The sequence below is a fragment of the Chinchilla lanigera genome, unplaced genomic scaffold (genome assembly GCF_000276665.1).
Source record: "Chinchilla lanigera isolate Chin_1 unplaced genomic scaffold, ChiLan1.0 scaffold00001, whole genome shotgun sequence".
NCBI classification, from domain to species: domain Eukaryota; kingdom Metazoa; phylum Chordata; class Mammalia; order Rodentia; family Chinchillidae; genus Chinchilla; species Chinchilla lanigera.
In genome coordinates, this window is record NW_004955402.1 from 22,300,090 (window position 1) to 22,444,268 (window position 144,179).

General features: G+C 39.3%; 1 protein-coding gene across 1 annotated transcript; it reads left to right on the forward strand.

Annotated features, from left to right (window-relative positions):
• Positions 1 to 10,955: 10,955 nt before the first annotated feature.
• Positions 10,956 to 81,438, forward strand: Galnt1 (polypeptide N-acetylgalactosaminyltransferase 1). The gene is given in 13 exon segments (XM_005415409.2): positions 10,956 to 11,010; positions 19,012 to 19,247; positions 33,275 to 33,449; positions 49,400 to 49,449; positions 49,452 to 49,565; positions 56,040 to 56,247; positions 59,330 to 59,500; positions 62,009 to 62,126; positions 63,930 to 64,110; positions 65,117 to 65,256; positions 75,311 to 75,409; positions 76,325 to 76,459; positions 79,200 to 81,438. Coding segments are annotated over 12 exon segments (1,677 nt in total). The 5' UTR covers positions 10,956 to 11,010; positions 19,012 to 19,108; the 3' UTR covers positions 79,347 to 81,438.
• The last annotated feature ends 62,741 nt before the right edge of the window (positions 81,439 to 144,179 follow it).

A 144,179-nucleotide genomic window follows, 5' to 3' on the forward strand; every position in this document is an offset into this window, starting at 1 on the left:
ATTGGTATTTAAAAAAATTCAAGATGTCATTTGCTTTTATGGAATTTAAGTTAATTTTAATCTATTTGGAAACAAAAAATCAAGAATAGCTAAGATATTCCTGAAGCAATTACTTATCTACAAATTTTTAAGATTCAGTGTAGGGCCAGGAGTGTAACTCAATGGTAAGGCACTTGCTAGTGTGTGCTTCGGGTTCAGCAACACACAGGTGCACACACAATCTGGCGTTACGAAAACTCTTCATACTTTCTTATGATGTACTGTCAGTTAATTTTTATTAAACTCTGAGTTTGATCTCTAACAAAAACAATCCACACTTTTCATCCATCCCCTGCACTGTAGGATAGGTTTTCTACTTCTTTTTTGTGATTTACCCACTGACACCTAAGAGGGCAAGGCTAGGCAAAGAGGTAATGGAAGGAAAGTAAGCACAACACCCTACTATACATGCATAGAAACCTGATATATGAAGTTGCTGTTACAAATCACATAAGGAAAATACAGTGCTGTGTTCCTTTTTGATTTTGCTTTGGGGTATTTAGGTGGTTGGTTGTTGAGATGGGGTCTTACTCTGTTGCCTAACCTGGTCTCAAACTCCTGAATTCAAGTGATTGTCCTACCTCAGCCTCATAAATGCTGGGTTTATAGATGCATATCATGCCCAGCTGGAATACTCTTTAAATAGTGGGGATTAGTATTTAACAACATAAAAAATTGGTCACTTTCCTCACACCATATTGGACAGAGTGGAAAACAATTCTAGATGGAATAAGGATTTAAGTATGAATGGCAAAAGTTAACCTTTCAGAATAAACTATTAGAGTGTTTTCAACCCTAGTTGTTCTTAGATGACAAAAGCATAATTATGGAAGGAAAGGGTTAACAAATTAGTCTGTACTAAAATATTAAAAGCTTAAATCCTGTACTTTTTTCTTTATACTTAATAAAGTCTACATAATCTCAAGTATATAGAATGTATTTCTAGCACATACAAAGGACAAAGGATTTTTAAAATCACAATAATATACACATATATACATGTCAGTATACATAATATGTAAACATGAAAAAGATAGCCACTATATGTTTATTATCAAGGAAATACAAATTTAAAAACTACCTTGACAAAACTGTTAAAGTTGTACAACACCAGACATACCACCCTCTGTACCATTGTGGCAGTTGTTAGCAAACTTTCTTTAAAGGATCAGTAGGTTTTGTGCTTTGCAGGCCATAAGATTCTCTTTCATAATTACTCTACTGTTACAGTGCAAAGGCAGTAATAAGCCATACATAAATGAATCAGCATGGCTGTGTTCCCACAAACATTTATTTACAAAAATGGTAGTTTGCCAACTCTTGCTCTATGATACCAGAATTAAAATGAACTATTAATAGCATCATGGATCAATCTTGACAACATGCTGGATTTAAAGGTAGTGATGATAAATTGTATGATTTCATTTCTATAAATTACAGAAGTGGAAAATTGCAGGGTTTTTTTTTTCTCCAGTACAAACACTTTGAAACAGTTGTATGTAAAATATTTGTGATAGAGACAGTTAAACACGGTAATGAGGAAAAAAATAGAGATTTGCTCATTGAACTGAGCTTGTTGTTCATTCTTACAGCTGATTCTTGTCCAAAATGAAGATGGAATTATTTTTGACTTTTTCATAGACTTGAGGATAGTTGACATTGTAGTCTACCAGCAGTTTTCCATTCTTCAGTTTTCTTACCATGCTTTCCTTGCCATCCCACTCCTGGTGTTGAACCATTATACCGTCTGTAAAGTTGAGGGTGGTGTGTTTTTCTTTTTATCAGCTGTAGTTTTGTCCAACTTCTCTCCTGGGTTATAAGAAAATGGCTGTTTTCAAAGCACTTTCAGTTTTTATGGTGAGATGTTTTCCATCACAAGCGATGATGCAGTTTGATTTATTTAGCCATTGTACCTATTTCTTGCAGGCAGAGTCCCTGCTTCCTTCGTTTGTTCATCAGAGCTGACCATCAGGTGCAGTCTTCCATACTGCTGTTCGGTGTGGGCAGGCATGCATATGCATTAGAGCTGATGTCTCATGGGGAATGTGTGTGCCAGAGTCATTTTTCTTTTCTGTAAGATGGCGAACAGACTAGACCCACTTCACTCAGTTTTGGGAAGATTGTGTAAAGTGGAGCCAGTAAGCAGCTAATAAGCACTTGGGGTTTGTTGTTTTAGTTGTTGTTTTGAGAGAGGGTCTCTCTGTAGTGCAGACACTGTGTATGTAACCCAGGCTGGCCTCAAACTCAGAGAGGTTCTCCTACCTCACCTTCCCAAGTGCTGGGATTACAGGTGTGTATCTAGTATTATTGTTATGCTGTCTTTCCGCTCCTTTGATTTACGTCTCTATTTAAAAAAAGACAAGCTTTAGACAAGGGATGTAGCTTAATGGTAGACACTTGCCTGGTGTGTCCAAGAGCCTAAGTTTGAGTCCTAGGACTGCAGCCAGTCAGTCACTCAAAAACATAGCTTTTACTTCTTTGGGTAACTGCGTATATTGCATGTACTTTTCATCCAGTTTGTGTTGCTAGTATCAAGCCTGAAATATCCTCACCCTAAGGTCTTAGATTATGTCTAACTTCTTTTACCTAACATAGTTTGTAATGCATTTAAATCACCAAACTTAATGTTGCTTGAGTAGTTGGCAGAAACAGCCTGTAGTGTCATATAACTTTTTCTCTATATCCTTATCATTGTCCTTTACACTTTGCTTAGAACTCTGCCCTCATTTGCTTTAGTTGTTTTTTTTTTTTTTTTTTTTTTTTTTTGGTTTTTCTCCGGTACCAGGAACCGAACTCACAACCTTGCGCTTGCCAGGCAGGCACTTTGCCGCTGAGCTAAATCCCCAGCCCCCCTCATTTGCTTTAGACACCACTCTCCAGAACCTGCATAGACTTTTCAGACCTTCTGGGTCTCTTAATGTTTATATTCTTTCCACCCTTATATTCTTTCCACCCTTCAGATTCTTCAGCTTCCTCAGCTAGAAAATGAAATAAAACCAACCTGAAAGGGTTGATTTTAGGATAAAATTCTCTAATGCAAAATCATTCATGGAGAACTGCCCTCCGTATCCATATATTCTGAGTAATTTGTGCTGGGGGAGGGAGGGTGTTTGGTGTGAAAACAAAACTTCCTGAGCAGTTCCTTTCCCCTCTGAGCATCAGGTAGTACGTGAATGTAACATGTGTGGCACATTGCACCCATTGAGACAGTTCCCATCCCCATCTTTCGTCTTACTGTTGTTCTGTAACGTTCTATTGCACTACCAAGAACACATATTGACTATCTCCTCCCTAAGGATAATGGCATTGTCTAACTCATATTTATTCTCCCATGATCTGGTAAAATGCTTGACATATAACAGATAGTTAATAAGTGTAAGTGAATGAAAGTGTACATGCTCTGATTTTTATTCCCAAAATGCCGGTGTTTGCAATATTGGCCTGTCAAAGTAGGATGTGAAGTTCATTGGTAATCCTCAGTAAGCTTTTGGCTGGGACACATTTAAAAGTTATTTCTTTAACTTTGTATTTTAAAAAGTTTAATTTATATAAAAGCAGAAGAAATAGTGAAATGAACCCCCTTAAACCTGTATCCATCCGCCAGATTTAACAGACCATGATTTTGCCATGTATGTTTCACCTCTCATCTTCCCCTATCCCATGCCCAGATACTTTAAGAAATTGTGTCATTTTACCTGTAACATTTCTCAGTGTAAATCTTTTAAAAATGAGAACTTTTTCTTCCCTTTCTTTCGGTAGTGGTGAGACTTGAATCCAGGGTGTGTTAGACAAGGTCTTTACCATTGAGTTACATCCCCAACCCCAGAATGAGAACATTTTTAATAGGACAATAAAACATTTATCATTCCTAATAAAGTGTAACAGTAACTCCTTAGCAGCATCTAATACCCAGTCCCTCACTGAATTTCCCCAGCAGCCCATAACATGTGTTTTTAGGTTGGTTTGCAGACTCAAAAGTCATACAAGGCCCAGTTATGAAAAAATTCTTCAGAAAAAAAAGTTTTTATCATTTATCTCCTTTTCTCTCTTCTTTTTTATAACTTTCCCCCAGGATTAGGGTGCTGTATGAGGAAACCACAAACTTTGCTATATCAGATGAAAGTTCTGTCTCTTTAAAGACTCCTGTACTGTTCTCTTTTCTTTTTTTGAAAATCAAGCACTTACTATGTGTGGGGCAGTGCTATAGGTAACAGTATAGTAAAGTGCAAAACTGAAAGTTACAGTTCAGTGTAACTGCTCTCTGATTTTATACAATGAGATAGCATTACATGCAACCCTATGAAGACCTTTAAAGTTGTAAAGTTATTCTTATTAAAAAGTGTTGACTATGTTTAAGTGTATCTTTCAAAAGTTTTATAGTTATTCCTCTTGACTTCATGGTTTTAACAAGGAAGCTTGAGTCTAGGCTATACTGTGTTTGTATTTGAAAACTGGTCATGAATGTATTTAACTTAATTCTTAAATTCTCTAAAACTAAAGTAGAGAGTCGTAACCTGCAAATACTTACCTTTTGGTCAGTATTTTTATCCATAATAAAGACAAACATGCACGTGCTTAGTGTTTTTAATAGAGATGTGATAACCTAAGTGTTCAGAGGTTTAGTAGAATACAGTTATGAGAATTAGATGGCATTTTAAAAAATAATGCATAAGAAATGTTTTGAGTTATTGATGTGAATGAAAGGATTATTTTTTGGCCATTTTCAATAATTCACTTGCCTTTCTATGACATTTTAAATAATAAATAGAAGCTAAATTACAGGGTTTTGTTTTTGTTTTTGGTTCTGTGATGAGGAAGCATATCTTCTAATCTGTCCACTAAAGAACTAAAAAAAAAAAAAAAAAAAAAAAAGGTAAGGTAAAGGTACTTGAAATGTCATCCCCTAGAGCGGATCTTAGTGTGGAAGTGACTGAGACTACAGGGAAGACCCATTTGAGGGAATGTGGCAGAGAATAGCTGTTCACAGAAAAATCAGCAGGAGACAACACAAACCACTCCTAAAGTTATAAACTAAGAAAATTAAATGGCATTAGATAGAAACCAAATTAGGAAAAGAATAATAACAAAAATTGAAATACCAAATTGCGGACTAATTAAGGAAAGGAAAGGTATGTATGTTTTGCAGTGTATGGTACATGTGATAAATTTAGGAAGTTGAATTAGTGACTAACTGGAATACATGCTAATAAATGAGCAGTTTCTTGCTTTTTTTCAGTGGTAGCTAAGTATTGCAGGCTGTTATCTTGGGTCAAACTCTACATTTCTTTTTTTTTTAGTACCAGGAATCAAACTCATGACCTCAAACTTGCCTGGCAAGTGCTTATGGTGCCTGAGCTACCTCCCTAGCCCTTGGGTCAAAATCTAAAATATACTACTACCCCAACCTTTTTTTGTTTTGTTTTTATTTGCGCAAAATTGAAAACATTTTAGGTCTTAAAAGTCACCTTTAAATTAATCCAAGAAATGTTTTGTTTGTTTGTTTTTTTCTGGTGCCGAGAACCAAACTCACGACCTTGCGCTTGCCAGGCAAGCGCTGTGCCGCTGAGCTAAATCCTCAGCCCCAATCCAAGAAATTTTTAAGGCAGTCCAGATATGTTAAGAGAAGTTCAAAAGAACCTTTTTGTTTGTCATTGAAAAAGACAACCAGATTTCATCTGAGAGTACTACTGTCCTTTGATATTTTTTTCCTCTTCCTGATGATCCAGTTGTGGAGGAAGAAAAGTATGGTACTTAACTCTGGGGAATGCATAGAGAAAGAAAAACAGGGAAAGAGAATGATAATAGAAATTTCCACGTTGTTTTTTGGTATTTCTTATCCACAGCCTACTGACCAAAGACTGGGATATAGTCTTGTTATCCAGACAGGCAGTGGCAGTACTGGTTGGCAATAATATAACACCTCCCAAAAAGTATGGTTGGAAAGTTTTTCATGAATATTTCAGCCATTCTGGTCAGAGTATGTGTGTTGCCTTTGCAAAATACCTGATACCCAGAATTAAGGAAGGAAAGGTTTATTTAGCTCAGTTTGTGGAGGTTTTAGTCCATACTCGGCTGCCTCCAAGGAAGAGGGCAACAGTTCACCGTGGTGGAAAAAAGTGAGCCCCTTTCCCTCCTTTATATTATATGCAAGCTACCCGCCCCAAGGCAGGTGTAGCATTCACACCCATAATCCCAGCATTGGACCATGGTTCAATCAAAAACTCTGGAAGCCCATCCCATGCCTGCAAGAGGCTTTAGGGGTACATCTAGACACAAACCATGACAACAGTATTAAATTTGGCTGCCCGTAAAAGATCCCTGCATTCCATTCTTGCAGAGAAAGATGCTTTACACAAGGTGGAATTTGTGTTTTTCTCTCCAGATATGGTACCTTTGTGGTAGCCATGGACCAAGCTCCTTTGATCTTCCCTTAGCTTGTGGTTTTCCTTCTCAAGCTTATCTCATGATTGTAAAGGTCAGTGCAGCTCCATCCATTGGGTTCACGTTCCAGGATGCAGGGCTCAAGGGAGGGATAAAAGCAAAAGGGCCCATCTTCCTGTGAACTCAGTCTCCACCAGTGATTTCTACTTTTTATCGCCTTGCCACCCTACTCTGTCATCAGGAGATACCAGTTGCCACCTTTAGCAATATAACAGTTTGATTCTAAGAAAGGACTGAAAGTAGATAATGAGTGAACATGCAACAGTCTGCCACAATTTAGATCTTTTATATAAAAAATTTTTAATATATTTTAAACACTTCTCTCCTTAGAAATAAGCACTAGTATGCATTTGATATACAGTATTATTCTGTCTTTACAATGTATTTTTTGCTCATAAATAATGTCTTGTTTTAACAGATTTTAAAAAACTATAATATAAAAGGAACAGGCTCTACCTATTTTGTAAATGGCTTTTTTTCTTATTGAACATTGTTTACTTATTGATGCATATAGTTCTGCTTATTAATTTTAACTGCTATATAATTTCCTGTTACACAATTTATTCATTTTCCTTTTGACATACATTGACATACATTTGTTTTGAGGGGTGACAGGAGACCATTATAAACAATGCTACAATCATGTCTCCTTGTCTGCTAATGTAAGAATTTCATCAGAGCATGAACCTAGCAGTCACATTACTGAGTGATAGGGTGATGCTTTCTTCATCTTTACTATGTATTGCCCGATCACTCCAAAGTGACTGTGCTAAGTTACACTTGAAACAACAGTTATGAGTGTTCTCTGTATATCCTACTAGTAAAGTACTGTGGTTTTACCAGTCTGATGTTATTTTCCTGAATATGTTGGTTGGTTGGTTCTGATTCCTTATCTGTGACTTATCCTGTCATACATGCTGGCTGTTTTGAGTTATTTGAGTTCTTTTGATTTGGAGATATTTTAAAACACATTCTGATACTGTCACTGGGAAATAGTCCTGATGCAGCAAGAAATCACCCCCTTACTTCCTTGGTCCTTAGTTTTTTGTGCCCGTGACGAAAGAGTGCAGTCAAGGCGCATATGGCTGTGCGTAAGTATAGATAAATCTATTACAGTCAAGCAAAAAGGTGGGAAGTACCACAAAGGCAACTGCACTGAGTGCAAAATGTACACAGAATTTACTACTGGGGTTTAAGGAACTAGGGTAATTATGAAGCTTATTCATAGTTTTACTTATAAGTTACTTTGGAATTGCAAAATGTCTTCACATCCCTTTTAGATGGTCAGTATTTTCCCAGAGTCTGTAATCATGTAAGGAACTTAGGAAAGAAAACTCGAGAAAGATAATTTCTTAATTTATATCAGGTCCCAGCTTAAGGCAGGAGGGTCTTTACAGAATTCTTCCTTTCCTGATATTGACCTATAGGCCGTGGCAACCAGGAGGTGCTGTGTGCCTTGTTCTGGAGTTAGACGGGGAAGTGGCCAGGTATCAGAAGTAATGTGCACAATGTATACATTAAATGTCATTGTGATCTGTGTGATTGTTTTGAGTCTGAGACCTAACACATGGTTATAAATGTATTATACATTGAAGTCTTTCTTCACTTACCTGGAAACCTGTGCTATTTTGGACCTCTCCTTTGTCCCTCAGGACCACTAATGTCTGATTACCAGCATGACAGTACTGATCTTTTGCTCATTACTTGTTTTGTGGATATTTTTCCTAGTCTTTTACCAGTCTTTTAACTGTCCATGATACCTTTGATTGCATTAAAAATTAATTTTTATGTAGTAGCTTTTATTGAGCCTTTATTTTATGCTGTTTTTATATTAAATTCTCTCCTCCCTAGTAACATGAACCTATATGTTTACATTTTATTTAAAGTTTTAGAGATTTATAACCTTAAAATTTTAATCTACTTGGAGCTAATTTTTTTTTTGTATCATGTGAGATAGGAATTTTATTTTTACATATGGATGAACATTTATGGAATAGCCCATTTTTTTCCTCACTGATTTATAATACCATCTATCATATATCAACTTTGCATATTAATATGAAGACAGTGTACTTTTTTATGGTAGTAAATATTTCACATATGCACATGGCATCACCTAATTATTTTTAGGTCTTTCTAGGCAGTGTTTCAGTTATTGGTGCAAAAAAAAAAATTCACTTGGATTTTGTATGTTGATCTTATATCCAGAAACCTTGCTAAATAGTTCTTGTGAGTTCTAATTTTTCTTATTTTCTTTGATTGTCTGTCATTCTTTGTGTATTGTTATTTTTTTGTTTTATGTATTGTTTTGTTTGGTTTTGAGACAGGTTGTGCTGTGTAGTTCAGGCTGACTTTGAACTCACTGTTTAGCTTAGGCTTGCCTAGAATTTGTGGCGATCTTCTGGCCTCAACCTCCTGAGTGCTAGGATTACAGGCATGCCCCACCACACCTGGCTGTTTTTGTTTTTTTTTTGAGACAGGGTCTCCCTATGTAGCCCAGGCTGGCCTTGAACTCAGGCAACTTTTCTGCCTTAAGCTCTCAAGTCCTGGGATTACAGGCATATGCTATCTTGGCTGCTGATTGTTGTTGATTTCTTCTTTCAAATTCTTAAATTTTTTTTTTTTTCTTGTTTTACTGTATTGGATAGGACCGCTAGTATATTGCTGACAGGGTAAGCCATCTTTTTCTAAACTTTAAAGGTAATACAATACTTCTAACACTTTATCAGTAATTTTTTTTCTTTACTGTAAATTTGGAGTAGATAATCTTTTGTCAGATTAACAAAGTTTCTTCCTATTTATGGTTTGCTAGGAGTTTTTTGTTTTAAATGTCATGGATGGGTGGTGGGTTGTACTCTTTTACATATGTCTCTTGCAGCTCTATAGTTCCATTTCCCTCATCTCCATTCTTTGCTCTAATCTTACATATTTATATTAGTAGGTTGTATAATACAAAGTTCTAACTTGTTTTAACCAGTCATATGTATTTTAAGAAATTCAGAGGGAAATAGACTTTTATATTTATTCATGTATTTACTATTTGTTACATTCATTCATTCTTTCTTACAGACCTGAGTTTCCTCCAGGGTCATTTCTCTTTAATTTGAAGAAGCTTTAGCATTTTTAATAATGCAAGACTATGAAAGATAGTTGTTTTGGTGTTTTTTTATCTGAAAATATCTGTTCCATGTAGAAAAGTCAGGGTTTATTATTATTTTTGTTCAGTACATACTATGACTTTTTTCTCTCTGTCTACTTTCAGAGATTTTTTTACTGTATCTTTGATTTTCAGCAGTGTGGATATGATACTGTAGTTGTGGTTTTCATTGTCTTGGTATAAACCATAACCTAGGTGTGTGGTAGGCAGTGCTACTAGGTTTGTGTAAGTATACCCTGTGATAGTCACACAATGAAATCACCTAATGATACATTTCTTAGACCATATCCTTCTCATTAAGTGGTGTTGCATGACTGTAATGCCATGTCTAAGATGGATATATCATGCACCATGTTTTAGTTTGTAGCTGTTAAATTTATAGTAAGATTCTACTCCTGTGCAATCTCCTATAAAAATATACTCCTTAATTTAGATCCTCTACTGTTTACATCTTCATTTTTTTCTTCATAGGGATACATACCTATCTAAATCAATGCAGAATGGTATATTAGGAAGTTTTTGCCTATACATAGTAGGAGAATACCCAGTGAGTCACTGAGGGCCTTATCATCTCACATAATAAATTCATACCTAGTTTTTAGGGTTGGTTTGACTCTGTACTATCATCAGGGCCTCATGTGATTTCTACAGTTTCAACTTTGTCATTCTCAGCATGTTTATAATGGCTTCTCTCGTGGCCTGAAGATGACTACTGTACTTCTAAGTATGCTGCACAAATACTTTGTATATATGGAAAAGTGAAGTTCTCTGTTGGCACCTCTGTGAGGGAACATAACTTGCCCCAAATGCTTTCCAGTAGACTTCCTCTCAAGTCCCATTGGTGAGAATTGGGCTTGGGGTGGCAAGAGGATTGGAATGGCTGTTGGTGTGGACCAATCAGGAATGGGTGGCTTAGTGGAGAATTATCACTGGAATTAAGTTGGGGGTCTAACGCAGTGAAAAATGGGGGTGGGATGAGAAAAAAGTATCTGCTGCCACAGGTGCTGTTTCTGGTTTTCCCACCTGGAAAGTTAATATCCTGGTAGTTTTATAAGGGAAGGAAAGATAATTTTTTAGCATATCTACTGAGTTTGATGTTGGTTCTTAGTAGTATTTTATTCATTGACCTACTCATTTGTATGTTGGACATCAAACATTGTGTACCAGATACTGTGCTTGGCATGGCAATAGTAGCCAGATAACACATTGTCCTTGCATTCAAGTGTCTGCAACTGACGGTGGAACAAAGTAGCTCAGTTAAGAGGCTAAGATAGTTACTCTGAAATAAACTGATTTTAGTAAATTAATTTTTCAACAGGAGATGTTGGTCATGTGGACTGGGAACATGAATTCATTTGAAAAACCAGTTTTGGGTAAGTTGATAGTTGGGAGGGAATGATGTTAGGGTTTTATTTCTCTTTTCAAAACTTACGTTAGTTGGACTTCTGCCTCATATACATGTAAGAGGCCCTGTACTAAAAATTAAAATCTTTAGTAATTTGAGAAGCATAATTATATAGTCCCAGTACTAATTAATTAGTACATTATTTCTCCTGAAGTAGGTCAATTTGAAGACTAAATGAAGACTGGGTTCAGAAATCCAAAGATGATACTTAACGTAGTTTAACTTGGTTGAGCTTATCACTGATGCTGTCATGTGTTTTGGAAATCATTCACAGAGAGAGCAGTGGTGAAAATACAGGGTATAGTTTATCTCTGAGCCAGTCTTGCAGTACTTCAAATGGATGTTTGAATTTTCGTTGTATCAGACTGTATACAAGATTCCTGATTGTTTCATCTAAGAAAGTACCTGTAAGAATACCATTTAATTACTGAGTATACTATAGTATGTGTTATGCATTCCTTCATTTAATTTATTGTAACTAGACTATGAGATAGGTATGTTTTTCTCACTTAACAGAATAAGGAAACTCAGATTTTGCAAATAGTTTTTCTAGTCACACACCAATAATTTTTGCAACTCAAATTTGAATTTCAGCATTTGGCCTAATAAAACACAAGTTTTAATATGCTGAGTGTGTTGGGGGTTCCTGTTCCCCGTTTTAGTGTTTAACTAGGAAGGACCCACAGGCTTCAGCACATAGTAGCACTAACAACTAAGATTTATTTCTGCAAAAGGCTACAAAGATGTATTATTAGCAAAGGACAAAATGCATGGGATAAAATCTGGAGGAAACTAAGCACAGGCTTCTAAGAGTCCTCTCCCTGTGGAGAAACACAGGATGTGCTTAATTCCTCCAGCAATGAATTGTGACAACATATGTAAGATGTTTTCTACCAGAGAAGCTCATTAGAGACTCAGTGCTCAAGATTTTTATTGGGGTTGGTCATGTAGCCACTTCTGTCTAGTACATATCAAAATTCCAGGTTCCCAGATGGAAAGCAGATGTTAGCATACACTATAATTGTTTATACAGTTTAGACACAGTGAGCCATACTTGTAGGTGACAGATTCTCTTTCTCTGAGGGAAAGTTTGTAGAGTCTTTTAGGGATTTATATAATAGTAACTTTTAGATTTTTAATTTTGTCCATAACTGTATTATATACACATACATATTATTGTCTTGGTTACTTTTCTCTCATTGCTGGGACAAAATACCTGACGCCCAAAATTAAGGAAGGAAAGGTTTATTTCGCTTACAGTTTGTGGAGGTTTCAGTCCATACTTGGCAGATTACAAGGCAGACTGGCACATGTCAGAGAGCTACATCTCAGGGTGGCAGAACACAGCAAAAGCAACCAGTACACACCAGGGCGGAATGGGGAGGAAAGGCCTCAAGCACCCTTTTCCTCTCCCTTACATATGCAAACTATCCACCCCAGGGCGGGTGCATCTCAAATGCCTAATCAATCAAACTCTAAAAGCCTGCCCCATGGCCGCATGAGGCTTTGGGGGGACACCCAGACATAAACCATAACAATTACATTGTTAAAGAACAATGTAGGGAAATAGTAATTTAAACCACCTAAGTCAGGATGTTACAGAATTTACCTTTACTTCATGAAGGCCTGTTTGTTGGCATTTATTTATTTATTTAATGGGTTTTGGTTTTTTTGGCTTCTTGACACAGGGTTTCACTATGCAATTCAGGCTGGTCTTGTACTCACTATGTATCCCAGGCTCCCTTGAACTTAACAGTGATCCTTCTGCATCCGCCTCCTGAATGCTGGGCTTACAGGCGTGTGCCACCACACTCGGGTGTGATTGGCTTTGAAACACATGAGATCTTTTTTTTTTGAGACAGGGACTCTCTTAAGTACTAAATTGCTCAGCTAGACAGTTGTCTTGGCTCATCCTCACAGAGTGCTGAGTTTACAGACTGTACCACCATACTCAGATCTTTATTGCTGTTTGAAATCTGCTTTATGTTACACAAACAAGACAAAGTGGATAGGGAAAGTTCCATACCTGAAAGTGGAAAGTTCTAAGTTTAAAAAGTTAACCACTTAATAGTTTACCCCAGCATTATTCGGGCAGCATGTTTGTTTACACACTATCCCGGTGTTGCTTGCACAGTTGTCATTTCAAGCAGTCAATTCTTGTATTGAATAAATTTGATTAAATTGTTTTATGTTTCATGTTATAAAAATTAACAAAAAATATGCACCTTTTGGTCATCCTGTATTTAAATATTTTGACAAGTAAGTGGTTAAGTAGATTTCCCTATTGCAGCACTTGACAGATTCCTTAACACAGTAATGTGTACTGTGAGTCTCCTACAGTGACTAGAGCATACATATAACATTTCCCTAACTTATTAGATCATGGAATTTCTTTAGTGAGGACTCTCTCAAGTATGGGTCCTGCTGTAACATTCATTGTTCTTTAAAATAGAACAGGTCAGTGAGAAACTCTTACAGAATGACAGTGGGAAGCCATTAAAACATTTTAGGTAAAGGAGAGAGAGAAACAAAACAACTTTAGAAAAAAATTAAAGCAAAATCTTGTATATCTTTTGCTGCCTTACTGATAAAACCTGTTTGGAATCTTCCCTGCCTGGATATCCCTTTTCCTGCACGTTTCATAGAACAGTGTGATTAAGTGATGAGGTCTGTGGATCATTGCATTCATACTTGTGGCCAACTGTACAGTACCTGACAAAGTATCAAAAATGTCTTTAGCAAAGACTCAGTGTACAGTGTATGCAGGAAATTTGAAATATTGTGGCTCAAAAATATTGTACCTTTTTTAAAGGAGCAATATAATAGACATAAAAATCAGGCGCTATGCCTTTATTTTAATAATGTCATTTTGAAAAACACCTTTGGAATTTTTAAAACTTAAGTTTTATTTTTTTCCAACATCAACTTCTTTTTTATGATCTTTATGACCTTTTATTTTCTTAGAGTTGTTCCATCATAACCACTGTGGTTTGTATCTAGATGTCCTCCCCAAAGGCATAGGTAGGGTTTTGGGCAGGTGGCTGGATCAAGGATGTGTAATGCTGGGATTAAGTGTTCGATGATGGATTAAGGGTGCCCCACTTAGGGTGTGAATGCTACTGACTCATAAGGGCAGGTAGTCTGCATGGAATATAAAGGACTGAAAGAGGGCTGCTGCTGTCACTTACTACTTTGCTGCTTTGGTGCCTTCCTCCTGTCCTGCTTTGCCATGGATTGTTTCTCCTCTGTGATGTCCCTCTGCCATGCCAGCTTGCCTTGGAGACAGCTGACTGAACTAAAACCTGTACAGTGAGCTGAAATAAACCTTTCCTCCTTTAACTTTGGGTGTTGGTATTTTGTTCCAGGAGTAAGAGAAAGTAACTAAGACACCATTTAAAAAATTTTAACTACTAGATTTCTTTTGTGGTATATGGAATATAATTTTAAGTAATAAAATGGTCAATCTTCGTGGCTGCATCCATTCCTTGCCTTATAATAACAAAATCTACCCTTTAAAATCGGAATTAAAGGCTGGGCATGGTGGCACATGCCTGTAATCCCAGCTCTTGGAAGGCTAAGGCAGGAGGATTACTGCATGTTCCAGGCCAGCCTGGGCTACAAAGTAAGAGAGTTCAAGGCCAGCCTGAACTGCATAGTGAAACCTTCTCTCAAAAAGACCAAAACAAACAAACAAACAAAAAACCAACCAGCATTAAACCAAGGATGCCTGTTATCTTGTTGTCTCCCCTGTCCAGTATCGTACTAGAGGACCCAGCAAGGTGGCTGAATTTAAAATCAATAAATATCAAGTACATTTCTGTAAATTAGCAACAGAATAGTATCACTTCAGGTAGAGAAAAGATTACAAAATGTATAACATGTTTTGTGACAAATATTTGTGTCAAACCTTTAAAAGAGAAAATTATGATTAATTGAAACATTAAGAGCGCTAAACAAATGGAGAAAGAACTTTTTGTGGATTTGAATATTCAATATTGTAAAGATAGCAACTTTTTCCAATTATTTATAAGCTTATTTCAATTACTTAAATCATACCAGCTTTTCATTTTGGTAGAGCTTGAAAAGTTGATTGTAATATTTTTAAGAAAGACTAATGAGGTGAGAGTAGCCAAGGTACTGAAGATATAGTGAAAGAAAGGAAGACTTGCTTTACCATATTTCAAGAATTAGTATAAAATTCTAATAATTAAGATGACAGTAATATCAAGGAGAAATGGGCAGATCAAGGAAATAGAACAAAGAAATCCAGAAACTTGGTTTATGATTGGGCTGGCTTTGAGCACTTTTAGGGAGAGGATGAATTTCTTTAAGTAGTTCTAAGACAGTTGGTTATCCACATGGGAGACAACGACCTTGACTCCCTACTTAAACAGGGAAGGGAGAACTTTTAAAAAATTTCAGATAAAAACATTTTTAATGAGTTCTAGGCAGAGAAGAACTTAAAACAGACAACTCAAACCCTAAAACTTTTTAAAGATAAACTATAAAGTGAGAAAAAAAGTTGCAGAACATAATAACACAAGACTGTAAAAATTTTCACAACTAATAGGAAAAGACAATCCCATCCAATAGAATAGTGCACCAGATTAAAACTAGCACATTGGAGAAGAGGAAATGGAATGACCTGTAATGTTAGGGATGCTGGGGATGTGCCAATTAAAAGTATGTTAGAATACCAACTACAGACTCTCTGATTGTCAAAAATAAAAAGATCTGATTGCAGTAAGTTGCTAAGCATAGAACACATCCATCAGAGCTCTTGGGGTTTTGCTTCAGGCACCTGGGAAAACAAATTGATATCTAATCTATTGAAAATATGCCTACCCTTTGAACTAACACCCCAAGTATATATTCTAGATCAGAAGTCGGCTTGATAATTCATGAGTTAAGAATAGCTTTTTGAAAATTTATTTTTAAATGGTTGAAAAAATAAAAAGAATGTCTTATCTTTTGTAGTGAGAAAATTATATGGCATTCAAATTTTAGTGACCATAAATTCTTAGAATATTATCAGTCACTTATAGCTGTTTTCATAGTACCACATGAGACTCAAGTGGTTGCAAGGGATGGTATGGCCCACAAACCAAAAATCTTTATTGTCTAGCCCTTTGCCAAAAGAATTTGCCAGTCACTGTACCCTAAATAGATATTCTTATACATATGTACCAGGAAACATGTTCAGGTACAGTTATAGTTTGTAATAGCAGAAACCTAGAGGCAACCTACATGTCTGTTAAGAGTAGAGAAACTGTGGTATGTTAAGTGACAATACTATTAAGTAGTGAAAATTAATTGACTATCGCTGCATGCAATATATGTCTAAATTTCAGGAATGCAGTGTTAGGGGGAAAAAAAAGGCAAGTCTTGGAATTTCCCATGAGGAGACAGTTCAGAAACAGATACAGCTGAAACACTGGGGTTAAACTCAGAACAAAGGAGGGTGGTAATTTCGGAATAGAGGTTATTTTTGAAGAACTGGGAAAGAGAAGAGATTTGGAAGGGAACGTCAGAGATTATGTTCCTGTGTGTTATGCTGTGATCATTTATTTCTATGAGAAGTTTTATACATACTGTAGATTTTTATGAGTAGAGGTGAGAGGAAATTCATCAGTGCACTAGAACCTTTTTGATTTTGCTTAGAGAATCCCAACCTCCATGCTTCCCTTTCACCTCCTGAGCATTTTGGTTGTATCAGGAGCCCAGTTCAGACTCTCAAATAGAGAAAGAGGATTGATAGGATTCTTAGGTGGTCACAAAGCTGAGAGTCAAGGACTTGGTCATCATTATGACCCTCTGCCTCTCATTTTTCGTGCTCTGCTTAGTCTCAATTCTTTGACTACAGGTGGGCCTTTTCCACATGGTGGGCAGTATAACTGATAGTCTGCCAGGTCTGTGATTTAAGAGGCCAAGGAGTCAGGTTCTGTGCTTGGCCTGGGTAGGTCATTTAACTAACCTGTGGCTATAGGACTGGATTTGTTACCAGAAGAAACCCTGAAAGGAGGGGACAAGGTCCAGTTATGAGCTAGGAAACTTTCTTGGTTTGTATCTGCTCTGTGTCTATTATTTAAGTATAAAACAATATATGTGACTCTCTTTTGTGGGAGGTACCAGGAATTGAACTCAAGATCTTGCACTTGGCAGGCAGCCACTTGTGCCACTAAGCTATATTCCCACCCTCTGTGTGGCCCTTTTAAATACCTTTGTGGATATTAAGCCTATTTTGAAGTGAGCAAAATGACCAGTAAAAAATGTTCTGGTGTTGCCTAGGACGTACTACTCAGTGATTGTTGTGGGAACAGCATTAAAAATGTCTGTCGAGCATATTATTTATTTAAAAAAAATACAGCTATGGTGGCACACGCTTGTAATCCCATCACTTGGGAAGCTGAGGCAGGAGGATTGGTACAAGTACGAGGCCAGACTGGGCTACATAGTTAGTTCAAGGCCAGCCTGTACTACATAGCAGGACCTTGTCTCAAAAAAAAAAAAAAACCACAAACCAGCACACATACACACACACACACGCACGCACACACCGGCATGACCATGGAGGTCTTGCATGCTGCCACTTTATGTCATACCCACCGCACCCCATAATAAGGTCATTTAAGACATTATAGCAGTTCAGTCAAAATAGATTATACAGACTTGCTTTAAATATGATAAATCTGTTCTTGATGACTGAATATATATAAAAATATTGCGTTTTATTTATTTATTTGTGGACTTTACAAGTATCACTTAGTATTTGTTTCAGGTTACATTCAGGTTGCTATCTAGCCACCTTGTGAAGAAGTACCATTATCTCTTCCATAGGTAAACTATTTGCCTGTCCTGAATTGTTTAGGTAAATAGTTCTTTATGACCTCCATGGAACATGTTACACAAAGTTGCCGCTAGGAGAAGCTCCTACTATCAGCATAGTTCTTCTTAATATATACTTACATGGCTTTCAACCTGGGACACATGTGCAAAGCGTGTTTCCTCTGTTTACTACCTCCTTGGAATGCACATGGCTTGTCTTTCTCTTGATCGGCAGTGACAAAAGCCTTTGATTCTCAGAGTCAGCTACTCAAGTGCATAATTCTCTACCCTCTCTGAAGGCTCTCTGACTGCTGTAGAACTCCCCAAGATGAACTACTTGTGTGCCAGAAACATATCTAGTCAGAGTATCCCAAATGACTTGGTGATGTCTGTCTAGTTATTTTCTTATGATATAACAGAAAAAGGGGAAGTGGGAGAGTGGAAAATAGAAACTAAAAATCAGCTAAGTCTGTAACAAGGTTAGGTCTCAGATCTTACAATCTGTTGTCTTTCATGTTTCCTGGGTGATAGTCAGTGTGGAGTTTTTAGGATGGGTTTCAATGACAAAAGAAGACATGAATTAGTCTGATAAATTGCTGCAGTACAGGCTACAAGGAGAACTCTTTTGGTCTGGGTATAACTAGGAGGTTTAATTAGGAGGTTTAACTAGGCTGGGATCACTGGTTGTTTAAACTCCTTTGGCATTTAGTAGTTTTGTTCTGCCCAAAATGTAATAAAGTATTTCAATAGAGAGTTAAGACTAAGGTGTTTGATGGGTATGAAATAGCAGTTCACTGTTATTTTAATTTATATGTCTAGTTAATAGAGAGTTGAGCACATTTCTATACATGGTTGGCTATTTATATATCCATTCTGCAAAGTGCCTGCTGACATTTTTTTGCCCATTTTCTTGCTTTGTTTTGTTTTGGTAGCAGAAATCAAACTCAGGACCTTGCACTTGCAGGACCCAGCCCTGCCTATTTTCTTGGATATTGCTTTGTAAGTTATTTGTATAATCATGTAATGTTATATTAATCAAATTGAGTCGTATTTCTCAATGTTTATAATATTAAATTAACCATATAATTTATTTTCTGGGTTCTGAATTTTTAAGTTATTCATTTTTTCCCTTTTCTCTTTATAGGGTATGAACGTGATTTCTAATGAAGCTGGATTGGGATAATTTTTATGATCTTTGTATATTTACATATTTTTAAATTTTGCATTTGACTTGAAGTGCCATGAGAAAATTTGCATACTGCAAGGTGGTCCTAGCCACCTCCTTGATTTGGGTACTCTTGGATATGTTCCTGCTGCTTTACTTCAGTGAATGCAACAAATGTGATGAGAAAAAGGAGAGAGGACTTCCTGCTGGGGATGGTGAGTGACATAACACAATTGTTTTGATAAATATAGTCGTTTTTGCAAATTTGAATAAGATAAAACTTTACCTTTTTTAGATTAATTATAATCTAAGTATAGGTTATGTGTATAGTGGCTGCACTGTCTGCGCGTGTGTGTGTGATCATATTTCCAACAATTCTATGGTGGGTTTTTCTAACAGAATTATTAAAGTATCATTATTGAATAGCAACATTCAGTTTTTGTATTCAATATTAAATGTAATGTTTTATAGATTGTATTGCCAAATAATATAGAGAATCTCATACATAATTGGAACTATCAAAATTGTATAGAGAAGCCATAATGTTGAGTGGAACATTAAAATTATATTATCAGATAGCAGTAAAGTTTTTCCTGCCATCTTATTCCTATTAGCACTTCTAGGGACAGCTTAAGGTCAGGCTATAGAATAGGGCTGCAGTGAGATCGTTGCAGTGCTATGGAAAACAAAACATGAAGGACTTTGGTGGATAGTAGTCATATTTTTGGTGGAAGAAATTCAGTTTTAACCTCTGTGAATTCAAACCAGCCAACAAATAGCTATTTCGCCTCTTCCCCCTTCTTTTTTAGCTATAATGAAAATAGCTGCATGGTGAGAGTTTGTAATTCAGTTGTTCTGGGCTTTTCACTCTTAGTAATTAAGTTATAGAAAGCATGGTTGTACGGCACTTCCACTGTTTGGAGGAATTATATACAAATAATTATGCTTTCAACTTTTCTTTGAGTATATAGCCATACTTAATTTTTTTACACTTCTATAATAAGAATGGTACTTGGTCCCCCCAAATTTATAATCTGAAAATTACTTATTTTTAGTGGTAACTGTGTTAACTTTACCATAATTTTTATAGATGGACTGACATAACCAGTTCTGTTAATTTTTTCTTGGGAAATTTCCTTAAGTTGTTTAGTTGCTAACCACTGGATGGTAGTAATACATATGCTAACCCCTAACTGGTTTTGCAGTTTCTCCATACATTTTAATAAAACACATTTTTGGGGCTGGGGATTTAGCTCAGCGGCAGAAGCGCCTGCCTGGCAAGCGCAAGGTCGTGAGTTCAGTTCCCGGTACCGGAGAAAAACCAAAAAAAAAAAAAAAAAAAACATTTTTATTCAAAGATTATTAATTTGCATAATATTTACTTTGTGATTCTGCTGTCTAATAACTTTATTGGGTGATAAAACATTGCACCCTTAACTGTTGTTTAAGCAGTACCTCTGTGTATCTTTAAATCAAAGAACTGGTATTGCCATTTTCCAAGAATAAACTCAGGTATTTTTTCCCCAAACAGAATGGATTGTCTTTCCCTTCTTCTTACCCAACTCATTGTCATTTATAGTGGGAGCTTATGATATATTTTAAGTACACAGCTTTAGAAGGGAGAAAGAGTAAGACCTGTAGCATGTGAAGATTCACTTGTTGAGGGTTTTTAAAGCTCTGATGTGTGCTAGACAATGTACTCAGTGTTACTGATACACAGTTGAATGAGACAAACAGATCTTGAGACCTTCCCTTCAATAAAGGGTAATGAGAAAGAATAATTGTAGAAGATCAAAACAATAAATAATCACATTAGAGATGTGCACAAGAGCATAAAGGAAGGATGCCTTTGGGTGTCTGGGAAGGTGCAGTAGTGAAATATACTTCAGTATAATATCTGGGAGAGCAGGCATTTATCAAATTTGATGGAGGAGGTGAAGACTTGTTAAGCTAAAAAAAGAAGCTTGTGCAAGATAAGCAAGAAAGAGCTGATAGATCAGAGCATGGGATGAAGCTTTTGAGGGTGGCAAAGGCCACATTATGAATTATTGGGTTAATAATAGCCCTTACTTATTGCAGGCTGATCAGTCTGCAATCTCCCAAACGAGTGTATGGCGAAGGCTAAATAAAAGAGGCAAATGGAATGATTTTAGGGCTCCAGGAGGATCAAAGCCCTCTCACAGAATTTGAGATTCTCTCTGGGCTAAGACCAAGACCTTCTCTGAGTGGCCCATATTTATTTAGTTATCAGAAGAAGGGAGAGGAGTTCTCAAGAAGAGCAGAATTACTCAAGGACACTTAAGTAAGTCCAGAATTACTCAAGGACTTCTCCAAGCAATCTACCCAGGGGTGAGATGCCTGAGGCTATAGTCTTTATCTAGTTGAGATTGGATGCAGACGTCCTCAGCTGTGGTCTTGTCTTATCCTTTGAGGCTTTCCAACTTCATCCTCCATTATAGGTTTTAGTTAGGGATTAGTGACTCACAGTTGATTAATTTAAGTCCTGCTTGGGGCTGCTTCATAGTGGTGTCCATTAGTGAATGCCACAAAATCCTTATGACATTGTGAGGATTTTGGACTTAATCCTGTAGCCAGTGGTATTCCATTGAAGGATTTTAAACAAGGGAGTTAAGTCATTTGATCTGATCTGGGTTTTCAGAAGAATGTGTGGGTAGTCATTTGGCTGTTGGACTGGAAGAAAATGAGACAGGTAGCAGAAGCCAGTTGAACTAAGGTACTGGTGAAAGTTTGGAAAAGTACATACAGCCTACACTAAAATGACACTATCATAGTGCAATTTACATAATTTGGAAAGCCACTGAATATTTGGGAATAAAAGACAAAAGGTTTTGCAGTGATGCGAACCTTTTAGAGATTTCAGTGGTATAAACAACCCTCAGCAGCATATGTGGCATAGATTTGTCACCACTGGTTTAAGGTGACCCTCGGGTCTTTCTGGTTCATAAGAAGTGGACTTCTTAGAAAAGGAACAGTTTTGATGAGATTATAGGTCATGAAGCCCAGTAATGATATTTGTGCAGATTTTACTTAAGAAAGATGAGAATTTTCTGATAGATTTGGTAATGGGTTTTCAAGTGACTCTGGCAAATGTCACTAGAGTGGGTGTGAAAGCCAAGGGATATATTGTACCAGTGAAGTAGTACGCATGTGTAACTTAGTTTTGGGATGTGTCAGCATGAAGAGAAGGAGATAAAAGTCTATAAAAAGAGGAATGGAGCCAAAATTGCTTTTCTTTGTATGTATATATAGGGGAAGATTTAAAATATTGAGGAAAAAAAGAGTTAATTGAAAGAGCAAATTCTTAGATGAGTCAGTATGGTATCAAAACAGCGGAAAAGAATTATTCTTGAGAATCTTAAGGTTAATACAGTTTTGAAAACCACTAGTGTGGTAATCTTCAAGGAAAAAGGAGTACATTTTGTATAAAGTACAGAAGTACAAAGTGAAGGAGAAATAGTCAGGAAATAACCATGGAGACCTAGGAGATAGCATCATTGCCATTGAAGAAAAGGTGGATGAACAGTGAGTTCTCCCTGAAAAGTTTGTGAGGTTAGTGGACTTTGGAGGAAAGCTGGATATGAGTTAAATTTGGAATAGAAAAAGATAATGAAGAGGTTTTTGACCATAGAGTGTGTGGTGTTGGGTGGGCTCCATTGAGATGGAAGTCACCCATGGAAGAGTAGGTAAGAGGGATGGGCCACAAGCCAGAAGGTAAGTAGCTAAGTGAAGGTGGTCTTGAGAGGTAGCGTTTTTGTTGGGGCTTTGGAGTAGCTAAAGACTATTTCGGTAGTCTTACAAAGTTGAAGGGAAAGGAGAAGAAATAAGTCAAAGAAAGGAGTTGGTTGATGTTAATAAGAACAGTTTGAAAAATCCACCCTAATGTGAAGTTTCAGTGGAGTGATTGTTGAGAAATCCCAAGTCCAGTCAGAACCCTGACATTTCTTGTTCGGGTTCCACTGATGACAAATTTCGGTGGTGCTGCTGAACACGTTTTTTGCTGAAGGGGTGGGGGTCAATAGCACATAGTAAAATGGGCATACATGTCCTGTGTTCTAGAAGTCTCTAATAGAGCCTTCCAGAACTTTGATTTTTCATGTTATATGAATGCCAAAACGCAAAAAGTGGAGCAAATAAGACTAGAGAGTAATTGTTTCTGGCTGATGCTTGTGCCGCTGAGTTATATCCCCAGCCTGAGTAATAGTTTCAGTACTATAAGGATCTTACTTCTGAACATTCAGCCCAGTGCTAATTTGGTAAAAATTACCAAATCTCTTCTTTATAATAAAGATCTCCTAAGTTTAGGTGGAATTACTTAAATTGTTTGTGCTGAAGGCCTCTTACAAGATTTTTGATATATTTAACAGTTTTGTGGGATTCTTAATTTTGTTACTTGCCTACTTAAAGTAATAGAGGGCCAGTCTTTAATAAAATTCCAGAGGGGTTTGTTTTGTTTTGCTGAGTTATTCTCTTGTAGTTTTATACTTGTATTTTGTACTTTAAACTTGCTAAAAATAGTGAAGTTCTGTTGTTAGAGACTTAGATTAAGTATGCCTGTAGTCACAGGATTCTTGGAGGCTGAAACATACTGCAAGTTCCAGCCCTGCCTGGCCAGTTCAGTAATTTTGTTATCCTTCTTCTTCCATGAGAAAAATACAAATTAGAAATTTGAATGATTTATTAAAATACATTCAGAAGTATGTCATATAGTTTGTGTTAGTGAATTTGTAGTTTTCTCTGTAATTAAGTTCACAAAACATGGTACTTCTCGACATTGTCGTGTAAATGAAGTCTCACTAAAGTATGTAATAAAATTTTTGTTCTCCTGTACTTGGAAGCAACACTGTGTTAACTTTCTGCCATGGACAAAAATACCTGACCTTTGGGCCTGTGTAGGGGAGTACATCATGATGGGAATGCATGGTGGAAAAAGAGGGGGTTGCTTGCCTTGTGGCATCTGAGAAGAAACAGAGCAGAGTAGTGGCCCAGGGTCCCAATATCCCTTTAAAGGCATGTCCCCATATGACCAAAAAGATTTCCAGATAGACCCTACTTCATAAAGGTCCTGCCACCTCCCAGTTGTGCTATGGGCTAGAGACCAAACTGTTAGCACATAGGCTTTTTGGGAGACACCTATCCAAATCATAGCATGCACCTTGTCACTCTCTTGTCACAGTTGATTTGATTCTTTTTTTTGAACTTTATTCTTTTTACTAGGACATATTTTTCATACATATTGATCCCAGTCATCATAGAAATTTGTGCCTATGTATAATACATCTCAGTTCTTTTTTTTCCATTCCCCTTTTCTTTTCTTTTCTTTTCTTTTCTTTTCTTTTCTTTTCTTTTCTTGGTCTTTTTGAGACAGGGTCTCACTATGTAATTCAGGCTGGCCTTGAGCTCACTTTGTACCCGAGGCTGGCCTCGAACCCTAGGCAGTCCTTCTGCCTCAGCCTCCTGAATGTTAGGATTCAGGCATGCACCACCACACCCGACTTCCATTCCCCTTCTTTCCCTTTCCTTTTACACAAGCTCTGTTCTCATTTTTTCCCTTTCATTATCTCTTTTTTCTTTCCCCTCCCCACTGTCTTTTTAACTTTACCGTTTGAACATGCCCAATATATATATCCTCCATTATGCTCCCCATATATCCTTTGGGATTCTCACAAAAGAGAAGCAATGCAATATTTAATCTTGTGTATCTGATTTATTTCACTACATATTATAGTCTCAAGGTGCATCCATTTCCCCATAAATGATTCAAGTTTTTCCTTCTTTATGCCAGAGTAATAATCTGCTGTGTATAAATACATTTTCTTTTTCCATTCATCTTTTGATGAGTATATAGGCTGTTTCCAAGATTTTGCTATTATAAATTGTGCTACTATAAACATAGATGTGCATATTTCATTGTGATATTTCAATTTACTATAAACCCATGTTTGTAGTAGCACATATTTCATGCTTTTAACTCCTTCAGGAAGATATCCAGAAGGGGAATAGCTTAGTCAAATGGAACCTCTGTTTCTGGTTTTATGAGGAATCTTCATACTGACCTCCACAGTGGTTGTACCCCACCAGCAAGGGAGAAGGGTTCCCTTTTTCTCATGGCTTCCTCAGCTTTTGTTATTAGTTGATTTCTAAATGATAGCCATTCTTTTTGGAGATGGAATCTCAGTGTCGTTTTTATTTGCATTTCCTGAATGGCCAGGGGTGGTGAGCATTGTTTCATAGATTGATTTGCTATTTGTACTTCTTCATCTGAGAAATGTCTATTCATTTCAGATGCCCATTTTGGGGGTTGAGCCTTTAAATTTGGGGAGTCTGGTTTTTTCTCAGTTTGTTATATATTCTGGATGTTAGTCTTTTGTCTGAGGAGTAGCTGGTGAAATTTTTTTCCCAGTAGGTTGTCTCTTCACTCTGTTGGTGGTTTCCTTTGCTCTGTAGAAGTTTTTTAATTTGATATGATCTCAGTTGTTGATTATTTGTATTATTTCCTGTGCAGTCGGAGTTTTGTTCATAAAGTCTTTGCCTATGCTTATGTCTTCAAGAGTTTTACCTGCTCTGTCTTCTAGCAAATTAAGTGTTGCTGTTTTAATATTTAGATCTTTGATCCATTTTGATTTTAGTTTAGTGCATGGTAAGAGATACAGGTCTAGGTTTAATGTACAGCATATCGAAAGCCAGTTTTCTAGAACCATTTATTAAAGAGATTATCTTTTTTCCAGTGAAAGTGTTTGGCTCCTTTCTGAAAGATAAGGTAGCTGAGTGTGTTTGGAGTTGTTTCTGCATCATCTCTTCTGTTCCATTGATCTTTGAGTCTTTTTTTTTTGCTTTGTTTTGTTTTGGGTTTTTTGGGTCCTCACCACCACCACCACAGTACAATGCTGTTTTTATCACAGTGGCTTCGTAGTATAATTTCAAGTCAGGGGTTGTGATGTCCCTTACTTTGGCTTTATTGCCCAGAATTGCTTTTGCTATTCTAGGTGTCTTCTGGTTCCATATGAATTTTAGGGCTGTTTTCTCTAATTCTGTAAGGTGTGCTGTTGGTATTTTGACCGGGATTGCATTAAATCTGTAAAACAGTTCTGGAAGTATGGCCATTTTCACTATATTGGTTCTGCCTATCCAAGAACATGGGATGTCTTTCCATTTTCTGATATCCTCTTCTATCTCCTTTTTCACAGTACTGTGGTTTTTAATGTATAGTCTTTTACATCCTTTGTTAGATTGATTTCTAGGTATTTCTTTTTCTTTTTTTTTTTTTGATGCTGTTGTAAAAGGTATTGTTTCCCTAATTTCTATCAAAGTGCATTTGTTATTTGTGTATAGGAATGCAATTGATTTTTGAGTGTTGACTTTGTGTCCTGCTATGGTGCCAAATTTGGTTGTTAATTCTAGAAGTCTTTCGGTGCAATATTTGGGGTCTTCTATGTAGAGTATCATCAACAAAAAATGATAGTTTAACTTCTTCCTCTCCTATCCATATTACTTTTATTTCTTTCTCTTGTCTAACTGCTCTGGCTAATGTTTCCAGAACTGTATTGAACAGGACTGGTGATAGTGAACATCCTTGTCTTCTTCCTGATTTTAGAGTGAAAGTTTTCAGTTATTGACTATTCAGTGTGATGTTCACTGTTGGTTTGTCATAGATGGTTTTTATTAGATTGAGATAAAGACCTTCTGTTCCCTTTTCTGTAGGGTTTTTTTTTTTTTATCATAAGTGAGTCTTGAGATTAGTTAGATGCCTTTTCTGTGTCTATTGAGATGATCATATGGTTTTTGGCCTTGTTTCGGTTAATATGGTATATTACATTTATTGATTTGCGTATGCTGAACTATCCCTGCATCTCTGGGGTGAATCCTACTCAGTCATGGTATATAGATCTTTTGGTGATTTGCTGCATTCTGTTTGCCAGTATCTTACTGAGGATTTTTGTGTCTATGTTCATTAGGGAAATGGGCCTCTAGTTCTCTTTTTTGGTTGGATCTTTTTCTGGTTTTGGTATCAGGGTAATGCTTCCAGGATTGAGTTTGGGAGAATTGCTTCCCTTTCAGTTTTGTTAGGAAGTTTGAGGAGTAGTGGCATTAGATCTTTAAAGTTCTTATATAGTTCACTAGTGAATCCGTCAAGACCTGGACTTTTCTTTTTTGATAGTTTTTTTTTTTTATTACTTCTTCAAATTAATTGACAAAATGCATTATTTAGAATTTTTATATCTTCTTGATTCAACTTTGGTATCTAGGAAGCTGTCTCTTCTGTGTTTTCCTTATTAGAGTGTGGATTCTCAAACTGTAGGTATTAAGGATTTTCTGGATTTCTGTAAGATCTGTTGTGATTTCGTCCTTTCCATTCCCAGTTGCATGGATTTGGGTTTTTTCTTTCTTTCTTTTTTTTTTTCCGATAAGGTTGGCTAAGAGTTTGTCTATTTAATCTTTCAAAGAACCAACTCTTCGATATATTGATTCTTTGTAATATTTTCTTAGTCTCTATTGCTGCTCTGATCTTTATAATCTCCATCATATGTACTTTGATTTTAGCTTTCTCTTCCTTTTTTAGAAACTTGAGATTCAACATTAGATTATTTCTTTAAACTTGCTTGGTTTTTGTGATGTGGGAATTCACCACAGTGAATTTCCCTCATAGGACTTCCTTCATTGCGTCCCATAAGTTCCATTATTTCATATTGTCATTATTATTTAGTTGTAGAAATGTTTAATTTCTTCTTTAATTCATCTCTGACCTATTGGTTGTTCAGGAGGGTACTGTTTAATTTGTATGTGTTTATGTAGTTTTTGTGGTTTCTTTTGTCGTTGATTTCCAATTTCATTGCACTATTCTCTGATAATATGCATGGGATAATTTCAGTTCCTCTGTGTTTACTTAAGCATATTTTATGAAGTAAGTATGTGGTCTGTTTTGAAGAAAGTCTCATGTGCTGCTGGTTCAGCTCTGATATTTTTTGTTGATATTTATTTATTTATTTTGGTCTAGTTGATCTGTTTGTGACGGTGTGTTATTGACATCTCCCTTTACAATTGTATTAGTGTTTATCTGATTTTTCATGTCCATTAGTACTTGTTTTAGTTAGGTGCACAAATGTTTGATGCATGTATGTTTATAATTGTTATCTCTTTCTCTTGGATTTTTCCCTTAAGTATGTGGTAATCTTTTTTTCTCTCTTGTGATCATTCTTGGCTTAAAACCCACTTTGTCTGCAAATAGAATAGCTGTTCCTGCTTTTTTCTAGGTTCCTGTCACATTGAGTATTGCTTTCCATCCTTTGTCTTTCTATGGATTTCTTTTTGAGTTAAATATGTTTCTTGTATGCAGCATATTGTTGGATATTATTTCTTGATCCATTCTACCAATTTTTTTTTTCTTTTATTAGTGAGTTGAGTCCATTTACATTGATGGTTAGAACTGATATGTATTAATTCATGTTATTTTCCTGTCATTGGTTATCTTTCTTTCCCTTTTGTTTACTTGCCTTCTTTGCCTGGTGGACTCTTTCTATTGGGATTCTTGGAATGGTTTTCTTTTTTAGAATATCCTTCAGAACTTTGTGTAGTGCTAGTTTGGTGGTCATGAATTTCTTCAGGTGTCCTTGATATTCCTCTTTAATTTTGAAAGATAAATTTTTAGGGTACATCAATATAAGTTGGAGATTGTATTTTTTTTTAGCACTTGAAATACTTCATTCTAAGCTCCCTTTGACTTTAAGAGTTTATGTCAAGAAGTATACTATGATTCTGATGGGCTTTCTTTCATAGGTGATTTTTTTTCTTTTCTGTAACAGCATTTAGTATTCTATTGAATTACATGCCCTGGTGTAGTTTTTGTCTGATCATGACTGGAATTCTATATGCTTCACTTATCTGTATCACAAGGTATTTTTTAATGCCTTTTGTGCTATCCTGATTTTTTAGTGAGTCCATTTAATCTTTTTTTGTTGTTGTTAGAGACAGGGTCTTGCTATATAGTTCAGGCTGCCCCTGAACTAACTATATAGCCCAGGCTGGCCTCGAACTTGTGACAGTCCTGCCTCAGCCTCCTGAGTGCTGGTATTACAGGTGTGCACCACCTTGCCTGGCCAATTCCATTTAATTTTGTATTAGTCTTCTTTGCATCATGTAGCAGCCATTGGATTAATTTTTCATGATCCCTTGCTGTTTCTAAGAGGTCTTTCATTTGACGATCACCAACCGCAAGTCAGACTTCTAGAGATGATGTGGTACCTCACACTGGTTGACTCTGCTGCATATACTGTAGAATCCAGCCTGCAGTACTTGGGTGTCTCTTGCCGGCCTGACCGTGGCTTCCTGACTTTGGATATTTCCTGCAGTTGTCCCTCATCCAGTTACTGTGGGATTTCAATTCTGGGAGCCCTAAGATGAAGCCAACCCTTGGCTACTCCAAGCCCTAGGTTTAGTTGACCTCTGCCTAAAACGGTGTCTGACTAAGCACCCTCTCCAGAGAACACAGAAGGGCCTTAGACTGGAGTCACTCACCAGCTGTTGTAGTGCCCAGCATTCACTTCTCCATTCCACTGCTGTTTCTACCTGGAGGCCTCTGGAGTCACCTGCTTTTACTGTCTCTGTAGATTTGATCCTTTTCTCTCTTGTCACAAACCCATTAGCCATAAGAAAGTGCAGATTGCCGCTGCCTTTTTCTGCATTGAAGTCTGTCTCTTCACTTTCTCTGCATTTTCTCTCATTTTCCTTTCAGATCCTTTCTGGGTCCTGGAGATCCACTTCCTTCCTCTTCTTCCCCAAGTTGTTATTTTCCAGTGTCGGGATTCCGAATCTTGGAGAAGTTGATTTGTTGCTGCTTACCACTCTGCCATCCTCTTGGAAGTCATTGATTTGATTCTTAGAAATGATTTTACACATGAAATTTTATGTTAGGAAGTTCTTTTCAGTGTATGAAATGAAATCCAAGAACGAGCCACAGTTGATTTCAAAGAAAAACTTCCCTAAACTCACTGGTTTTGTTGATTTTGGTGCTAGGGATGGAAACCAAGGCCTAATGCTTGCTCAGCACATGTTCTACCATTGAGCCACATCACCACCCCCTAAACTCACTTTTAAAAATTTACATGAAAGGCTGCAAATAAGGTACATGGAAAGTTAATACTTGTCTTTTGTTATTGTTGGTTGCTTTCTAGTACTGTAAGTTCATTAGGAGTTAAAATATCATTACTCCCAGGCATCTCACTGTGCCCTCTTTGCCAAGGGAAGTTATTTTACTAGTCCATGTAGGGACATTATCATTTCTTTATTAGAATATTATAGTGGATTCTGTAAGTCATCCAGTAGTCATACAACTTTTGGTTGATGTTAACTTTAAATATGGCTCTGAAATCTCATGTTGTACCAGTAGATTATATAATGTAGGCCCTATACTAAAGTTTAGACTATTATACCAGATGATCAAATTTATAAAATATTACAGCAGTAGGCTTATGTGTGTTGCACATTATTGCCTGATTCATAAGATGCCAAGGCCAACAAGTGATGACTCAAAATTTTAAATTTCTGGTCATACAGTTTCTTATGCTGTAAGTAATCAAATTTATACTTTGTAGCACTTACAGTAATACTTAACCTTATGGCTTCTTTTTTGTCCCTTGGGACAAAAAATTTCAAATTCCCTTGGGAATTTGAAACAAAAAAAGAGGGAATAGAAAATTAAGCTCCCATAATCTGGCTTCAAGAATTATCCTTGTGGCATGTATACCTCCTTTTCTTTGTCCTTAAACCCTCATTATTGTTTTGTTATTGAAAGAGAAGAAATTGAGTTATTTTTCTTCTCTAATTTCCCTAGATCTGTATTCCTTTTAATGTTGTTTATCATGTCCCTGTGTCTCTTGTGAGTTGGTGTTTGGGTCCAAAGCCTTGATCTCTTTTTAAATAATCAGCAAAAACATATTATAGATGGTATGCATGTAACATAGTACTCTTAATTAAAAAACCTGAACAGCATGTTTCTATCTTAACTTTTCTTTAAAGCATCATCTTTACTAAAATAGGGTAAAGATAAGAGAAAGATATTTGTAATCATGGTCACTAGATATCTTCTACCTGTTCTTTATGTTATTTGTGACATCCACAAAAGATCATTGTCACCTCTGCTATTTCCTGTTGACTCCTGGATGTTCCGACCCAAAGTCTGTTGGTGCTCTTTAGTTTTAGAGACAAGTAACTAGAGCCAGTTCTTACATCTTATGATTTATTATTCTTAAAGCTCTAAAAGCTTATATAGGACATTATACCTCTGTATTTGTATTACAGTTTTTATTACACTTGTTGAACACTCTTACATTTAAAGGGCTTATTTTCTTGGCAGATGTAGACAGAATTTTTTTTTTTCAAACTGTATTACTTGAGTTTCATATAATTTCAAAAATTACTTCTTAATTTCTCAATGTCCCTCTTAAGAACAGAGAAAAATTATTGTGTCACTGGTTTGGTTTGGTTTGGTTTGGATTTTGAGATAGGATTATACTGTACAGTCCAGACTGGCCTTAAATTCACTGTGTAGCCAAGGCTGTTCTTAAACTTGTGGCAGTCCTCCTGCCTCACTTTCTTGAGTGCTGAGATTATGGGTGTGCACCACCACTCCAGGCTCACTTTTTTCCTAATAGGTCTGTGAAATATATTTTTATATTCTGGAAAGAGCTATTGAGAACACATTGAATAACTTCACATCCTGCATTTCTGGTCTTGGTAAGCTGTTTTGTACCACATCATCTCAAGCGTCATCCTGCAGAAGAACCTTTCTGACTAGTGCTCTTCTTGGGCAAATAAGGCTGACTGAAGAAATGCCGTTTGTACTTCCTTGATATAATTATTCTTAGAGAAATTTTAAGGATGCCTAGAGAAACACTGTAGGAGAATTTAACTTTCATGTTCAAACAAGTAATAAACAAAACATATTTTCATTCCATTTTTGGCTTTACCAAATTCTCTATCCATCTCTTAGATAACTCAGTATTTTCCAAGTGTCAATAGAGCTAAGAACCCTTTTTCTTGGTTTACTTATTAAGATCTCTGCCCCACACCCACACATACTTACTGACATGTTGAAAGCATATAACAAGGAACAAGTTCTGGAAGCGCTAATTTGATACATTACTATTTTTTGTATATAATGTATACATATATATCACGATATAACATTACTTTTGTTTAGAATTATCACTCATAATGTTCTGCCTTCATAAGCCTTGGTAAAATGTCTACTATTATCAAGTCAGATTTTCATCTTGACTTACTTTGAATAGCAGTTTTATTGACACATTAATCTAGTTTGTAGTTACAAAGCTCTTATAAAACACTTACATTAGACTCCATAGAAGCATCAATGACTCAAACCCCAACCAAAAAGACATTGTAATCTGGTGTAGGAAGGTTGCAAAACAGGTGTCACAATCATTATTCTAAGATACAGGAATTGATTTGAGATGTAAGAATCCTAGATGAACTGATGTAGCTGAGAGTAGCATATCATTCCTGTAGAACAATTCAGAAAAGTAGCAAGCAATAGAAGTCCTTTTGGTTGGGCTTAAAGACCAGTTGGGATTTCATATGGCAAAAATAGGAATCGAAAGGGAATGTTAAAGGAGAGGAGGATATGTGTGAGCAAAGGCATAAAAACAAGAAAACATGAGGCACTTCTGAAGGAAACTGGTGAGTGGCCTTTGGGAGGAAGGATGAAATATACTGAGCAGAGGGGTTGGGGGTTTAGCTCAGTGGCACAGTGCCTGCCTGGCAAGCGCAAGGTCGTGAGTTCAATTCCCAGTACTGGAAAAAAAAACAAAAAAAAGAAAAAGAAATATACTGAGGGGTTGTAGAGGAGCACCTAGACTATCAGTGATAGATTTGGAGCACCAAATCTATCAGTGATAGATTTGGAAAGTTAAGTTAAATTCCATGTACTGAGGTTGAACTTCATGAGACCATGAGAGTAACAATAAAGGTTGTGCTTTAAGAAGGTTAGTGTGATAATATTTGAGATGGGAGTTCAAAGCTGTGCAGTAATTCAGGTAAGTAGGACAAAATGAGATCTTGATTTGGATTATCAGCATGGAAGTGAGCGACAGTGCAGCCCCTTGGAGGTATTAATAGACTGGGAGGGGACGGGCCCAGAAATGGTTCTTGTTGAGGGCAACAATGTGAATCAATTGCTATGATATTTTTATGTAAGTTTTCTTATTCTTAGTTCTAGAGCCAGTACAAAAGCCTCATGAAGGTCCTGGAGAAATGGGGAAACCAGTCGTCATTCCTAAAGAGGATCAAGAGAAAATGAAAGAAATGTTTAAAATCAACCAGTTCAATTTAATGGCAAGTGAGATGATTGCACTCAACAGAAGTTTACCAGATGTTAGGTTAGAAGGGTAAGTACCTTGTGTGCTTCTGGTAGTACTTGAATGAAAAATATGTTTTGAATGAATTCCTAGTAAATTGCACTTTAGTGTTGGTTGTTCCTTAAAGTGAATGGTACATCACTAAACTACTGCTTACTTCATTTAAGGCACAATTACATGTTGTTAAATAATATCTCAAGTTGAGCGTGGTGGCGCACGCCTGTAACCCAGCACACGGGAGGCTGAGGCAGGAGGATTACTGTGAGTTTGAGGCCAGCCTAAACTGCATAGCAGAACCCTGTCTCAAAAAGACCAAACAAAACAGACAATATCTTAAGATATTACTGATCTAATAACTATTATTTCAGGCATTGGAAAATAGTCGTTTATGTTAATGGGTTAGTGGGACACTTTAAACTTCATTATTACCAAAATATTCATGTATTCAACACAAAAAGATACGAATTGTCTGTAACTTGAAGCAGTGAAGTACACAGTTCTAAGGATGCGGCTTACTTTATGTATAACTATCATCCAAACCAAGAAAGCACATTTCTATCTCTCCTGAAAGTTCCCTTATTTTAATACCTTGCAAGTCATTGCTCCCACTCCTAGAGACAACCGTTGTTTTGACTTCTCTAAAACCTATCTCTTTCATTTAACTTGTTATAAATTGATCTATATGGTATATACTCTTTTATGTCTTTGAGATTTATATTTTGAATATATCAGACATTGATTTTTTCCAGTGCAGTGTAGTAGTTTCTTATATGCACGTACTATAGCATATTTATGTATTGTTAGACATTTGGGTTGTTTTTACTTTTTGGCTATCATAAATTCAGCTGTTGTGGTATTCTTGTGTATGTCTGTTGGAGGAGTTAAACTCTCCCTTTTATTTGTATATATTTGGGGAAGAGAGACCATATTACACATTTTATATAGCTTGGACCTATGCTACCAAACACTTTTCTAAAATGTTTCATCAGTTTACAGTCCTGTCACCATTATAAGAAGAAAGTAGTACAAGGTATCTGAATTAGAGCTCACTAGGCCCAGTTAAAGCAAGGAACCATGCAGAAAACAAACAGATAAAATGACCACGTGCGTGCTAGCTGCAGACCTGTTCTGTATATGGCAGCCAGGCTTTCCTTCTCCAGGCAAGAAATTAAAGGATTTTTCTGAGCAGAGTCTGACTAGCCGAAGAGAAAATCCCTACAGTGATGTAGGTGCTCTAGCTAATCACTCTTACGAAAACTCACAACTGATAAACCCCACTTATATTCACTTTTTGGTCTTCCACTTTTAATAACAAACCGATGACCAAGGAATACAAGACATCATAAGGAACCCTCAAACATGAAAAGCAGAGTACAGAGCAAACACCAGAAAAATCTTTCAGGAAAGTAAACGGTTTGTGAAAGTCTCAGATTATAATAAAGCATCTGTTGACTGCCCCTTAAACAAACTTGCTAAATAAAAAGATATTCTTTATCCCTGAGTTTAATTTTTACCTACATAATATTCAATGGTTACTTAATATGAACACTTTAAACATTACTGAAGAAGACTATATAGTCTTCAAGAATCTACAGTTAAAATGATATCAGTATTAAAAATAATGAACCCTTAGCCAGGCATGGTGGCACAAGTCCTGCAATCCCAGTGCTCCAAGAAGATATGGCAGGAGGTTCACAAGTTCAAGCCTAACCTGGGCAACTTAGTGAGACACTGTTAAATGATAGAAAGGCCGAGGGATGTCTCTCAGTGTGTAGGCCCTAGCGTCTATCCCCAGCACCTCAGTCAGTCAATCAGATCAATCATTCAATCAATAAACAAGTCAACCATCATTATACTTCTAGAAATCTTAAGTACCTCAGCTAATTATTTTTACCGGTAGAGTTTGGTTTTGTAATTTTAATAATTCCTGTAAGTCTATTATCATGTCAACATATTTTATTAAGCATTTTTGTCTTTTTTATGTAGTTCTTAAAGATACTTTCATTAACTAGTAGCTTTTTGTGCATTATAAATCACTTTTTGACAGTGAATGAGTTCATAATATTTAGACCACTTTAAATGGTGCTATACAAATGCTTGCATATCACATTTCAAGCTGATGACTCAGATCTGAGAAAGTACAGCTTTGTGCAGGCCACAAGTATGTGATCCTTCTGACCAACCACTGGTCTCAGTGGGACACTACTAGCACAGAATAGCCTTTTTATGTTTTCTTGCTTCATCTGTATACTGGTATCCTTTTAAATTTTTTTATTATGGAAAATTTCAAATGTATATGAAGAGAAAATAGCGATAATATGTCATGTATTCACTGTATAGCTTCATCCTAACAGTTGTATTTACCTACAGCCTCTTGTCTCCTTACAGTCTTTGCCTCTGGATAGTCACACCTTTATGTATTACCTTCCCACATAGTACTGCAGTTAATCTGTTTGAGCTGTAGATAAAGACTCATAGAAAAAGGAAAGAAAAATCATGCACTTTATTTTCATACCTTAAAAAAATCAACTGATTTATTAATATCATGAGATAACCAATTAATGTTCAATATTCCTACTTATATCACATATTTTCCTTTTTTACAGTATCAGGATAGAAGTAAGGTCTGTATATTACAGCTGGTATATATGACAATAAATTTCTTTTAAACTTTAATATCCTCCTCCATCATTTTTCCTTCATAATTTATTATTTAAAGAATACGGTTAAAGTATCTGCCATCTTTCCTCAGGCTGCATTTTGCTGGCTAGAGTTCTTTGGTGACATTGAATGTGTTCATGTTTCCTGTCTTTCCGATAGACTTAGTTGTATCTAAGGCATTGGCTAGTGTCCTTGAAGTCATATAAATTCTGTGCTTATAGTAATAAAAGTGTGAAATCTAGTGTTGCATCTTCATTGGAGAGGCCCATCATATGTCCTGTTTGTCTGTTTTTTCTTTTTGTAACTCTTATTAGCCAAGCCTATGTACATTGAAGAAGAAACTAAGTTCTCTTAATTAATAATGCAAACATTGTATATCAGAATTTATAGGATGCAGTTGGATCCATGCTTAGCTGAAATTATATGGCTCAAAATGCATGCAGTGTTTCAAAAACAGAATAGAAAACCAATGAACCAGCAAAGCATGGTGACACATACGTGTATTCTTACCACTCTAGGAGGCTAAGGAAGGAGGATTGCAAGTTTGAGCACAGCCTGGACAATTTAGCAACTTTACCAGACCCTCTCTCAAAATAAAATTAGGGCTTCGGATGTAACTCAGTGCAGTAAGACCATGGGTATATGTGTCTGTGGGGGAGAGCCATCTTAAGAAATTAGAAAAAAAAATTGAACTCGGGACAATAGAAGGAAGAGTAGAAATTTAAAGGCTGAAGGCCAGGTGTGGTGACACATGCCTGCAATCTCAGCACTCAGGAAGCTGAGGCAGGAAGATTGCCAGTTCCATGCTAGCCTGGGCTACATAGCAAGTTCAAGGCTGGCATAGACTGACCTCAATAAATAAATATCAGCAATAACAACCAAAAAAAAAACCAGACTTTACTAATAGTAAGTAAATATATAATAGAAAAATAGAAAAACAGCAAGACCAAGGGTTGAAAAACTAATAATTGAAAAACTAATAAAATTGATCAACAAAACCAGAGTGGTTATCTATATAAGAAATAGGGGCTGGAGATATAGCTCAGTGGCACAAGCGCCTCCTTGGCAAGTGCAAGGTCCTGAGTTTGATTCCTGGTACCAAAAAAAAAAAAAAAAAAATTAAGAAATGGAAAAGATGGACAGTACATGCCCAGATCTTAAAAGATAACATTATAAAGAGCAGAAAGTAATAAACTAGAACTCATTTTTTCCCTTTGGCTCTTTTTTTTTTGAGGCGGGGTCTCACTACGTAGTGTAGATCAGCCTTGAACTCACTTAGGTAGCCCAGGCTGGCCTCAGCCTCCCCGGTGCTGAGACTATATGCCCGGCTCTGGAACACCAGTAGCACAAAGCAGCGAATAGAAAGATAAAATACAAACAAAAAGTGTAAAGGTTCACAAAGCTGAAAGTTCTTTCAATAAAAAAGAGCTAAAAAAAAAAATTGAGAAATGTTTTCCTAAAGAGCAAATATCAGCCAGGCATGGTGGCACACTTGGGAGGCTGAGGCAGGAGGATTGCCACAAGTTGGAAGCCACGCTGGGCTATATAGTGAGCCCAAGACCAGCCTAAGCTATATAGTGAGACCATATCTCAAAAAAAAAAAGCAAATACTAGGAATGAAAAGAAGATATCACTACATATCCTGCAGACACCTAAAAGGTTATAAATGGATTATGTGATATACCTAAAATAGTTGATTTTATAGAAGCAGAGAAAAGAATATTGGTTTCCAGGGGCTGGGGGCAGGGGAAGATGCAAAGTTGCTTATGAGCAGGTATGTAAATTCAGTTGTACAAGATAGTAAGTTCTAGAGATCTGCTTACAACATTGTGTCTCTAGATAACGGTGTACTTTAAAATGTTGAAAAGGAAGAGGTCATGTGGTTTTTCTTACCATGATAAAATAAAAATAAGATTACAAGTGGTATTAAAAGCAAAATTAGCCCATTTTAACATTTAGATGAAATTACCAGTTCCTAAAAAGAAAAATACAACTGACATCAAAGGACAAAACAAAGTGTACCTTTCCTAATACTATATATATAAATTTATTTCCTGTTCATTATAGGTGCAAATGTGAAAGTAGAGCAGCAGAACTATAGAAGATCACATAGGAGAATATCTTTTTAAATTTGTGCAATTTATTTTTTATTTTTACTTTTTGGTGGGGGTGTAGGGAGTGCTGTGGATCAAGCACAGGGGCTTGCACATTCTAGGAAAGTACTTTACAACTGACTGCATCCCAACCCCCTGAAAGATTTCTTTTCTTTTCTTTTCTTTTCTTTTCTTTTCTTTTCTTTTCTTTTCTTTTCTTTTCTTTTCTTTTCTTTTCTTTTTTCTTTTCTTTTCTTTTTTCTTTTCTTTTTTCTTTTCTTTTTTTTTTGCTTTGCTTTGCTTTGCTTTGCTTTGCTTTGCTTTGCTTTGCTTTTCAATATTTTTGAGACAGAATCTTGCTATGTAGTTCAGGCTGGCCTTGAACTTACTGTGTTTCCCAGTCTGGCATGGTTGCTGAGATTACAGGTATGTGTTACCATGCCCAGCAAGATTTCTTAAATGTGTGTGTGTGTGTGTGTGTGTGTGTGTGTGTGTGTATAAAATTTTTTTTAAACTATTCTAGGGACTGAACCCAGGGACCTGTGCACAGTTGGCAAGAACTCTACCACTTAGCTAGACCCCAGCCCCTTTAAAGTCTTTCGTTCAGTAAAAAGTGTGAAAGAAAACCACACTAAGTCAAATTACTGAAAAGGTGTATGACATTCATAACCAGCAAAGTATTCAGATCCAGAAATATAAGAACTCCTACATGTCAGTATAAAAAAATTCAAAAATGAGTGAGAAATTTGAGTATCACAGAAGAGACTGATTATCCAAATGACCATAAACATGACAAAGTACTCAAACTAATTAGTAATTAAAAAAGCACAGGGCATACCACTTCATACACCATGGAGTATAAATTGGTACAACCATGTTGCAAAACACACCAGTATCTACTAAAGTGAGCATTTGTATTCTTCATGGCCTAGCATTTCCACTCCTGGGTATAGCAAAAATGCATGTGCTTATGCAGCAAGAGACAAGGACAAAAGTATTTACAGCATTACTATTTGTATTGATTTCATGTTGAAAAACATTTAAATGCCTATCAGCAGTAGGATGTGGTGTATTCCTACAGTGGAATGTTTTATAGCAATAAAAGTGAACAAAAACTACAGGCACAGCATGGAGGAATCGTACCACCATTATAATAAGCACCACAATCACACAACAATGTATATGGAATGCAGTAATGCTATTTGTGGGAAGGCAAAAGCTAAAGGGTATGGACAGTAACTGGCTGCTGTAAGGGAAGGAAAAACAGGCTGCTTCCACATTTCGTTTCTCACTGAGTTGTGGTTCCGCGGGCGTTTGCTGTAGATATGGATTCAGCTCAGATTTATGTTTTGTGCACTCTGTGTTATACCTCATAGTAAAATCAGTTTGGAAATGAGTGAGAGGTAACTGTTAAGGGAGACTTTTCCCTTTTTCTTTTTTAAAGACAACATGTTGTACAGGGTTGTTTGCATGTTGATAATAATCCAATTGAGGAAAAATTTGAGAGGGAAGTATTCTATCAAGAGCCTTGAACTACATACCAACTAGGTATGTAGTTGGCTTTAGACAAGAACAGGGATAATTCAGGTATTGTAGCAAGACAAAGCGCAATGTTTATGATCCCAGATGCATACAGGATTGTTCATGTGTTAACTACGGAAATTCTCATCTGATGGTGAAATTAGAAACAAGGTTCCTAATAGGGTAGGAGAGGTTGAAAGTCTTTGGCAGATGGGAAACAATTTGAATAGGTTGATTTGTGGTTGTAAACTTAAAATGAGACCTTCAACATGGTCATATGTTTGCTTTAGCCACATACACCAGCTCAGAGATTCAAAACCAGTACAAAGTTGGATTGAACTAGAGTTTCATAAAGTTTGACCTAATAATGCTAGTTTTATTATCTTTTAAACTTTTTCCCTGCTTTGCTAATTGGTAGTTTCTACTGATAAAGCAGTATACTCTAATTCTTTTCCTTTAGCAGTGGCCTTGGGCCTACTGTACTTGTCTGTCAGTGTGTGGATTAATCTATATTTATCAACATACTGAGTGCCCATGATTTACTTTTGATCTGAGCATTCATACTGTTCTTCAGTGCTGAGACCCCTCAAATACTGCTGTTTCACCATCCTCTCCAATCTGTTCCTCTGGATGGGTGTGTGTGTGTGTGTGTGTGTGTGTGTGTGTGTGTGTGTAGGACCTTCTCTTTTTTTTCCCTTTATTCCTTTTTGGATTGTCTCTAGATTAATTTTTTGTTAATATCTCTGTAGTGCCAAAGTCCAAGTCTGGCCATGCTATTTACTACCTTTGTGTTATCTGACTTTTGTATACTTCAGAATCTTGTAAAATAAGTACAGTAACAAGGGCAATAAGAGGACTTGTAAGGCACTTTAAATACTTCCTGGATTTAGAGAGGTATTTGAATACTAGGCTGTAGAGAGGCTTCTGTTGAAGGAGCGAGGTGTAGCTCCCAGAGTGATTCCATTGTATGGGTATGCCACATTTTGTTTCTCTGGTCACCAGTTAATAGACATTGGGGTTGTTTTCACTTTCTGACAGTTATGAATAATATTGCTAAGAATTTGTGTGGATATAAGTTTCAGATTTTTTTTAAGGTAGATTCCTAGGAATGCAGTGGTGTGCCCCTTGATAATTCTGTTTGTCTATTTTAAGAAATCAGCAAACTTCTCAAAAGTAGCTGTACCATTTATATTTATTCCCACTAGCAGTGTTGAAAGTCTAGTTTCTCCACATGCGTGTCAGTTCTTTTGATTGTCTTTTTTACTGTTGCCATTTTAATGATGTGAGGTGGTATCTAATTGTGATTTTAATTTGCATTTCTCTAACTGCTAATGATATAGAAGATCTTTTTATATACTTATTGACCATTATCTATGAGGAAATATCTTCACATTATTGTTTATTCGATTGTCTTCCTAATACATAGTTAAAGTTCTTTGTGTATTGCTGGTATAAATCCTTTACCAGATAAATTATTTAATCATCTTTGCTCCCACTTTGATCCTGCTTTTTTTAAATTGCCTTTGTAGTGCCTTTGGAAGCCCAGGAAAGTTTAATTTTGAGGTCAAATTTATCAACTGTTTCTCATATGAGTTGTGTTTTTGGTGTCATATCATACTTCATAGTGAAAGACTGAAAGCTTTCTCCCAGGATCAGAAGTAAGGAATTTCTGATCTCACTACTTTTATTCAGCATTGTACTGAAGGCAGCCTGACCTTCAGAAGTGCACATTTGGTGCAGAAAGAAGAAAACTGCCAAAGAGATCCCCTCTTTCTGGTCCAAGAAGCAACAAAGGGTGGGAGGCGAGGGGGCTATTCTTGCCCTTGCTCTTTGCCTTCTTTACTATTGCAGCTTTCAGGCAGCACAGCAAGGGAAGCAGTACTCATCCAAGCAGCTAAAATTATGGGGTGGAGGTGGGGGTAATTTCTTTTTCTGACCAGCAGAACTCTGGTCTCTAGAGCGTGGATAGAATTACTATTGCTTTCTTTTTTTCTGTTTCTTGCCACTTGGTTTAAAATATAAGACATAGTCCTGTGAAGTGTGCAGCAGAGCAAAGAAACTAAAGCCTTAGCTCTCCAGCTATGGTGGGAGACTTATCATTTCTCCCCTAATTGATGTTTACATTTAGTGCAGTGTCATTTAAATACCAGTGTGGGATTCAAAATTTCAGAAAGGCAAAGATGTTGACTACCTAAAATAATTTTAAAAATAAAGAATAAAGGTAGTGAACATGCAGCACTCATTTTAAAGATTTACTATGAAGAAAGCTGCAATATTCAAAACAATGTGCTATTGTCAAAGAGATAGATACACAGATTAATGAAAAAGAATAGAGTTTATAAATAGACTCATAAGATATGGCTGATTGATGATTTGATCTAGGTACAAAATATTCAACAGAAAGGTTATCTTTTCAACAGATGGTGTTGGAATTACTAGATATCTACATGAAAAATGTGACTATCAGCCTAAATTTCATGTTAGATAAAAATTAAATTGAATCATATCTCTAAATCTTTTTTTTTTTTTTTTTGGTACCAGGAATCGAACTCAGGACCTTATGCTTGCCAGGCAGGCACTGTGCCTCTGAGCTGTATCTCCAGCCCCATAGATCTAAATCTTAACAACTAAAAATTTGTACCTTTTAGGAGAAAATATTTTGGGCCTAGAGTTAAAAAGTGTTTATATTGTATGATACCAGGATTATGACTTCATAAAAGAAAAAGTGTGATAGTTGAACTTTATCAGGTTTTTAAGCTCATTCTAACAACACTACAAAGAGAATGAAAAAACAAGCTTTAAACTTAAAATATTTATAAACCTCATACTGAAGAGAACATATCTGGGGTATTAAAGAGCTTCTAAACTTTAAACACACGTTCCAATTTTAAAAAATGAATACAGCAAAAGTTAGACAAAAGACTTGATATTCTATCTAAAATTCTGTTTGGTTTGCAAATGAAGACATCAGGCATTGCAAAAATGCCAATTAAAACTAGAATGAGATACCACTCTACCTATTTAAAGGATAAAATAAAAAATTAGTATGGAGTGCTGACAAAGATGCAGATTAATTGGAACTGTCATATTTCTGGTGGGAAAGCAACATGCTAATCTCTCTGGCAAAGTGGCAGTTTTTTAATAAGATTATAGTTATCATGTAATCCAGTGGGCCCATTACTGGGTATTTACTCTAAAGAAATGAAAAATACATTCACACAAAAATCTACACATGGAAAAAAAATTGCACATGAATGTTTACAGCAACTTTACTCATAACAGCTAAAATCTAGAAACAACAGATAAGTGGATAAACAAAGCAATAAGTAATATTCAGCAGTGAAAGTAATAAACTATTGATGCATATAAGATCTTGAATGTATCTCAAAGACATTATACTGAAAGAAACCAGTTTCAGAGATTATATACCGTATGGCTCCATTTATGTGACATTTGGAAAAAACAAAATTGATGATGGAGCACAGGTGTTTGCTAGAGGTTAAGTGTAGAGGCAGTATGTGACTATAAAATGATAGCAGCAAGAGTATAAAATGATAGCAACAAGATAGTTCTTTGAGGAAATAGGACTGTTCTGTTTCCTGATGATAGTGGTGGCTCTATGAATCTGTGTATGTGTTAAACCTCATAGGAATTGCCCCCCTCCGGTCATTTAATGAAAAATGACACAAAACCAAATGTTGATTTGGAGTCTTAACACACTGCCAGAAAGGGTATGAATTGTTACAACTACTCTAAGGAATAATTTCATAGTATCTACTAAAGATAAGCTTATTCGTTCGTATTTCTCAACAATGTGGAAGTGAATAGTCACCAAAAGACATGCACATGAGTGATGATCACAGCATTATGCACAATACCCGACACTGGAAAAATACTGATTCTAGGAAAGGAAGTCCTCTCCTGCAGGCTGGAATTCAGACATTGGAGTTTACTGGGTAGCAGAAAAGTTCTCATTGTTTCCCTTGACTTGACCTTGTATATAGTGCCTTCCAGAATGAGTACTGGTAAGCAAATCTGACCAGCAGGACATATACGTAGGTGTGCATTTGCGAAAGAAATAGGCTAGAACTGGCAAATAAGAATCACCTGTCCAGAGTGCAGGCTGCCAAGACTAGGAAGCCCTTTGCTGGGTTGCCTGGGAAACTTGCTGTTGTTTTGCTGCTTGTTGTTTTGCTGCTAAAGCTCAGTGGGACTCTTTGGAGAAGGTCTGATTACAACTTACTGGATGGTAGAAAAGTTTATCAAATACTTCTGGGTTGCCACACCACACTAGCAGACACATTAGGAGGAGAGGAAAACACGTTGAAGCACAGGGAACCAGAAAGGAAAATTTCTTCCTCCTGCAGTGTCCCTTCAACACCCTCTATGGACAGAGCTTAAGTGTGCAACATACCAGGTACAAAAGGAGTGGCTTATAGCGCCCAGGTCCATTATCACAGAGTCGGTAATGAGAGGTCTGTTTGGAGCTGAGAGGAAGTAAACAGATAATGGGTCCACTGTATAACAGTGATGAATCATTTATCTCTCTGTTTTTTTGTTTTTTTGTTTTAAGTCAGGGTCTTGCTGGGTAGTTCAGGCTGGCCTTGAACTCGCTGTGTAGCCCAGGCTGGCCTTGAACTCTTGGCAGTCCTCCTACCTCAGCCTTCTGAGTGCTGGGATCACAGGCATGCACTACCATGTCCAACTGAATCATCTCTTAGAGCTAATACATAATGTTATGTGTTTATGGATTCTTGTGTTTTTAGATTCTCTGTCTTAATTTATAACATGGTAAACCTCACTAGATATAACCCACATAAACAAAAGTTTGGGGGCTCTCAGTTTCTAAATGTGTAAAGGGATTTAGGTCTAAAAGTTTAAGAACTGCTGCTTCATAAGCAGGCAGAATTCACCTATAATGCTACAAGTCTAGTAGAGAAGGAGGACAAAGGAAAGCTCTAGGGAATGTTATTTCATGCATTTATGGAAATTCATTCAGCTATATAATTAGATTTGTCAATGTTTTGTTACATGTATTTTATAAGACTCCCTTCCCTTCCTAATTCTATACCCTCTTTTAATGGTATCCATGTATATAACCTTTAAAAATTAGCATAAACTTACACTGGCTAGTTTTCATAATTGAGTGTGAAGAACTGACTTGGGCAGGGTGGAAGACAGCAGCTTCCTAACACTGCCTATGGCCTTTCTGCTCACCTTCAGCTGTGTCCTTTGAATTCCCCAAAAAACACACATGCAGACACACACACATATGCACCCACACACACACTCTGTTAGTCCATTTTCCATTACCCCCCCCCGATACCCAAGGCTTGGTACTCTAAAAAGAAAAGTTTATTTAGCTCACAGTTTTGGAGGCTAAAAGTTCACAAGCAGCGTGGCGAGGTCCACCATGGCAGATGGCACCATGGCAGGAGCATGTGTGAGAGGGATAATCATACAGCAAGATAGGAAGCCAGAGAGATTTGGGGTCAGGCTTGCTCTTTTATAACAAGTTCTCTCTTCTCAAAGAGAACTAACGAGGGCCCTACTAGGAGGATTATATCAGTTCCTTCTGAGAGCAACATCCCAAGTAACCTCCCACTGGGCCCCACCTGCTCCCTTCTACCACCACCACACTGAAGACGAAGCTTCCAGCACACAAATGCTAGAGACACATCCATAGACCATATCGACTATTGCACTTAGAAAGGTGGTTTCTCCATTGCTGGAAGATTCTTTGGCTCTTCTCAAGTGCTTTATGGCTCTCAAGGAAGGGCTGTGTATGTATGTACATTTGCATACCTGTTCTGAAACACTGCAAAATTTTCTCACATTTTCTTCATATTTTCTGATTTGCTTTGGAAGAATATTACTCTGCATCAATTCATTACATCTCCGAATGATTAAGTTTAGCCATTTGATGTAGGCTATTACTTTCTGTCTTTTCCTCTTTGAGATTCTAATTTTGCTTCTCTCTCTCTCTTGGTTTTTTGAGACAGGATCTTGCTATGTAGTTCAGGCTGGCCTTGAACTCATTGTGTATTCCAGGCTGGCCTCAAACTTTTGGTGATCCTCCTGCCTCAGCTTCCAAGTGCTGAGATTACTGGTGTGTTCTACCATGCCTGGCTTTTGCTTCTCTTTTTGATTCTTCCCTCTTTGATTTTGTTGTCTGGGTTTTGGGGGAGGGGATGGTACCAGAGATTGAATCGAGGGACCTTTAAATATTGAGCTGCATCCTCAGCCCTTTTGTGTATTTTTATTTTGAGACAGGGTCTTGCTAAGTTGCCAAGTTTCTGGGGTTGGGGTGGGCTCAAACTTGGGAATTTTCTTGCCTCTGCCAGCCAGAATACTGAGGTTACAGGTTTGCACTACCACACCCACTCCCTCTAATGTTATTATGTGGAGGACTACCTGGACTATTCTCCCTAAAGGAGGAGCAGTTGTCTTTATTTTGGCTGAACCTGGCCCTGTTTCCGTGTATTGATGCGTGCAGAGCTGGCTAGGACTTTTCCTTATCCCTTCAGTTGGCTTTAAGCAATGTAAATTGGTCTAGCCGAGCTGCTGATGTGTACTCTTTGAAGCAATGACGACAGGGCAGTGTTTCCCTGCACCTGTAGCTCCCAGGTAAAACATGTGTGAGCCAAGGGAGGATGGAGAGCCACGCTCCGTACTCTTGGCTGGAATTGAGCCTCAAGATAAGAAGCTATGACTTCCCAGGGCATAAAAGATTACACATCAGAGCTGAAGCACCCACCACAAAACATTACATCCTATCTCAGTTGAGTCATGCGGATTACTCTTTCTGCATATCCCTCTCTACATATTTGCAGAGGTGATTTCAGGCTTCCTACCTAGCCCAGCTCACAACATTCACCTACTTCCTGCCATTCTCACAGTCACTCATCCTCAAGCCACTCCTTTCCTTATGAATTAATAAAACCCGGGTTCAGCCTTGGGTCGAGGCCTTTGTCCCAGACAGCCATCGTCATAGCTGGACTTAGGACCCCTTAGCTCCCCACAACTACAAGCGTGCCTTCGTGTCTTTATTCTCACCATGGGTTGTACCAGAAGTGGTAGATTGGAATTAACTCACTAGAATTCCAATAACTTTTCCATTGGGTTACAAATATAAACTTTCCCATGCCTCAAATGAGCCCTGGGAAGGGCTTTCTATATTCTTACACTCTTAACTTCTTTTCCTTATAGTTTTAGAATTCTTTAACCTATCATCAGTGAAATCAAACTAGGTTTTTACATTTTTTCTGCAGAACCTACTATTTGCAGACTTTTTTGTCCTTTTTCCTTTCTACTTGTAGCAGTGGGACCTGGCTTAACAGCCACTTGTACATTGTAGTTTACCTAATCATCTTCTTTCTGTGTCTTACTTTGCTTTTGTTGTTTTAATGTTACAAGCTTCAAATCACTTTGACTATTTTCTCCTTCATAATTCTACTATAGTAAAGATTAACTTGTGGGAAAAGATCATATATAACACAATATGATTAATCTAAATAATGTAAGAACCTCCTTGAGTCCCCGTTACTCACACACAGTCATTCCTGACTTTTAAGTATTGTTCTAATAGTCTACAAATTGGGCATTCAGGATGCATTCTCCCATAAAAACAGTACATATCTTGGCTTGGTCACTGAGGGGTATCCAAAGCATATTATTAATTTCTTAATATATATTTAATGTTAATAATTACAGGGGTATTTTGTTTGCTTTTGGGTTTTTTGATGATAGTAGGGTTTGAACCTAGGGACCATTGAGCTGTATCTCTAGCCTTTTTATGATTTTTGTTTTGAGATAGGGTCTCACTAAATTGCCTGGGCCTGAAACTTGTGATCCTCCTGAATCAGCCTCCCAAGTAGCTAAGATTACAGGCATGCACCACCCTACTAGCTGTAACAGAGTTTTAATTGGAATCTATTTCAAAAATATTATTAGCAGCTGGGAGTGGTGGCACATTCCTGTAATCCCAGCACTCACAAGATTGAGGCAGGAAGATTGCAACAAGTTTGAGTCCAGCCTGACTACACAGTAAGTTCAAAGCCAGCCTGAGCTACATAGCAAGAGCCTGTCTCAGAAAACCCCACAAAAATATATTATTAGGAATATTAAGAACACATTTTGTTTCTTACATCCTAGGCAGCTACTCTTTTGCCTCCCCTTCTTCAGCCCATAATTGGAAGGAGGAACTGTGGAGAGGGTGGAAAGCCTTGTGGGCCTTCTAGTGGATCTTGGAGTGAACACAGGGTGAGAGGAGTGTGGAGAATGAAGTGGCAGGAAGGGTGCAGGTCTTCCAGGTGTGGTGGCTAAATGTGGGGATGTGGGGACCATGCTGTGAAGGGGAGGGGTGTCTTGGGAATGGTGAGGAGGATGGGAGGGGTCAGTGAAGGACAGTCCAGCACTAGTTTCTTCTTTTTCTCTGGGAAGAGGAACAGAGCATATGGGGGACCTATAGTGACCTCCCCTCTGTTTCTCCCTTAAGCCCCTTTACTGTGCCACTTTTTTCCCTGCTGTTTTCCTTTTCTTCTGACTACCAGTGAATAGCTCTGCAGCAAAGTGTTCCCTCAGTAGGGTTGCTACAGAAATGTCAGAGGAGGGTTTTGGTTGGTGTTTTGCTCATTTCCTCTCCCTTCTTCCTTTTGTCTGTTTTGAGAGCTTGAAAGAGCAGGGAAAAAAAAAACTACTGTGGCTATTAAAATTGTAGATACCTAAGAGAGTTAGTAGGCACACTCTTTAGGGGGCCTCTGTGCCCTTTGCTACCTGATTGCTTATTGTTGTTACTGTTCTGTAATAGTTTGCATTCTAACCTGTGTTCTAGGCGACAGTTTTGAAAGAAGAGACCATGTTACCTAACAAAGCACTTGAAGCATATAATTTAGTGCGTTGATTTTGTGTGACTGTATTTCAAGTGTTTTTGGTCTTCCTGGTGATTGCATATAGGTATTGTTAGTAGGAAAAGCATACTGATATTTAATTATCCAGAGTTCGGCCAGCAGAACCTGAACTTTTGAGTCTTCAATCAGACCCTGCCGCCTCTACACTGTCACCATCCTCAGCTTCTCATCTGTGACATGTGGGTCCACGTATGCGCATTATAGAATGCCTAGGAAGATTAAGAGTGGTATATAGGAACTACTTGATAAATACGATTTTTCTTCATTCCTGAAAATTTTATTTTTGTCTAGATTATTAACTGTACTAGATTATTAATTGGATTCTTGATAGATGTTTATTTTGGGACTAATAATATAGCCTTAGTTTATTCTGTTAAATTAAATCAACCAAAAACATTCATCAGGAAGAGCTACCTAATTTTAAGAATACATGAAAGAGACATCTTTTTTTTGGTCTTTTTGAGACAGGGGCTGCTATGCAGTTCAGGCTGGCGTTGAGCTCACTTAGTAGCCCAGGTTGGCCTCAAACTCCCAGCAATCTGAGTGCTGGAATTACAGGCGTGCACCACCATGCCCGGCAGTGACATTTTAAAAATAATTTTAATTTAAATATATTACTCTACGTATTATTTATTGAACATATAAGATCAAGCAAAATTTAAATAAATGAAAAGGAGCTAAGAATCTCACCCCTAGAGTAAACAGTTCTTACTGTTCTATCACCCCATCTAGTTCATATTCATTTATTATGTATCTTAACAGTCACTTTTTATAAAGGCCTTTGCTTTGTCTCTAGGTGTAAAACAAAGGTGTATCCAGATAATCTTCCAACAACAAGTGTGGTGATTGTTTTCACAGTTAGGCTTGGAGCACACTTCTTCGAACTGTTCATAGTGTCATTAATCGCTCACCAAGACACATGGTAGAAGAAATTGTTCTAGTAGATGATGCCAGTGAAAGAGGTAAATTTTAAATTTTAATGCCAATAACGTACTACACCTTTTGTCACTAACAGTTTAAAATATAGTTGCTGTAATTTTTAGTCTAAAAATATTTGTGGCATTTGGACTCATTCACATGTAGAAAAGTATCCTGTTGTGAAACTTAAAATTTGTGTCTCATCGTAATCTTATTTTGGAAAGAAGTAATGCTTTATAATATACATGTTTATGTAAAACAGTTTTAAAAAGCCCACATAATTTTGTTAGGATTTCTTCTGTGAGAAGCTTTAGCCTTGAGTCAGCAGAAAAAGACTAGATCCTGCTTACAGCCATGAAGAAATTTAGTTGTGTATAGCAGGAAGTACAGTATCTTTGACAGCAAAATGAACTCTAAACTGAAAGAACCTTAGTTCTGTGTATCTTTCCCTACTGTTTTCATTTGTGAGTTTCAGGAATCTTTCATAGCTAGGCACATGAAAAGATTAACACAGCTGTTACGTAATTGACTCTAACGTCACCCTCTCTACAATGAAACACTCTTTGGGGAAAAGATATTAATCAGAGTTGCCTTGGTCTAGCTGAATTTATTCTGAATTCTTGGAGATTTCACACTATGGAGTACTATTAAAAAAATTAGTCCATCAGTAAAAATGCTTATTAAACTCAGAAACCTGGCATTTCCCAATTTTTTTTACTATAGCACAACTATTTAGGAATCATTGGCATCAATCCTCCAATATTCTTTTGTTCACATAAGAAAGATTCAGAGAGAACTACGAAGAAATACCCTTACTTCCTTACTTGACCATCTTTAAACTTTATGACCCATTATTTCATCCTCTTTTATTAGTATCTTCAACTTTTTGTTCAACTTTTTGTTTTATTAGTATCTTCAACTTTTAGTATCTTCAACTTATTTGTATCTTCAACTTTTTATTAGTATCTTCAGCTTTTTATTAGTATCTTCAACTCCTCTCATTGTATCTGCTAAGATGGCTTAAGTGTTATACTCTCTTCTTCCTGCTCCCACACTAAATATGTGCATTTAACAGTAAGTTTAGTCACATCATATATTATTTGGAGCAATTTATGTGTTGAAAACAATTTAAATTTTGTTATTTTGCCATATTATACAGATACAAATGAAGAAAAGAATTAGAGTTCTACTTTCCTAAGTGTACAACTTAAAGAAATAATTTGTAATCACACAAATCATACCAGTTGTATAATACATATGTAATTCAGTGTCTCCAGATCTATCCATCTTCTTGCAGATGACAAAATTCTTTTTTTTTTTTTTTTACTACCAAATAATATTCCATTGTGTGTGTATATATCTTTGATCCATTCATCTGTCAAGGTCACTCAGACTGGTTCAGTATCTTGGCTGTTGTGAGTTATGCTGCAGTAATCATGGGTATGCAGGTATCCCTGTATGCAGACTTTAGATATATCTTTCAGATATATACCAAGTAGTAGTATAACTGGATGAAATGGTAGTTGTATTCTTGGATTTTTTTAGGAGCTTCCATACTGATTTCCATAGTGGTTGTACCAACGTATGTTCCCTTTAGCAGCGTAGAAGCATTCTTGATTCCCCATATCCTTGCTAGCATTTATTGTTTGTATTCTTGATGATAGCCATTGTGACTGAAGTGAGATGGAATCTCAGTGTAGTTTTGATTTTCACTTCCCTAATGGTGAAAGATAGTGAATATTTTTCATATACTTATTGGGCACTTGTACTTTTAAGAAGTGTCTGTTCAGTTTGTTTGCTCATTTACTGACTGAGCTATTTGAACTTTTGGTGTTAAGTTTTTTGAGTCCTTTATGTAGTCTAGACATTAACCATCTGTCAGAAGAGTGATTGGCACTGGGTGTAGTTGCACATGCCTGTAATCCCAGTATTCAGGAGGCTGAGGCGGAGGATCACTGCAAGTTTGAGGCCATCCTGGACTGACTATACAGCGAGATCCTGTCTCAAAAACACACACACAAAAAAAAAAAAAGAAAAAGAAAAGAGTAACTGGCAAAGATTTTCTCTCATTTTGTAGGCTGTCTCTTCACTCTTGTTTCCCTTGCTATAGAGCAACTTCAATTTGATATAGTCTCATTTGTTGATTCTTGGTATTACTTCCTGTGCTGTTGGAGTCCTTTTCAGGATGTCTTTGCCCAAGCCTGTGGCTTCAAGTGTTCCTTTTATGTTTTCTTCTGTCAGTTTCAAAGGTTCAGGTATTATACATAGGTCTTTGACCCATTTTGAGTTGATTTCTGTACAGGATGCAAGATATAAAATCTTATGGACTACCATCATACATGTTGTCCGTTGTTAACCAAAATATTGTTGGGTAGCATATGACTGTAAAAGCATTTATCCTACAAGAGATTTTTTTACTTGGTTCACTTATATGTTGATATTTACTAAATTAAATATTCCTGAAGGGAAGATGGTTTTTGTAAATAAAATGAATTAGTTTTCCATTTCCTCCCTTGGTTTCTTTCTTGTTCTGTGAGTACATAGAAAGGCTGTATAAAGAGTAACTTTTTGTAGGTTATGGCCTCACTAAATATGTGCATATAGCTACAAGTGACAAAGTCACATAAACCAGCTTTCTTCCTTTTCCTGTGCAGACCTTACTTAATGTCTACCTTGTATAAATCCTTGAAAGAAAACCAGTGGGGGCAGTTGCTTTACCTAAGGTGCTTTGTCACTAGACAGGTTCCCCTGAGTGCCACCCCAGAGTGCATGATCAGGGGACTGATTCTCCTTTTTTTGGCCTAGAAATCCTCAAGTACCCAGGTCCCCATTTCTTAGATCTGGGAACCACTCAGTATTGTTTCCTGTAGTTAAAATTGCAGACTTGCTACCCAAATTGAGAATTATTTGACATAATTTTCACTGGCACCATTATTTATATGGTAATTGTTGGGCCTAGGAAGCAGAGCAATGCTTTACTTTTATGTAGCTCTATAAGTCTGCTTTTTCTTATTCATGAGATACATCCAGGTCACCATCATTTCTCACCTGGACTGCTAAAATAAACCAACCAGTCTGTCTCTCTGCACACAGTTTCGCATCTTCCCATCTGTCCACCACAGTACATACAGAGTTACTTGCAAACATGATGATGTAACCTCTCTGATTAAAGCCTGCATGACTTCATCCAGCATCTCTAGTCACATCTCAGTCCATTCCCTGCCACCTCATTCCCACATTGCTTTGTTTTCTTTGAATTTATTGAGAGTGTCCTCTTTTCTACCTCAGGACTATCACCTGTGCAGGTGCTATTCTGTCTCCTAGAACATTGTCCTCTAGGGAATGTTGTTCTACCATCTGCAGCATAGTTAACATCTAATCACACTCAGAGCTCATCTCAAATGTTACTGATTTAGAGAGGGATTCCTTCACCTCCCTAAACTCTGCCATGTCCGTCTTCACACAACTTGATACTCTCTACTTTGCCTCAGTGTTCACTGGAGTTTCAGTTATTGACTTGTTTAATGTCTGTCTTCCCTAACTAGAGTAAACCCCTCCATCGGAGCCATAAGCTCACTATTGTCTATCTCCTCGGTGCCCACAATGCCTGTTACATAGTAAACAGGATGGAATTTATTAAATGAATGAATGAATATTCTAACACCATTTAATCTTCACATTTACTGCTTCCCTGTGTATGCTTCCTAATTAGAGTGTACAGCATGAGTTGTCTGCTCATGGTCTTAGGGTATTTGATTTTACAGTTAACCTGAGTAATTCTGTTAATAGAAGTAGGAAGTAGATTCTGCAAGTTCTGTTTTATTGATGATGAGCAAAAAGGAAGTTACCATGATAGAGAGTACCCAAGCTCTGTAAACCCAGGGCTTGACTTCTTAAACAGTGTGTACCTTACTTCTGATGGCCTCTGTTGAAACTTTATTGTTATAAAATCTATATCAGAGTCAGGGTCTGAATTAATTCATAGTTCATGTCTGAAGTTATATGACTGTAACCTCAGAAGGTTATCTTAAGACTTAAAACTTACATACTATTTTGTTTTACACAGAAGGAAGGTGAATTAGAGCCAGATTTGTTAGACCCTAAATTCCTTGCACTTCCTACTACACTTTAGAGCTCTAGTTAATATTTTTTAGATGTTTGAACAGTGAAATTTTTCTTGACATTCTCACTCTCTGACAACCTCATGCTTCCTGATGGATACGTAGAGGTCCATGTATAGGACAGTAGTTGTAAAGATATTCTTACAAACAAGATTCACCCTCATTTTAAAGTAAAATAATACTTGCTAACCATAATCCTTTCTCATGGCTTCATTTTTGTAGGATGAGGCTTGTTAGTTCATATTTTCCTACCCGACTGTTGGCCCCTTAAGTCTCTATCATCTGAAAGAAACTTATTTCTTAGCCTTACTGCATGAAATCCATAAAGATGCCAAAAAAGTTTGTAAAGTAACAAGTTTTTGGAGTTATATCACACAATCATGTATTTTTCATTTTGTTCATAGACTAGATAAAGCAGCACAACTTTTAAAGATATAGGATTTGAGGATTAGCTTGCTTTGATTTTTAGAAAGCATTTTAATCTAATATTTTTAAGAAACATTGCTTATTATATATCAACTTTGACTGATTTAAGGTACTAGAGTATATCCCTATCACATGAGATTTGGTCCATTTCCAGACATAAAGTATAAATTTATGTCAGATCAGGTATTTCTAAAATTCTGAATTGTCTCTGTAGAGTTCCCTTTAAGCATTTTCTTTCTGTGGGTAAAAAAGTAGGATTTGAAGTCAAGCAGACCTAGGATTGCTTTTGAGTTTAACCCTTAACCATGTTTCCTTGATCACATTCATGTGAGATTCTGGACCTAGGATTTTCATTTTAACTGTACAGGGTGGTTATGAGAATTAAGTGAAATAAATCTATAACTAGCATTGTGCTAAAATAATTACAGAACGTTAGCTGCTACTGCACAGTAGTGCTTTTCTCTGAAATTGGCACTGCTTACACCTTTCTTTTTCTTTTTTCCCCCTGGGTGCACCTACCTTTTTACTCAGAATCTAGTTAGGTCTTTCTGACCATAAGGCTTAGTTCATAAAATTATATATATATATATATATATATATATATTCTCTCTAGCCCCAATACTTAGAAGTTTGTTAGCAGAAATGGAAGTTACTAGTAATCTAGTGTGTTGAGACATGTAGATCTTTCTCTCTTTCACAGATTTCACATCCCTGATTATTTCATATTGACCCATTCCGATCTTACCAAACAGGCAAGAATTATTTCACTTCCATTTGACACCCCCCTACACACACCATATAGGAAGTTCTTTGGATCCCTACTTGTAGTATTTGATGAGCCCTTTAATATATACATCCTGACTTCTATGAATCACTAAAGTCCTATTGGACAGAGCTAGTCATAGGAATTCTAGTAGTTCCATCTAAATATTTCTTTCCCTAGAGAGATTATCCTTATGCCTATTGTATGGGGACTAACTGGAAAGATATTTGGTCATATTGTTATATCACCATCAGTAGCTTCTCTGCCATAAATCCTACAGAATAACTTGATCCAAAAGATCTTTTTTCTCTACTTGGAGTAAGATGCACATTCTCTAGTGCTTTTTAAAGTCAGTTGTGAACTTTGAAGCTGGCACATCCTTGCCTTATGGGCATAACCTTACCAGATCTCTCCAGGGTAGTTCTCTTTCTCTCCTTTTCCCTACCCCTACCCGTACTTTTAATTACCTTTCCCTCTTCAAAAGTTTTTTCATTGGACCTGCTCGTCTGTTGAAGACCTCTCGTCTTCTCTTCTCAGCTTGACCTCACTTCCTGATTTCTGATGAAAGAACTGGGTAGTCAAAGACTGATGATCAGCAGACAATTTGTTTTTACATCTGAAGACATCCCACAATTTTCAGGACTATAACAGCTGTGGCATATTCTGTTCCTTCTTTCTGTGAAGGTCTGGATTTAAAGTTCTTGAAGTACTTCTTTCTGTTTCTGATCTTTAAGCATGATTAGAAAAAGAAGTATCAGGCATGCCAGAGAGTTAGAGAAGTGTGGTGACATCCTATCCTTGGGAGTGCCGGAGCCAAAGATGCTTTTCTAGTTCCACATGCAGTAAAGTAGAGGCAGCTCCAGTCCATGCTGTCAAAAACCAGAAAGGCTTCTTTAGTGAAATGCATTTGTGTGGCACTAGAAGTTCTCGATAAATATATAATATGTTAAAGAAATGATTGCATATCAGCAAGGTGTGGTGGCACATGGCGGTAAGCCCAGCACTTGGGAGGCTGAGACAGGAGGATCACTGTGAGTTCCAGGCCAGCCTGGGGTACATAGTGAGTTCATGGCCACCCTGCAATACAAAGTGAGACCCTGTTTTCGTTTTGTTTTTGTTTTTGTTTTTTTAAAGCATATCAAAATTGCTTTACATCTGGGCAATACCAGTTCACTCTTTTCTTTCATGTTGTTTTGTTAATTTTTCAGATTTTTTGAAAAGACCTCTAGAGAGTTATGTGAAAAAACTAAAAGTGCCAGTTCATGTAATTCGAATGGAACAGCGTTCTGGATTGATCAGAGCGAGATTGAAAGGTGCTGCCGTTTCCAAAGGCCAAGTGATCACCTTTTTAGATGCCCATTGCGAGTGCACAGTGGGATGGCTGGAGCCTCTCTTAGCCAGGATCAAACATGACAGGTAATTTTTCTGGAGTTTGTAAGCTTGTTCTCAGTAGATTTATCCAATGTTATGGTGGGTTACAAACTTTGGAATTTTAAAAGAAGTACAAAAAACAGTTTCCTCTCAAGTTGCCTATAAAATGCCCTAAAGAGCACTGTTAATAAAATGTAAAGAAAACCACATGTTAAGGTCTTGCAGGACAGTTCGTAAATAGTCTTGTTATTGAAGATGGACTGGGAAGCTTATTGTTAGAATATATACTGTACACTCTTCACCAAACAAGAGCAGAACAGACAGACAGAAAACTCAAGGCAGGATGCAACTTTTACTTGGCCTTGATTGCTAATGCTGACACTGGAGCAGGCAGGTTATCTCATCTCTGTCTTCATTGGGACTGTAGCCTTCAACTTATAGCAAGCCAAGAACTAGAAGGGACAGAAGACCTGTAGTCCTGACATAGTTTTTACTGTGTATAGTAAAGTACTATGATCTTAGGTAATACAGGAAGAGTACTGGTACAGTGCATGCCTGTATAGCCTTTCATATAATACATTTTCCAAAGAATTATCTATTGCTTGGCTCTTAGTTCTTACATTTCAGGGGCGGCACTTACTAAAGTCAGCCAAACGTATATTAGTTGAATTTTGTCATAGCAATTTGAGTTATCAGCTGTTTGTGTCAACATTAAGTTTAGATTTTAGTTTATCCTAGATTGATTATAGGACAGACTTTTACTACCCATGTGAAAAATGGAGAGAATTAAGGCCATTGTTTGTATTCTACTTGTTAACAAATGCTGAACTGTATCTCTTCTCCTTTTAAAAACAAATAAGCAAAACCAGCATTGGGCTCTAGGGAGGATCAAGCAGCTTTAGGGAAGAGAACATTGCCCAGAAGAAATGGTTTTCTGGGAGCTGGGGATTTAGCTCAGCGGCACAGCGCCTGCCTGGCAAGCGCAAGGTTGTGACTTGGATTCCTGGTACCAGAAAAAAAGCCAAAAAAAAAAAAAAAGAAATTGTTTTCTGTAAATAATAGATGACTTACTTTAAGAAATACTTGTTTGCATAAAGATAGTACATACTCTGTAGAAACAGGAACCCAAACCAGTATGAGATGATGCCAGCATAGAAGGGAATTGACTAAAATAACATAGTGACTTTGTGGTACATTAGACATCCTGAATAACTTGTTTCAACTGAAAAAGCTAACATGCTGGATAAAATTAGAGATTTTTTAAATGCATCATTGAGTTATCACAAAAGTTGCAGGTCTTAAAATGAGAGCAAATGAGCAGTACAAATACTAAAGTCATCTTTCACCTGTAGAAATTATACTGAAGGGGCTGGGGATTTAGCTCAGCGGCAAAAGCGCCTGCCTGCCAAGCGCAACGTCGTGAGTTCGGTTCCCGGTACCGGAGAAAAACCAAAAAAAAAAAAAAAGAAATTATACTGAACTCTGGGGACACTAAGCTTTTGCCTTGATAGGTGAACAAGATGAGAAGATAGAAGACACGTCAAGGCTCTGTCTAATGCAGGAATATTAATAATACCTGTGAAATCTATACTTTAGTGTAAGCGAGAATGAGAAGTAGATCTGATCACATCAAAGAAAACTTGTTTGCCTCAATTTTGGTATGGGATAGAAGAGGGAAAATAACTCCCATAAGAATTTGTAAACAGAATGTGAGAAAAAATGGGAAACAAACTTTCTATGAGTCTAGCTTAACTTTAATTTAAAAATCAGGAAAAAAAAAACTATAGCTCAAAACCTTTCACGCTAGTACAAAACTTTCATGCTAGTACATGCTTGTACTTTCATGCTAGTACAAAAACCTTATAGTATCAGCAAATTGAATCCAACAGTGTATTGTGTGACCTATATATAAAATATATGTATAAAACTTGTCATAACTGATTGTGTCTCATATTACAAAACATATTCATGAAGCAGGCATACCTGTAATCTTAACTATTCAGGAGACTAAAGCAGGAGGATTGAAAGTTTGAGGCTAGTTTAGGCAACTTACCAAGACCCTGTCTCACATTTTTTTAAAAACTTTCTTTAAAGAGGGTGGGAATATAGCTTAGTGATGGAGTGCTTACCTACCGTGTGTCAAAGCTGTGGGTTCCATCCATAAACACAAAACAAAATAGCAAAAATAAATGCATAAATAAATATTAATTTATATAGTATACCCTATTAGCATATTTTTAAAACTGGTTGCTTCCATAGATACAGAAAAATGTATTCACTAAAATTTAACATCCATTTACTATTAGAAAATACTTAGTAACTGTTACAGAATGGAAATTTACTGATCAGAGGAAGAATAGTCATGGTGGGGAATACCTCAGCAAGAAGATACTAAAAAGATATTGAACAAGATAAGAACCCCTCAAAAAAGTTCAGAATCACCACTGTTAGTATCATTAGAAATCTTTGCCTTATAGTGACATTGTAAAAGAAAACAAAACAAATATTGTCAGTTGCAGAAGATAATGCTTTCCTTTAAAGAAAAACAATTATGCGTAAAATAATAAAAATTTAGCAGTGTTGCCAAATATGAGATCACTATAGAAAAATAAACTGTCTTCTCTATACCAACAAAGGACAGTTAAAATATATAATGTGAAAAGATGCCATTTATAATAGCAATAGAAAATACAGACTTATATATACTTAGGAATATGTTTATCACAAGATGGACAAAATATAAAACTACTTAGATTTTGTTTTGTCTTTTTTGAGACAGTGTCTTCCTACGTAATCTAGGTCAACCTTGAAGTTGCTGTGTGACCCACGGTAGCTTCAAAGTTACAATCCTCCTGCCTTACCACTGGAGTGCTGGGATTACGTGCATGTGCCACCACACCCAGCTTTTGAAATATAAAGCTGTTGAAATGAAAACATTTTGAAAGATAATCCAAGTGGAAAGAAGACTGATGCCTTGGTGTAGGAGACAACAGGAAATTTTTTCACCTTTTTTTTTTAACATGATAGAATATATTTTTTATTTTAAAAACACAGTATATAACATATTAATGTTAGAGTAAGTAAGGACGTCTTAAAAAGACATTAAAATTTGCTTTTATAATGTTAGGAGAACAGTGGTATGTCCTATCATTGATGTGATCAGCGATGATACTTTTGAGTACATGGCAGGCTCTGATATGACATATGGTGGATTCAATTGGAAACTCAATTTCCGCTGGTATCCTGTTCCCCAAAGAGAAATGGACAGAAGGAAAGGGGATCGAACTCTTCCTGTCAGGTAATTAATTTACACTTACCATAAAGTACTGTTGGCAGAACATGGTGACACTTTGGGGATCACGAGTGTATTTTGAGAAACATGAAGCAGTTGTGTACCTTACATGTAATTAAGAACAATATTGCACATATATCAGTATTTTAAAGAAGATTTTTCCTCCAGCCATTTAATAAAATCAGAATTTTTCAGTCTACAAATGTGTACGTAAGAAATGGTGACAGCACACATACATTCTTTAATCACTGAACGTTTTGCTAATGTGTAAGTCCAGTCTGTGTTGTAATTCAGTAAAGATAATATATAGCTTAAATCAAGCAAATGCTGCTTAACCCATTTATGCTAAAGGTTACAATTTTTTTAATTTTTGCATGAAATTCATATATATTATTACCTAGAAAAATTCAAGGAAAAAGAATTTGAAGAGGAAAATTTTCATTATGTTCCATTGTTATATGCCAGTCCAAAAATGGAACAGTAGGCATAAAAGCATTTTGTCAGTATGTGAAAATATTACTGAAAACTGGGTCTCTGAGCCTGTAAGATTTGTATTCAGACTGGTATGGTTAGAAGAACTTTCTTCAAATATATAAATAACTAGAAATAGCATAACATACAAAACATTTATTTAATGCATTTTCTGATTTTTCTTTTGTTCCACACTTTATCATTTAACAGGGAGCTCATATATAATAAGATAATGGTCCTCATGCTTGCAAGACATGAAATTGAAACCTTTGAGCCTTCTATGCCATCCTACAATTTTTATCCCATTCGCATTCACCTGCTGCTTCTGTAGTAATTAAGAGTTCCTACAGTTTCTTCAGAACCAGGCTGTCTCTTTGTCCTGTTCTGAGCTTCTCAGGTCTGTTTTTCCATGACTTCAAGCCTACTTTTGGCGAAGTTGCAAAGATTTTTCACTGTGTTCTTTTCCCAAGCCAGCTTAAGTGCTTAACAGTGCAGTGGACTTTCCCTCTTTGTAGCTCTTAGTTCAGTCTAAATCAAGGGATCTTGAATATTTTGAAGGTGGTAGACTTCTGTGAAAATCTCATAAAAGTTATGGGTCTTCTCCAATGGTGTAAAATATACATCCTCTTACAGAAAGATTTAGCAGGTCAAGAATCCCCTTTACTAAACAATAATTCTGGACATTAGCCTACTTCCTTTCACTCCTACGGTATTAACCCTTTCTCTTTTCGAAAATCAAAGTAAGTTCAAACCATTTTTGGGAAACTGTTTACAGTAGAAAGGTCAGTACTGCTGTTGTAAGCAGGGCATGGACATTACACAGGTGACCAGTTCATCATCTTTTTTTTTTTGAGGCATGGTCTCACTGTGTAGTGCAGGCAAGCCTTGAACTCACTTATGTGGCCCAGGATGACATCAAACTCACAGTGATCCTTTGCCACAGCCTCCCAAGTGCTGGGATTACAGGCGTGCATCACTATGCCCAGCCAGTTCATCTTAAAATAACGATCTTTATAATATCGTCTAACCTAAGAGACATCACCACCATGCCTGGCTTTAAAATCAAACTAGAACTTAGTTTTTCCTGGCTAGAGTTTGTTTTTCTGCGTACTCATCCTCGATAGAACTCAAATGATTAACTGATACTCACTTATTTAAACCTTCCTTCATGCTCAGCATGGTGCTACACATCTCTAATCACAGTACTCTGAGAGGCAGATAGGAGGGTCATTATAAGTTCAAGGCCAGCCTGGCCTACATAGTGAGCTCAAGGCCAGGCTAAAGTACACAGTGAGACCCTGTCTTGAATGAATGAATGAATACATACATACATACATACATCTTCCTTTATTATAATTTATCTGCCTAATCCACCTTTTCCCTTTCCCAGCTTACCGGTACCTTTGCATTATCTGGGCCATGTTTTGATGAATTGAGCTCCTTTCAGGATGGTGATCTTTATAGGAATATATTGCTTTTATTCTCTATTTCATCTCCTCCTTTCCTTGAAGGAAGTGGAAACTAAGTATAAGAAAGGGCCTCATTGTTTTCATTCTGTTAAGTCTTGCATCTTTGCAGTATTTTCCACCCTTTAGAACGTGGCATGTTAACACTAACCTGAGTCTAGTTGGTTAATATTGTTAAATGCCTTTGTAGTTAGTAGACACTGTGGAGTGGGTACATAGTCAGACGGAGATTATGAGGAATAGCTTCAATTTAAGGAATTCGAAGTGGAAGATCGTCAGGACAGTGGACCAAGGGAGGTGCTAAAGACAAGAAATATCTTTAGGTCTTTGACAGAGGGAGACATCCTGGCAAAAGCTGTGACTGGGACAGTGGATCTACTAGTCAGCATGACTGGGGTACATGTCCAATCTGATCCAGAAAGCCCCTGGGGCCCTGTAAGTTTTTCTGAAGAGTGTAAGAATAAGCACCATTCTGTAGTAAAAATGGTAATAAAACTATAGTACTTTTAAAAACAAAAATGGGTTATAAATTTTAAATCATTAAAATTATTGATATTGTATTATTATTGTATTTCAGAACACCTACAATGGCAGGAGGCCTTTTTTCAATAGACAGAGATTATTTTCAGGAAATTGGAACCTATGATGCTGGAATGGATATTTGGGGAGGAGAAAATCTAGAAATTTCCTTTAGGGTAAGTTCCCTTCAAGAAAAGTAAGTCTTACTTAACCTCAAACATAGATAGCTTTAATTACTCATATTGTCTCTAAATAAAAAATGAAAATGTAATTTAGTATGAGTTTAATCTTACTTCGGAGCCTTTGGCCCATAAAAGGTTTGGTGGTGATGTTAAGGGTTCATTATAAACTCTTTAAACAAACAATCCAGTTATCTTAATAGTCTGGCCATAAAATGTATACAAGATTCTCTACTTTAATTTCTTTTGTTTTCAGTGAAGTAACTTAATCCCCCCAAAATAAATAAAAACTAATATGTAGTTTATATATGCTACTCTGGAACTTAACTGCCAAAAAAATGTAATTTCACGTCCCGTAATATGCTTTTTGTTTGATGTGAAAATCGTTACATATAAAACAAGGTCATTTTATCAGCTTTATATTTGTTCATTTAAAAAAGGGCAAAACAATTCTAAAATGACTTTAAATTAATTCAGCTCACTTGATCTTACATAAAAACCTTTGCATTTCATGTTCACTAAAATCAGCATTTTTTTTTTCCTTTTTTGTGGTACTGGGGATTGAACCCAGCGTCTTCATGCAGAGTTATACCACAAGCCCTTTTTGACACAGGGTCTTGGTAAATTGCCTAGTCTGGACTCAAACTTGTGATCCTCCTGCTTCAGCCTTCCAGAGTGATGTGTTTACAAGCAGGGATCACCACCATGCCTGGCTTTAAAATCAACATATTTAGATGACACTGTATATTCTTTATTAGTCAGTTTCTGATGCACAGCTGCTTATGCTACAAACCACACTGAAGTGTATCATCATTTAAGTCAGTAAGCTCATTCTCAGTGAAACCTGTCTATCTCTAACATGTTATGATCCTGGGAAACTTGAACTAAATATTTAACAAAAGACTTTTTTTCAAAATGCAACTTTAATTGCAAGTAGCTATGAGACTTTTAATTTTAAAGGGAAGAATATATTTTGAAAGGAGAAGGATTATATTAAGGATGTAAAGCCATACTTGGTGATCTTTCTTTTGCTCCTTTTTAGTATTCTAATAAATACAACAAGATATGCTATCCCTCTTACTGAAAAAGTCTTGATGGATCTGGTTTAGACATCTAGATTCTGTTTAATGTACAAGCTGTGACACAGGTTTGGAGACAGGGGACAGAAAAGTATCTGGCTGAATATTCCTTGGTCATATTTTTTTTAAAGCCATGAACCACATTATGGAATACATTATACATACACACACACTAAAATTGAACATTTCGTGAGATAGATGTTCTCATTAACAAGGGCTGTTCACAATTCAGCAGTTTGAATTTATGATCCTCTTATGAGTCATAGCCTGCATTTAGAAAAATACTGCTCTACATTTTTTATCTTTTCTGTATTTAGCCTTCAACCTCTCTTCTCTGTATTTTAATTTACTTTTGGTTTGATCAAAAGCAAAAATTAGAGCAACATTTGTTCCAGAGGAGATATTCACTCTGTAATCAAATAGTAGGAGCTCTGCTGTATATCTTGGACTCTATGAAATTCCCACTGTGAAACTTAGTAGATGTCAACAGTGTTTGTTTAAAATTATCAATACCTAATATGGTCTTCTTTGTTGTTATTTTCAGATTTGGTAGTATGAAGGTACTTTGGAAGTTTTTGCGAATAACTGCAGGTTTTCCATTTAAGTTTAAATAAAAGCCTATTCTATTCAATTGAAAAGAAAATGCCATAGGAAGACTGAGAGGAACTTTTCCTGGATATCAAGCAGTGTTGTGTGTAGCCTTCTCTGCTGTTGTTTTCAGATCTGGCAGTGTGGAGGAACTTTGGAAATTGTTACATGCTCACATGTTGGACATGTGTTTCGGAAAGCGACACCTTACACATTTCCAGGCGGCACAGGACAGATCATCAATAAAAATAACAGACGACTTGCAGAAGTGTGGATGGATGAATTCAAGAATTTCTTCTATATAATTTCACCAGGTTAGTTTATTTTGCATTAGAAATACAAGGCTGTACCTTTATTGTCCCTGAACGTAATGTATTCTGAGGAGAGGCAAGAAGCGTAGAAGCAAAGCTTTGATCAGAAGTGAACATTTGCCTCATAAGGTCATTGTAAGACGTAATGAAAGCACAGTATAGAAAGTGCTTGGCAGAATGCCCAGTATATCCTGAACAGTACTACTAAATAATCCAGCTCAGTTTTGCTAGCCCAGGTGTTACCCATGTTTTTTGTTTTGTAAACCTAACCTCAGTATTTGACATTTTATTTCTGTAAGGTTTCATGTTAATTTTCATGTGTTTTCCTGGCTTTTGTGACTTTCTGGGTTCTTCGCTCTTTTCATCCAACATAGAAAAGCCACTGTTTTAGCAGTGGACCCCTGAGCATTCTCTCCAAGCAGGCCTTAGATGGCATCATGAAGCCTGTCATCAAGTGTCAGAAAGCCAACACTGAGCACTATAGCACGCTTCAAGGAGCTTTTCTGTGCTCTTCTAAGGTTTAGGGGAACTGTTGTTTCCTCAGTTATGCATCTGCCTGCCATTGTTACTGTCCTGTCCTCATTTTCCAGTTGCTACAAAACTATCCAGTGGCAGTGTGCGCAATTGAGTGAGCTGTTTGAGAGAAACACAATTGGGAACAATTGCTCTGTTTAATATTTAAACAAAGTAAATCTTGGGTGTGTGTGTGTGTGTGTGTGTGTGTGTGTGTGTGTGTGTTGGCCTTAACATATATGTGCATGTAATAGTATTAGTATTTATTTAATTCTCACGTAAATTTTGCTTTGAAATATTACATAACATTTTCATGGCTTTTCTTTGTTTCATGCCTTGGAGGTGGATTCATAGTATACCACCACTCTGTGGTACCGTATATGCAATGTACAGTGATGGTACTACTTTTCCTTTCCAGCTATTTCGTTAAACATAAATCAGTGTGTACTAGCTACTGGAATACTAATAATTCAGAGTTAATTATTTCTCTCAACAGGTGTTACAAAGGTAGATTATGGAGATATATCATCAAGACTTGGTCTGAGACACAAACTGCAATGCAAACCTTTCTCTTGGTACCTAGAGAATATTTACCCTGATTCTCAGATTCCACGTCATTATTTCTCATTGGGAGAGGTAAAAACATACATGCTGTGTTTTTATTATGCTTTTACTTCTTTATAAAAAGGGGTAAAATTTCCAATCTCCACTGTACTTGCTTAAACATACCTTCATATTAAAATTACATAACTTCATCAGATCTTCTGAATTTTTTATCATTCTATAGTTAATTAAAATAACAATTCTCTAAACCAGGTGTGGTGGCACACACCTGTAATCCCAGCACTTGGGAGGCTGAGGCAGGAGGATTTCGAGTTCAAGGGTAGCCTGGGCTACAAAGTAAGCTAAGCTCAAGGCCATCCTGAACTGCATAGTGACACTCTGTCTCAAAAAGACAAAGAAACAAAAAAAAAAAAAAAAAAGAATGCTCTATCCCTGACATTTTAGGCTCTTGTTTGGGAAGTAGGACTCTGGTTACTATATAGCAGTGCCTGCAGCAGGCTTGTTATTTTAACAAACTAATCCATTTACTTGAGATCACATACTTATAAAGATATTATCTTAGTGTTAGTCCAAATGAAAGCTTGAGAAATGTCAAAGTCATGATAAATTGTTAAGAACTGACAAGGAAATTTGAAAGACCATTCATAATAAATTGTATTTTGGGCACAGGTTTATTTTCCTTTGGGGATTTTAAATCTCTTTGGGCAGGGAAATTGGAAAGAACAGTGATGCCTTTAATTATTTCTCTTACAGTTTAGCACTTTCTTTTGAAACCTGAAGTAGTCTGTTTGTTAGTGCTTATAGTTAGTTACTACAAATGAGTTCTGCTTTTAGCCTTTTTATCCCGATGGGCATGTGTACAGTAGGATCTGGTATTGGAATCACTTACATTCTTATCTTCTGGTGTGACTACCAAGATGGGCACAGGAACTATTTCTTGTGCATTCTCTTCCTAGAATGTTGGTAACAGTCTGTTCTGTCTCCTCGCCTGACCTCTGGTCTATGTACAGGAATCCACATAGGTTCTTCTCTTGGCTCAGAGAGTCTGATTTTTTGTTTTAATCTGAAATGTTTATTTGCTAGATCAACATTCTCCCAGAGGCCCAAGTTCTTCCTTTTCTTGGAAGAAGACATGGCAGTCTTCCTGTGTAGCCTTATTAAATCTCTATTGCTCCCTTTGTTACCAAGAAACAAGAGCGAGTTTCCTTTAATTCACATTTATTCTCTTCTGTTGACTTCTTAGTTGTCATTTTTATTTTATATTTGGCCTAGAGATTTCAGTATGCATCCTTGAATTATTACAGTTAAGTACAATTAAGATTTTACTCCCTTAAGTTAGTACTTTCACCATCTTGCAGTTTAAATGATTTTTTTCCACCCCAGTTTTTGGAGCAAAAGTGTTAGACACTGTATACATCCAGAAGCTGTGCTTTTCACTCTCTTCTTCATTATAGTAGAATACTCTGTGCTATTGGACCATAAAGCTTTGAAGTATTAGCTTCTAACTCCCCCAAATCCTTTATATTAGTTTGAAGCAGTGATTCTCAGTGTGATCCCGTAGTGGATTATACATCAGTTTAGCTGCTTATAACCACCATTTTTAATAGTCTAGAAAGAGTCTATTCAGATATATTGCTTACAGTAAAAGAATTTTGTTTTTACTATGTCACACTATAAAACACATTTCTTACTCTCAGTTTTGATTAAAAAAGAAGTTGGAAAGCCACTTTCTTTTAAAGGGTAAATGGCAAGTCTCTTCTGAATCTCCGAATAGCCTTATCTTTATACTTGTAGAATTTACTATCAGATATTTTTTCTTTGTTAACCACTTTTTTCATTGTCCACTTTTCTAGTAGATACATAGCCTTTCCTGTATTCCATGCTTTCTTCTGCAGAGAATAAGACTTCTGATTTGTCATAATACCGTCATTAATTTCTTTCTACTCTTTGACTCATTTTTTTCTGGGACAGTCTTAGCAGTTACAGATTATTTTTTGTTAAAAAAAAGATATAGCCATTCTTGTTTTGATTCCATAACCACTTGACTTACAGAAAGGCTCTAGAGAGGGAAAGGGAAGACTTCTTGTAGAACCACAAGCATCTGATCATCTCTACCAGGAATTAACACATGAGAGCCCACAAGCTAAGTCCAGCTTCTTGCCCATTTTTGTAAATGAACTTGTATTGGAATATGGCCATGCCCATATATTTACTTACTGCCTTTGATTACTTTTGAACATATAGCCCACAAGCCTAAAATATTTACTTCTGGCCTTTTGGGAAAATACTTGGTAACCCTTAGGATATGCAGGCAGGAGCAATCACTGGGCCTTCCTTACCCACTTCCCATTGTTTCTGCTTTTCTTTGATCACTTGGAGCCTTTATGAGACATTTTCTTCAGCTGATAAAATTAAACTTCCTTCTTAACCCTTATATATAAGTAATACTGTTTTTCTATCACAAAGTTCAGTTTCTGTTGAGTTGGTATCCCTAGAGATAATGTATATATTGTATAATTTTGCCATTTTCCTGCTATTCTTTCACTATAGCAATGTGTTTCCTTAACAAGCTGGACCATCTGCAATTCATTGCAAGTCTTTGAGCTTTTAATTATAAAATTGGCTTTTACAAAAAAAATGTGAAGCAGAGTGGATGGGGATTCTAGCCTTTTTTGTGATAAAAAGTAAAGACAGAATTTCCTTTTGTAAGTCAAACAGCCAGTGATGATCTGTGTGAACAAAGCTAGCATCTAGTCTCCTTGGCCCTCCCCACTCTGTAGGAAGTCATCACTCCTACAGTGTTTGAGTACCAGCTATATGATAGATGTTGTTAAGTGCTAGAAATACAATGAGTAAAGTGAAGATCAGGCTCTTGTTGATCTACAGTCTGTGGGGGAACAAATTATGTAAAATGTCCAGGGTGGCAAGATCAAAAGGGATAGATGATGACTAGGTGAGCATGGGTGATAGTGTTGTTTTATATATGGTAATTGGCCTCTCATAAGGTAATTTTTGAACAGAGATGCAAAGGAAATGAATAAGCCATATAAATTTCTGAGGAAAGAGTATTCTGGTACAGAGAAAAGCATTCACAGAGATTCCTGAAATTTATAAGAGTGTATTTGGCATGTTCCAAAAACAGCAGGGAAGCTAGTTGTCCAGAACAGAGTAACTACTAGGAGGAGAGGAGAAAATAAGGTCAGTGACATGACGGTTAAATCATACGCAGCTTGTAGGCCATAGTGAGGACTTCGAATTTTATTCTGAGTAAGGTGGAAAACCGTAAAGAGATGGGCAAACTTTTATTTGAAAAGGATGAGATTGCTTGGTATATGGAGTAGAACTATGTGGGAGCAAGAGCAAAACTGCTGTTTGGTGAAAGGCATATAATAATCAGGGATTATCTCAAGATTTAAGATTTTAGCCTAAGGCGCTAGTACTGTGGAGTTGCCATTACTGAAATGGGAACACCTATAGGAAGAGCAGATACTAAAGCAGTTTAGCAAAGAGTTTAGGACACCTTAAACTTAAGATCCAAGGGAAGATGGTGAATCTGTACTAATATTTAAAAATCGATAGTTTGGGGAAGATGCTTGCAGTGGAGATCTTAATTTAAGGATTGTCAGCATATAGATCATTTTTAAAGCCACAAAACTACATGAGGTTACTGTGGGAGGAGCAAATATGGGACCAAGCCATCAGGAATTCTGTAATTTGCAAATCATGGGGATGAGAAGAAGTCAAGAAAAAAGTTGAAAAGAAGTAGGCAATGAAATAGAAGAGCGACCAAGAAAACATCCCAAAGACTGAGTAAAGGACTTGAAGAAAGAAGTAATAAACTGTTTCTACTGTAGAGAAGACATGTAACATGAAAATGGAAACTGGCCTTTGTATTTAGCCATGGATCTGTTATAAGCAGCCTCTGCTTTACAGAGTCAAGATGAGTTTCTATAGAGATTGGTAAGGACCCTGATAACTTTGAGAGATCATAAATATGTATCAGTCTTGCAAGGTACTTTGTTTAGGAAAGCTGAGAGTTAGATGGTGGCTGGAGGAGAACATGGGCTAGTGAAGGGTTTTTAAATTTATTTTTATTAAAATTAAAAACACTGATATGAGTGATCTAAAGAAAAGTTGTAGATACAAAAAAAAAAAGCCCTCCTTCACACCCAGTAGCATGGCTTCTGTCAGGAAAACAGACAGTAGTAGTAAGTGCTGACAAGGATGTGGAAAAATTGGAACACTTGTGCACTAATGGTGGAAGCGTAAAATGGTATAACTGCTCTGGAAGACAGTATGCAGATCTGTCTTCTGAATAGCCTTATCTCTATACTTGTAGAATTTTACTATCAGGTAAACCAGATAAATCAGATAGGTAAACCATTTACCTAGCATGCACAAAGCCCTGAGTTTGATCTCCAGCACTACAAAAAGAAAAAGAAGAAGAAAGAAATACATATAAACACATTTAAAGCACAACTACCATATGATGAAACAATCCCATCTCTAGGTGTACTATATCCCCAAAAGAATTAAAAGCAAGGTCTCAATAAGATATTTGCACATTTATGTTCTTAGTAGCACTGTTCACAGTAGCTAAGAGATGGAACCAACCCGGATGTCTGTGAATAGATAAACAGACTGTGGTACGTATCTACAATGTAAAGGTACAGCCTTTAACAAGGAAGAAAATCCTCACTTGTACCACACCATGAATGAACCTTCAAGACATTATGCTTAAGTGAAATAAGTTGATTTTTTAAAAAAGTATAATTCCACTTACTTGTGGTACCTAGAGTAGCCAAATTCATGGAAACAAAGTAGAATGCTAGCCCGAAGAGGTCAAGGGAAGATAGCAGAGAAATTCTGCTTAATGGTTACAAATGTTGCACATTTGCAAGATGCAAAAGTTGCGGAGATCTGTTTCACAATAATGTGATTATACTGAACACTACTGAGCTGTTTACTTGAAAGTGGTTAATATGGTAAATAGCAGTGTTTTGTTTGGTTTTGGTTTGGTTTTTGACCAGAGAAATCAAGGACCACACTAGGAGTCATGTATTTAAGTAAATTGGAAATGAGATCCAGTGCACAAATAAGAGATAATGCTTGGGGATGTGGGAAGAGGATAGTCCGTCCCTTGGAGTAGAATGGAAAGTAGAGAGGATAGGGACAAGCGCAGGTCGGATGTAGATTTGGAAGTGGAAGCTAGAGTTTGTGATCAGAGTGTGAGGAAGCTCTCTTCTAATAACTTGGCATCTTCAGTCAAATGCAACGTTATCTGCTGTGAGTGAAGAATGGGTATTGGTGGTGGGACTTAGGAAAAGAAGAAGAAAACATGTCAAAATGTGATGTCAGATATGAGGAAGCAAATAGATCACAGACGGAAGCTGGGTGGTGATGAGTTAATGAAACCATTCCGCCTGTTTGTGGTTTTCGCGGTGCTCAAATAGGCATGGTCTCCGTGTTTGTCCCTAGGAGTTATTGAGGCTACTGCACTGTTAACTTGTGCTCCCTACCTCTGAACTTTCTTGTGATTTAAGGAATTCATCCTCAGACAAGTGAGAGGTTTGTTGGTTCTTGAGCTGCTGGTGATACTCACTAATGCCCTTAATGAGTGTTTCCTCTGCTGTGGTCCCATTCCAGTCAGTAAACACCCAGGGTGAGTAATATGCCAGGGAAAGATTTATAAGTCACTCCTGTAACTTGCCCTTAGAGTAGGGAATGAGAGATTTTTTTTTTTCCTCTGACCTAATTTTGAACACTAACTATCCATTGTTAGCTGGGTCAGACTCTAGGCATATTCCAAAGAGTCATTTGCCTAACCTGTGGTAGTTGATTGTCAAGGTAATTTGGCACCTTAAGTACCTCTTGCCAGCTGGCTTCCTAGGTAAATCACAAATTTTACCAGCTGTGGCCTTCTTGTTTGTGGACCTTTCATACCATGTCATATCACCTACAGTAAAGATCTGATTTCTGGGGCAGGGTTATCAAGCACCCATCACTGTAGCTGGGAACATTATGTTTATGACCATAGCATCATCTCTGTAAATGTTTCTTTGCTAGTGACTGTAATTTGACCTCTTAGAGATCTTTTGTCACACTGCTAGGGCCCAGAAAAATCTGAAATCACTGAATTTTAGAGCAGAAAGGGAATTTAGGAAATATATAGTGAGAATAATAGTGATCAGAGTATCTGACTTCAACAAAATCTGACATCCATAGCTCCCATAGGACTTGAAGCCAAATAAATGTATCTCGTTGTGGTATCTAATAGTTGTTAATCCAGTAGTTGAATATTCTAAACAAACCACAAAAACAGACAATCCAGACCTTTACCAGTTTAGCCAGTCATATTTGCTGACCAGTTGCTTCTCCAGGAAGATCTAGTAACTCATTTTACCCTCACCTCAGCACTGTGAGTAGATGCTGTTATCTTCATTTCACAGGTAAATATGAGGCATAAACAAAAAGATGACAGTAACATGGTTAAGGTCACAACCACAAAATGGAAGAGATAGGAACTGAACACAGGCAGTCTGGCTTGAGACTACATTCTTAACCACTTACGCTACATTCACTTTCATATTTGGTGTTCCCCTTATGGCTCAGAATGACTCATTGAATCCAGATTCCAAACATGTTTTAACACTCTTTATGTTGCCCATGCTACAAGAAGTATCAGGAATCTGGAGGAAACTGTACCGGAAACTAAGAAACCAAAACTCTCATGTCTTGCCTGGTTTCGCAGAAATGAGCACATTCATAATTTTCAGCTCTTAAAGCAAAAAATAGCAGTATACCCAATTTGGTATTCAGAAGTGTAATTGAAGAGTTACTGGATCTGTGGATGAAGAAAGAATCAATAGTTTTATGTGCCCACTATGTGTCAGTCTCTGGTGGGAGCTCTGTATATTTCACTTAGTTCCTCCTCTATGTCAGCATCTAAATCTAGACCTGTGAATCCAGTGTAGTGTCTTTGTTTTGTTAAACTTAATTACAGTTTAATAAAATTTAAAACTTAGGTCCTCAGCCACATTGAAAGTGCTCAGAGGACATATTTGACTAGTAGACACCATACTAAACAGCACAAATACAGACATTTCCATCCTTACAGAAAGTTCTATTGGATGGTACTAGAGACATAAACACAGGTAGTCACCAGCAGATGTTGTGTCTGTTCTTATCATGCACTGCTACCCTGTCATTCTGCAGATTTCTTCCTGTGAAGGTCCTAAGTTGAGAAGTCCATATTGGCTTATCAAACTTGGTGTTTCCAGAAATCATAACTAATACATACCCTCTGTAGTTTTCCTTACTCCTAAATAATTTAAGAGTTCTCCTAAAACAATTATTATGAGATGTATACCAAATTTCCAAGGCATTCTACCAGTAGTTAACTCCCTGCTAGGTAAAGCACATCACCCGGACCATAGTGGTACTTAGGAATATCTACTTCAACCAGGAAAAAAAGCTCCCTTCTTTTCACAAATCAAATCAACCTTTTAGTTTGGATCTCACAGTTTAGAATCTCAGTTGCCATTAGACATCCCAACGACTATGAGATATCATACCGAACAAGATGCTGTCCCCTTTCACAGATAGTTACCAAGATGTGATTAGACAGGAGAACAAAGGAGAAGGGATTCAGCGTGTTATAAGGCTATGGAGAAGTTAACTGTATACTATGTGTACACGAAAAGATGAGATAAAACCTCTGAACACTGGGAAAATCCAGAGAGACACTAACCCATCTGTTCCTACATTGAACTTCAGAATACCCACCAACTTGTCAGAAGATTAACACTTTTTTTAGAAGTAAAACACAGAAGACATTTGCCTAGAAGAACATCCTTACGTTAGCTAGCCTTACATTCTTGCATATATTTTCTCTTCCTTCTTCATACTAATATGCCTATGTTTTATGTCATTCTATATTTCCCAAACGTTTTTAAACAGTGCTTTAAAATGTCAGGTGTTGAATAACCAACCTTAATACCTATTTCCATCCCAGTGCAAACATTGAAATAAGTGTGTGTGCCACCATTTCTATACTTTCAACCCCTCACTAGAAAAGTGGTAATTATTTACATAGCCTTAGAGCTATGTGGAATTACAATTTTGAACATCTAATTCAGCAGGCCTGGAAAATTTGTTTGCTCCTAATTTTTCCCTTTTCCAAAGGCTCTTCAAATTTAACTCTCACTAGAAAAAAAAACTACTAGGTGATCCTCTTTCTCCTAGAATCCCACAGAACAAAATTGTTGCTAAAATTTAAGTCCTGGCTAGGTGTGGTGGCACACATCTGTAATCCCAGCACTGAGGAGGCTGAGGCAGGAGGATCATTGTAAATTCGAGACCAGCCTGGGTTACAAAGTGAGCTCAAGGCCACCTAAGCTTCATAGCGAGACCCTCTCTCAAAAAGAACAAAATAAATAAATAAATTTTAAGTCCTGGCTTCCAGACCACCACTGTCATGTGTCGTATGCGTACTCCTGGGTAGTGCCTGTCCTAGCCATCTCAGAGCCATGTCACCACAGTGTCCCCCACCTACCTGAAGCTGAATCTGACAGAGTGAAGGAGCAGATTCACAAACCGGCCAACAAGGGCCTGACTCTCTCACAAATCGATGTGATCTTGAGAGATGCTCATGGCATTGCACAAGTACATTTTATGATAGGTTATAAAATCTTGAGAACCTTTAAAAGACTTGCTCCTGATCTCTCTGAGGATCTCTACCACTTAATTAAGAAATCAGTGTGTTAGTTACTTTTCTCTTGTTGCCAAGACAACGCCCAAATTAAAAAGGGAAAAGTTTATTTAGCTCACAGTTTGTGGAGGTTTCTTCCATAATCACCTGGCTCCAAGGCAGGGTGGCATGGCACAGGGGCCACAGTTCCAAGCGGCAGAAGACAGCAAAAGCAACAAGAACAAAAAAGGGAGGACAAGCCTCTTTTCCTCGCTTATATTGTATGCAGGGTACTCGCCCTCGGATGAGTGCAGCACTCACACCATCTCCGTGCTCACCTCTTGCACAGGCTCAGGATGTTCACAAAATGAGGACGGTGACCCCCTGCTGAGTTACTTAGTTAAACTTACTAACTTACCAAGTTGACACAGTGAATCAAGCATAACAGTGAGTCATCCACAGCCTCTGCCTTCCTGGCATAAATTTGTCTATGTGCTTAAGTAGTAAAATCAAGATTTAACTTAAAAAAAAAAACAAAAAAACTTAAGTCCTAGTTTTTCTGATTTTCAGTATCACTTGGAACCCGGCCCTCTTATTTGAGAACCTCAGTTCTTATTCCTGGCTGCCTGGGAATAAGACAGTTTTTTACACTTACTGTCTTCGCTCTTTGTAAGAAAAATATGTCTTGACTTCTTGGTATCTTTTTAAAACATTGGAATAGTATGTAGACAAAACAAATGGCTCATTTGTAGGTAAATTTCACCTGTGCTTTATGTGTCACACAAAGCTACATATTTTTCTGTCCACATGACATGACCACTGTATTCTGTCATACGTCTCCCTCTGGCTTATTTGCTAGCAGTGCCATCCCAGGCAATAGGCTTAGGGCTTTCAGATGTCGGTTAATTTATTTTTAAAACTACAGTGGTTGAGAGAAAACAATATGAAGAACTGCTTAAAATACTCCTCCTAATTCTGATGATTGATTTAAGTTCCTTTTATATAATTGACAACTACTGAAGGAAAGAGTTAAGCTGGTACCACACCAAGTCTGGATTTCCAGATAAGCCAAATTCAAAGCTTTTTGGCTAGAAAATGCCCACCTTAAGTCTCTGGAGAAGTCATCAGAATAGCTGTCACAAGTAATACCCTTACCTTGATTGTTAGTAGTACCTTTAAGGAGTTGAACTAAATGTAAATTCTAGGAGAACAGTGTGGAAGAATGAAAGAAGTTAAAGAATTTTCCCACTATAAGACCTTTCTAGGTCAAAGAATTTACATAGCCAGACAGTGATTTTTATCCCCAATCTATAGCCTTTACATAAAGAATTTGAGATAATTTCAAAGTAGTACAAGGAAAGCTTAGATTGATTTTTAGTGTTGTATGTATGTATGTGTCTGGTTAACCTCTCTACTCTTACTTTCATTGTCTCATAGATACGAAATGTGGAAACAAATCAGTGTCTCGATAACATGGCTAGAAAAGAGAATGAAAAAGTTGGAATTTTTAATTGTCATGGTATGGGAGGTAATCAGGTGAGTATCTTAGTAAAATTTTTAAAGGGCTACTTTTTTTTACTTTGCCTTTTTTTACTCAGTGACACCATTCAGAAATATTTTTCAGTTTAAAGAGAAAATAATCAAGACCATTAGATGAAGGAAGCCTTCAATCTTATTTTTTTGTTTTTTTCTAGACAGGGTCTCGCTATGTAATTCAGGCAGGTCTTGAACTCACTATGTAGCCCAGGCTGGCCTTGAATTCGTGAGATCCTCCTGCCACAGCCTTCCAAGTGCTGGAATTACAGGCATGCACCACCACAGCTGGCTAATCTAATGATATTTTTAAACAAAACATTTGTGAAAGGCCCCTTGTGAGAACTGTATTGACAGTACTGAACACAAGATTTATTTTGCCCTTTTTTAGTCAAACTAGTATATATACAGAAAATAAGGCCGTTTTTACCTTTCTCTGTGTAAACTTGGTGGTAGGTTTCTGAGTCATTACCATTATTTTAACCCCTTATCAGTCCACTTACTTAAATATGTGATGACCAAACCTTGTATTTTTTCATTAATTTTTATAAAATAAAATAGGAAATATAACAATGATAATTGTATCAAATTTATTCAGACTAAGTAGGAAAAATAACTTATTCAGCACAAGAATCAACTGGTTGAAATGACACCTGCCTGAGAGATGCTCAGCATAAGTAGCTAATAAAGCACAAAAGTCACGTATCTTGAAATACTTGGGAGTTTTGTCCTTGCCAAGTTATTTGATGTCTTTAGTTTTTTTTTGGCGGGGGGGGAGGTTTCTGGTACCAGGAATCGAACTCACGACCTTGTGCTTGCCAGGCAGGCACTGTGCTGCTGAGCTAAATCCCTAGCCCCTAGATTTTTACTTGTTATTTTTACTTGTAAAACTTCATTGTGTACATTTTTGTTTTCCAGGTTTTCTCTTATACTGCCAACAAAGAAATTAGAACAGATGACCTTTGCTTGGATGTTTCCAAACTTAATGGCCCAGTTACCATGCTCAAATGCCACCACCTAAAAGGCAACCAACTCTGGGAGTATGACCCAGTGGTAAGTTACCCAGCTACCTAGAGGAATTAAAAAAAAATCAGGATGGGTCATTGGGTGTTTTTATGTTCTTTTTAACTAATGTGGTTGATATTAGTTAAAAAGAATATGCTTAATATGGCCATTAGAAATGGCTTGAATACTCTATTCCAGCATGTCATTGCTATTTCAGGTGTGACTTCCCCATGCATTGAAGAATGCAGAGCATCTCTGGCTATGACAGCAAATGCCAGAGACGCAGTCATTATGACAACCAAAGAATTCAAAATATGAAAGAGCCTTCCATTTTTAAATTCATTGAAAAATAACATGTTAAGCAGGCAACAACAAAAACCTCTTTATAGAATAGCATCTTAAATAGGGAGTTATTTCTCTTAGGTAGGTGGTTTCAGGCATGGATTTCATACAGACCTCTGGCTCTTTTACTGCTAGATTATGTTTATGGCTGCCTAGGATATTGGTAAAATGTTGAGTTTTCCAGTAAATAGTATTTCTATTTCTCAAGCACCTAGTCTGAGCTACACAGCACTTTATATACATCTTCTCAGAGTTTCCTAACAAAAACCCAAATGAAGCATTTTTGTCCCTTTTTTACAGATGAAGAAACTGGGTCTCAGAGAAGTTAAGTGTTTGCTCAGGGGCGTGCGTCATTGATATGTGACTAATTTGAAATTTGTTCCAGGGATGTCTGATTGCAAAGCCCATCTTTTCAACCAATACATTACATAGCATCTCCGTGAAAAAAAATTAAAAACCACAACCATACTGACTATCCCAGGTTCTGTTCTTGGGCACTTGTAAAGATCAAAGTAGAAAGTACTGATTATAGTCAGTATGGACAGAGACATCTGCATATGAATACTGTGCACATTTGGATCATAACATAAGACTTATTAATGACTGGAAGCCAAAATAGTTGTGTACAACCATTAAGGGGTTTTTTGTTTTGTTTTTGTGTTTTTGTTGTTGGTTTGTTTGTTAATTTCTTGAGACAGGATCTTGCTACATAGTTCAGGCTGGCCTCAAACTCACAGCAGTCCTCCTACCTCAGCCTCCCAAGTGCTGTGATTATAGATGTGTGCCAGCACACCCAGCTGGTTTTATTAAAACCACTAAGTGTAAAAGAGGCCTCATGGAAATGAGATGTTGTGGATAAAAGAATTACATTAAAATAGAGTTATGGGTAAAAGAATCAGATAGGGGTTGAGGGATCGAAGTTCAGTGGACTCAGTCCCCATCACTGCAGTCAGTCAGTCATAAATTTTAAAAGAGAGTCAGATAAGCCAAGTTCAGGACAGCCTGAAGTACATAATGGGACCCTATTTCAAAAACAAGAATGTATGTTCTTTAACATTCCATATTTTCGTAATGTGACCAGAGCACATTGACTAGTGAACCTTTTTTTTTTTCCTTCTAGTACTAGGGATTGAATCCAGGGCCTTTGCACTAAACTGTATCCTCAGCCCTTTTGATTATTTTCTATTTTGAGACAGGGTTTCACTGAGTTATCTTACATCCTCCTGCCTCAGTCTCTCAGAGTGCGGGAATTGTAGGCAGTCTTAACCTTTTCATTTATAGGGCCCCCATCCAACATTAGCAACAGAAAAGTTTTTCTATTTTCAGATAATCTGAAGTACAAAATATGGCCATCTGGTTCATTTTATAACTTGTTTCTGTTCACTCTCATCAAATCTAGACTGTCCATAGGTAGAAAAACATAGTAATATCTATCATTTATTAAGAACCTACTTTGTAAGTGAGGCTCTGTATACTTTAATTTCATTATCTCTGTACCTCACAGAATCTTTTCAAAATATATAATGTGATCTTTATTTTAAAATTAGGAATCCAACTAGGTGTGGTGGTTCATGCCCTTAATCCTAGAAGTGTGGTAGGCTGAGGCAGGAGAACGGCAGGTTGGAGCCTAGCTGAATGACTGACTTAGTGAGACCTTAGCTCAAAATGAAAAATTTTTAAAAAGGGGTGGGGGATGTAGCTCAGTGCAGAAGCCAAGGGTTTACTCCCCAGTACTCAGGGAAGAGGGGAAGAGAAAGGCCAAGTTATTTGTGCTGTGAACCTAGTCTACACCAAGTTCTGTACTCTTCCTTGTGTACCACACCAGCACCTTAACCACAAGAATAGGCTCTCTGGATCTGATACTGACATTGACTTGAGATTGATTGTTCCACATCTCACATCTCAGCGTTTTCACAGTTCTGAGTCTGCAGAACAACCGAGTTCCTGCAGACTTGAGGTTTGGAATCACAGCATTAATTTGAATGGCTTATCAGAGGAAAATGAAATAATTTTGAAATAGCTGTTTGGAAATAGGTTGGAAGTCGTAAATTAGGCACCGCTAATCTGGGGGTATACTTTAATTTCATTATCTCTGTACCGCACAGAATCTGCTCAAAATTTTTTTCCTTATTCTCATTTTTAAAAAAGAAAAAGCTATTCTCAGTGTTACAGAGCTTATGGCAGAGTTAAAGCTTACAATTTAGGTCATCTTAGTGCAAATCCAATGGAGTCCACAGTACCCCCCTGCCATTCCTTCCCACATACCTCTTAATGCTACCATTAAATGTATTCATATCTTTTCTCCATTATCCTTAAAATAACATATAGTCCTGTCCCCCAAATAATCTTCTCTACAGAGGTATTAATAATCATCAAAAAAAATGATGGTTGAGATGTTTTTCTCCCTCTACTTTCACATTGAGATTTTTTTTTCTGTCACTTTCAGAAATTAACCCTGCAGCATGTGAACAGTAATCAGTGCCTGGATAAAGCCACAGAAGAGGATAGCCAGGTGCCCAGCATTAGAGACTGCAATGGAAGCCGGTCCCAGCAGTGGCTTCTTCGAAACGTCACCCTTCCAGAAATATTCTGAGACCAAATTTACAAAAAAAAAAAAAAGAAATGAAAAAGGATTGACTGGGCTACCTCAGCATACCTTTCTGCCACATTTTTAAGTAGCAAAAAAGGAAAAGTGCTTTCCTCCTCTGTAGGATATAGATTTATCAACCATTAAAACTCGGACTCCTCTAGCTTTTCACTAGCTGTGAACCAGCCTTCCTGTCCAAGGACGTGAAACTGCATAGTAGTAAGTCTGTGCACACTGATGTTTACAAGATTGAAAGAGTCTTTCATCAAGAAGCATAGGAAAGAATATTCAGACAACAAAACTTAATGTGCTTTCTGGAGAACTGCACCTTTTATGGTTTGCTTGCACATCAGTAATTTCTGCTGACTGTGCTGTCATAATGAAGATATTTCCAAGATTTTTTTCCTGATTAGAACTGGTAGCCAGTATATTAACTATTGATACACAAATAGACAAAAAAGAACTGGAACCAGATTCACAATCATGAAAGCATTTTTACAACAATTTTAAAAAACTATATTAAACAGGGTTTAAAGAAAATTACAACAGAACTATGAGAAGTACAATTTGTTATAGTATAGTATCAAATTTCTATATAGATTTTATACCTCAGTGGGGAAAAATAACTGATTCCAATAACATTTTGTTTTCGTCTGTGATAGTCATGGATGCTTTTATTTTTCTTGGGGTGCTCAAAATGAGCTGGAAAAAAAAGCTCTTTGAACATAGATTTAATTTCTACATTTTTTATTTGGTTTGTGGGCTGTTGGAATTGTTAATTTTTAATTGCCTTCCAAAATGGAGAATTAACATGATGGTATCTGGTCTCAACTGAACAAGTTCGATATTTCAGTTGCTCTTGGGTCAGCTGGCTTTATAGTTTCAGCCCCACCCCACCCCCGCCCGCTGTCTGTCTCACATACGCACATGGACACACACACAAATTTCTTGCCACATCAACTTCTTAACTTGATTCAACAGATTATGCTTCATACCCAAGATTCATACTACTGTATTACAAATTTGTTTCCCTAGCAATAAATTTTCAGTTCTTAATGATTCCACTTAACTAAAGGCTTACAGAAGCATTTTATTATTTGGGTATTCGGAGATAATATATTTGATGGTTTTTTGGAAAACCTTTTCACTCCATACTCAGATGTACTTCATTGTCAAGTTCATACTTAGATTAGATTCTTGAATTGTAATGTTGATCTGCTGCTTTTTTTAAATTAGAATTTGACTGAAAATGTTCTATTGGCATTTTTTTATTGAGTTAGCCAAAGAAGTGCAGCTACTTTTCCATATGACTAGTCCTGCATTTCTTCCCTAAATATTCTTATTTGTAAGATTATATTTAATGGTAGTCTTTTCTTCGATTATCAAAGACTGTCACTGCAGGCAGTGCTGTTGTGCCTAAGAATGTTGCTGAAAGTCGTATCACTAATGATACTTGCCAACTTGGGTGTACACAAAGTTTCTCATGTCCTTTCATTAAAAAGTTAATCCACATCAACTGCATGTGGATGTTTTAGGGTGAGGCCATAATACAATATGCACAAACTGTCCCCAGGAAATTTGGAATGATGCAGGTGCTGGATGGAATTTTTTTTCCTACTCCATAGCTATGTTCAGTAGGCCTAATGCTTGAACAAATCAAATGTCTAATCAATAAATTATTTTCATGCTCAGAATTTCAGATTTTTGTACTTCAGCATAGTTTGGTTTTATTCTTTACTGTAAGAAAGCTTAATAGCAATGTGATTTAAGGTTTTGTTTTGTTTTTTAAGGGGGGGTGTGGTTTAATTCATGGGTACTTTTAGAACCTGATAGATAATCCCATTGCCTTTATTTTTCTAATTAAACTATTCCTAAATATTTTGAAAATATAAAATATTCCTGAATAGTTGTGCCTTACATTGCTTTTATTTGAAGTTAAAATGGATCCCTTTTCATCGTGGCTATCTGTAGATTAAGTACATGCTAATCTCTTGTAAAATCAAATTGAGGGAGGGAAAAAAGCAAGGAATGAACACATAGGATTATTTGACCGGTGAAGAATTCATAAGTGCGACCATTAAAGATAATTTGAACCTCACAAATTTATTCACTCCATTTCAGTCTCAGTCCATTTTAATATTGTCTCTCTGTTCTGATTGGAATTCTTGATAAAACTTTGTTCACAATTCAAGATACATCACAGGCTGTATCTTCATTTCCCCTGTTCTCCATTTAGCTGAAAAACAGGTTCCTGTTTAGGATTTGGTGCTGTCTTCATCTTCCAGGAAGAATACCAAGAGGAAACCTAACTCCATAGTTAACATGTGCTTAAAAAGAGAAATCAATCCAGAAGTAACAACTCTGAGAAGTTATTAAAGAATGAGTTAATTTTTATGCTAATGGGAAATTAGATCTGTTTCATATTAGGTAACACTTCTTCCATTTTCTGATTTCTCAAAGATTACTTAGCGTTTGCTTGGTAAATCAGTCAGCAATATTTTTCAGGACATGGGGCAAATACACAATACTGTATGGTAGAGCTATACATTACCAATAAACACTTGAAGTAAAATTTTAAAATATACCATTTATCATAGTATTAAATAAGTCAGATATCCAGTAAGAAAGTTAGTGCAAAACAAAAGATGTGCAAGACCCTACCATGAAAACTATAAAATTTTGCTATGAAAAATTAAATGATATAATAGGATACTATTCTCATTGATGGAAAAGACTGCCTGGTGTTGAGATGTCAGTTTCCCAGAAATTGATCTATAAATTCAATGAAATAAAAAATTATATAAGGCTTTCTTACAGAAATGACAATAGGTGCAGAACAACCAAGATAATGTTAAAGAAAAATAAGATTGGTCAGCTTAAACTTCCCAATTTCAAGACTTGCTCTGAAGCTGCAGTAGATGAGACAGTATGATACTAGAGCTCGGATAAATAGACAATTGGTACAGTGAAGAGTCCATAAATAGACCCAGATACATTTGGTCTTTTTAACAAAAACATGAAACAAGGTTGGGTGCAGTGGCACACACCCTTAATCCCAGCACCTTGGAGGCTGAGGCAGAAGGCTTGCTGTGAATTTGAGGCCAGCCCAAACTGCATAGTGAAACCCTGTCTCAAAGAAATAGAAAAAAATTCTTTTTCTATTAGAACTGGAGCAGTTGTTACCAGTATAGGAAAAAACTTGCACATTAATGCCTTCATACTATGTACAACTTAGTGAAAATGGGTTATAGACCTACATATGAAGACAATTTCAAAGCTACAGAGCTTTGTCTTCATGAATTTGAGGAAGGGGAAGATATCTTAGAACACAAAAGCTATTAAGCTAATAAATGTCATCAAAATTAGATGCTCATCCAAAAAACACAAAAGTGAAAGTATAAGCCAGAAAATAGTTGTGATCCATGCACTGTACTACCTGACAGAGGATTCATGCTGAGAAAAGCAAAAGACATTTTAAGAACTGCTGTAACAAGAGCCCAACATAAGCACAGATTGGCAGACTTAATAGAGGCTGTCCAACTTACAGTTAGAATAGGAAAACATGATCTTCACACGTGCTTCCAAAAGTCTGTATGTATTTCACCTACAAAGTTTGCTACATTGACGGCTCCACTGAGATTCCCGAATTTTCCACTGCACCTGAAATAGCACTGGAACTGCTGATGGCTGTGAACTTCCTAGATTGTTAAATAAAATAAATTATAATAAACTTAATTTTTCAGTATTTAGTACTTGTAGCTCAGTAATTTTTTCATATATAGCATGTTGCCTATATGCAAATGAATTATAAAGTTAATGGCAAAGCAGATTATCTTCTGTTTTTTGCATAGCAGAGTTATTTGTTTGCCACATCAGCAAATTAAGGACATTTTCACAAACATATGCCAAAAAATGTAATATCATCTATAATTACTAATGAAAAAGTTTATTCTAACAACACAAATCCAGTAAAACCTAACAAAACATACATTTCCAAGACATTTATGATAAAGCTACGCAATGTTAATTAATAAATCAAAGACTAAATAAATGGAAAGCATCCCATGCAGGTAAATTGGAAAATGCAACGCAGTAAACATGCTAATTTTTCCCCAAATTGATATATAGGTTTAATGCAATATCTATCAAAATCTCAACAACAGGTAATCAGTCTACCCCATTTCAAGATTTATTAGGTAGAATAGAGAGCCCAGAAATAAGTTCTCACATACATAGCCAAAGGATCTTTGACAGTTGTTCCAACTCGTGTTCTTGCTGTAGCCTGGGAGGAATGGCAGTGACAATGAGGAAAAGATAAACGAGACAAGATCTGGGTCAGGTGGAGGCATCTTAGCTGATGAGGAAGAGGACCCTGAACAACAACAGGAGGGTTGTTTATACTCTTGCAAAGTTAGTATCACCAGACACAGTTGCCTAGCAACTAATGACTGAAATTGTCTAGGCAGGATGCTTTTCTCAAGAGTCAGGTAGCTTGACTGCGTTAGGCACTATAGCCTTATCTTGTCTCCACACATATAACCTATTTCTAGCACCAGCCACTCCCAACAGACAAGATTGGCAAGACCACTCTAAGGAGAAATGACCAATCTCTTCAACAAATGGTGTTGGGAAAACTGGGTATCTGCATGCAAAAAAAAAAAAAAAAAAGGAAAAAGAAATGGGACCCATCTCATACTTGAAGCAGAAATTTACCTAAGATACATTAAAGTCCTAAATGTAAAAGCTAAAATTATAAAACTATAAGAATACATAGAGACAACTTTCATGACACTGGAATTTACATTTCTTAAATGTGACACCAAAAGCATAAATGAGCAAAACTAGACAAAAGGCACTACAGCAAACAAAATCTTTCATGCATCAAAGGACACAGAGTGAAAGGCGGCCTATAATTTGGGAAATACTTGCAAAGTACTATACATCTGAAGAAGTGTGAATATGTAGAATATATAAAGAATGCTTACAATCCCATAACAAAAGATCAACTAACCTATTAAAAATAGGCAAAAGAAGCTGGGCGTGGTGGCACGCACCTGTAGTCCCAACCCTTGGAGGTTAAGGAAGGTGGACCACTGTGATCTTGAGGCCAGCCTGGGCTACAAAGTGAGTTCAAGGCCAGCCCAAACTGCATAGTGAAACCTTATCCCAAAAAGACGAGAAAAAAAAGCAAAGGACAAACAAACGTATTTCCAAAAATGGTACACAATTTCCAACAAACATGTAAAGGAGATTTACCATCACTAAGCATCAGAGAAAGGCAAAGCAAAATCACAGTGAAATGTGTTGGATGGAATGACAATAATAAGTGTTGGTGATGATGGGAATCCTTGTGCATTATTTACAGGATTGTGAAAAGGTACAACTTGCTATAAAAACAATATGAAAGTTCTGCAAGAACATTTTTAATGATCCACATCTGGGTATATATCCAGAAGAATTGAAGTAAGGTCTTAAAGAGATATTTTCACCCTCCTATTCATAGTAACACTATTCACAGTAGCCAGGAGGTGGAACCTACCCAAATGTCCATCAACAGATGAATTTACAAATAGAATATAATACATGCATACAAGGGAATATTATGCAGCCTTAAAAAGGAAGGTAATCCTGTCAGATGCTGTAATATGGCTGAAACTTGAGGACATTATGCTAAATGAAATAAGCCTGTGTCAAAATGACAGTTACTATTTTGATGCTACTTATATGAAGTATCTATTTTTTTTTTTTGTCTTTTTTTGAAACAGGATCTTGCTATGCAGTTCAGGCTGGCCTTGAGCTCCCTTCATAGCCCAGGATAGCCTTGAACTCACAATGATCCTCCTGCCTCAGCCTCCCAAGTGCTGGGCTTGCAGGCATGTGCCACTACACCTGGCCTGAAGTATCTAAAATAGTCAACAGAAACAGCAAGTAGAATTATGGCTAATATTCTGTGAAGATAAAAGGAGGGGGACTACACTTCTCCACTGCTGGTGGGAGTGTAAATCAGTGAAACCACTGTGGAAATGAGTTTGGAAATTGCTCCCAAAACTAGGATTAGAAGTCCCACTTAACCCAGCTATTCCCTTTCTGGGTATTTTTCCAGAAGAATTAAAAACATCATGCCCAAATATATGGGCACCCATTTTTATAGCAGCACAATTTGTCATAGCTACATCTTGGAAACAACCCAGATGCCCATCAACTGAGGAATGGATTAAACAGATATGGTATTCTTATACAATGGAGTATTACTCAGCTATAAAAAAAAAAAAAAAAAAACAAACTCGTGGCTTTTGTAGGTAAATGGAAGCAACTAGAGACCACACTCATAAGTGAAATAAGTCGGACCCACATGTGTGAACATCATATTGTCTGCCTGGTGTAAGAACATGAAAAAGTAAATAAAACCCAAAATGTACAATAGATAATAGGAATGGGAAAGAAATTGCTCAAAGGAAGGAACAAGTTGGATGAGGGAAAGAAAAAAAAGTACTAAGGCATTTTATAGATAGATGACATAACAGTACTACTGATGTCTGATGGTTTATTGAGGGGGGCAATATTTTGACCAATTTTACATACTTATATCTGGTAATCTGAGCAACTTATGTGAAGACAAAAGTTTGCAGTACAACAATTGGTGAATCCCTACAATCCCATCTAGTGAAACTATGTATTGTCTCTAATGTTCTTTTGAATTATTATTTTCTTATTCCCTTTAATGGTTTGATCAATCTTCTATTCTTACATCTGGTAATCTGAGCAACTTCATAGAAGATAACAATATGTTAATATAACAACCACTGTTAATCCCTATCATTTGGTTTGAAACCCCATATCATTTTTAATGTCCTTGCTTTGTTTTGTTTATATTTTGCTATTGTTCTTTTTTTGGGACTATTTTCTTTAAAATTAAAAAAAGGAGGGGGAGATAGTAGTTGTTTAACAAGTATAGAGTTTCAAAATTGTAAGAGAGAAAAGTTTTGGAGCGCCATTTTGCAACCATGTGTGTATACATAAGACTCCTGGATTGCACACGTGAAACATAGTTAAGATGATAAAGTTTATGTTAAGTGTTTTACACCACAATTTTTGAAAAAGAAATGAGATACCGATGCATACTGCAACATAGAGTACCTTAAAAACATTTGAAATGATGAAACCAGACATATACTATGTGATCCCCTCTATATGAAATCTTCAGAAGGGGCATCCGTGGAGTCCAAAAATAGATCAGTAGTTGGCAGGGCCTTGAGGGACAAGATTTATTTTTGAGCTTATGAAAATGTTCTGGAATTAGTGGATATGGTGCATAATTTTGTGAATATACATAATGTTGTGTTAAAATCATTGAATTGTACATTTTAAAACTTAAACAAAATTGAGAGTGTTGGTGCCCACCTATGATCCCAGTATTCTGGAGGCTGAGACAAGAGAATGGTTAGTTGAGGCCAGCCTGGGCTACCTAGTGAGCTGAAGTCTAACCTGGAGTATTCAATAAGACTTTGTCTCAAACAATAAAATAATCAAAAAATAAGCAGGTGAAATAGAAGTTTTCATATAAATATAAATGGATAGGCTGTTGCCAAGAGTCACGAGCTGTAAGAATTCTAAAAGGTTCTTCTGGGACTGGGGTTTAGCTCAGGGTACAGTGCATGCTTAACAAAAAATAGAGTCATGCCTTGAATCCCCTGCACCAAAAATAGAAAAAAAGTTATTCATACTGAAAATAAATAGCATGTGGAAATTTAGGTGTTTTTTGGTTTTTCTTATTCTATTTATCTTTCTGCAGTGCTGGGGATGGAATCCAGGACTTTGCACAAGCTAGGCAAGTGCTCTACCACTAAACTAAATCCCAGCCATTTTAGTTACTTTCTTCATTGCTGGAACAAAATACCGAACACTTGCAACTTGAGGAGAGGTTTACATTGGCTCATGTTTTAGAAGTGTCAGTGCTTGCATGGTTGGCTGGCGCCAAGGAAGGATGGCGTGTTGGAGAAGAGCTGCCCAGGGCACGGAGAACAAGAAGCAGAGTGAAGGGAGGAGCTGGGGAGGGAGACAAACCTATCCGGGGCACACATCCTGTGACCCGCCTCTTCTGACCAGAGACCACCTCCTAACAGCAAGTCAGCTATAGACCCCCATCCCCATCACCTTCCAGAAGCCCTAGTTTTGAGCACATGAGACCTTTGGGGGACATCTAGATATAAACCATAACAATAGCCCTCTGGAATAATTCAATGAAATATACCCAAGACAGCTATGTGGACAATTATAAAACACAACGGAGAGAAATGAAAGATGTCCAAAACAGAGAGGTAAACCATGCTTATCAATTGGAAGACAATGCTTCCAACTCCAAACGATGTAAACCCTTCACTCCAGGGCCTTAAAAACAGGAAAATGTGTCACCTTAGGCAGCAGAGGCTCAGAGGGAGGTGTGGCTTCAGATTCACCCCTCTTCTCCCCGAAGCCACGTGTGAAACCCGGGCTGAAATGGCTGCAGCAGCTTCAGGAATCACAATGGAGCATAACCTCTTTGAGAGAGAGAAAGGACCTTTCATAAAGGCAAGAAATCCTTTTCCAGAACCTCCCCGACCACTTACCCCTGCTCCCTGCCTGGGTAGGGACCCTCGCCCATTACCCAGCAGTCACGGTGAGGGAGGGAAGAATACATGGAGAGGTTTAGGTTGACCCTGCAGGATGCGGTGGGGGTCGGGGAAGCCACCTCAGTGACCACCGCGAGGATGCTGCTGCTCACTCTGTCAGCCGGTGCCCTCTTTGTCAAGACCTGCTCCAGTGACTCCCGCCAGTCTCCCTTTTCCCAAAGAACCTGTGACTGCTTGCTCTGACGCTGAAAGAACTCTGCTGACGGGGAAGCCCCTCTCTTCTCCTTGTCAGAAGCTCAGAGCTTCATTTCTCATCTTCCTCCAGCAACTGTCTAGGACTTTCGGTCAGAACTGTGTGTGTTGCCTTTAACCTGCCTTTGTCTTACTATCCCACCCTTACTTCCCACTGGTCGGCCTTTCCTCGTTTCTGTCTTGGTGGTCGGTGTAAGCTCTGAGTGCTCAGCAACAGGAACGCAGTTCTCTGAGTGAGAGCTCACCACAAAGGGAAGAGCCCTTGCTCCTTAGGAGGCACTGGCGCGGCTCCAAGGTCAGGGGCTGCAGTACAGCTGCCAGGCAGACAACCTAAACCATCTCTGCGGCTCTGATGGAACGGCTGTGTGTTTGAGCTAACAGGCTCACAGCAAATGGCTCAAACTAAAGGACATGGCAAGGGAAACAGTGAGACACTGATTTCCCCAGAGGCCTGTGTGTCCAGAGTTTCCCAGGAGACTTGCGCTGGGACGAGGTGGGAGATTTCCCCTGAAACGATTTTGCTAGTTCCTATAACTGTTCCCAACCCCCTCCATTAGGGAGCAGTTCCCTCACACTTAGGCCCGATCCCACAACCCCCGAGCCACTGTCACTGTTACACTGGGCCACTTAACCTTGAGTTTGATCAAAGCGCTGTCCTTGCGCTCTCCTCCTTCCCTGTGTTTCGTGGGCACGGGGCCCTGGGATCTCCCCATCAGCTTCACCCCTCCAGGGTGGAGAGCCTATGGGGTGGGCTTCTTTGCCACCTATTTCCTTTTTTAATTTTTTTTTCAAATTTTGGAGGAGAGGCTGGTGCCCCTCAGAAGGGCTGGCACACCACACGGTCCCTGTCTGGATGTGGGGCTGAGTGTGATAAAGGCTGGCCTGTGTGCCCATCCAGGTGCCTCTGCCACCTGAGTGCCCGCCGGATAGGCAAGAAGTTTCCACTTGGGCAACATCGCACTGCACTTCCTGTGGGGGCTAGGGTAAGGAAGGGGTCACAGTCTCTGTCCATAGCTGTGTCATCCGAGCGGCCATGCTAGGTGTCAGCTGTGAGAGGAGACAGTCTGGCCTGCAGGGGAGAGAGTGCAGGATCTAAAGTCAGGTAGCCACAGGTGCCGTGGATGTTTGATAAAACATTATGTGTTGCAAAAGCTTCTGTTTAACGTATGTTTTCCACAGGTATTCTACTTTAAGGTTACTTCAAACCAACAGTTAAAATTGTATTTAACTGTAAAACCCTAGAGACCTTGCTATTTTAAATCAAGAACAAAACAAGGATGCCTGTGATCACCATTACTACTTAACTGTTCAGGAAGTTCCCGGCAGTTAGGATGTGAAACAGAAAAGAGAGACAAAAGAATATCATCAAGAACACTGTTTGTTCTCCTTGTTTACAGATGGCGGTCACATACTTGTATTTGTTCTCCCCTCACCAAATGTCCGCTATCTCACCCCAGTCAAGGACGTAGAGTGCCCGGCTCCCTGGCCTCACAGAGCAGACACCATAGAGGGAGAGGAACAGACAAAAGCAAGTCAACCGTGCCATCTGCCACGATAAAAATGAAAACAGTTGACAGAGTGACCAAAGGGAAGGGCCGTGCGAGAGTAGGTGGGCAGCCCACCTGAAAAGGGACTATTTGACCTGAGCCCAAAAGACAAAAAAGAACATCCATGGGTCAACTGGACAGTGTCCCAACTTGGGGAACAGTGAGGGCAAAGGCCAAGGTCAGCAAACTCAAAGATTAATGTGGGCGTACAGTTAGGCATAGTGAGACCAGAAGGGTCCAAGACAGGGTTGAGAATCGTGCAGGAGTTAGAGCGTGCGGGCTTTTCAGGCCATGTTTAATTTGAGGGTGATGAAAGATGCCTTTGAGCCAGGGAGTAGTAGCATGAGCTGGCTTAAATCTTTAAAAAGTCATTCCAGTTGTTATATGGAGAATCTTCTACCAGAACTAACAGTGGCAGCAGGCATCCTGTGAAAAGCATGTTGTAAGGGTCCAGTGAGTGAGAGAGCTTGGGCCTGGGTGGCAGGAGGGAGGTGTGGATTTTGAAGACAAAACCAATAGATCTGTGAGGCTGTTGATGTGCCTCAATGATAGAGAGCTCGTCTGCTGTGTACAAGGCCCTGGGCTTAATCCCCACTGCTGGGGGAAAAAGAACCAACTTGTAGATGGGCTGACTGGGTGTGAAATGTGAGACAAGCAAGGAGGCAAGTCCACCTGGCCCGAGGAACAGGTGTCAGTGGCTGCAGTGGTGCTGCTTATGACACCAGGTGTGTATGTACGTGTTCTAGCCCAGAACTGAGAGGAAAACAAAATATTTTGAGTAATCAGCACATAGGTGGGTAACTTGGCCTCAAGACAGATTGAACACAGCACATTGCCCGTATCTGACTTAAGCAATGAAATCTGGGGATTTGGATCAGATGACATGTAGATGAGATTTGGGGTTTGATACACTAATGAATTGAGACTTTGGGGGACTTTGGGATTTGCATGAGATGCAAGTGATGTTTGAGAATCAGAGGTGAACTGCAATCACCAAAGAGGCCACATCCTCGCCTCTGGAACCTGTGAATATGTTGCCAACAGGAATTAAGATTGCAGAACAGAAGAGGTTGCTGACCAGCTGACTGAGATGGAGACGTTATTCTGGATTGTCTGGGTGGCCTCAGTGTAATCTTGTATCCTTAAAAATGAAACGGGGAAGCAATAGAGTCAGTGGCAGAGACATATGATGTAACAGTCTCAACTGATGACTACTGCCTTTGAAGACAGAAGGAGGCCACCAGCCAAGGAACACAAGCAGTGCCCAGTGCTGGAAAGGGCAAGAAAACAGATTATCCTCTAACACGTCCAGAAAGGAACACTGACATCTTGGCTCTAGCCTAGTGAACCTGTTATCCAGTTTCTGGCCCCAAAACTGGGTGATTTTTTTTCCCTCTCAGAATTATGGAACTAATAACAAAATGGAGCACCAACTGAGCAGTAAAGGAGACTTTTATTCTGGGCTGAGAATGGGACAAATGGCAGATAAGACTCTCAAATGAACTTCTCAACCTGTTGGGGCTATAGAAATAAGAAAAGGTAGGCTAATGAGAGAGGAATAATCATACATCTGGGAATGAGTGAAGCTTTTCTGAGAACTTGGGTGCAACCTCTTTTTCCCTCCTTTAATGGTTCCTTCCAGTTGTTGTCATGGCCAGTGTCAACTGTCATGATGCTGAGGGGTGTCATTTAGCATGCGGATGGGGCAATAGTGAAGTCAGAACTTTTCTGGCAATCATTCTGGTAGCCAACTTAGTGCCTACTAGTTTTGTCTAGAAATTCAGCCAGGTCAAACAGGCAGTACAAGATTGGGGCAGTGGAACATAACTCATTTGGGACTTCTGACCTCCAGAATTATAAGATAATATGCTTGTGTTTAAGCCACTAGTTTGTGGTAATTTGTTACAACAGCAACATGAAGCTAATTCAGTGATAGATTACATTGCTTGACTTTCAAATATTGAACAGCTTTTATACCCCTGGAATAAAGTCCATTAAGACCTGGTATATAGGGCTGGCTAGCTTTCTGCCTGATAGGCCCCCGGAGCAAGGGCCTCCGGCACCCTGGGAGCCACGGGCGGGGAGCGCCGGCCTTCCGGCTGGCTAGCTTTCTGCCTGGTAGGCCCCCGGAGTGAGGGCCCCCGGCGCACATGGAGCCATGCGGCGTAGAGCGCTGTTGCGCTCCGGCCCTTAGACCGCCTGCCGCCGCTCAATTGAGAACTATCAAGACACAGAGAAACAATGACACAATTGGCCCACCGTGCACCGGCTGCAGATGCCCACCCTGGGACGTGTGTGAAACATTCAAATGGAAAAACCCCTGGGAATGCATGCCATACAATGGATTACTCTTGCTCCTGCCATTGAGAAACAGAAAGGTCCAGAATCAGCAGAGGAGCAACTGCTAAACAAGGACTCAGAGAACATGAGAATGCAGACTAAGCCCAAGGAGTCAGAGGTCCAGTGGACTGGGGTCACAAGAGCCGCTCGGAAGCTGTAAACCAGGAGGACCTTGCACAGTACCTGCAGAGACTCCCTGGAAGCCATTCTTCCCCTGACAGTACAGGTTGTGGTGGAGCTCCAGAGAAGTCTACAGCAGGATTCCTGCTGCCTGTGCTGACAGTTGAGGAGAGGACACTAATTGATTGTGGGGTCCCAATGCGATGGGAGGCTGGAGAGAAAACACTACAAAAAATGGCTTTCGTCCCAGACGGCTCACTTGATTTTTGACAACCCTTAGGCTGTAACTACTTGTTAGATCCTTCTTGCATATCTCTGTCCTCCTGAGAAACCACTTTGAAGATACCACCGTGTATTACAGCAGTCATTGTTATTTTCCTAGAAATCTATCCATAACTCTGTAATGTTTGTATTGTTCCTATCCTATTTCATAAATGGATCCATGTTTATTATTATGTGTTTCCTACAACAACTATTGAGATTATTGAATGATTATTCAATAGGTCACTCATGCATAGTTCTATTTATATTCTTTAGAAGCCACTTTGAAGATACCTAAGTATAGTACAACAACTATTGATAATCTCGTACCTCTTTTGTCTGTAACTCAATATTATTTGTCTGTTTGTTTTCCTGAGAAACAATCTTGTAGATAACAATATGTAAAACAATAACCATTGATAATCTCCTACCACTTTGTGTCTGTATCAGTAAGCCCTATTATTATGTTATCCTTCTTTTACTCTTTAAAGTAATAAAAAAAGAAAAAGAAAAAAAAAAAGACCTGGTATATAATTCTTTTATGGGTTGATGAGTTGTACTTCCCAATGTTTTGTTAAAATTTTTTCATCTATATTTATGAGGAATATTTTCACTTCTGTATTCATGGGGAATGGTTTGCTTTCTTATACTATTATTGCATGATTTGGTAGCAGGTTAATACCGGTTTTACAAAATGGTTCGAGAAGTATTCCTTACTGTTCCATTTTCAGGAAGATATTTTATAGAATTAGTTTAGAATTTTTCAAATGTTTGGTTGAATTCTCCAATTAAAGTACCAGGAACTGAAAATTTCCTTTACAGTATTTTAAACTACAGGTTAAATTTCTCTAAGTAGTTATGGGGCAATTTAAATAGTCTATTTCACACTGGGAAATTCGGTGGATTGTAGTTTTTGAGGAACTGGTCTACATCTGAGTTGTGGAATTTTTGTGTAGGGAGTTGTATGTAGTATTCTGTTGTAATCCTTTTGAAGTCCGCAGAGTGTAATGTTCTCCTGGTTCACTCCTGATAGTGCCAAACTAGCTTTTCTCGTTCCTTTACTTGTCAGCTTGCTAGAGGTTGTGGTTTTGTTTTGGTTTTGGTTTTGCTTTTTTTTGTCCTTTTTGAGATGGGGTCTCACTATGTAGTTCAGGCTGGCCTTGAGGTCACTTTGTAGCCCAGGCTGGCCTCAAACTCACAACAATCCTCTTCCCTCAGTCTCCCGAGTGTTGGGATCACAGCCGTGCACCAGCACACCCAGCTCTTAGAAGTTTGTATTATTCATCTTTTCAGCAAATCCATTTAGGCTCACTGATATTTATATTACTTTTGTGTTTTCAATTCCACTGATTTTTTCATTGACTGGGTATTTTATATTAGTACATGTTTGCAATACATAATGATTGCATTATGTACATTGTGAGGAGTTTGTACCTGTACATGAAACACCTTAATTCTTTTATGTTCCCTCCTCCTACCATCCCTCTCTACTGCCCTTACTTTTATTATTTCCTTTCTTCTGTTGCTTTGGGTTTATTTTAGTCTAGTTTCTCAAGACAAGAGTTAACATTATTGATTTAAGTTGTTCCTACTTTCTTACAGAAGCATTTAGTGCTGTATATTTCTTTCTTAGCCGCCTCTTAGTTTTCTCCAACATTTTGGTATGTTATATTTTCACTGCCATCTAATTCAATATTGTTTTGTTTTGTTTTTAATTTCCCTTGATATTTTTTCCTTGGCTTGTGAATTGTTTAAAAGTATGTTGTTTTGTTTCCAACTGTTTGGAGATTTTGTTATTTTTTTCTGTTATTGATTTCTGATTTGAACCCATTATGGTGAGAGAACATGATCTGTATGATTGTAATATTTTTAAGTTTGTTGAGTTTGTTTTTATGATCCAGGATATGATCTGTCTTGGCAAATTTTCTCTGAACACTCGAAAAGCGTGCATACTGAATGAAGTGCTTTATAAATGTCAGTAGATTCTATTAGTTGATGATGAATTCTTTTATAGCCATACTAATTTTCTAATTGTTCTCTAACTTACATAGAGAGGGATGCTGAAGTCTCCAAATATACTTATTTTTATTTCTACTTTCTGTTCTACTAGTTTTTACTTCATAGATTTAGCAGTGCTGTTGTTTGTTGTGTTCACGTACAAGATTGCTCTATGAGGTATGATCAAAAAGTATGGTGAATATTTAAATGTAAAAATCCATTATAAGGAAAAACCTTGCCACTAGTCCCCCTTAAAATACTCCTCCGCACTTTGAACACACTATCCTATTGTCATTACCTCTTCCTGAAGCAGTTTACATTTACAGTAGTTACTGTCAAATAATATTACAGTGTGTTCTCATTTACCTTATTCACTGGATCTGGTACCGTGCAACTTCTGGCTCTTCCCCAAAGTTAAAATGACCATGAAAGGTAGATATTTTGCATCAATTCAGGACATGGAGGCAGCCACGCATGTCTCCAGCATAACTAAAGACACAAAAGTGGGCTTTCAGAGTTGCTACCGAAAGTGGCATAACAAGGGGATAACTGTGTTTGAAGCAAGGGACAATAATCCAAGATGGTTTCTTGGCAATGAGTCTTTTACTGTGATAAATTTTACTATCTCTGGCAATTTTCTTCTCCCTGTAGTCTGTCTGATAATATAGCCACACTTTTAGTTCACTTACTGTTTGTATAGTATATCTTTTCCCATCCTTTTACTTTCAATCTACGTGTGTTGTCACATTAGTACTAGATTTCTTGTACGTAGCATATAGTTAGGATAATTTTAAAAATCAACCTGCCAGTTCCTGTCTCATAGTTGATATATTTAGACTGTTTACATTTAATGTAATTATTAATATATTAGGCTTAAGCCTTCCATTTTAGTTTTGTTTTCTGTTGTTTCCTCTGTTTCAGTGTCTAGCTTATCTTTTTTCTTGACTTCTTGTAGGTTTTAGACTTCCATTTTTATTTATCTTCTAGAGTTTTAATTTTCTCATGGTATGTTTGATTATATCTTGTATAGTGTTTTAAGCAGTTGCTCAAAATATTACAATATCTGTAGTTAAACTCTCAGTCTACTGATGTTGAAAATTGTCAGCTGAAGTGTGTGTTTGATTTTTAACATTTATCCTCGTCAATTGTGTTATGAATGTACACACAAGATGTTTGGACCAGAAGCAGATTTCTTGCTATTTGTGTTGCGGAAAATAATAATCATGTGCTTCCCTGAGTCTCTATGAAAATGCAATGAGAGCTAGGTCAACTGTCCTGCACGTACAATATCTGAAAGTAAAAGTACAAAATACACCATCTTGGGCCATTTATACATAGAAGATGGGGCAAACACTTTTCTCCTTCTGAAGAACTCTTCTTATAAATGCCTTACTCTAACATTTTGGTATGAATAAACGTCTCCAGGGACTACATGCAGCCACTGTCTCAGCTTTTACAGAGAACAAGGTCTCTATGTCCTAGGTTTCATCCCTTTTGAAATTCAGCGTCTAAGATAATGTGCTTTAACCAAGGTGCTTCTGGCTGTTGGAGGGATATGCTCAGGCTTATTGGAAGGTAGCAACCAAGTCTTTCATTAAGGAAACAGACAGCTGCAGATATAATCTTAATGGTATGTGACAAATAGTGTGTTCCATTAGGAAGTAAAAATAAACACTGTCTTTACTGAATATAAATTCTGAGTCTCTGGCATCTGAGGTTTTTATAGGAACACTGAGAAACTGGGGAAAATTAATTTTCCCACAAAACTCTGCCAGCCTTTGAGTTCTTTACTCCTCTCCCATTTATGACTGTTTTCACTATTTCCTCTACATACACTGAGAACCACATCAGAAAACAGCAATTTTTGCTCCAACTCAGAAGCAATTTGGAAAACTCTAGAAAAAGAAAAAAAAAAAAAACCTATTGTAGTTACATTTTTATTCTTTCTAGTGTTCCAAGGTTCCTTCTCTTTATTTAAAACATTTATTATAATTCACTTATCATACAATTTCCCCATTTACACTACCCTGTATTTTTTATTTTTATCTTTTTGAGACAAGGTTTCACTATGCAGTTCAGGCTGGCCTGAGTTCATTTTGTAGCCCAGTCTGGCCTCGAACTCACAATGATCCTCTTGCTTCAGCCTCCCGAGTGCTGGGATTACAGGTGTACACCACCACACCCGGCTCCCCATTTACAGTATTCAATTCAGTGGGATTTAGCATATTCACAGTTGTACAACTATCCTCACAATGAATTTTAGACTATTTTCATCATTGCCAAAAGCAATCCCATTCTTTAGCCGTCACCCCCTAATCTCTTTCTTTCTCCTTGGTTTTAAGAAACCACTAATCTAATTTTTTTTTTTGTAGAATTGCCTACTCTGGACATTTCATATAAACCAAGTGTTGCACAGTGCACTGTCTTATCATTGGCTCCTTCACATAGCATAATGCTTTCAAGGTTCAGTCCTAATTCTTCATGTGGATAGGTTGCATTTGATTTAGCCATTCATCAATCCATGGACATTTGGGTTGTTTTCACTTTGGGGCTATTATGAATAATGTTTCTATGAATGTCCATGTACCAATTTTGTGTGAACATATTCTTTCACTTTTCTTGAGCATATGCTGAGGCATACAATTGCTGAGTCATAGGACAATTTTTAGGAACTGCCAAACTGGTTTTTGAAGCAGTTACATGGTTTTAGTTCCCCCTATCACTGTGTGAGAGTTCTAATTTCCCCACATCCTTGACCACACTTGTAATTAGCTCTCTTATTCTAAAATAGCCACCCATGTGAGTGCAGAATGGTATCTCATTTGGTTTTGACTTGCATGTCCCTGATGGCTAATGATGTTGGACCTCTTCTCCTCTGCTTATTGACCAGTGTACACATTAGAGAAAAACATAATTACATTGTAAGATGTAAGACCTTTATTGGATATATGTATTTAAAATGTTTTTCCCCAGAGAGCGGAGTGGTAAGCAACAAAGAACCTCTCATCATCCAGACACTGAAATAAAAGCGAGGAAGACAAGAAGAAGGGAAGTGGCTCCCTTGGACCCAGGGAGGATCTGAAGTGTTAATTGAAGCCCATGGAGAGTGAAGAGAAAAACTTCAACAAGGATAATGAGGTAGCTGTTGTGCCTCCCCGATGAGATGGGACTCACTGCACAAAACGAGTGATTCAAACCTGCAGAAATATGGTGACTGCTGGCACTCTAAAGGCCTTCACAGTGAGATACAGCAATGGAGGGGACCAGTGGGTATAAAGGACTGCACTAACTGGTGGTGAGTGCTGAGGGCTCAGTCGTCCCTCTTGAGAGAGGGATTGGCCTGGAGCCATCTTGGAGAGGAGCCAGCTGAGTTTGGAACTCAGACCAACTGCAGGTTTCATCTAGTGGCTCCCAGCTGGGCTCTGCCCACAAAACATGCACTAATGGCTACAGCCCAAATGAGTCTGGCCTAGGCCAGAAGGTGCAGGCTTGTTGAGATTATCCACTACCCCTCCAAAAACCTACTGCTGGCTTGCTCGGATAGATTGACATGGATCTGGACTCTGTCTCCACACATTGTCCATCAGTGATAGCAGAGACATACCTGTAGATGGAATTTTTCTGTCTCTCTCTCTCTCATTTGTTTTTTGTTGTCATTATTTCATGTGGTTTTGTTATTATGGTTTTGTTTTTGTTTTTTTTCTCCATTGCTTGATTTTGTTTTTATATGAGTGTGAATATGATTCTTAGCCTCTTTGTGGTTGTGGTTCTGTTCTGTTCTTCTTTTTATCTCTTCCTTCTCTCTTTCCCTCCAGTCTTCTGCATGAGTTTCCCAAAGTTAGTGTGATCCCCATTTGTCCTCCATCCTTATTCTAATCTCTTCCTCTTCTACTTCTCTATTTTCTCTCTAACCCATTATAAATTTTAACACCTGAGGGGAAAATTCACATTTTAAGAACTCATATACTGCATATAGTTTTCTGGCATGTTTTAGATTTTGTTATATAACCACCAGTCTAGTGCACACGGTTAAAGGTGGGAAATTAATGGTTACTTCAGTTTGTCATTTTCTAGGCCAAAGTGTGTACCACTTTAGCCAAAAATAACATAATTGTTCTAAACAGCTATTCTTCATATATTCTAAGACTGAGATTGACTAAGGGTAATAGAAAATACTGTGGTACAGTGCCAAAGGACCAGGGAAAGGGCCAAGCAGACAGGAAATTCTCATCCCCAAAAAATTGAAGAGGTAGGATCTTGCAACAGACTCAAAATCCACAAACCAGCTACACTTGGAAGACGCCTCAGAGATGTACTTATTTCCTAAGAGTTCTAAATACTAGCAATAAAGCAACCCACCATATGCAATTTATAAGCATCACCTCAGGTTATTAAACTAAGAAGAAAGAAAAAGAAAGAAAGAAAGAAAGAAAGAAAGAAAGAAAGAAAGAAAGAAAGAAAGACTTAAACAAGATGCAACTTCAGACATCCAGTTCACCAAAGGTAAACCTGGAGGCAATGAAGTGAGACACTCCAAAACCCACATACCTGGCCTCTCTGAAGTGGTAACAACAAAGCAATTGAACAAGGCTCTAGGAATAATCAAAACAGAAGTAATTTCTCAGATAAATACACAGATGCTGTCCATAATGAAAACCATGCTTAGTGACCTTAGAGCAGATACAAATAAAAAATAGAGGTGCTTAAGAAAATTATGGAAACCATGCAACTTCAGCATAGTAAACAAATGAAATCCATAAGATAGATTCAAGCTGATATCCAGGAGAATAAAAATTCCATTTAAAGTATCCACACCAGAATAAGCCAATGTGAGGACAGGATCTCAGATATTGAAGACAGGCTTGTAGTTAATGATGATGAAAAGAAAGATTTCTTTAAAATAGCAAGGGGTCATGAGCAATCAATACAGCAGTGGCTAGATGAGGCAAAGGAGAATAATTTAAGATTGACTGAAGTCAATGTAAAGCAGGAGATAGCACAAATGATAAAAAAAGAATTTGATATACAGATAAATGAAGGCTATAGAACTCCAATTGTTCATAATCAAAAAAAAATCTATAGCCAGGCATATCATAGTCAAGATTCCAGAAATTCCACATAAGAATAGAATCTTAAAAGCTGTTAAGGAAAAGAAATAAAATATCTATAAAGGAAAGCCCATCAGAATCACAGCTGACAGCTCAACAGAAACCCTTAAGTCAAGAAGAGCTTAGAGTGAAATGTTTCAAGTGAAAACAGACTTCAAGCCAGCTTGCTGTATGCTGCAAAATTATCTTTCAAAACGGATGGAGGAATAAGATACTTCCATAACAAAGAACATCTGAGAAAATTTATGACCACCAAAGCAGCACTCCAAAATTTTTTGAAAGACATTCTAGAAAGAGATAACAAGGACTGCAACTCCATGAACCCCAACAGAAAAAATCCAACAGTTAAGGCAAACAAACAGAGAGAGGAAAAAAAGAGGGGGAGTCAACAACAGGAAAATAACATGACGAGGATAAGTCAATACATATCAGTTAAAACCATCAATGTTTTTTTTTTTTTTTTTGGTTTTTCTCCGGTACCAGGAACCGAACTCACAACCTTGCGCATGCCAGGCAGGCGCTTTTGCCGCTGAGCTAAATCCCCAGCCCCAAAACCATCAATGTTGATGGTCTCAATTCACCAATCAAAACACAGACTAGCAGAATGGATCAAGAAGCAAGAACCAACAATATGCTGCATATAAGAAACACATTTAATTCAAAAAGAAATTCATAGACTGAAAATCAAAAGATGAAAAACAATACTTCATATGACTGGAACCCAGAAAAAGCAGGAGTAGCTATTCTATTTGCAGACAAAGTGAATTTCAAGCCAAGACTGATTAAGAGAGACAAAGAAGGTCACTATATCCTTTAAAAGGAACAATCCAAGAGGAAGAGGTAACAATCATGAATATATATGCACCAAATACCATTGCACCCAACTATATAAAACAAATACTAATGGGCATGAAAAAGCAAATAAGCACAAATACAATTGTATGGGGGAATCTCAATATCCCACTGTCACAAAAATACAGATCAACTAGACAAAAAAATCAACAATGAAATATTGGAACTGAACCAAATTTTTGAACAATGGATTCAGTAGATGTCTGCAGTGTGCCACCCATAACATCAGAATACATATTCTTCTCAGTTGCACATGGGATGTTCTCCAAAATATAGCACATACTAACTCATAGACCATGTTTAATTAAATGCAAAGGAATTGAAATTATCCCATGCATATTATCAGACCATAGTGCAATGAAACTGGAAATCAGTGCAAAAGAAACTGCAAGAACTTCATAAACACGTGGAAATTAAATAGTACCCTTCTGAACAATCAATGAATCACAGATAAAATGAAAAGAAATTAGACAGTTTCTACAATTAAATGATAACAACAAGAAAACATACTGGAACTTATGGGACACAAGAAAAGCAGTCCTAAGAGGGAAATTTATCACAGTGAATACCCATATCAGGAAGAGAGCAAGCACAGATAAACAACTTAATGGTGAATCTCAAACTTCTAGAAAAAGAAGAGCAGGCTAAGCCAAAAGCTCATACAAGGGATGAAATTATAAAGATCAGAGTAATGCAGACTAAAAAATAATACAAATAATCAATGAAGAGTTTGTTCTTTAAAAGAGTAAATAAAATCAACCAACCCCTAGCCAACCTTATCAAAAATGAAAGAAAACTCTCAAATCCATGCAATTAGGAGTGAAAAGGGTGAAATCGCAACAGAACTGCAGAAATCCAGAAGATCATCTATACCTACTCTGAAAACTTGTATTCTAATAAGATGAAAAATGCAGAAGAAATGGACAGATTCCTAGATATGTATGAATTACCAAAGCTGAATCAAGAAGTTCTAAAAATCCTAAATAAATCACTATCAATGAAATCAAAGATGTAATTAAAAACTTACCAGCAAAGAAAATCCCAGGCCCTGTAGATTCACTGCTGAATTCTACAAGAAATATAGAGAAGACCTAATACCACTGCTTCTCAAACTGTGTAATAAAATTGAATGGGAAGCAATACTTCAAATTCATTTCTGGAAATAAGCATTACCCTGATACCAAAATGAAGTACCTAGGAATTAACCTAATAAGGATGTAAAACACCTCTACACTGAAAGCTACAGTACTCTGAAAAAGGAGACTGAAGCACATATCAGAAAATAGAAAGCTATCCCTTGCTTTTGGTTAGGAAGAACCAATGCAGTGAAAATGGCCATACTTCCAAAATTGTTATACAGATGTAATGCAATCCCAGTGAAAATATCACTAGCACACCTCACAGAATTAGATAAAACATTCCTAAAATTAATTTGGAACCAAAAGAGACCTAGAATAGCAAAAACAATTCTGTGCAACAAAGTCAAGGCAGGGAACATCACAATTCCTGACCTGAAATTATACAATAAAGCTACTGTGATAAAAACATCATGGTTTTGGCAAAAAAAAAAAAAAAGACCCAAAAATCAATGGAACAGATTAGAAGATGTAGAAACAACAGCAGACCTACTCAGCCACCTTGTCTTTGACAAAGGTGCCAAATACATTCACCGAAAAAAAAGATAACTTCTTTAATAAATGATGCTGCAGGGGCTGGGGATTTAGCTCAGTGGCACAGTACCTGCCTGGCAAGCGTGAGGTCATGAGTTCAATTGCCAATACCGGAAGTAAATAAATAAATAAATAAATAGTGCTGCAAAAACTGACTCTGCACATGCCAAAGATTAAAACTGGAACTGTATCTTTCACCATGCACTAAACTAAATTAAAAATGGATCAAAGATCTAAATATTAAAACAGAAACATTAAATCTTCTGGAAGGTAGTATAGATAAAACTCTTGAAGACTTTGGTGTAGGCAAAGACTATGAATAAAACCCCGATCACACAGGAACTATCACAAAGAATCAACAACTGTGATCTCATCTTATTAACAACCTTGTGCACAGCAAGAGAAACCACCAACAGAGTGAAAACACAGCCCACAGTGTGGGAAAAAATGTTTTCCAGCAACAGCAGTAGGATTACTATTGAGAACATAAAAAGAACTAAAAAATATCAGACCTCCAAAATGTAAAGACCCAATCAAAAAAATGGGCATCTAAGATGAATACACACCTCTCAGATGAAGAAATACAAATGGCAAAGAAATACATGAAAAAATGTTCAACATCACTAGTCATTCAAGAGATGCAAACGAAAACAATGCTGAGATTCCATCTCACCCCAGAAAAAAATAGCTGTTATCAAGAAATCAACAAATAACAAATGCTGGAGGGGATTAGGGGAAAAAGGACCCCTTTTCCACTGCTGGTGGGAGTATAGACTGGTACAACCACTGTGGAAATCAGTTTGAAGATTCCTCAAAAAACTAGGATTGAAAGTCTCATTTGATCCTGCTATTCTCATTCTGTTTATCTTCCCAGAAGAATTAAAAACATTGTACCACAGCAATATATGTGCACCCATGTTTATAGCAGCACAATTTATAAAGGCTAGATCTTGGAAACAATCCAAATACCCATTAGCCAAGGCATGAATAAATATGATGTGGTCCTTTATACAGTGGAGTACTCCTCAGCCATAAAGAAGGATAAACTGGAAACTTTTATAGGTAAATATGCAACTTGAGACCATACTCGTAAGTGAAATAAATCAGACACATGTGTGTAAACATCGTATTGTCTCCCTAGTGTGAGAAGTTGAAAGAATAAATAAGATCCAAAATGTGCAATAGATATTGTGAAATGGTAAGAAACTTCAAAAGGAAAGAGAAACTGGGATGGGGGAATGGAGAAAAGAAGGAAGGGAAAAGCAAAAAAAATTATATATATAATATATAAGATAGTTAAGATAGTTATACTACTAATTTCTCTTAGTTCATTGAAAAGAAAGGTTTGTGCTAATATTGTTTGGACAATTAAATGCTGATATCTTGTACTCCAAACAACTAATTTAAAGATAACAATACGCAATGTGTTAACCATTGTTACCCTCCTATCATCTTGTTTTGAAATTGTGTTTTATTTTATTTTTCTCTTTAAAATTAAAAAAAAAATTTTCCCATTACATAGGTTCATGTTTTCACTTTCTTGATGGTATCCCTTTTAAGTATAAATATTTTAGATTTGGTGAAATATAGTTCTTTGTGTTTTGTTTCAATTTGTTTTGCTGTTTTAGCTGCCATATTTAAGAAACCATTGCCAAAATTCAAAGTTACAAAGACTGACTCCTATATTTTCTTCTATGAGTTGAATAGATTTAGCTCTTTTTCTTCTTTTTTCTCTTTCTTTCTTTCTTTCTTTCTTTTTTTTTTTTTTTTTGAGACAGAATCTTGCTATGTAGTCCAGGCTAGCCTTGAATTCACTATGTAGCCCACACTAGCCTGGAACTTGTGGTGATCCTCCTACCTCAGCCTCCTGAGTTCTGGGATTACAGATGTGCACTAACACGCTGGCAATATAGCTCTTAAATTAAGGTCTTTGGTCTTTTTTTTTTTAGTTAAACTTACATGTGAAATAAGGTAAGGGGATTCTTTATCATTTTTTTTCTGTTCCAAGAACTTCTTTTATCCATTTTCATAGGGTAGGTCTGTGTGCAGCATATTCTCCTCCTAGTTTTTCTTCATATGAGAATGTCTTGATTTATCCTGCATTCCTGAAGCATATTTTCACTGGATACAGAATTCTGGGTTGACAGCTCTTTTCTTTTAGCATTTGAAAAATGTCGTGCCACTTCCTCTGTCCTCTGTGGTTTCTGATAAGAAATTTGCTGCCATTTGAATAGTTTATTTTTTCTTTATAGGCAAGATGTCATTTTTCTTTAATAACAAGGTTTCTTTCTGTTTTCTTGGGTATCCAGGATTTTGATTTTGATGTGCCTTGATGTAGCTTTCTTTGGCTTATCTGGTTTGAGATTTGTTCAGCTTCTTGAATCTCTAGGATTGGATCTTTTCCCAAGTTTAAAATATTTTCAGCCACTTTTTTCCCTTTGGACACTTTTTCAGCCTCACAAGTTTTCATCTCTTTTTGCAACTCCAGTAGCACAAACGTTTACTCTTGTTATAGTCCCACATGTCCCTGAGGCCCTGTTCTTTCCCTCCCCTCTTCCCCTCTCTCTTTCTGTTAGTTTTTCTATCGATCTGTTTTCTAGCTAATGAATTATTTTTCTCCTCATTCCTATCTATTTTGCTGTTGTGTCCATCCAGTAAGCACTTTATTTCAGTTATTAAAAGTTTTTCAGTTCAAATATGTCCATTTCCAAATATATATATTTGTTTCAAGGGTGTTCATAAGGGCTCACTATGATATTTTTACATGACCACTCTAAACTCCTTGCCAGATAGTTCCAAAGCACAGGTTTCAAGGGGTTGGTGTCTGTTAATTTTATTTTCTCATTCAAGTTAAGATTGTCTTTGTTCTTGAGGCCAGGAATATAGCTCAGTGGCACAGAGCCTGCCTGGCAAGTGTGAGATCGTGAGTTCAATTCCTGGTACCAAATAAATAAATAAATAAATAAACTACAGTCTTTGTTCTTGGTTTTCAAATGCTTTTCATCTTGGACATTTGGGGGATTCTGCGTAGAGATCCTGAATCTTCCTGGGTGTGGTGGCTCACACCTGTAACCGCAACACCTGCAAGGCTTGAGGGAGAAGGACTGTGTATTTGAGGATAGCCTGGGTCACACAGTAAGTTCAAGACCAGCCTGGACAAGTTACTTAGCAAGGCCCTGTCTCACACAAACAAATGAAAAAGAGACTCTGAATCTTAATTAAACTTTCTGTTTAGCAAGCATTCTCTGTGCCAATGGGGATGAAATTTCCCCACTCAGCCTCCCCTAATACTCTGGAGGGAGAAGGACAGTTCATTCATATGAAGTCTGTCCCTGACACCTCCTGATGAGCAATGGAGCCTCATGTTAAACTGAGGCACAGGAGGAAGTCTCAACTCTACAGTTGGCCTTTTCCGACAGAGGTAGAATAGTGCTATGGTTTTATTTTCAGTTTTATTTAGCTGGAGTAAAACAATTTTGGGTTTCTTTTTTACAAAGTATGTTAGTTTGTTTGTTAGGATTTTCTGCCTTGCAGGGATGCGTGGAGCAGTTGAGTGAGGTTTCCTCAGAGGCCGGCACGCACAGAGGTGAATCCAGCAAGCCACTGCTCATCTGGCATGTTTAGAAAGCCAGCCTGGCCTGGGATCACCACCTCCCCTGGGGTACATGGCAGCCTGGTGGGAATCAGGTGGCTGGGAACAGCCTGGCCTTGCCACCCAGCCCCTGTAGTCAGCTAGCTGTAGTCAGAGCTGAGTAATCTACAGATTCCAACAGCCAAAGACAGGCTAGCCAGAGATAACAGAATCCACAGGCCAGTAAGACTCACTGGACCCCAACAGAAATAAAGGCAAAAGGACAACATGAAGCCTACTGTCTAAGTTCCAGCTGGCAACTAGAGCATGGGGACCCTGAGCTAAAGCACAGTTCACAGCTAAGCAGGGCTAGAAGTTTCCTTGATAGAGGACCTAAGAGGACCATTTGGCCAGGAAGCCTCAAAAAGGCCCCAACCTTCTGGCAACGCATGGAGGCCCATTTTTCTCTGCCTAAGACAAGTCATTGCTAGGGGCGTGGCTTCAGGACACCCTGTCCTCCAGTGCTTGGGCTGGGGAAGGAGGGTGACAGTACCGGGGGCAGGATTGAGCTCCACAGTGACACATCCCCACCCCTCCCAGGGCCCTGGGTCCTGGAGAGATGAGCCATCCTGTGGTGTGACATGACCTGTCAAGTATTGGTACCCAGGGGAGGAGGCAAGGGAGCTTCTCTGACTTAACCACCCTTACGGCGCTTTGTGTCCACTTCAGGTGTTGCAGCATTAAAGAACACAAGGAGTAGGTGCATGGGATGAAAGCACACAGCCTGGCCAACTTTCACCCTGAGAATTATGCAAAAGCGTTGTCTTGGTAGAGCAGAGAAAAATGGGTTCCCTATTCTCTCTAGGTCCTGTGGCTGGGCTACAAATCAAATTGAAATAAAACAGATTACCAAGAGGAAAATTGTTTTGTTGCCTATGTAGGCATGGGAGTCCCACAGAAGTATAAGATTCAAAATCAGGGCCAGGTAATTAAGGCTTATATACAGCATCCTGGGCTTTAGGAATGAATAGGAGCTTGGGCATTTGAGAGGGTGTCAGGGGAGACAAGTGGGAAAGACAGGTAGAAGGGTGTGGAGAATACAGCTACCTTGTTGTGCAGCTACAAGTCTCCTGGGTGATAAAAGCCTCAGCCTTCCTCTGACATAGATTCTTTACCAATATAGCTGTCCTTCGTAGATGCTAATGTCCTCCAAGAAAGAGCAGCTTTTCGGACCTACTCCTTATCTGCAGTTTCTCAGAATACCGTGCTCAACATATGCCACAGAAGTGTATTTTGGGGTAGCATATTCTGGTCTCCTATAGTCATATTCTGTGGTGGTGTGTCCTGAGCCCTGACAGCTCTGATTCTGGTCCCCCCACCCGAACCCTCCCCTTGGCGCTACTCAGAGCAGTGTCTACGTGGGGGCCTGGGAAACACTCAGTGAATCCCAGGGGACTGGATCCCAGAAGACCCCCCTGCAACAGAGCCTTGGCCCTCAGACTGCAGAGTCCTCAAAGTATAAGACTTGATAGACATCCCATTTTCAGAGCTCCCCCCAGATCTGATGTATCAGAAATGTAGGAGATGCTGAAGTTTGTGTTAAAGGACATTTTGCAATGAAAAAGTAAAATTATTACTCTCATGCAGAGATAAAATGGACTTTTTAATAGTAAACACACATACCAGTAAGATAGTTACTTATAACCATTATCAAGTATTAGATACTGTACATAACCATATCTGCTGTACCTTTATATGCCTGGCAGTGCAGTAGATTTGTTTACACCACTGTCACCACACATATGTGATTAATGCATTGTGTTGCCCAGTTACGGATGTCTATGTGTTACTAGATGATGAGACTTTTTCAACTCCATTATACTCCTGTTGGACCCTCACTACTTATGCTTTCCCTTCTGGGCCAAACTTTGTTATGTGGTGCATGACTGTAGTCTGAAAGACCCTGCTTTGACTGCAGTTTGGTGCCTGGCATTATTAGATGCTCAATAAATACAGCACGAATACATTGCCAAGTAAATAAAGTAAGTGACAAACATTAAGTGCGGATGTGTCACAAGTGGTATTGATAATGAGAAGGTTGGATTGTGCTTGTTATTTGAAAGTAGCTGATATTCTATGCTCTTTTTCTTTCTTTTTTTTTTCTTTTTGGCTATAATGGAAATAACCTAGGTGTTCACAACTTAGGTACTTATGGGAAAATGATAACTTTGGAGGCTTATCTCCCTAGTTACAAACACAAGACAAAGTTAAATATAAAGGTTAAACATCATGTCTTAGCTCTTCAGGTCATTATAATAAATACCTTAGACTGGGTCATTTATAAGCCAGAGAAATGTATTGCTCATTGGTCTAGAGGTCGGGAAGTCCAGGATTAAGGTTCCAGCATATAAAATGGACATCACTTAAGATTTTCTTTAACTCATCATGAAAAAGGAACCCTGTCAGATGTTTGAACTAGTTAAGAGGAGAATCCAAAGAATAGGTGTAAAAAAAAAAACCAAAACAAAACAAAGAATAGGTGCGTTTCTACTTCAGGAATGCTGAAATAAATTTGCAAGTGAATCTAAAACTATCTTTTCCACATGGGAGTGAGCTAGCTCCGTTACCAGAGACAATTCATTTACATTTGAATTGCTATCAGTTATTTACAATTTACAGAGTGATAAAAATCAGACAGTCCCCACAGTTTGTTGGCTGAGAAGCCGGTACTTTCAGGGATAATCGCCTGCTTAGGCGAGAGGGGAAAGTCATTGCCCCTTTAAATAACTGCTAATGTTCCTTCAAAGTCATTTTTTTGTTTCTTTGTTTTTGTTTCACATCAGGTCCTCCAGAGAAACTTATAAGGAACCAGACAAAATCACTGAAACTAAACTTAATTTATTATAATACTGAATTCTCCAGCCACAAGTGTTCCTGTCCACCATTTTTTTTTAACGTGTGATACTCAAATGGAGCATGTTAAGAATATGCCACCTCTACCTGTGATGCCTTTTCTATATGAATTTGTAGAAGTTCCTCTTGCTTTCTTTGTTCTGGGAGACCCTGCTTTGAGAATTATCTCAACTGTGCTCCTCACTGTTTTAAGTAATAAACCTCTCTCTTCACTTTTTTTTTTCACTGCTGGGGTTTGAACCCAGGACCTTCACCCTAAGCAATATCTCAATATAGCTTTATTGAGATGGGTTCTCACAAAGTCACTAAGTTGCCCAGGCCAGCTGGGCTCAAATTGGGTTCCTTCTGCCTCAGCCTCCCAAAATGCTGAATACAGCACCACTTCTCTTCACCCTTTTTGTCTCCTGGTGGGGTTTATCAACTGTGCATTTATCAAGAAATGAATCTGTTGCATTTGGTTTTAGTTTCTCATTAAAAACAAGGGCTGGTCACACTATAACCTGGCCACCTGGGGCCCCACCCTCAGGAATGTCTACAGCTTTTTTGCTAACCCCAGTTCTATCACACTTCCTGATGAGTAGGAGAGCCTTGGGAAGCCTTGACAAAGTGGTGAAGATCACCATGGTTTTGTAGTCATACACCTTCGAGTACTTCAGAATCCACCAAGAATAAGCAATTGACTTATTAGCATTAGAAGTAACTTGTTCCTAACAGGAATGAATTTGCCAGAGAATAAGAGGCTTTGATTACCACCAGACACTGCTGCTCTTTAGAGCAAAAATCAACTGAAACAACCAGAATTCTCTCTAAAACCTCAAGATGTGGGGGTTTTAATGAATCACCGCCTGTTTTTAGCAGCAGAAACCAAGGTGTCAGACCGCTGAGGGATCCAGCTTTTGTGCAAGATGCTGTCAACTCAGCAGGACTCCAGTGAGTAGGGCCTTGGGCATTGTATCGGTCAGCTTTCATGTTGCTGGATACAGAACTCCACAACTACAACTTAAAGGGGAGAGGTTTATCCTGGCCCCTGGTTTCAGAGGGTTCAGTCCATGGTAAGCTGGCTCCAAGGTAGAAACATCAGCACAGAAGGGAAGGGCAAGGCAAAGCTACTTAGTCCATGGTATCTGGGAAGCAGAGAGAGGAACAGTGTCAGAAAGGAAGGGGCAAGGGAGCCGATAGCTCCCGATGTAGTCCTCCATGACCCAGACAGAGACGCAGAGTGTGCCTTGCTGTTCTACTAGGCATCGCTTATTCAGTCCAGTTGACAATCACAGTGAATTGTCACAGACATGATATGGTCTGGGGGTTGGGAATGGTAAAGCAAGGGAGATTTCTGGGGATCTTCTCAACCCCCCAACCCCCAGACCTGCAGTGTAATACTGTGCTTGTGTCGTCTCAGCCCTTTCTCAAGCTTGGTTCTGATTCCCTGAACTGCGCTGAATAGGAAGGGGAGGAGCTGAGGATGAGGTCCCAGGCGTGCCAACTGAGAGCCAGAACAGAACAGGTGCACTTGAGCCAGCCTCATTCTTCCATCAAGTACTATTTGCCCCCAAAGCAGTGAGAGCTTGGAGCCAAAACCCTGCTGAAGAACAACTGTTCAGCACCTGGCACACAGTAGTCCCCCAAAAACGCATTCAGACAATCACAATGGAGACTGGACTCCCCCACCCCTTTCCCCCTGGGAAGGAGGTTTAGCACGGGCCTAACGGCTGATCCAGGTATCAGCGAACATATACTGAAGGGATGAAGGGAGCCCTACTCTTTAACCTGCAGTTTCAATGACTGAGCCTCTGAACAACTGACAATGAACAAAAGACAGTGTCATGCGTTTATTGCGTATTATTGTGCATAGCTGAAAAGGTACATTGCATGAAGGAAATGTGAATACCAGAAAACCCAGTGTAACCCCAGGTTTGTGTGCGTTCCTCATAAAAGCGACGGGCTCTGAACATGCGAGCAGCCTGGGGAGGGTAATTATGGAAAGAGGAACAAGCCAGACAAAAATAGGCGCAGCCTCTCAGCACCGGATGTAAAATCAGAGGCCCTTCCTCATCTGCTATGTTGATGGTCCCTGAAAAGAATTCTAGGGAGGATTTTCATGACACTGGATTGAATGTGGAGGAGCCATCGCTTTTAATCCAAGGGAGACTCAGGGAAAGCACCTCGAATGCATCTTCTGTCCCTGTGGTTTGAAGTAAGCGCACACTAACGCGGCATATTTGGAGATACTTCCTGGGCTCCTTCTCCACCACCTGGACAAGGTGTGCCGGGGCCGGGTGGGGGGTGGAGCAGGGGGAGCGATGTGAATCAGGCTCAGTCCACCACACACAGCACAGGCTCCTCAGGAGCAGATGGCCCCACGTGCCAGAGGGGTGGCGGTGAGAGCAGGGGCTGGAGCGGGCAGGGACAGGGTGAAGAGCAATGGTGACAGTGCCAGGCACAAACCTGCAGGCTTCATCTGCTTAGTAAGCACATATTGAGCACCCACAGCATGCATCTAGGGATACAATGGGACAAAAGGCCACGCGCGAGTTTCCTAGCTCAAAAGGTGTTTTGTAGATGCTGGAGTCCCCAGTGAAGGAGCTCTAGAAACTGACTTAGGCAAAAAGGCAACTCTCTCCATTGTTTCTGTCTTTCCAACAGACCTCGCGGCAGCCTGGGCTGGAAGATAAGGAAGCCAAACTTCTGTGGGCAGAGCGCCCTCTGGAGGAAGTACCGTGGAAGCAATGCAGCCGACTGGTATGGGCCAACACCGTCCTTCCAAGACAAGCACAGAGACCGGAGGGTGAAAGGTTTGTGTGGGTCTCACTCAGCTATAATTAAGTCCTCGGTCCCGAGAAAGACAGAGAGAGGCCTGCTTCCTGCTTGTCCTGCCTGCAAGTGTCTTTGGAGACTCAGAAGCCTCACCCAGGGATCTGCCCCAATACCCTGTCTATTCCAGAGAAGCCTGCAGCTGGAGCCAGGGCAAGGCAGCACCCCAGCTGCTCTCCAAACAAATGGGCTCAATGCAGGTGAGGCAGCAGCAGGAGGCTGCCCAGGATGCAGCAGGTGGTTTTCAGGCCACAGTCTTACCATGGGTCTCTTTCTTCTAAGGCCACAAGCTCAAGCTCAGATGTGCAAGACCGAGCATGATGGAGGAGCTGCCTGCACTGCCTGAGCTGCCTGGAGGACCTGAGCTCCTAATCCAGACCCCTCTCTACAGTGGTCTCTGATGGGCACTGGGTCCTCCAGAGCTCAGCAGAGCTTTCTCGAGTCAGCGGCTCCACAGGGAGTCTCAGGCCCTCTATCCCTGGCCTAGGGTGCTAACAGTGTTGGAAAGAGGGTGGTAAAGCCCTGGCCTGGGCCTGCCCCGGAAGTGACCAGCAGCTTTCCTCCCACCAGCCCTAATGGTCTCTTGGTGGCAGGGGGCACTGGGCAGCCTGGCTCACTGCAGCCTGTGGGAGGTTAGCAAGTGTCAGATGGCCCCAGGTTGTATTTCCTCATCCACGGTGCTTAAAGTCCAGGTGGCATCTGCTTCCACTACGGAGACCAGCCAAGGTAGTTGAGACCTCCTTGGACTATTTTAGTGAATCCCAGCAAGGTTTTCTGCCACTTACCTCTTCTATACACACACACACACACACACACACACACACACACACACACACTGACAGCAGGCTCTAGGGAGACAATAGATTAACACTGGGCTTCAGCTTTCGGGTGGCCAACAGTGGTGGGTGGGGCTACACGCCTCCTCTTGAGAATGTTAGAACCCTGTTCAGTGGTGGGCGAGGAGCATGTTGTCACTCCAGCTTGGTGACCAGCCCACCAAGACCAAGCGCCCTTAGCGATGAACAAGATACATGTGGCGGTCCCCTCACAGTCTCACAGTAGGGCAGGGAAAGCACATGCGGAACAGACCACGGCAAATGATTAAGTGAAGACCAACAATGATAACGACATAAGAACTACAGGGAGGAAACACGGAAATCTGTGGGAGCCTTGGTCTACGCCAGCCAGGTGGGTGGCCAGGCGGGCTTCCCTGAGGAAGTGAGAGCAGAGCTGAAACGCAAAGGGTGAGAAAGAGTTGGCTCGGTGAAGAGCACAGAAAGGACATTCCGAGTGGAGGGAGCAGCATACACAGGGTCCCAAAGCGCGTTCCTTCCCAGCTCTTTGTCTGGGTCACCTCCATGACGGCTGCCCGGCCAAGCACACGCTCCTCCCTGGGCCCCTGTGCTCAGGCCAAGCCCTCTGGCCTGCTGTTCTCTTCAGCCGGATGGGCTGTCCTGTGCTCGCAGCTCTGTGCCTTTGCCCTGGTGCTGTGGTTCCTTTGGAGATGTCTCCTCTCCACCTGCTCCACCCCTCCTCCAGTTCTGTTCTAGATGAGACGGAGTAAGCACACCCTGCCCGTCTGTCCCCCCGAAGGCCACTGTAAACCCTGACAGCATCAGGCAACAGCTGCATGAGGACTCTGGGAAGCAAGCAGTAGCAGGTAACTGGGAAAGAAACCAGGGTTGGAAGTAGTGCGGCTCCAGGAGTGAGTTACCCCTTCCGTTCTTCCAGAATCCCTCTGTCCGGGTGCAAGTTACCATTAAGCCCGGAAGTGGATCCAGGCAGGGATGCTGCGATCCGGGTGTACAGAACCTGGCCAGGTGATCAGGCAGCTAAGGAGTTGGTGAGCAGGTGACAAGGCTCATCGGGGGTCTACCGAACCCTGGAGCTTCAAGGATGACTGCAGGAAGTTCTGATTACTGAGCAGACAGTGGAGCCCCTCTGCTTTGTATGGAAACAGTCCCAAAGCTGAGCTACAGCAACAGTGCAATAGGCACTGCAGGTTTCAAAGTGGCCAAACCCTCAGTGAGCCAGGTCCGGGACTCTAGGGGCACCTTTGTGTACTGAGGACACCACTGAGTCAGTGGCTTTGCTTTCGGGGCATAATTCGGGATAATGTTTTTCTTTTCTTCTTCTTTTTTTTTTTTTTTGTGTGTGTGTATATGGGTCTTTTTGAGGCAGGGTCTCGCTATGCAGGTCAGGCAGACCGTGAGCTCACTTTGTAGACCAGGCTGGCCTCGAACTCACAACGCTCCTCCCGCCTCAGCCTCCCGAGTGCTGGGATTATAGGTGTGCACCACCATGCCCAGCCAAGGATAACGTTTTTCTTAAGGAGTCCTACCACTTTTTCATGGAAAGCTGAAATGTTGCTAAGGCTCAGCCAATAGGCCCTTGAATACACCATTTCCTGTTCAACAGACAGGTTTGTTGAGCTCTTTGCCTGGTTAGTCATTAAGTTTATCCACCTTCAAATAAGCATATCAGGCCTAACAGGCACAAGACATTCATGGGTCAGCCATTCAGTTCATTAACAACTGGTAACAGGTTCTTCATTTAAAAACAAAAACAAAAACAAAAAACTCCCCAAAGTGTGGTCTTTGTAGATTGTCCAGAAGGGGGCGCTGACATACTAAGAAATAGTCTCTCAGTAGCTAGGCAGCCATTAAATCTTTAAAATAGATTTTTTCTTTATCCTGCATGATTCTGTACTGTCTCTGCTGGACCGCCAGAGATAAACAGGGAGGTAAAAGAGGAGGGAAAAATGATTGCAGAAGGAAATGTAGAATATTAAAAGCGAAGAACAGAAATAGTAAATACCTGCGTAAGAATAATAGTTATTTTCTTCTTGAGTTCTTTAAAATATGTATGTATGGTGATTAAAAGCAAATTATGATATCATTTAAAAGGGTTTCAAAGTGTGTAGCTGTAACACACAAGGAAATTACAATGAAAAGGGGCAGAGTAAGGAGACCTATATGGCAGTAAAATTTCTATGTGCCACTTCAATTGGTAAAATATTTATCCTAAATAGGTAATGAAAACTAAGATACACATATGAACATTGAAAAGTTATATGCAAAACCAGCATGCTGGCGCACACCTGTAATCCCAGCACTTGTGAGGCTGAGGCAGGAGAATTGCAGTGAGTTCAAGGCCCAGCCTGAACTACATAGTGAGACCCTGTCTCAAAAAATAAATAAATGAGGGGCTGGGGATTTAGCTCAGCGGCAAAAGCGCCTGCCTGGCAAGTGCAAGGTCGTGAGTTCGGTTCCCGGTACCGGAGAAAAAAATAAATAAATAAATAAATAAATAAATAAATAAATAAATGAAAAGCTATGTAAAGAGATAATGTCAAAAACACATTACGTAACTTAAACTGTGATACTAAAATATTTAATGTAGGAAAGAGAAGATGGGATGAAAAAGAGTGGAACAATTAAAAAACGAACAATGAAATGGAAAGCTTAAGTCCAAACATACCAATAATTACATTTAATGTACATGATGCATATGCGCATCAGTTAGGACAGAGATTTGCAGAATGGACTTTATAAAAGTGACCCAAGTACATATAATCTACAAGAAACTCTTCAAGGATTAGGATATAGGGCAAAACTCTACATCCAAACGAAGCTATTGTATTAATATCAAAGTAGATTTCAGAACAAAGAGGGACAATGTACATCGATAGACATGTCAGTTCAAACCAAGAAAATGTAACAATTTTAAAAGTATAAGCACTGGAGACTAGAACTTCAAAACACAAGAAATAAAAATGATCAGAACAGAAAAGAAGTAGGCACACTGACTATTATACTTGGACACTACAGCATTGTGTGTAATATAGAGAAATAACAGACACAAAATTAACAAAGGTAAAAGAATAAAATAACACCATTTCAGTTTATTGGCTTTTGTAGAACACCATACTCAACAGCAGTAGACTACATATTCTTTTCAAATGCACATGGAACATTTACTAAGATGGAACATGCCATGACATCATAAATCAAGCCTTAATACTTTTTTTTTTGTTTGTTTGTCCTTTTGAGACAGGGTCTCGCTATGCAGTTCAGGCTGGCCTTGAGCTCACTTTGTAGCCTAGGCTGGTCTCGAACTCGCAACTATCCTCCTGCATCAGCCTACCGAGTGCTGGGATTACAGGCATGTGCCACCATGCCCAGCAAGCCTTAATACATTTAAAAGGATTGAAATTATATAAAGTATATTTTCTGACCATAATGGAATTACATTAGAAATCAGTCATTGAAGGATATTAGAAAAATCTACAAACACTAGAAAAGTTAACAACACACTTGAAAAAAGGAAATTGGAAAATATGTTGAAATTAAAGAAAATAAATATGGAAAAAATAGAACTTTGTGAGACATAACTAAAGTGAGAGAGGAATTTACTAGATTAAATGCTTGTATTGTAAATCAAGAAATGTCTCAAAACAACCATCCTTACATCATACAGGGGTGGGTGGGGGACAAAATCAACCCAGGTATAAGGAACCAATAAAAAGCTATTATTAATGAAATTGAAAATAGAAAAATGATTGAAAAAAATTAATGGAAGCAAATGATGACTCCTTGAAAGATCAATATAGATCAGTGAAAAATCAGTCCAGCCAGACTGACATATTTTAAAATGAAAGTATTAAATCAGAAATTAAAAAGGAATATAACTGCAAAAATAATAAAAATAATAAAATCCCAATGCAATTGAATTTGAAAAATTCAAAAGCTACTATCAAAGACAGTTAGACAATATGAAGTAGAAATAACTTAAATAGTCCAATAACAATTTTAAGTAATAAATTCACGGATAAAATTGTGGTTTAAAAACCACCATACCCAAATGCTTTCATTTTTCCTCATATAACAGCTTTATTGAGAACCCATTCATATACTACATAGTTCACTCACCTCAGGTGTACAATCCATCAGCTTTTGATGTATTTCAAGTTGTGTAGACATCAGTACAACTAATTTTAGAATATTTTCCTGCCTCCCAAAATAAAAGCTATAGACATTATCAATCACTCCCCACTCCCTCCAACCCTACCAGCCATGGGAAGCACCTAATCTGTTTTCTTTTTCTATGGATTTATCTACTCATTTCATATATATGGAGTCTTATTATATACAGTCTTTTTTACTTCTTTTACTTCCCATAATTTTTTTTTAATCTTAAAGATAAAAAACGAAAACATATTAACAAACTAACAGACTTGAACAAAACAACACCAAAACAATAAAAAAAGTTCAGAATTTCAGACAAGGTGATAGGAAATTAGCAACGGTTGCTGTACTACATATTGTTATCTTCAAACTGGTTACTCAGTTAAACAAATAGAGTCACGTAAGATTGATCATTAATACTACAAGGGGAGAACCCCAAAAAGAAATCTGAAATTGTTATATAGTAAATGCTGTTTTTCTTTCTTTGTTCATTTTGGATACTGGTGCTAAACTTCTAAGTGTCATGATTTTAAAAAGAAGTTTGCCCTTATTTATTTTTACGATGAGGGGAGGACAACATTTTTGCTTTCTTTTGTGACTCTCTTTGAAAATGTGCGGTAAAAAATTTTCTCAAAAATAACATTTTTACCCTTCAAAGGAAAAAAAATGATTAAACATTAACTGTTCCTTTCCCTAAAGCAACAAAAACCAGTAGTACAATTATTTTAGCTATCTTATGTATACATATATATATATACATATTTATCCCTTCTTTTTTCTTTTTTCCTTTCCCAGTTGTTCCTTTCCCTCAACCCAGTTGTTCTTTCCTTTTGAGCACTTTCTTTCCCTTTCATAATGTCTATTGTACCTTTTAGATTGTATTTACTCTTTCAGGTTTTTAAACTAGTGAAACAATATGATGTTTATAGGGCTGGGGATTTAGCTCAGTGGCAAAGCGCCTGCCTGGCAAGCGCAAGGTCGTGAGTTCGGTTCCAGGTACCAGAGAAAAACAAAAAAAAACAAAAACAAAAAAATGATGTTTATACATGTGGGTCTGATTTATTTCACTTATGAGTATGGTCTCTAGTTGCATCTACTTATAAAAGCCTCAAGTTTATTTTTCTTTATAACTAAGAAATATTCTATTATACAAAAGTACTGTATCTTTTTTACACATTCCTCAGTTGATGGGCATTTGGGTTGCTTCCATGATTTAGCTATTACAAATTGCGCTGCTATAAACATGGGCGCGCATATATCGCTGTGGTATGTCACTTCCCATAATATTTCCAAGGCTCATTCATGTCACATGTGTCAGCATATACTCCATTTCTGTCTTTGGATAAGTAATAGCCCGTTATATGGATATATCACATTTTAAAACCTGTATTGGGCTGGGAATGTAGCTCAGCAGTATAGCACCTGCCTGGCAAGTGCGAGGCTCTGGGGTCAACTCCTGGTACCAAAAAATATATAAAATAAAATAAAAAATAAAACATGCATTAACATTCACAGCCATATCTAGGTACTCAAATGCTTTGAAATTTGTTGAATTTTGTACTCAATTCATTCTGGCAAAAACTTGTTCTACTAGTAGCAGTTGTCTGTTTGATACTCCTTGTACCAGCTAGAATTTGGTATCAGTTGCTTCACTACTTGCTACCCTTTGCAGCCAAAATACTTGGCTTGGCATTTGTCATTGTTGGTACTGGTCTTGTCTCCCAGATCCCACTGAATATCAAGGTACCACTGTATTTATAACAATATAATAAAATATGAGTGAGAGGTTGTTTGGGCAACATTCTTCGGTTCCAAACAGGGAAAATTATAAGGATAGAGGACAGACTGGAGTTGGTGGTGGAGAAGACTAGCCCATAAGGAGAAGCATGACAGGACAGTGACATGGTGAACAGTTCTGTGGTGGCACATGCCTTTATCCATCTGTATGCACTGCATTTGCCTGACCCACTCATCAGCTGATGGACATTTGGGTGATTTCCACTTTTAGCTATTATCAGTACTATAGCTTCAAACACCTGTGTACAAGTTTTTATACAGCTGTGTTTTCTTTTCACTTTTCATGGATGTATACCTTTAAGTAAAATTGCTAGCCCATATTGTAACTCTATGTTTTTTGTTTTTTGGTTTGTTTGTTTGTTTGTTTGTTTGTTTTGAGTAACTGCCAGATTTTTCTAAAGCAGCTCTGCCATTTATATTCTCACCAACAGTATGCAAGGTCACCAATTCCTTCACACCCTTATAGCACTTGTTATAATCTTTTTTTTAGTCTAGCCATCCTATTGAGTGTGAAATAGCTCCTCATTGCGATATTGATTGCATTTTTCCTGAGGACTAATAATGTTGAGCCCCTTTACATCTGCTTATTAGTCGCTTCCTTTGAGAAAAGCCTGTTGAGATCCTTTGGCTTTAAAAACATAGAGTTGTACGTTTTTACTGAATAACAAGTGTTTTTAGGTATTCTAGGTATAAGTCCCTTATCAGATACATAATGCAAATACTGTATTGCGGTCTGTAAGTTGTCTCCATTTTCTTGATTGTGTCTTTAGAAGCACCAAAGTTTTAATTTCAGTGAAGTCAGTTTTATTTTTGCTTTTGTTGCTGTGTTTTTGGTGTCCTATGTAAGACTATTCTAACCTAAGGCAATGATGATTTACCTCTGTACTTTCTCCCCAAGAGTTTTATAGTTTTAGCTTTAACATTTGGGTCCATTTAAGTTTATCTTTATGTATTGTATGAAGAAAGGATTTTGCACGTGAATATCTAGCTGTCCCAACACCAAAGACTTCTTTCCCCCATTGAATTTTCTTTCCCCCATTGAATTATCTTTTCACCCTTGTTGAAGATCAACTGACCACAAATATGAAGGTTTATTCCTAGACCCTCAATTTTATTAGTCTATATGTTTATCCTTATGCCAATATTATATTTTCTTGATATTGTAAATTTACATTAAATTTGAAAAGGGGAAATGTAAGTCTCCCAACTTCTTCTTTTTCAACATGGTTTTGACTATTCTGGGTCCCTTGCATTTCCATATGAATTTTTTAGATTGACTTGTCAATTTCAGCCCAAACCACAATGAGACAGACTTCAGGGTAGGCTCTCACCTGTTCTTTGAAGGCCCATTCAAGTTTTCCAAAATCATTTTCTCTTCCCAAAGTTACCTACATCCCTCTCCACTCTCCCTTATGAGGAGGATGTATAAGCTTCTCAATCTCCCTGGGGTTCATGTTCCTTGCACACGATCCCCCTTGTGCATGTAATAAATTTGTATATTTTTTCTCCTTTTAATCTGTCTGCTGTTAATTTATTTGTAGACTCAACTATCGAACATGCAAAGAATAAGGACAAAGTTTTCCCTTCCCTATGCTATTACAAATAGACTTATTTTCTTAATTTTGTTCTAGGATTGTTGATTGCGAACATATAGAAACACAATTGGTTTTTGTCTATTGATCTTATATTCTGCAACTTTGCTGAGTGCATTTATGAGTTTTAACAGTTTTCAGTACATTCCTAAAGATTTTTTTTATCTGCACGATAATGTCATCTGCAAACGGAAATAGTTTAAAGACGGGTCACATGAGATAGTGTGTGTGTGCTTTACACATGACGGTTTCTCAGTTGATGATGGCTTGTCTTGTACATCCTTGTTCATGCCATCACCTCTGCTCTGCAGCGCCAGTGCCCACCCTTATGCTTAGCTGGGCTCCCCAGAGATGAGCCGCACAGACACTGCTCCTGCCTAAGCCGGTTTCCTCTCAGCCCTGAACAGTTCCCTCAGCACCGTCGCTGGACCCTGGCTCCAGCTTGTTCTCCCAGGCAGGAAGCAATCCCAGGCCTGAAATGTGCCCGCCCCACATGATGTTCCCTACACAGAAAAAGGAGAATGCAAGTGGGCGTTTTTACAATCTGCCTTCATTTCATCCTAGGTGGGACTTCTACTTGTACATTCTGGGGGACAGGAGATTCTTTGAAGAGAGAACAACCCCCGGGTACAGCAACCTACCTAGTGTTATTGGTTAGCTCCTTCTAAAAGTGGCTCACCAAATAAACGTGACCAGGTTCTGAGCTGCTCGCTTCTCCTTCTGGGGTCGGATCCCAGGTTCTTTCTTCTCAAAGAACTGAATAAAACAAGCAAAAAGCTGTGGCAGAGATTATTTGGAAAAATGAAAGTGAAGAGTAAAGTAGACAATGAAAGTGAAAGTGGAGAGAGAAACTGGCTCTATAGAGCAAGCTTGGGCCAAGTAAAAGGGGAAAAAGCAAGACATAAGTGAAATAAACCAGACCTCATGTGTAAGCATCGTATTATCTCGCTAGTGTAAGAACCTGAAAGAGTGAATAAAAATTAGGAGGTATGATAGACATTGTGAGATGAAAAGAAAATGCCCAAAAGAAAAGAGCAACTGGGGTGAGGGAAGAGAGAAAAGAAAGAAGGGGAAATTATGTATGTATATATACACAGGATAGCTAACACTCATACTACTGACTTCTATCGCTTTACTGAAAGGAACAGTTAATGATTACTCATTTGATCAATCTTGCGTGTCTCTATTTGTTTTCCTGAGAAACCACTTTGAAGATATCAACACGTAATACAACCATTGTTAATTTCCTACCACTTTGTCTGTAACTCTGTATTGTTCTTATGCTATTTTGTAAATGGATGTCTGTTTGTTAATGTTTCCCTTTTATTTTTATAATAAATTTTTCTAAAAAATTTTTTTAAAGTACACCCTAGAGGAAGCAGGGCATGCGGTCATGAGGAAAGTCATGATAGCAGCTCTTTCTGGCATCTGTGTCTTTTTATATTGTGCAGATCTCAACAAGCCCTGCAAGAGCATCTACACACAGGTCCTGAGAGGCAGTGCTGGAAGCCTACACCTCAAGCTGATGTCAGGGCCAGGCCATCATATTGAAACCCTGCTCGAGTTTGCAGAGAGAATTTCGTGGGTGGGGCTTTGGGAACTGTTCTGTGCACTTGCTCCAGGATCCTGTATTCAACAGGTCCTGCCTACTTCCCCAGCCAGCCCTGCCACACCCTAATCTCTTATGTCATTAGCATAACAGCCTCCTAAATTCTGACTCTAAATAGAAGTAGAAAGAACTAAAACATGCTCACTATAAATTAAAAAATGTTTAATCCAGGCTCTCTATACCTATACTTATTATATATGTGTAGTGTCAGCTGTCTGTCACTATAACAAATATCTGATAGCCAACTTATAAAGAGAAAAAAACTCCTTTTGTCCCACAGTTTGGGAGGTTTCAGGCAGTGGGTCAGCTGGCTCTTGGCTTCTGGTCCTGTGTGAGGCAGCGCACCCTGGCAGGGAGGGAGTGGTGGAGCAAGCTGCTCGCCTCCAGGCTGGGAGCAGAGAGGGAGAAAGGGCTGAGTTCCTATTATCCCTCCAGAGAAACGCCCCCAGCGACCCAGAACCTCTCACTAAGCCCCAACTCTTAAAGGTTGCACCGCTCCCTCAGCAGTGCCAAGCTGGGGACCAAACCTTTAGCACAGAGGCCTTGGGGACATCCCAGATCCAAAGTGCAGCCGCTTCCAAGAACGCAACACACTGTTACTGCTTGTCTCCATAGCAGGGCCCTACTCCCACTATGGGGCTGAGCTGGGTGGCTTTGCCCATTCCCCGACAGGAACTGTCTTGAACCAGGTGGTTCTTAGATTGGTCTGTGGGTTCTGGGTGCTTTGAAGTGCACGGCCTCCTCTTAGTTCCCCACTCAGGCCTGGAAGTATCCCCCAGCCATGCCCAGAGTGGGCCCAAGCCTTGGTGAGAACAGAGGCCCTGCTGTCTCCTGGGTAAGTTTGGGCTGCCATGGGGCACTGTAACCAGGAGGGCAACACATGAGTGTGGAGAAGCCGCCAGGCAGAAGCACCTCTCACACAGAAGCCACCTCGTGAATGCCAAGCTCAAGCTGGTCCTGGGGGACGCGTGACAATTGTGCTTACAGCACACCCCTTGTAACAGCTAGCACAGCACAGAAGAGCTATGGGTCTTCTTCGTGACAAAGTCCAAGAAGTCTTTATTAATCCCACACCTCATCCGGTCCCTTCAACAACCCTACAAGTAGGTTGTCTGTTGGCCTCCAGGCAAGACAGAGTCAAGAAGGAAAAACTGCCTCCTTTTACCCTTTGAGGCTTTTGGCTGGTGTACTATTTATTGGTTCATTTTCTATTGCTATAACAAAATGTCAAGTCTGACTGATTTATAAAGAAAAAAATGTATTTAGCTCTCAGGTCTTGAGATCCAAGAGCAGGGCACTGGCATTTGTTTGGTTTCTGGTGAGGGCCTCGTGGCAGATAGTATCACATGGCAAGAGCTCATGTGAGAGCAGTGAGCAGGTATGTGCAGAGGAGACGAAACATAAGGGGTAAACGTGTTATACACCCCACTGTCATGGCAACTAGTCTAGGCCCGAGAGAAGCAACCCACTTGGAAGAGACCTAACCCAGTCTCCTGAGAGATGCATTAATCCTTTCATGAGAATGGGGCCTCCTTAACCTAATTTTCTCTTCAGGTTCTGCTGTATCTCAAAGCAGTCACACTGGGAATCAGTTTTCAACAGGAGCTGGACAAACCATATCCCATACCCAAACTGTAGCATCTACGAATTAAATTGATTTAAGAGAAATTAATAAGTTTAACTACATGTAAACATGGAATTGCCATAAGGATACAAGCCTCAAGAAAAGAAGGGTTCATGTAATTAGGGTTTATATAACATCTTGAGCTACAGAAAAAGAGAGGGGGCTCAGGCTTCCAGTGGGTGACGGAGGTAAATTATGGGAGGGTAAGGGAGGAAAGGTGTGGTGGATCAATAAGGACTACCTCGCCGTGCAGATAAGAGGTCTCTTGCGGGGATAAAAATTACCTTTCAGTAGCTCTCTGCCTGGCACCGATTCCCTTATCACAAGAATTTCTTTTAATAAAGGTGGATTTTATATTTTATTTTAGGCAGTTGAAGGGAGGAGCTTTTCCTGAGTTGACTGATTTTTAAGACCTCAGCCTCGCCCTCTCACTCAGGCCTGTGCCCACCTGTCCTGGGAGCATTCTAGGGCCCCAGTCTAAGGACCTTCCACGGCTCCTGTCCTGTACAGAGACTTCTCTTGCCAACTTCTCAGGCTCCTGCCACCTCCCAAACTGCTATATCTTCACCCTGCAGGGCTCTCACGATGTCTCCCTGTTTTAGGAGCTGACACAGGCTGATACCACTTCCATCACCGACTCCCACTCTGGCTCTTAGGGCACTGCTCTATATCCCACAGGCTAATCACTCCTTAGAATAGGGCTTCCAATAGCCCTATTGTTCATGTCAGTTTGTTTAAAAACAAACAGTGCAAAACAAAACCCAGAGAATTTACCCACTCTGGCATGGCCATGGTGAAGCATCTCTTGTGTCAAAAGAGAACCACAGAAATGGCCCAGGTGCTGACTGTCTTAGCTCTCAGCCGTGGCCTCCCAGCCTCACTGTGCTCCTCAAACCCCGCCTACCTGGTGGGTCTTGCTACTGCTCTGGCCTCCTCCTCACTCCCTTTGTGAAGCCTGTCCCTGCTTCAGGGCCCATTTGAGGCCATCCCTGTCTCTAACTCTTTGTCTCCTTGGGAACGAGCGTTACAACTACACACGCAATGGATATTTGTGGGCAGAGGCACCAAGTCGTCCAGGCTGCCATATCCCAGGGGAGGCGCAAGCCCATGAAGCCGGAGTTATACAAAAGTTTTCTGACTTTTCCACCCCTTGCCTTCATCCACTGCACAAAAGTGCTGAGCTGGGGTGCGGTTTCCCTTTCTCTCAAGTACAGAGAGGGGCTGTTGTAGGACATTTGAAAACTTGGACTCGTGTCCTCTGCAGTTTTGGCGTCACCGCAGACAGTGTGTGATGCCCACCTGGAAGGCAGGGGAACAGCCAGACTACTGCCTCCAGCCCTGGGAGCAACGCAAGATGGGGCATTTGCCCCAGAGTGTCAGAGAAGGATGAGAAGGAATGTAGAAGGGTGGGCACTTTAGAAGAAGCACAGTGCTCACTCCAGGTTATAGTAGACAGGGCACAGCATAGCCTCAGAGCCCCAGCACCTGGTGAGAAGAAGCACAGAGGGCCTCGTGAGAAATCGTGAAAAGCCTGAAGGCGCTTGGGCCTGTGCAGAGCTCCCCTCCACATCCACTGTCCCTCCTGCTTGCTCCTGCGCCAGCCTGCTTCCATTCCAATGTCCGACGTGTACCCCAGCACTGGTGTCCCGTTTGCGGCTCTAGTCATTGCCTCATAGCTGTGACAGCTTCAGGCTCCTCCCCCAGCCTGGATTCCTCTTCCTACAGCACTGCCTCTTTTCCATCCTGACTGGGACACTGAGGTGTCTGGTCATCCTCTGGTCATCCCCAAGTTACCCGACATTAAACTTGTGATTTCTCCCTCAAAGCCTGCTCTTCCAATTGCCTCATCCTCCCAGGCAGAAACCAGTAAAACCAGTCCTTGAGTTGAGCATGCCTGGTTGACACTCTCTCCAATGGCTGCTTGTATCCAGCCTCTTCTCCCCGCCACCAACCCACCCCACACTCAGCACCACCATCTCTTCTCCAGATAGCTGGTCGTCAGCTGCCCCCTTTGTCCTCTACTCCAAGTGATGCATTTTCTATACAACTTTCAGGGCGATTGTCCTGAAAGTGTAGATCAGAGTGTATCCCTCCACAATTTAAACCCTCCAATTGCTTCCCACAGCGCCCAGAATTAAAGAGCAGCTCTGTACCTGACTTAGAAGGCCCTGTGTCCTCTCATTCCTTTCCATGCTCAGGCTTCTTGTGTGCTCCTCTACACTCTCGGCCCCCAGTGGGCCTGCCACGCTCCATCTTACCTGGGGATACCTCATGTACACACTGCCTTCCATGTGAAATGCTCCTTCCTCAGGTCTCTTCCTTCAGGAGACAACTTCCCTATCCTGCTACCCATGGAGACTTGTCCATCTGTCCCACCCTTTTGTCACTACTACAACACTTGGCTTTCTTCACAACACTTTGTATTTTGCTTCCCCCTTCATACATCCATCCCCTAGCAAACAGTGAGAGCTGTCCTTGGTGCTGGAGATGCAGTACGAAGCCTCAGCTCCAGGAGACAGCACCGTACCTGCTGTGCAACCCACAGGCCTGGCTCAGAGAAGGGATGCAACAAATATTGGTTTACAAAATTTGTTATTTCACTGATGGAAATGTGCAAGGAATAGGTTTCAACTGATTAAAACTGTCTTACCTGTAAAGTCTCACAGAAATGGAATATTTGCAAATCAAATAAGCCAAATGGAATATACCAGAAGGCATTTTTAGACCCCATGGTGAATCCTATTTAGAGCAAAGAACTCTTTTGTAATGGAAATGATGCGTTGCTCCCTCTAGCTCTTTGTTGTTCTTGCTCAGATGCTTTTTCCTTGGGTTCATGGACCCTCTAAAATTACATGCAACAATGTGTGTGCGTGCATTTTGTATCCTTTTTTTGAGGCATTCATATCTTCCATTAGATTCTTGAAGGGGTCTGAGACTCCAAGAAGACCAGGAGGTGTGGCTCTGCCCTGTGCCTTTTTCCCAGCACTGTTTTGATGGGGCCCTTTGCCGGTGAGTCAAGTACACTAATAATTGCCTATTTTTAGAAAACAGCTCTTGATTAGGCACAGACTCCACCTAGCCATCATTAAGTGAATCGCAGTGTCCAAGCATTCAGTGAAACCCTCAGATATAAAATCTAAAAGTCCTTTCTAAGACTAAGATGGAAAAAAGTATTTTCTCGCGGTACTTCAAAGAGGCTGAAAGCAACATGTCTTAGAAAAATATGCAAAGCTAGATGCACTGTTCAAAAGCAGGAGAGCCCTTGGAAATCTCCTGTTCAAGAAAAAAGAACTCTCAGCTTCAAGCTGCAGCTGGGCCTCACAGTGAAGTTGACTCAGTCTAAGATGAAGGGTTTCTTCCCTCAAGATTAACACTGCAGAGGAGTTTTTAGAAGTCACAAGCTCTTAAGCAGCATCCCTTAGGGAAAGATCCAGAGTTCCAGCTCCTTGCATCTAAGAGTGAGATCCTATTTACCTCCCTCACCCATTCTGCCAACAACTTTGATGCCCTAGCTAGAGTCATCTTCTATTTCTGTCCCTTCACGTGAGTCCTAGACTGGCTCCAGCCATATCCTTGCACTCACCCACAACCAGGGGCACCCTCACCTACCCCTTGCCTAGCCAACGTGCCTTACTCCAGAGAGTATCCCAAAAGGCAGTGGCTACTGTGGGAGACTGACAAGTTGCCCTCTCCAGAGAAACAAAGCCCCTAACCTCTCCTTCAGCCCTATTCACTGAGATATGCAGAGCTGGCTATCTTGAACCAGATGTTCCCTTAATTGGCTAAAAGAATGTGATCCAGTCCTGGCAAGAATCCCCCCACCCCACACCCCTTGAAGGCTAGAATGATGGCTTGAGCAGGAGCCTGTGAGATTCCAGGGCTAAGACAGGAGATGACATCTCAGCTGAGGCCTTGGGACTCAATAAGAATTATACCTCCCTGGCAGTGAAGATGCCAGCCTTGCATACATCAAACTATCTGTTACATTGCTAATTGAAGAGCCTCTGTGCCTGGTACAGCCAATGCCTACAAAGCCTCTCTCCTTCAACACTCAGCTGAGACCCCCACCCACCTCCTTGATTGATATCAAAAAAGCCACGAGCTTTTGGGCACAGGGCCTTTTGTTCCACAGAGAACGGTGAGTCATCTCAGAGCTCCTCAACTGCAGAATATTCTCTTTGTCTTACTTTGCATCCATGTGCCATATTGCTGGGTGGCAGTTTCAGTAGGCTATCACTTCTCCTTCTGAATGCCCACTGCCCTTGTGTGCCTCTTGGGACTTATCTCATGTTTACATTTTTTCTGTAAACCCCTCTGTCTATCCCATCCTTCTATCTACCCCATAAGCAGAGAGAGGAAGGGGGCCAGCATGGAGTCAATACTGGGTCAAGTTAAGCCATCTCCCTTACCCATCCAGGGCCATATCTGACCCTAGAGCCCTTGCCCACTATAACTCCCTAAACAAGCTGCCCAGCTAGATGATTCCTTGGGTATAGAGGCAGTCTCACCTACAGAATCCCTGTGATTCCTGAAGGGTACAGGAAAATAAGAGGCAGGAAGAAGAGGACGAGGAAATTTACAATGGTAGTTGGGACTGTCCTCTTACCTCCCTCTTTAAATGGTCTTTATGAAGTTTATGGCACCTTGAAAGTCTCTGAAGGCTTCTTTCCTGTCTGAAGACTTTGAGGTTGGACCACCTTGAAGTCTTCCTGGTGCTGGGGTTTAGAACAGGTCTGGAGAAAACAAGGCATTTTTGCATTGCCTTCCAGACTAAAGGTTACATTCTTCAGGAGCATTTTGGTTTTCATTTTGCTTCATGCATTTTCTTTTCTTTCTTTCTTTTTTTTTTTTTTTTTTTTTTTTCTTTTTGAGACAGGGTCTTGCTATGCAGTTCAAGCTGGCCTTGAGCTCACTTTGTAGCCCAGGCTGGTCTCAAACTCACAATGATCCTTCTGCCTCAGCCTCCCAAGTGCTGGGATTACAGCCCTGCACCATCATGCCCAGCACTTATTTTCTATTATTAACAATTTCAAACATATGCAAAAGAAGGACAAATCAAAGAACAGGCCACTCAAGAGCCCCAGGCCAGTTTTGACAACTCTGCTTGTGCCAATCTTGATTCATCCTTAACACCCACCCCAAAGGATTGTTTTGAAGCAAATTCCAGAAGTCATAGCATTTCATCTATAAATATTCCCATATGAATCTCTGAAAGGCAATAAATCTTTTACATAAATAACTGTAGTTCCCCAATTGTTAATATTGGGGCTGATCTCCAATGACTCATGCCACACGATAAAAGAAGAGTCATGACACGAGGAGAGGGCTGATGACCACTCTGTCTTCAGTGCATGAGGAGAGCTAAGGTGCTCTTAGAGACATCCAAAAGATAGTTTGAGAGCAGTGCGTGTTCCACTTGAGCTGATAGTGTTGGGAACTGGGCTGATAGGCTATAGTAGATAGGCTTGGGAACAGCCCAGAAAATGTGCTCACCTCCTGCAGCTGCGAGGCTATGGCCTCCCTCCAAGTCACACGGGGCTCCGTCTGCAGAGTCCTCAGCTGACCTGTCGGGAAGGCCACATCTACAGCCCAGATGCAAAGTGCTTCCTCTGTACACGTTCAGTGTTGATGCCCACAATAACCGCAGCGTAATTATCACATCCAAAATTTTTGACAATTTCCTCACATTATCGAGCATATAGTCAACATTTCCCTTTCCTTGTTTCATACACTGCTTTAGTTTTCCGGTTTGTACAAGTCAGGATGCAGATAAGATCTACCCTCTGCTACTGGTTAATGTTCACAAACCCTTTTCCTTGTATGTAACCCTTCCAACTCTTGTTTTTCCTCTTTGTAATTTGTTGGTCGGAGAATATGCTTCATCTTTATATATTTTCTTCATTTTTTTTCCATTGGCTTTACGTCCTCTGAGACTCTTGCTTCTTCTGTCTTTGCTTCTGACTTTCTTCAGATGTCTCTGGGGCTTGGCTGTGCCCTCGCTAAGAGAAGAGCAGTATTTGGGAAGCTCTGTTTGCTGGTGGCTCAGGGATGGTAGCCTTTCTTGCAGCAGGTCAGGCGGGGAGGACAAAAGGGAGTGGTGAGCGCAGACAGGAGGGGGGTGTCCAGGGCAGGTGGGAGAGAGTATGGGACAAGCACTGGCAGATGGTTGCAGCCAGGTAGCAGGGAGCACAGAAAGCCTTTTGTGAGCTTGTGAGCTGAGGTTGTCTCCCCAGTGGGTTTTCTTTACTACTAGGCCAAGGGTATATATCTGACTATCAGACTTGCTCCAAGCCAAGTGGAGGATGGATTCAAGAACTGGCTGTTACGCCATCACCGATTGAATCCTCTTGCTTTGGAGAATACATCCCTTCCCCAGCAGGGCTACAGTCCTCTGGCCTCAGCCCTCAAAGTGAGTAACATGGCAGATGGCACCACATGGGGGAAGAAACGGAGCACACAGAGTTGGTCCCTCTTCCTCTTCTTATAAACAGCTGATCCCATCAGGGCCTCCACCCTCATGACCTTCTGTAGCCAGAGTTACCTCCCAACACTCTCACTCCCAAATTCTACCAACACAGAAAGCTTCCAACACGTGGACTTTGGGGAGACAAATTCCAGCCATAGTAATAGTCTCCCACACTTGGCCGCCTAAACTGTCAAGCCCCAACGGTGAGCACCTGTGGCAGAAGTGTGTGTTGGGGGGTGTCCTGGGTGGGTTGTAGTCAGGGTTTTCAAGGGAAATAACTTAATACTGGATACATAGTTTATAGAATTATTTTATAATAGTCACCCAAAAAGTCAAATGCAAAAGGAGTGCAGGAAATCTGTCCGTACACTAGAGGCCCAAAGTAGCCAGCTAAGGGCCTGGATCCCACAGCAATGTCCTACATTCAGGAAGTGAAAACTTCCAGGAGTGAATAGTGAATGCTATCCAGGAGTTGGGAGGTAAATGCTATAGTCAGGGAAAAAAACCACTTAAATTAGCCAGACATTGGAGGCCTAGAGCCCATGACAATGTCTCATGCAAGTCTGTATCAAGGATCTGCACTGGGAAGGCCCAGAGGTCAGTAGTAGAAGCTAGAAAGTCTGCACCAGCAGGATGAAGGATCTGTATCTGCAGGCTGAAGAACTTCCCTGGATCCAGGAAGCAACACAACAAAGCAAGGACCAGAGCTCTCCCAAAAAGAACCTCAGCCATCCTCATCAACAGTGAAGTCCTGAGCTCTTCCAATGATGAGAACAGCCGAGTTCATTTCAGGAAATCCAGCATGACAAGCTCCTCCAGGAAAACCAACAGCACCATCTTCCCCTCTGGAGCCAGGAAGCAATGCTCAAAGTAAGAATAAGAGCTCCCCCAAAGTGAACCACCTACACTAGAGGCCCAAAGTAGCCAGCTGAGGGCCTGGATCCCACGAGGGCCTGAGCTCCTCTGATGATGAGAACAGCTGAGTTCATATCAGGAAAGCCAGTGTGACAAGCTCCTCCAGGAGAACTAACCACACTACTGCTTCCTCTCCAGTTCTCCTTTTACGCTGTTAGCAACAATCTTCAGGTGGGCCTTCCACACCCAGCACCACAGTGGTTCAATTCAGCTGGGTGTTACGAGTTGACCACCAGTTGTCAATCCATGACTGTTGGTGTTCATCAGTCAAAGCGCATGCGGAACACATGTGCAGCCCCAAACAGCTGGACTTTGGGGCTTAGTGCAGGAGACCACATGTGCCAGAGTTCCATGGTATCTCAGGAAGAGGGCAGGAAAGACTAGGACTGCACTTGAGCTCAGTGGATTGGCAGCTGGAAAGTGAAGGCCCATCCTGTGATAACTTCCTGAAAGCTATCCAGGAGTTGGGAGGTAAACGCTATAGTCAGGTAAATGCTAATTTAAGTGACTGCTCACAGTCACTTAAACTAGCCAGACATAAAGGTCTGTTCATTTTTCAGATTTAGGTAATGTTCTTGTTTGTGCCAGTGCTCAGCCATGGTGATAGAATGGTATCATTTTTATCTCCATCTTTCACAGTACCTGAATGGCATTATCTGATGTGGGTGTTCTGTACAATTGTTTTTCTTCAACAGGAGACTGTCAAGCCCCGGTGGTGAATGCACTGCCAGCTCCTGGCTCCCAAGGGCTGGACACTGCTCTCACAGATCCCCAAAAACCAGTGCTTCCGCTCCCCCAAGTCTCTGTGTGGAGCCTTCTACACTGTCGGCTCAGGTAGCTGGCCAGGCAGGTCTCCCCCCCCAGCTCCCTTGGCTGCACTGGGGTCAGTCGGCACTCAGAGACCTGGTTTCCTTTCCTTTCTGCTATGGTTCCTTAGCCTACTCTCATCACCCTTCAGGGATTATGTGTCTGGCTCTGTCCCTCCTTCCCTGTCAGCCTTTGACTGTCATTTTAGAGGACTTCGGGGAGGAGCAGAAATAGGTAGCTGCATCCTTGCAGCAGGTTTTACTGGAAGTCCTATTTAGCTTTCAGCTCGGCCAACTTCTCACAAAATTGCTCCTCAATGAAGTCGTCTTGCGGGGGGCGGAATCTGTACACAGCATAGGCTGATATAACACGAAGAAAGTTCCAGTTCCTTTAGTTAAGGAAAATTGTGTCTTTCTTTTTTCTTTTTGGCAGTAGGGATCAAACCCAGGGGTGCTCTACTGAGTTATATCCCCAATCCTTTTTATTTTGAAATGCAGTCTCCCTAAATTGCCCAGACTGGGCTTGAACTTGCAGTACCCCTGCCTCAGCCTCCTCAATGCTAGGATTACAGACGTGCACCAGCACGCGGGGCAAAACTATTTTCCTGAATGCTGCAGTCTACTTCATTGTCCCACTCTGCATTAAAGCTGTAGCATCCTGGTGGAGTCTCATCGATTCATTTGTTTTTCTAAGTGGATTTCCCATGCCTGAGTGACTTTGTTCCTTTATGTCTGGAGCAATAAGGGTGTTTGCTGCTCGCAAACCGTCCAGGTAGAAAATGGACACTTTAACAAGAACCGTACCTTTCATCTGTGAGGTTCAGTATTTTTAATTAGCGTGCTGGGCAGCTACTCCTCTTCTTTAAGGTATAAATTATTAATGGCCACAGAGAAGAAACGTCTATTTAATGTAGTGACATGCCTGTTTCAGCAGCTCAGCTTCGCTCAGTAGTACTCTGTGGGGAAATGATGGCAATAATACAAAAGAATCATCATTAGGATGCCATCCCGGGGAGCCGGGCCGCTGCACTACGATAATAATCGCACGTCCCTGGGAACGCGCGAAGGGGAGGGAGCCTCGCTGCGGTGCTCTGGAGAAGGCAGACAGCCCTGCGGCCGGAGGTCCGTCTGTGTTTAATGGGGATCTTGGCACAAAGGTCAGGAAGGGCGGGAGACAGCCGGTGCGGGAGCAGCACGGAATGTCTGCGACAACTTCCATCTGTGACACCTTTTTCGAAGTCTTGTTCCTGTATGTACTACCATTCTGTTTTTGAAGACTTGCATTTGCATGTAGTTGGGATTTGTTCGTGGAAGTGAACATGACCTCTGCAGAAGGAGCGCGTGTGCGGAGGACGTGTTCTCTTTCAGCCCTGCGACAAAATAACCAATAGCATCGCTGCTACTTTGGCTCATGGCTTCAGCCTGGGGTCAGCTGGCTCCGTTGCTTTTGGGCCTGTGGCGAGGCAGAGCAGGGCGGAAAGGCTTGGTGGACGGAAGCTGCTCACCTCCCGGCGGCCGGGAAGCGGGAATTGTCCCTCCAAAGGCACGGCCTGCCCCCTCCCACCTCTTCCCAACAAAGCTCCACCTCTGAAGGTTCTACCACCTTCCCACAGCGCCATCTGCTGGGCCCTAAGCCTTCGGCACAAGAGCCTTTGGGGGACGCTCCACCTAACTGTAGCAAAGGCACAGGCGTTCTTGTAGGGTCCACGCTAAGCTCATAACGCTCTGCCTGATGGGGCACACAGGGCGGCCCTGTGTGCCAGATGGGGCAGCTCTCGCTTCTCAACAGCTCGGTTTCGCTGATGCGATGTCAGAGATGCTGCTGATATGTGACACAATTAAGGAGCCATGACGTCCCCGTGATGAAGCCTCTGCTAGAGGCCTGACTCAGCTCAGGCTCCCTCCTCCAGGAAGCCTTCCACAGCTACCACACTGCCCTCTTGGGTCAGTTCCGGGGATCCACAAGGTGTCCACAGCCGTCGCTGCATCCCTGAGGGCTCTGTGAAAGGGGTTGGGTTTCATGGATACAAAGCAGGAAACCAGTAGCTGGTTGTGGCCTAGCTTTTAGGAGAAATGGAGAAAACAAAGAAGGAAGGAGGGATAAAGGCTGGGACATGGCCAGCCTGGCCTCGAGGGCGACCTCCACATCTGCATGGAGGCGCTCCGGCAGCTCCCTCCCGGAGGCACAGCTTCTGCTGAAGGCTGGAGGTCTGGAGTGAAGCAGAGGACTGGGCAAGCAGGGAGTGCCTCACTTTAAACATAGAGCCACACCCTGTGTGCGTCTCAGGCACGGAGAAGAGGAAGCATTTAGAAGAAAAGTTTCCTTGGGTCTGGGCATGGCATGGTGATATCTGATGTGGCCTAGTTCCTCTCTGAGTCAGCCTCCTCAGTTTGGGTCCCAGCTGTCCACTTCCCTGTGTGTTATTAAGCTATCCGTGCCTCGGTTAAACCTTTTGTAAAATGAGATGACTAAGAACTTATTTAACTGAGTTGTTTAGAAGACTACAAAGGTTAATGCCCATGAAAAGCTCAGAACAGTGCCAGGTCAGCCCACCTAGCCAATGTTTATTGAGCACCTGCTATGTGCTGACTAATGCCAAGTTTTCTACGTGTGTTAATTCACCTGAACCCCTTGTAATGTCAGCTAGTTAAATACTTTCATTAGTATCATTCCCACTTTACAGATGTGGAAACTAAGGCATAGATTGCCCATGTATCATACCCAAGATCATACAGTGAGAAGAGGCAAAGCCAGAGATTGAATCTTGTAAGATATCTCTCCTAACTAGCTATGCTGCTTCTGTAAAATGCTGTTTTTATCCATATAAAGGCAGCTATTGTGGGTTGAGTAGTGTCTCCACAGAAGAGATTAGAGAACTCCTCAGTACCTGTGATTCTGACTGTTCGGAAAATTGGTGCCTGCAGATGTAATCAAAATAAAATGAGGTCAGACTGGATTATAGGGAGACTAATCCAAAAATGATAAGAACTTTGGGTGCAGACACACAGAACTGCATGTGGTGATGAGACAGAGATTAGAGCGCATCTACAAGCCAGAGAACGCAGGGATTTCAGGCAGCTGCCAGAGCGAGGAGGAAGCAAGGCTGCCCTGGTGCTTAAGGGGATGGGAGGAGGGGAGAGAGAGAATAGCCCTGCCAACACCTTCATTTTAGACTGCAGCTTACAGAAGTGACAGAAGAAATTTCCCCAGTTTTAAGTCACCAAATTGGTAGCACTTTGCTTCACAGGCCCAGAAATCTAATATAGTACCTAAGCGTAACCAGATGTGTATTTCTGTAGAAACCAGCTCTTTGGGGAGTATAAAAGGTCTTGCTATAATGTGGTATATGGATAGTTAGGTAGACTTATGTGCAAGGCCTAGCCAAAGCTCAAGTGGCGGGTAATATTCATTATTAACTACAGATAAGGCCTGTCTGAATAGGAACCTTTGAGGAATGAGATTCCTTATAGGCTGATGGAATTCAGATTGGCGTTCAAACACATCTGGATCAGCTTTGTCAGCCTGGTGGGCAAAGATGGAGAGCAGAGTGACACCTACTTATACTTAGATTTGAAATGTTAGTCTAAATCTCTTTGTTGATCTCTCAGAACCACCACAGACAAGCACTGCGCATGCATTGTTAGGGTGAGGGTGGAGGACAGCGGGGCTGAAGCATTGGCCAGAAACTCGCTGAATGCATTTGTCCTTAAAAGAGGGCGCCAAGGCAAGTGAGCTCTCGGGTGTCTGTGGTCCTAACTGGGCAGCGTGGCAGGTGGTTATCTTGCTTGATGTGTGGTTCTAGTTGTATTTGCCGAGGACTCAGCAGTGCTGTCCATGTGGATGCCAGCGATGTGGACTGTCAGGGACTTCATCTGATTTTCTGATCCACTAGAGACTCCGTAACAAGTGTACAGCAGCAATCAGCCTATCAGGGATGGCCTTGCATACTTGCAGAGGGATGGCAAATACTACTAGACAGAGAGCAGGAGCAGCCAACATCCCATAGACTCCCACAGTATGGACCCTGTTTTCCCCTGGCCAAGTGTCTGGAGGGGAGTTCCACTTATTGGATCTTTTCTGAACCAGAAGCTTGTGTCCAAAGTCTCAGCTCTGGGGCCAGGTATGGTAACACATACCTGTAATCCCAGCAGTCAGGAAGCTGAGGCAGGAGGCTTGCTGTGAGTTTGAGGCCAGTTTAGGCTACATAGTGAGTTCAAGGCCAGCCTAGACTACCCAGAGAGACTTTGTCTCAAAAAAATAGAAAGAAAGAAAAAGAAAGAAAGAAAGAAAGACAGAAAGAAAGAAAGAAAAGTCTCAGCTCTGCCAAGACCCGTTAATCCAACCCCCAGAACAGTCACCAGCCATCTCTCTCCAATGTACCGCCCTGATCAAGCATTTACTTATGAAGGGCCTTTTAGAAAACCTGTCACGTTTATATTTCTTATTCTCTCAACAACCCTATGAAAATGGTCTGCCCAGAGTCACCTGCTGCGATTCAGACTCTGGGACTCTAGCGTCTGAGCTGTTTGTCTGGACCAGCCTACCCTCATAGACTGTTCCAAAGGAAAGTCTCTCTTCATTGCTGCACTCAAACTGTCAACAAGACATTTTGAAAAACAAGTGAGAAGCTGAATATACAAATGGACAGTGGCCAGACCACACTCAACCCTGAAATTCTGACCTGCCGTTTCCATAGCAACCAGCCTGGACAACAAGCCACACCCTCTGCAGCAGTCAGCCCAGATAGGTCAGCACACTGCAGGGAATCAGTTTCCCAATTGTCATCCCTGCCCCTTCCTCAATTCAGAGAAAGCAGAATATGTGCCTGAAACCAGTCATACAAAACCTGGCCGCCTCTAGCCAGCCAGCGTCCAACTTCCTCCAGCAAAAGATTCCATTCAGGGCGTACCTGAAACCTTCTCCCCCCTACTGGCCCTTGAGTCTCTGCCAGTATAACCCGTGGTAGTGTGAGTGAGTCCCCTGCTAGAGCTCAAAAAGCACAGCCTCTGCCTGTTCTTGCTTGCACGGTCATTCTTTAGTTCCACATGTGTCTAAATCTCTTAAGAATATTTCACATATCCAAGTGTTCAGATAGCTGGAGATGAAATTTACCAAACGAGCAGTTTCTGTATGGTAATACCATGCATAGCCTCGGGTGAGGGAAGCAAACTCAGTAAATGAAAATTCCATTTTACACTAAGATAGAGTCTTTCCTTCTAAGAAGAACTGATTAAATCCTGTCTCCGCCGCTATCTTTGAAATATTGCTCTCCTCACCACCCCGCTGACCCTGTAGGGTCTCTCACAGCAGGAAGGAGAAACGGCGCAGGTTGGAGTGGGGTAGGTGGCTCATTTTTGTCACTAAGGTTTGACCAAGAAGTAAGAACAGGTTAGTGATAGGGAAACAGCAGGGCTCATGGCCTGCTCCCTACAGAAAGAGGAGAGGTACCGTGCACATCAGGAGTATCCCCAAGTCCGAAGGGACAAGTCAGGCAGGTGAAGCCATAGCTTAGTGAGAGCTCAGTTGTCCTGTTCTAACAGAAATCTAGTGAGCGCTGTCCAAGAACATAAGACTACATCTAAAAGTGGGAAGGCAGCACTGGGAAGGCTGAGGCGGGAGGATCATTGCGAGTTCGAGGCCGGCCTAGCTACAAAGTGAGCGCAAGACCAGCCTGAACTGCATAGTGAGACCCTGTCTCAAAAAGACAAAAAATAAAAAAATAAAAATAAAAGTGGGAAGGCAGGGTCTGGAACTCACAGCTGGACATTCTATAAAAGGAATGGAGGGACACTAAACGCCATGTTAGCAGAGGTAACCCTCAGTGAAGGGTGATAGCTTCTGTTCTGTCTTAATTTTATTGTGGTTTTGCTTCTATTTTGTTTTTCTTTCTGTATTAGGGGTTGAACCCAGGGCTTCTGCACTAAACTACATCCCCAGTCTCTCCTTTTCTTATTTTTCATTTTGAGACAGGGTCTTACAAAATTGCTAAGTGACCCAGGCTGGGTTTGAACTTGCAATCCTCCTGTCTCATCCTCCTACAGGTGTGCACCACCCCATCATGTTTCTGTGTTTTCTATGTCTTCTGCAAGAAACACCTCCAACCTCTAGAATTAGAAAAATTCTCTTTAAGAATATGAACCTTGGGGAAGGAGGAGAGGTGGTGTATCTTGTAAGACCTCTTGAAGTGATGGCATAAACATCACCACAGAAAAGACTGCTATTCAAAGACAGGCTACAAATTTGTAAAACTGTACTGTAAGAGACTTTTTTGCAACATATAAGATGTGTTGAAACTTGAGATAGTAAAGCATTTCAGCATCTCCAGTGCTAGAAATCATAGTGAGCACACTTTTTTTGTTTTGTTTTTGAGACAGGGTCTTACTATGTAGTTCAGGCTGGCCTTGAATTTACTACATAGCCTCGAACTTGTGACTATTCTCATGCCTCAACCTCCTGAGCGCTGGGATTATAGGCATCCACCACCACACCCAACAGCACACTTCCGACTCAGGGTCCTTGCACGGGCCATTCCCTCTGTCCCAACACCCTTCCCCGAGACTCCTGCCTGGCATCCTTTCTTACTTCTTCAGGTCTCAGCTCCAGAGCTTCTCAGACTAGTCTCTATGGAAAAGCAGCCCCACACTTGAAGCCATGTGTTTCCTATGTGCTGTCATCCTCTCACTAGAAAAGCATCTCCCTGGAGCTGTTTTGTTCCCTGCTATGCTCCTGAGGCTGAAAAGAGCAGTAAGAAGTTCTCATTAAGGGGCTGGGGATTTAGCTCAGCAGCAAAGCGCCTGCCTGGCAAGTGCAAGGTCGTGAGTTCGGTTCCCGGTACCAGAGAAAAAAAAAAAAAAGAAGTTCTCATTAAGTACTTGTGGAAGTACTTAAAGGACGTAAAGTCAGCCAGGGCTTCAGCTGTGGAATGCACGTTATTTCTTGACATTGGGCCAGGAGAACAAAGTCCCTGTCCTCACGGCCTCCCTGAGGATGCCATGTGCACTGGACCCTGGGCAGGGCAGTAGCCTTGGTCATTATGTTCCCAGTGAGCTCTTTTAGCCCATGAGAAAAGAGTTTAAAGAAGTAGTCTGCAGACCACTAAATGCGGTTCATAAATGTCAACTTCTACTAAAAAGAACCAGACTTTCTTGAAAAGTGGTTTTCATTTCCTGTCTGTGACTGAAAGTGTAAAAGAGGAGCCTAGGATACTCTGTCATGCCTAAAAACAAGGATCACTCAAAGACAACTAGGGTAATGACAAAAAAGACCCAAGAGCCAACTCAGAGCAGCTCCCAGGGCCATGATGGGACCATTTGAATAATGATGACGGTGTCTTGAAACACATGAAATACATCAAAATCTATGAGTTCATACTGACACCAAAAAAACCACAAAACCAAACAAAATAAATTGGTCACCTTGGGAGATTGCTAAGGCCCAAATTTATTATATTGCAAATTGATAAAGGGAAGAGAAAGAATCAAGCATTTTCCTGCCTTCCTTTATAGACTGTATTTCAAGATAACCAATGTAAAAGAGAATGTTTCTCTCTGTAGAAAGCTATCCAAGCTGATAAATGCAGAAGCACTGAGATAATTAGAAAATCACTATCTTGCAAATCCCAGCAAAATAATGGATGGAGGGAGCAATAATTAATGGCTGCTGACTATTAAGTAAAAGTCAATGGCAGATGTTATAATGGAGGGAGCAGAGTGACCCACTGAACCCACTGCTTGCTGTCAGTCGGCGACACTAAAAGTGGGCAACCATGCTTGCGTGTGTCTCAGGCTGACGCGATGGAAACACAGAGCACCACCAGGAATTAATCTTGTCCGCACGCATGCGTGCGTGCACACACACACACACACACACACACACACACACACACACACGCTTGAATCTAATAGTGTTTGACCAACTCCAACGAGATACGAACTGGCAGGAGAGCAGCCCCAGGAAGCAACTGGCCAAATTCAGAAATGCGGAAGTTTCTACAGGACAAATGTGTCATTTTTTTCCACTAACCACATGTGGTTTTTGTTTTTTAACAAAGGTGTAATTTGCAAACCATTTTTCATGAGATAGGATAAATCCATTTTAACTTTTTAAACATGTGAAGGGAGATAAAACCCAAAGAAATCTGTTTTCCTACCTGAGATCAAAATAAGTTTTTTTTTTTCTATCTAAACATAATTCTTAGCATTGAGGGAAATCTGAATTCACGTAGTTCGTCAAACATTTCCCCCCCAGAATTAAGCCTTGTTTTAGAGATTTTCATGTTACACATATATATATAGATTTTTTTTCTTCAAAGACTAATGACAAGCTTATGTGGTTAATAAGTCTGTAGTGGGACCATGACACTACTACTAATGTGAAAATAAAAAGTCACGCACCTGTACAAAGTGTTCCTGCATGTATAATACCTGGGTTTAGCCACTGAGTCTTGTGATACAGGAATCAAGACCACCGCTATGCTGGATGAGCAAGGGCAGCAACTAAACCACACAGAAGAAGAAAAGGACCAGATAAATAAAGAAAGAGACAGAGAAGATTTAAACTGAACTCCACAAGTGCTGTGGTCTTTGTATCTGTCCATGTAATGGGATGAAGGACTTTGGGTCTGGCAACGCACCACGGGGAGATGGCGGACGCATCTCACCTTGCAATGTGGGATTGAAGCAACTAGCCCAAGTCACAAACAACCCACTTCAGTAACCAGCCAGGGGAGCAGCCAGGGGCAGATATGTTAAACGTGTAACTACTGACACCAGAGAAGACAAGAGGGAAGAGAATCTGCAATGAAATTGAAGCTCAAAAATCAACAAATAGACTGGATCACAGAAAAAGCTAACACCAACTGAGGTCCTGTTGGCATAGACAATAGCAGAGCAAAGAAGCTCATTGACAGCTAAAGCTACTGCTGCACTTCTTTACCAGTTATTCACTGCTCTGGCTGAAATCCCAGGGATGCTGAGGCAGGAGGATTGCCATGAGTTTGAGGACAGCCTGGGCTATATAGTGAGTTTAAGTCCAGCCAGAACTATATAGCAAGACCTTGTCTTGAAAGAAAGAAAGAAAGTTTAATTTTGAACTCCAGAAATTCATACATGTACATAGATTATACGTGCAGGAGTACTTTATACAGATGAGGCTAGCCCAAGCTACATAGTGAGTTCAAGGCCAGCCTGAATGTCAGCTGGATGTCTTCAGGTAACAGATTATCCATGATGAATCAATAACCAGGCACAGTGGTGGAAATGTGAGTATTGGAGAGTCTCCGGTCACTCCTCACCAAGTGGTTTTTTAAAAAAATAAAAGGGACAGAGACCAAAAAAAGAGAAGACATTTCTTATTTAACGACAGAGTTCCATTCCCCCACGGGTTGCTAAGTGAGCTAGTCCCTAAATGAGGAGTGTAGAGTGTGTGCATTACAATATGCAGAACAAAGACACAGCCAAAGGAAACTCCAACTTGACAACTTTGTTTTTATTTGCATAACTTTTACATGCAGTACTGTAACGTATAACAGAACATAAAACTACAGAGCTGTTCTTTGCGGTACAATCAGCAAAAACCGTAGTAAAACGAAGATCCACCATCGGGCTGTGCTGCTGTTCACGTTCCTCCTACATAAGTCCAAATGTGGGCCATAAGTCCAAGCAGGTTGTTAGTCCAGTCGTTAAACAGGTAGGTTGTTAAATGAGGAATATCTGTGAAAGCAAGGGAAGGAAATATTGGCTCAAAGGAGACTCGAGACAGATCAACCAAATGTGGGATGCACTGCTTATTTGCATATTGGCTTGGGCAATTACCAAAATACATATTTGAGATCATCAAAACTGAATAAAAACCAAGTATTAGCTACTATTATGTATTCTTATCCTCTTGCATGTGGCTAAATTTCCTAAGTTATTACTTTTAGAGCTGCATATTGAAGTCTTTGCATGTGAAATTATATTACATCTAAGATTTGCTTTAAAATAATCCAGCAAAAAATATCAGTGGGTGTCCAGCTGAGACAAGGGTGCTGAGACATGGGGCTCTGTGGAGGCGGACGCAGCCCTTGTGGTCTTACACCCACATCATATCTCTTCCAGTTGGGAGGAAGGTTTGATTTCTCTTTTTAAAAATTGCCATTTGACACAGGCCCATTCTTTTATTAAATATATTTAAAATGAATTATTGAAACCTTAAATGATACAAAACTAGACATACAAAATATAAGTCCAAATTTATTGGATTCAGCAGACATAAAATTATATTTCTATACATACCAGAATAAGCATGCCAGTTGGGCATGGTGGTACACAGCTGTAATCCCAGCACTCTGGAGGCAGAGGCAGGAGGAGCACTGTGAGTCTGAGGCCAGTCTAGGCTACAGAGCAGGCTCGAGGCTGGCCTGAAATGCATTACAAAACCCTGTCTCAAAAAGACAGAACAAAACAAAACAAAACAAAACGAAAAAACAACTAAGAATATACATGTCCTATGGAAAGGCATAAGAATTTTTAAACTATGTTTTTCATTGAATATGTGTACACAGTAATGAATATGAGAGTTGATATTCCATTCTTAATTCTTTGTCAGGCCATGATCATAGTTGTATCAGGAAGTTATGAAGATAGCAATTCCCCACACAATCAAGTTTGAACAAAAAAAACCACGTCTGTCAATATATAAAGTTTGACAAATGAGCTCGCTTCCTGCTTGTCACTTTATCTAATCTACTTTGGCTGGAGGACCTTGCTACGCACAGGAGGTGACGCACCTCAGCTTGTCTTCTAGCAGGGAAATCGGCCTCACAGAGATGCGCTGATGAGGACAGGAAAAGAGATTTTAAAGTAAATGTGGCAAGCTCAGAATACTCATTTTTAACTTTTATCAAAAATAAATACAAGAAAAAAGCAAAGAAAACAAAAATGAGGTAAATAATGCTTTTTATTTCAAAATTCATTGTCAGTTCCTGGTCAGTAGCCAGTTCTAGAATTTATCCTTTAAAGTTCAGTTTAAATTATCTTTTCATGAAAGAAATACATTCTAGAGCCACAGATTTCTTAGGTGGGCATTACCTTTCAATGGAAAATAAAACCCAAATTCACAGTGACACAGATGTACAGTAATAGCTCATCGTCTATATTACTATGTTTGACACATCATAAAAATCTGTAGAAATGTGAACTTTTGAGTTTGCCTCTTAATCTTTCCTTGTTTTCCTTCCTTATGTGGAAGTTTTAAGATCATTAAAAATTCCTAAGATATCAGACAAATCAGCAAGTCTGGATGTCCATTTTGCATCTTTAAAACTGATTCCTTCTCTGGGAGAAACATGAATTCACTCTATGTTTTATTCCTGACAGATTTTTCTCAACAACCGTATACCTCAGCATGAAGTGAGAGATTATCATGCTCTATTTCTACATTATCATATAAAAGGAGAACAATCTTTGATGCATTTGCTCTAATGTAATTCAAACGTTCTTAATTTATCACGGAGTGTATAATTAGTTCACTTGATCCTGTAGCAGGATTTTCTCAGTGAAGGAAGCAGGGCATTGATTTATAATCTATCACAAATTCCTTAATCCGAGTGACTTTCTACCATTGCAGCTGTAGTATCAGAACAAAACCTAAGCTCCAAACCACCTTTGCTGACAATATATTTTCTAATAGTTTTATGTGGTTCAGAGCTAATTGTGTTAAAATCAGCAATGAAGTCATAAAGAACTACTCATATTGTCATTGTGTTCAAATTGCACACATACTAGAATTACCATATTAGCAAATCAGTGCTTTCTCTGAGTTATAATGAAATTTTTTTCCTGGATTTGTTTGTTCTCTGGGTTAATTTTCTCTATCATTAGGTCGTTACTAAGTACATCAAGCTGTCATTGAAATATAGAGGGGAAATAGCGCAAGGGTAAAAATAAATGATTGGACTATTACCTCCCTGATTTAACTAATAATTTGCTAAATTTTAAAACAAACAAAATTTAGTAAATATTAAAAATAAGTTATGGAAATAAATACTTCCATTTCTTAGATTTTTATACATTTTTGGATTTCAGTCTACAAATAAAACAAAAATATGTATGTTGGAACATCTATCTAGTACATAGGTTATACCACATTCGATCTAAGTTTGACAGAGCCATACTGCTTGAGGTCCTGCCCCAATGATCACACCCTTGATTGTTGTCAAGCTGCTGTGAAAATTTATTAATGCTTTTTTCTCACTTCTGTACATATTTCCCCACTGATCAGAAACACAGGCTGTGAATAACAGGAGACCATGGACCACAGTTTCAGTAGCACGGCATTATACTATTTTTCTATTTTCTACAAAAGCTTGCCTGGACTCCTAACCCACCGGAACTGGGTGATAAGGACTGCTTGGGCTGCACTACCATCTGGAGGGACAGCTCAAGCAGAATGTGCTTCCAAGCTCACTCCATTGTGGAAAATTTCAGATCCCTACAGCCATAGGACTGAGCAGTTTGCCATGTGGCTGCTTCATCGGAGTCAAGAGAGAGCTTCTCTGCGGCTTGGAGTCTCTTTTCAAGTGCCCACATGATTAGGTCGTGGCCACCCTGGTAAGTTGCGCTTTTGATTCACCTTTGTTTAGAGATCTTAACTATCTCTATAAAACCCCTTCACCCTTGCTAAGTAGTGAAACCTAATCTAGGACATAACATTGGTGGTAGAGATCATGGGAGTTTCTAAGAAATCTGCCTATGAGTATGTATTTGAAATGTTCCTTAATCATAATAATGAATGTAAGTTATGCCTAAAAGTCTGGAGCCAGGATGGGCTGAGCCTTCACTGACATAGGCATTTAAGACTCAGGCTCCAAGGACAGTCTCATCATTGCGTAGTACCAAAGGGACAGAAAAGCATGCTGTCTTGAGGCCAGACTAGGAGGGCAGGGAGGCCTTCCACCCAGCCTCCTCAGCACAGGGCAAAGCTTGTGGGGGCAAAGGGAGCATCCAAAAAGGAAGAAAGAGGAGGACTCT